Here is a 121,398-nt window from a genome sequence, read left to right as displayed (position 1 = left end):
ATGGATTTGATAAACTAGTGCCTATGATTTACTTAACTTATGTTTGATATAGTAGTAAGGGTTTTATGAATGTGGATTACTTTTTGTGCCAACAGCTCGGAATTGTTGTATGTATGTAGGCAGAAAGACTCATTCTGCTTCCAAAGTTATTTAATTTTTTTTGTTTGAATGTTTTTTGTAAGTGTTAAAGTGTAAAAATATATAAAATATTCTTACCACAAAATACTGCCTTCATCATTCTTATAACAAACTGTTTATGAAGTCTTCGTGTATTTATAGGGCAGTTTTTTAGAGGTTCTTGTTGGATTATTTTTTTTGGGGGGGAAGGGGTAAGGAGAGGGGGGCGTTCCCCTCCGAGAACTGTATTCACTTCTTCAATCCTGAACATCAGCTACTGTCCCTGCAGTTCATGAAGTGAGTACAGTGCTGTTATTTGCCTCTGCGATTTCCTCAGTGAATTGAGGTACTTTTGCTGCGCTCAGAGGCCTCTGCTCTCTAAGGACAGTGTGCAATTCAAGTAACATTCAAGGTTGGAAAAGACCACTGAGATTATCCATCACCCCCTGCCAACTAAGCCATGCAGCACTGGAGGACATCTGCGCGGTTCTCAAAATACCTCCAGGGCTGGGGACTCCACCACCTCCCTGGGCAGCCCGTTCCAATGCCTCACCACTCGTACTGAGAAGAAGTTTTTCCTAATATCCAACCTGAACTTCCCATGCTGCAAACTTAAGGCTATCATTTCTCACCCTATCACTGTTACCTAAGAGGAGAGGCTGATCTACCACCTCACTACAACCTCCTTGTGGGTCATTGTAGAGAACTCAGGTCTCCCCTGAGCTCCTCCAGACTAAAGAGCTGCAGTTCCCTCAGCCACTCCTCGTAAGACTTGTGCCCCAGACCCCTCACAGCTTCCTCACCCTTCTCTGGACACGCTCCAGGGCCTCAATGCCTGCTGAGGGGGCCCAAAACTGAACAGTACTCAAGATGTGGCCTCACCAGTGCTGAGTACAAAGGGTCCATCACCTCCCTGCTCCCACTGCTGCGCTATTTCTGATACAAGCCAGAATGCTGTTGGCCTCCTTGGGCACCTGGGCACACTGCTGGGTCACATTCAGCAGCTGTCAGCTAACACCACCAGATGTTTTTCCTCTGAGCAACTCTTGTTGCTACCTAAGGGTGGGACTCAGCACTCAGCCCTATTGAAGCTCATACAATTGGCCTCAGCCCATCAATCCAGATCCCTCTGTAGGGCCTTCCTACCCTCAGGCAGATCCTCACTTCCTCCCAGCTTGGTGTCGTCTGGGAACTGAGGGTGCACCAGTCTGAGAACTGAGCATGCACTCAATTCCCTCAACCAGATCATCAGTAAAGACATTAATCAAGACTGGCCCTAGTACTGATCCTTGAGGAACATCGCTCATGATGGATTTAATTTATATCATCCTCTGGATCCAGCCATCCAGAGGGTTTTTTACCCAGTAGAGAGTGCACCCATCCAAGGAATGGGCTGCCAGCTTCTCTAGGGGAGTACTCCAGGGACAGAGCCAAAGGCTTTACTAAAGCCTAAACAGATTACATGAAAAGCTGTATTCTGAATTTTCATCCCAGTGATTTATGTAAGTCTCTAAGTGCAGAATCTGCCTTCTATCTTTACAGGATAGAATTCATGCTCACTTCAGCAGAGGAAACAAAAAATTCTCATTACAAAAATTTGGGAATTTATGTAGAAAATTGAACAACCTAAAAAGTGCATCCAGCAAGCCTCAGTTCAGCTGTTAAGTTTTACCTAGTTCAAAAACAAATGCCTTTATGTTACAATTGATAACATGTGGACAAGAAACTGGATATATGCATTAAGAGCAGTACAGGCCAACAATTCTTCAACCCATTGCTTTCTGTTATCTCCTCCCAAGCAATATTGCATGCTTGTACTGTATCTTCTGTTCTTTGTAGCCTGCTTTGGTCCACACAGCAGCAAGAAGTTTGCTTTGAATTTGGTAATGTGCATTTTGCTACAGCATAACACAAGCAATAGCCAGCATGCTCTTCCACACCTTGAATCATTAATACTGCCGTTGTATTAAAGGTGGCTGATTGCTTTTACTGCTGCAGTAGCTGGAAATCATTCAACTTCATAGCTGTGAAATCCATGACCCTTTGAGCAAGATGTCTGCAGTAACCAATGTTCAGGCTCTTCACAGGCCTTTAAAGCATTCTCATGGAGGTGCCACATACAAATCCACAGCAAGAGCACAGCTGTCAGATTCAGTAAGCCTGTTTCCATAACACAAATGCCATCCTTTCATCATGGCAGCATTAGAATAGTTAAGCTGGACTTACTTCTATATGGTAAACAGACCTAGCGTGATTTGTACAATGAAATTCAACCAGTGAGACTCACCATGTATTCCACCATAGTCCCCTGGTTTGTAATGAAACATCCAGATCAGAATGTTTTCCCCGAGGCAGCTTACCTTCTAAAGCAGAGCTGACTTCACTCCTCCTGCCCCTTGAATGCAAGCTGCTCCTTCCCTTTGCCTTTTGGTTCAGCAATCAAACACGGTTTGCTCCATGCTCCTTCGGGAAAACCTAGGGCAGCATCAAAATCATAGGCAATTCGGTTGCCTTTTCCACGTCTCTCCTAGCAGGTTTCTATAATAAACTCTTCTGTATTAAACTTACACTGAGCATCATGATACTGCCAACACTTAGAATAATATAAACACTAAGGTTGGAAAAGACCACCAAGATCATCCAGTCCAAACACCAACCCAATACTCCATGCCCACCAACCTACATCCCTCAGCACCTCATGATTTCAAAGGGAAGAGAGTATTTTTTTTCCCCAGAGTCCTCTCACACTGCAGGAAGGTGTGACCGCTCCCATGTCGGTGCTGCAAAAGCATTGGGGCAGGTTCTACAGGACAGTGCATTACTCACCTTGAGCTGAGCTGGGGAAGTAAATGCGAGTGGGGCTGGCGCTGCTGCTGTCTGTTAGTGACTGCAGAGCACTCCACTGTGATCATCTGAAACTTTTACTACAAATATTTCTGAGAAAGACAAATCGCAGCAAACTTCATTAAATACAACAGCAATGTGTTTTTAGTTCTGCCTCTTGACCTGTAAGAGCAAGAGTTGGTTGGGTTTTTTAAACCTATTAAGTTAAAAAGTGTGAAGTTAGATTGCTGCAAGTGAGAAACAGACAAGACAGAAAAACCCATAGAATTACTCTTGAGCATTGGCCGTCCTCTAGCACAAGGCTGACACCTGCAGGCAGTCTGAGCACAGCTTTGGTCTAGGAAGGTGAGGCTGGGATGTGGGCAGTGCTTCACACAGAACTTCAGCACAGTGAAGAAACCTTTCCCTCCCAAAGCCTTGCGTTAATCCCTGGTTTGCAGTTCAGGAACTGAAAGAAGCCAACCCTCCTTCAGGCTCACATTGTCTAGAACTGCTCACTTTACAACGGAATCCCCAGTCCCAGTGTCTCACTCATTCTGTACATCACTGCCTTCCCATTACACAACAGCTCCGCTGTGACCGCGCTGAGCACTGCAGGAACAGAGCACAGCTGCGGTGGTTACACTTACTTACAGCTCTCCAGCACAATTACAGGCACAGGTAATTGAAGTGATTCCCTACCCGCAAACGGGGTTTTCAGCACCCTCCACTTCTGTTGCAATCAGTTAACTACAAGGTCTCTATGGATTAAAGCTCTGTATCACTCTTCCCCAGTCAGGCTCCCAGGCTAAACTAGGGGCCATAGTAACCCTACACTGAAGGTCAGACAGGACAGGGCTCTGAGCACCCTGACTGAACTGTAGGCATCCCTAATCATTGCAGGGCAGCTAAACTAGAAAGGCTTTAGAAGGCCCCTTCCACCACAAGTGATTCTATGATACTTTCCACAAGGTACATCTCCCAGGTGTTTTACTTCCCTTCAGTTAGTACCACCAGACCAACCCATACACCCAACTACAAAAAATTCATTACCTAACAGAACTTCACTCACCTCTCTCTTTTAACCCTAAGTTAATACAGCTTCTGCTCACAGTGTGCTCTAGTAGCAGCCAGAATGCTGATAGGAGAAAGCAACAGACTAAGCTCTAATTGAGAGCTTCCAGCTCAGAGCTAGATACACCAGTCCACCACACAACCTACTGTGTGAGAAGAGCTCTCTTTATCAGCATGAAGCTGGGCAGAACAGGTGCTGCTCATGACAAATCTTCCTGATGCTCCTCCTTGAGAAATGCAGTTTCACTGAAGCAGGTGCTGCCTTTTAGAGCCTCATGAGGGATAAAGGAGTTGGGGAACACTGGGCAAACCCTCTGCCCCTGCCTTAGCCTCTGAGTTTTCCACAAATCTCTCCCCTACACACTGATGTGGAGCCCAGCACAAGGTTAAGTTGTTCATGTTCATCCACCCCTAGGCTAATACAGACGCAAACCCTGCTAATGCTGCTTTAGCTGACTTGAACACAAAGGAATTAGAAAATCTTTGCCCTGATTCCATTTCAAGCAGTGCCTGGATATCAGTGGCAGCAGTGTTGTGTCACTGCTGTCACCTGGCTTCAGGATCAAAGAATCATTAACAGTCATTACTGGGCTGCAGGCGACCCTCCTCTGGTTCCCTGCTCTGCCACGCGCTGCTGGTGATGTTGATGTATTTTCCTGGGGGCTCAGTCCTTTGTCAGCACCCTGTGGCTGGGAGGGGGGGGTGGGCACTCTGCTATTTAGAGACAAGGGTCAGCTGTGGGCATCCTCTCATCTGTGGCAGTGAGGTGAGCTACAAATGGAAATTTGGTCAACATCTGTTTATAAGACCAAATGTCACAGAGCAGATAATGTCTATTGTAAATGTCAGAGTTGATAGAATTTTTTTTTTTTTTTGTGGGGGTGGATTGGTGAAAATCTTAGCACAGATTTGGTTCCTGTATTTCTGTTGCCATTTACACAGGCCTGGATCAATGTTCAGCATTGCCTAGGCTGCACTCTAGGCACAGGAACACTGCAGGACACCAGAGCCTGTGTTCCACAGCACCCAGGCCTGGCTCAGTCCTCCTGGTCAGGAGCTGGGCTGAATGCCTGCACTGCAGAACTTACAAAAAGCAATGCTCACTGTTGGGCTTAGACCCCCATAGCCTTTGTGGGTGGCACTGCCCACATCTCAGCATACTGCAAGCACTCCCATCCCACATTTTGTGCTGTTCCCCTCCACCAAGCTTTACATTAGCAGAATGTCTTCTTTATCAGTGTGTACCCACTTCCTGCATTTTTCTCGTTATGAAGATAATTAAATAATATTAATTACCAATGTGAATCACTGAAATTGGTCTATCAGTAATCGCGTGATAAAATTAAAACAACAGAGAGATCACATTTACAGACCACTCCACTCTGCCCTCAGCCTTTCCATTGTACTGTCTGGCTCTGATGCCTTTGTCACTCTGACAAGTGCTGCTCAATTTCCTAATTTTGATCTCCTGCTTTCTCTCTGCCCCGCTTCGCATGAGAATCGCCATTCCCATACAGCACTGTGACTCCATTCAAAACAGACAAGGGTCATTGAAGTATCATTCAGGGTCCCTTTCTTGCACTTCACCTTTTATCCTTAATCATTAAGGTTGGAAAAGAAAAAAAATGGACTAAGAACATTTAGTCCAACTGCCAACCCACCACCCCATGCCCACTGACCATGTCCCTCAGTGCCACATCTGCACGTTCTCTAAATATCTCCAGTGATAATGACCCCACCACCTCCCTAGGCAGCCCATTCCACATTTTTGGAGAAGAAATTCTTCTCCCATCTCACTACAACCTTGCTTCAGGTCATTCTAGAGAGCTCAAGTCTCTGAGCCTGCTCCAGACTGAACAATCCCAGTTTCCTCAGCTGCTCCCCATAAGACTTCTGCTCCAGACTCTTCACAGCTTCCTTGTCCTTCCCTGGACACGTTCCATGGCCTCAGTGCCCTTCTTGTGTTGAGGGGCCCAAAACTGTCCTCAAGATGTGGCCTCCCCAGTGCAGAGTACAGAGGGACAATCACCTCCCTGCTCCTGCTGGCTGCGCTGTTCCTGATACAAGCCAGGATGCCACTGGCCTCGTTGGCAACTTGGGCACGCTGCCCACAAGACCTGGCACCTGGTATTGCTAAAGCTTATACAAATGGCTTCAGCCTATCCAAATCCCTCTGTAGGCTTTCCTACTCTCAGGTAGATCCTCACTTCCTCCGAGTTTGGTGTGATCTGCGAACTTACTGAGCATGCACTCAGTTCCCTCACCCAGATCATCTGTGAAGACATTAAACAAGACTGGCCCCAGTACTGACCCCTGAGGAACACCATCACGACCTGTTGCCAGCTGGATTTAACTCCATTCACCAGCACAACTCTCTGGGCCTTACAATTTTGGCTACCCAGATTTTTTTCTGGGCTGTGAACAAAGCACCCCACCTGTCCAGACTGCTGCTGATGGGGGCTGCGTGTCTGTCTGCAGCACCTGCCTGCAGCCAGCAGTGGGGTCAGCAAGCCCAGGGATGGAACACTGCTCCACGCTTCTTATACAATACCTGCCTGGCACTCCAACACAGAAACAAAAGCCTTTGCTGACCCAAATCACCTTCCCAGTGAATCAGCAGGGCCACAACATCCAGAATGCATTTCCCTGACCACAGTGACACAGCAGTCCCACTAAGATCACAGGATCAACATGAAGATTGTTTGGATTATTAAAACAAGCCTCACCTCAGCGAGGTTTTAGAAGAGCACAGGCGCTGTGTGTCAGGGCTCTTTTTCATCAGATCAATGTACAACACTCTCTAGTAGGAGTATTAAGAGCTTCCCATTGTGTGTGAGATTTATTTCTTCCCATTCTCCTGAGATTTCTTTGTAAATCGATGGAGATTTAATTTAGGTAACAGCACACCTGGCTTGCGGTCTGGCCTTGCTTTGTTCATGTGCTGATCAGTGCCACAGATATCCATTTTCATTATTCTGTAAAAATCTGGCAGTGGGACAAGGACCATTTTTATTCCATGTTTATGCAGCTTTGCCGTAAGAGCAGCAATGCCAATGAGAGTGGAGTGTAGAGGGCTGAGGCAGAGCAGTACTGCTGCTGTTGACCTGTCCCATGGGCTTATTTCCAATCTGAAGAAAGCTTCAGCAGCAGAGGGCTGGGATTTGTCTTTAGGATGTCCTTCCTCAATTAAATTAACACTCTATGTAGCAAACAGTGCTGCAGGAGTCTTTAAATTCACTCCTGTATTTTTTTGACATTCAAACTGTTCTGTAGGAAGATGCAGTCTCAGTGTCATTTACTCTGACCTGGCTTTAAAAAAACAAAACCAAACCACAGCCCATATTTTAGAGGCACAAGACGACATTTACGCGCTTCACCTTGTATGATTTATGTCCCTAACTGGGTTAGGTTCCTGCATAGGAAATGAAGTGGGGCTTCAAGCCTCCATGGGAAACAGAAGCTTCTAACCCAGCTGGGTCAGGGCCAGGAACAGCACCTCCCAGCCCACCACCATTTGTCACTTTGCGCACATCCCATCATCAGCACGCTGCAGTCATCTCACTCTGCATGAGCACCTGCAGCACAACGCGTTTGTGTTCCAACCCCCCCAGCCCTGTGCCCAAGGGGGTTCCAACCCTGGGTTGCCAGCAGAGCCTTGCAAACGCAGAGCTCTGCTTGCAGCCTGGTTCTGAGCTCAGGGGTGAGCTTCAGAGGCAGCCCCGCCATCCCCAGCCCTGCCATCCCCAGCTCCGTTGTTCCCTGCCCCTGCCTGGCTGGGCACAAAGCTAATTCCGGCTCCTCTGCACTGAGACATGCATTAGTCATCCGGTCATTTATTTTATTATGCCTTTCATCGTGATGCTGATGGTGCTCCCACGCGAAAAAAAAAAAAGATCTCAGACAGCAACGGAAGGCAGCAGTGCCTGAGGCAGAATGATTTCCTATTTAAACTCAGGTAAAGGTATCTAACATGCAACACATAGTTGCCAACAAAAATATAGTAAGGCAGCCCTCCAAACACACACTATTAATACCTGCTTTACAGCTGCAGGGGTACAACCGCCTCAGCAGATGTCCATCAGCAATCCATTTGCAGGATTAGCCCTTCTCCCACAGGCCAGGAGCCCGCCTGTAATGGGATGGCTGGCAGAGGGATCTGCCTCTCAGTGTTGGAAGGTGGATCACACAGAGTTAGGACGCTCAGTCCTAATGGTGAAATACTGGAACACAGCGACCTGAGTCCTGAAGTACTTCATCTGATGATTAATGGGCTTGAGGTGCTTTAAAAATAACCATGGGGCACACCAAGTACAACAGCGGGGTTTATTTCAACAGTAATTTCTGCCCTGGACTGCTAACACAGAAATGCTCAGCAGGTCTGTGATTCAAAGGGAGGAGCTGCCCGCAGCCACGCAGAGGAAATGCAGCAGGCAACAGGGACACAAAGGAGATCGACAGCACAGCAGTGAGACTCACGCTGCTGCATTCAGGTCATGGCCAGATTCTTCTCTACCACACCACCTCAACTTCATAACAACACTCAGAGGTTACGAATGTCAGAGCACTTCTCAAGGAGGGAATAAATAGAGTGCAGACTGTGGGCAGAATTCAGGCACTGGCACAGCTGCCCAGAGAGCTGTGGGTGCCTCATCCCAGGAGGCACTCAAGGCCGGGTTGGATGAAGCCCTGGGCAGCCTGAGCTGGTTGCATGGGGGTGGAACTGGGTGGGCGTTAGCATCCCTTCCAACCCAAACCATTCCATGGTTCTATGATTTGAAATAAGAGTCTGAGGGAGAAGAGAACAGAACTGTAATGAATGGGGGAGTTCAAACAGAGGAGAAGCGCTTCCATGGGCTCTCATCTGCACAAGGAAGCAGCATGGGTGCTGCACGCAGAAACCCAAGAAACAGGTTGAGAGGCCAGGCAGCTCCATGACACCAGTGCAAGATGAACCAAAAGAAGGGAAGTCCCACAGCAGAAGAGGCTGCAGTGACTGGGACACGTGAGCAAGGACAAATGCTGCTGGCTGCTGCAAATGGCCCCGTGGAGCATGAAGGGATGCTGCCATCATCCTGCCACTATGCCCCTGCAGTGGCTCCCAGAAAGGAGGGCAGGAAGCAAAACATCTGGTTCTCTCAGCTTTTGCCTGAAATATGACTGGTTTGGGGTAGGAGTAATGCCCATCGATCCTGGTCAGCACGTCCTGACCAACGTCCTGGGGGTGCAACCTTCCCTCTTGAAAGAGGCAACAAGAGCCACCCACTCAGAGAAGGCCCAAGAACCAGCCAACATGGCCTTATCAGCACAAAGACAGCCATGAAAGAACCATCAAAATCACCAGCAAATCTGCATATTCGTATTTTGATTCCTAGCTCTCCAAAGCCACAAGAAATAACCACTCTGGATTCATGTTATAAGTAGCAATGAACACCCAGGTCTTGCTGTTCTCAAGGCCCAGAGGTCTCTCCCCAAGGCCTTTCCTCTCCTCTCCACACTCCCATCACTGCTCTGCAGACTGCCCAGCGCTGACAGGTGCAGGCACAGTGCTTCTCCCAGGAGCAGAGCATTTCAACAACCGCTCCATGCACTGTGCTGAGAACTCGCTGGCTGAACAAGCAGTGAGGAGACCTGGGTCATTCCTTACAGTCTGGTCAGCACTGCTCAGAGCATGCAATTCCCCTGCAGAAACCAAGCCCCTTCTGTGAGCAGTGAGAGCTGTAGTGAGACAACACTATTCCCCACGGTTACAAACAGTGCACAAGTGGCTGCTCTCTTTCCCACTCCTTGCTCTCACCACCTGTCTGCTCACCCAATTTTCAGCAGATGGAATAACGAGGAATAATTGAGAATAAAAGACGACGGCTTTTATCTGCCATGTCTTTAACACGCCAGCAGTCGATGCGGCGCTTCCTGTGCTGCGGGCAGGCAGTGTGTGCCCCGCTCACAGCAGCAATCTGCACAGACTGAGGCACACTGCAGTGCCCCGTGCACCGGCCGGGCTGCAGCCTGCACCCTCACGATGACACGCCATGCCAGCCCATGGCCAGCTGCAGAGATGATAACCACCACACTCAGTGCCAAGCGTAACATTTTTGCACTGCTCCTGATGTGACAATACCAAAGTGCTGCCAGGAGGGGGGGAGCCAACAGTTGGGTTATCGTGGCCTCCTCCTGCTGCTGCCTGCAGGATGTGCTATACGTTATGACATAGAATATCTGCCCACCACCGCAGCCAGCCTGGGCAGTGACAGTGGCAGATAGCACCCACACCTGCTGGGTGAGCTGCTGCACTGTGCCTGCATGCCTCCAGCAGCAGCAAACCATGGGGCACCACAGCAGGAGGACAGTTCGATAAGGGAACTGAAGCCAAGCACCGGCAGCATGAGGGAGAGGAGAATATTCAGCAGTGTGATACCTGAAGCACATACAGCGGAAACACTTATAGTTTGGAACGTTCAGCTTAAGAAAGCCAACCTGGCCCTGTGCTCTCCTTGGCCAGCAGCGTGGAGCACAAAATACGAATGAAAGAGTGGCAGAGAGCTGGGTCCCATCGGGCTGTCCAGCGCCGATGACTCATCCAGTGCTCTCCTTCAGTTAACGGCAAGGAAACGAGCACGGACGGAGCAGCACCGAACCCTGGGCGCCTCCTGCCAGTCCCACCCGGACACCCCCAGCACCCAGCAGCGCTCCGAACTCCTACCCCCCTCCTCCCCTCGCACCAGCGGGAGATCTGCGGGGGGTGCCCCCAGCCAGGGCGCCCGTAGCGCGGCGCGGTACCGCCGCTCCCCGAGCAGCTCGGTGCCCCCCCGCAGCCGTTGCGGGCCCTGCCCCCGCGAGAGGAGGGCGGCGGGGCCGGGGGCGGCGCTGGCGGCCGTCGGAGCTGCGGCGAAACACCGCCCCCGAGAGCGGCGGCAGACGGCGCGGAGCTCCGCGCGGGCTGCGGGCGCCCGTCACCCCCGAGGGTCCCGCGGCCCCGCGGTGCGCCCATGGCCGGCTCGGAGCAGCCGCCGGCGGCGGGCGGCGGCCCCGACGGCGGAGCGGCGCCGGGAGCCTCCGAGGCTCTGGGGGAGCGGCCGCTGAGCCAGGGGCTGAGCGTGCTGGTGGGGCTGGCGCTGTGCGTGACCATGCTGGGGCTGGGCTGCGCCGTGGAGCTGGGGCAGCTGGGGAGGCAGCTGCGGCGCCCCGTGGGGGTGCTGCTGGCGCTGCTGGGGCAGTTCGTAGCCATGCCGCTGGTCGCCTTCCTTCTCGCCCTCATCTTCGCGCTGGACGAGGTGGCGGCCGTGGCGGTGCTGCTGTGCGGCTGCTGCCCCGGGGGGAACCTCTCCAATCTCATGTCGGTGCTCGTCGACGGCGACATGACCCTCAGGTAGGCACCGGGTGACGGGACGGGAACAGTGTGCGGCTCGGCCCCGGGACCCCGATCCTACCACGGGCCGGGGAGGACGGGAGAGGGGGGTGTGTTTAGGCAGCTCCTGTCCCGATACGATTCACTGTACCTTTCGCTCCCCCGCAGCATCATCATGACCGCCTCCTCCACGCTGCTGGCTCTGCTCCTGATGCCGCTGTGCCTGTGGCTGTACAGCCGGCCCTGGATCCACACGGCGCTGGTGCGGCTGCTGCCCCTGGGAGCCGTCAGCCTGACGCTGGGCAGCACGCTGCTGCCCATCGGCCTGGGGGTGCTCATCCGCTACCGGCATCCCCGCGCTGCCGACCTCCTGGTCAAGGTAAGGGCACGGCAGCGGGCACCAGAGTGGCCATCGGTGCAGTGCAGAGGTTCTGAATGCACAAAGTGAGAGCAGAGGGGGTTCTCATGCTGTTAAACTCACAGCCTTGTGCTCTTTCTTGCTGTCTGTGGCCAGGTCTCGCTGTGGTCCCTCTTAGTGACCCTGGTGATCCTCTTCATCCTGACTGGCACCATGCTGGGGCCCGACCTGCTGGCGCACATCCCTGCCTCTGTTTATGCCATCGCCGTACTGATGCCGCTGACGGGGTACGCCCTGGGTTATGGTTTGGCCACTCTCTTCAGAATGCCCCCGCACTGCCGAAGAACAGTGTCTCTGGAGACTGGCTGCCAGAACGTTCAGCTCTGCACCGCCATCCTCAAGCTCACCTTCCCCCCGCAGCTGGTTGGCGGCATGTACATGTTCCCCCTGCTCTATGCGCTCTTCCAGGCAGCAGAAGCGGGGCTCTTTGTGCTGGCCTACAAGGTGTACGGCAGAGACGGCCCCAAGCAGGAGATGCTGGGCGAGGAGGAGGACACAGACATCTCCTACAGGAAGCTGAAGGAGGAGGAGGTGCCCGATACCTCCTATGGCACGGTGACCACTGAGGAGCTCGGTGCTGCTCCAACAGAGCCGGCACAGACAGCGCTGTAGGCAGATGCTGGGGTGACAGCCGGGGCCATGTGCTGTTGTTGAGGTGACGGCGTGCTTGTCATGAAGCCATGCTTGAGCTGGGTGCACTCACTCGGACTCTGTTGTTCCAGCTGCTCCCGTCGTACAAAGTGACGTATGTTTATTGCCATCACTGGTGTATTTCCTCAAAAGTATATATAAATAAAAAGAATAATAATAATAAAAGAGGAGAAAGTATCACTGCCGCACAACTCAGTGACGGCTCCTCTCCGTGCAATGAGGCTCCCGTCCGTGGGAGCGTGGAAGAAGGAGCGTATTCCGAGGGGCCGAGGGGCTGTCACCTTGCACGTGTCTCCACGCTCCCGTCGTAAAACACCGTGCTGTCCGCGCTCGCCGCAAATACGCGGCCGAGCCCAAACCAAACCCGCGTTGCGGCCCATTCGTCACGTGGAGGCAGCGCGAGCACCGCTCCCCTCAGCTCACCGAGCCCCGCGGGCGGCCCGAGGCCCCAGGCCGGGCTTCAGGCGGGCGCCGCCGGGGCGTGGGGAGCCGGGCCCCGCCCCGGGGGTATTTAAGGCCTCCCCCGGCGGCCGTCGAGGCGCCATGGCGGAGGACGCGATGGAGAGCTACCTGTACGCCGCCTACCCGCCCTACTCGTACCGCTACCCACCGCCCAAGGGCAAAGGCGGGTCGGGCGGCTGGCGGCCGCGGGGCGGCTACTTGGCGGGCTACGGGGAGGCGGCGGCGGCCGCGGCCGAGTACTTCGACAACTACCAGCGTGCGCAGCTGAAGGCCATCCTGTCGCAGGTGAACCCCAACCTGACCCCGCGGCTCCGCAAGGCCAACACCAAGGAGGTGGGCGTGCAGGTCAACCCGCGGCAGGACGCCTCGGTGCAGTGCTCCCTCGGGCCCCGCACGCTGCTGAGGCGCCGGCCCGGCCTCGCCCCGTCGCGACCCCGCGAGGCGGCCCCGCAGCCGGAGCAGGAGCAGGGCAGCCCGGTCACCACCGGCACTCGAGCCGTGCGCTTCCCGCGCACCGTCGCCGTGTACTCGCCCGTGGCGTCCCGTCGCCTCACCGCCTTCCCCGAGGAGCCCGAGCCGCCACCGCGGGAGCCTGAGGCGTCCCGGGAGCCCGAGGCGCCGCCGGCCCCGGCAGCCGTCGAGGAGGAGCGGCGCGAGGCGGAGGCGGTGCGCGCCAGCTGGGAGAAACCGCCCGAGCGCGAGGCCGCTCCGCTGGAGCAGCGCGGGGCCGCGGCGCCGGACGGGGATCGGGAGGGGGCAGAGCCGCGGGAGGAGCCGCCCGCCGCGCCCCAAAAGCAGGAGGCGGCCCCGGGCAAGGCCCGTCTGCGCTTCCAGGTGAGGAGCGGGGCTTGGGGCGGGGGCCGGGCCGCGCCGCGCGTCGCCCTCGGTAACGGCCGTCTCCGTCAGTTCCTGGAGCAGAAGTACGGCTACTACCACTGCAAGGACTGCAACATCCGCTGGGAGAGCGCCTACGTCTGGTGCGTGCAGGGCACCAACAAGGTACGTCCCGTCCCGCCCGGCCCCTCGCCGCCCCCCCGTCCCGCGCACGCTGACCGCCCCGCGCCCCGCAGGTGTATTTCCGTCAGTTCTGCCGCACCTGCCAGAAGTCCTACAACCCGTACCGCGTGGAGGACATCACCTGCCAGGTAACCTCCGTCCCCCGCACCCCCGGGCCGCTCCCCGCTCCCCCGCTGACGCCGCCTCTCCGCAGAGCTGCAAGCAGACGCGCTGCACCTGCCCCGTGAAGCTGCGCCACGTGGACCCCAAGAGGCCGCACCGCCAGGACCTGTGCGGGAGGTGCAAGGGGAAGCGCCTCTCCTGCGATAGCACCTTCAGCTTCAAATACATTATCTGAGGAGGAGGGGGGTTTTGTTTGTTCAGGGCTCTTCCAGGGGAACTGCAGGCTCGGCAGGTTGTTTTCCGTTGTTGTTGGTTGGGTAGAGGGTGGCTGGGAAAGCTGCGAGTAAAGATTTGGTGAAGCCTCTGCTGGTCAGGTGGGGCTGTGCCCGGTTTGGGGGTGTGCGTTGAGATTTTGGTAATTGTGTAAAGGAAGAGCCCGCAAATACTGGTTTGCGAATTAGTGACAGCCTGGGCTGCAGCCAGCTCAAGGCTGTGTGGAGTCTCAGACAGGAAAGAACGCTGGTTACTCATCCTGCATGGGAAGCTCAACCACTTGTGCATCAGGCTGACATCCACCGTGGGTGGTGGAGCACATCGCAAAGGGGGCCATGGCGGTATTCAGTCACTGTGCACATTAGTGCTGCAGGGCTCCTGCTCTGCTGTTCCTCTCTGGAAGAGGCTGAGAATGACTGTGTAGAAGTCAGGCTGCTGCCCGTATTGCTGCCCAGGCTTGGCTGAGCTGGTGTTATAAGCTGGGAACACATGCTGCTTGGGGTGGTGTTAATTTGTCTTCAGAAGCAGCTATCACTGGCTGATGGCGAGGGAGTTTTTGATGTTATGCATCAGGTGAACAGAAACTTTGGGTTATTGGGAAAAGTGGCACTTGAAAGGCTCTAGGTGACCTGCATCTGCCCAGCTTCCTCTGAACCTTCAGGTGCTGCACAAAGAGCTGCACATGTGGTGGTGTGTGCTTGGGGTCTGCTGCCTCCTGTCAGGGAAGGAGCAGATCACTGCCCATCTGGGATGTGGTTTGCAGCTAGAAGTGATGCACCTGGACTATTTCTGCTGCTAGGGTGAGGTCTCCATGGGGATGAGCATGTTTCAGTGGTGTTATGCACATCAGCACACTACAGCAGTGCCACCTGCACAGACAACTCAGGGAAACCTGTGTCCCACTACATTCTACCTCATAGCTAAGGAGTTGGGTAAACAATGGAGAAATGTACTTTCCTGAGAATGCGAATAAAGCTGTTACCTTTGAAATTAGCACTACACTGGACTGAATCTTGTGGAGAACTCTTCTAAGGTGTCTTTCTCTAGAGAAGAACCGATTTTATTCCATCGGGAGTGGCTGAAGGGGAGCAGTCTGTGTCTGTGCTGCTCTCAGAGAGGCTATGGTATGGTGAGGAGGCAACTGCTGTGCTTGCCAGTAGAGAATGCTTGCTGGGGGGGGGGGGGGGCAGTGTTAATGCTACAGCTCCTCTAGAACAGATGTAATTCATCCTGCTGTCAGTTCCTGCATTAAGTGTGTCCCTTGAACTTACTGCAGTAACTCTTTGTAGTTTTGTAACTTAAATCTTTTGCAGTAAGAGTACAATATATTGCCAGCAATTGATTACTCAGTAACTTCACTTATGCATGCTTCACTAATTACTATATCAGCATGATGTGTTCTAGGAATAGGCAGAGTGCTACTGATTTTTTTATTTTTTTTTTCCCTACAGCAACACAAGTTCTGTGCCATATCAAGGCAGCTGACAGAACTAGCAGTTCAGCTCTTCCTATGTACACAGCTCTCCTCACAAGCATGGCTTTGAGGGCTACTTGCTGTGGAGTTACCAGCAATAGCCAGAGTGGAAATGCAATACAGCTGGGCACTGCTGCCTTGGAAGGCACACAGCTGGTGCTGAGAGCCCAGCTGATCTTCAGGAAAGCTCCTTCAGTGGTGAAAGAGGGACAGGCTGGCCCTACCTGCTGCTGCAAGGTCCTGGGGTGTGGAGGAAGGAGAGTGCAGCAGGCAGTGCTGTTAATGGTGTTAAACAAGCTTTGCTTTGTGCTGTGCTGGCTCCTAGTGCAGCAGTAGCTGTGAGTGTCACTCCTCCAACAAAAATATATTCACTGCTTTTATTGCTTGATGTACAGTTCTGCATTCTTTCCCACTTTACTGCTCTGTCATGTCTTTGACAGCACATGCTGTGTTGTGGGCCCTAGTTCCTCAATTCAGCAGAAAGAAGGGAAGCTGATGGTGACCTGTGTGATTATGCAGAGCAGAAAGGAGCAGACTTGTCAGCTCTTCAGACATATCTGGAGTGTGCGCTGCACAGCTTTTCCATGAAAAGGTGCTTTTTGCAGATGTTAGCTCTGGTAATACTGCACTCAGTGCATCTTAAAGATGTCAGACGTGCCAGGTTTCAGACAGCCTTCAGTACAGCTGTGTTTAGCATGCTGCTGGCACCGGGTGAGAATGAGTCATTTGGGAAGTGGCAATCAGCAAAAAGAGCAGCACTTGGCATGGCCTGATGGCCTCTTGGAGAAGGGGCTGTGAGCAGCCAGAAGTGAAGGATGGGGCTTTGTAAGACAGAACAGGTGGCACAGCGGAGGTCTGGAGGTGGTTCTTAACCCACAGTGAAAGAGGAAGCGTGCACTAAGAAGAAATACCCAGTCATTGAGCTACTATGATTTATGCTCCATAGGGCAGGTATGCAGAAATGTAGTTTTGAGGAGTCTTACAAATTCTGTTCACGTTCTCAGAAGATGCCTGGGAAAATGCATGGACCAGATACGAGGGAAAAAAAAACAGGAATTCCCATTCTTCTGTAGTGAGCATTTACCTTAAGTACTTAAATGCTCCTAAAAATATATGAACTTCTGGCCTGTAAAAGTACACGAGATGACAGATACAATGTCTTTTTATTTTTACAAAAAAAAAAAACTGGTAAAAGATGATGTAAATAAAAGTGTAATGCGCCACTAAATGTAACTACTCATCCCCCTGTAAATACTTATTAAATAATTAAGAACACCAGCTACAGTACCACAAAACCATCAAAATAATTCCATTTTATCAGGGTCAGGAAAAAAAATACAGTGATTATGGATGTGCCTTGACCGGTTACAGAGCTTGTTAGGATAATGTAACTACTGTCAGCAGCCCAACAGTGTGCACAGTGCCTTCAGTTAATGCGCTTCAGTACAATTAATTACATTTCTAGTGGGGTTGAATTCCCCCAGAAAGGCAGAGCTAAGAATTTCAGTTCTACATTCTAAACTCTGGAATTAGAGCCCATTAAAAAAAATCACAGTGGGTAAGAGATGTATATAAAAATACTGGGTGTTCCTTTCAAATCACAGGAATCGTGGGACTACATTCTTTTTTTTTTCTTCTTCTTCTTTTTCATTTTTTTAAATTTTTTTTATTTTTATTTTTTTACAAAACGCTGTTGGTTTCAACAGAATCCAGTTTGTTTTATGCTACAGACTTTGACACTGAACTAGAAGAATATTGCCTGTTTGCGTGGTTTGGGAGGCAATCCTTTTGTCTGTATAGTCCCAATTCCTTAGGCTTAACTTGAGCCATGTATGTGCATTCAGACTTTCTGCTTGAAGCCTGCAGGCTACTCAGACTGCAAGTCATGTACGTGACTACCCATAGTGAGAACTCCCCTCCCCCTCAGCTTTATACACTAATGTCTTAACAGTGCATTGCACAAATTTACAAGAAAAATACTGGTTTTGCACTATACAGTTTCTAGAATATTTACAGAATAAAATAAGTTAACTTCTAATGAGAATTGCTGATGGGCAGCATATATCTTTAATATACATTTTAAAGTCTCTGCAGGCAGCTACTTTTTGGTTAGTTGTTATCAATATTTGTAACATAAGCACTGATCAGAGAACTGAGCAGCATTCCAATAAAGTTAACAGATATATTATTTCTTTTAGAAACACTGGGAAATCCCAGTTTAAAATATTATTAAATGTCCTAACATTTACACGCTATGAGGATTAGATCTAATAAAATAAAATTTCTTCAAAAATAATCTTGCAGCTCTCACAAGCATGCTCTGAGACCTCATTTAACAATCATCCATACCTCCAAAAAACAACTGTCACATAGCCATACATACCAACTCACACACATCGTTTCCTCGTTACGGACAACAAAATTAAACACTGAGAAGTCAATGGTTTTTGCAGTCAGAAGCCCTCCTACTCGTATTCGACCGCACACTCTCCATGATGCTGCAAAGTGTCTCATTAGGTATCAGTTGATGATTATATCTACTGCTGCTGGAAAGCCAGGGAGCATTGCAGGTCTTCAGCCAAAATAAACCAGCCTTGATTTTAGCCTCATCCCACCTGCAGTATTGATTCAACATTTAGAGGCTGTTACTCAAATACCACGTAAGTTCTGTTACAACAGAAAATAATGCATATGTATGCATTACATTTAAGCCCTTTTCCTTTCATGTAGGTTTTATACATACATTTAATTAAAAAAATACTACTGCCACACAGCTACTGTGTAGAAAGAGCAGTTAAGTAAGATGTTAACTTCCATTTTCAGATTCTTTACTTCTGAAGAACTGAGTTCCAGCTGTGATGAAAGTGGGTCATTTGTCAGGATTGCTGCAGTTTCTTTTCTGTGTTTTTTGTTTGTTTTTGTTTTAAATGAAAGGTGCTCAATAATAGTCAGAAGCATCTTCAGTATCAGTTCTCTTCTAAAGGACAGCTGTTCAGAATCCAGTGCTCACAAGACTGACTCCTGGTTTGATTTTCCCTAGAAGGTGATAGGATTGCACCATGCGTAGAGACTCCCGAATTTCTAGATTAAGTTCCATCAGCTTTGAGCTGGCCTCAGACATATCCTGGTTGGAGCCCACTACTGCAAAGCTCCCAGTCTGACCAAGTGTCTGATGACGGAAATATATGTGCAGCAGTGTTTGGATGGGGTCATCTTCTGAACTGCCAAAGATGTCGTGGGGCCAAATGGATCTGTGGACACACAATTTGTATTTAGACGTTAAAAAAAAAAAAGTAATTCAGTATTCTTAAAACGGGGATCTGAACAGAAGATGTGGAGATGCAAGAGGAATGTTTTTTCTGTAGTCCTCGTAGTGAACAGTGTGATTTTTCACAAAGCCAAATTCTGAAGTCATTTCAATTCAAATTCTGAGTATTCCTACAATTGCCTTTTTTAAAATCAAAAAATGCCAATGAACATGCAATAATTAATCACCTGTGCTTGTCTTTTGCAGTGAGAGTATCTAGCAATAGCTGACAAAATTGGAATAGTGCCTATCCCTGTCTTTAAAACAGCCCATTAGCAAATTCTGGCCTGAAAGCATAATCCTTATGCACACACCTGAAAGCCTTGACCTGTGCTACAGCTGACACAAACTCCTTGCTTCTCAGGGCTTCAATGAGGGAGTGAATCGCTGTTTCTGTGCTAGCTTGGGAAGCTTCTGCAATTTCAATTTCTTCGATACCACTGTCAGATGCAGCCTCAGCCTCTTTCAGACAGCTCTCCAAAAGAGCAAGTTCCTCAGACATGTTTATGACCTAAAAGAAATACAAAAGTAAGCTTTTCTAGTTTAAATATATCTTTAGCTAAATTAAGCTTCAGCTGATCAGACACACACATTTTTCCTCCTTGGTACAATCCTAAAGAAGATACAGAAAAAGTAATCCAACTATTTACTTCAGTTCCTTATACTTGGGCCATTAAGCTGGCTGTACGTATATCAGGTGTTTCAGCTTTCCCCGATGAAATTTCCATCTTTGTCAGTTCTTTAAAATTTGTTCCAAAAAGTACATTTTTCTTCTCACATCACTTAAGAACGATTAAGTTGATATGAAGCATTAAACGCTTTGGAAAGTACAACAGGAGTTGTGTTGCTACAATGACAACCTCAACACAAAGAAAAAATCTGTAAGAACTCACAGCCCAGCAGAATAACTAATTCAGATAATGTATATAATACCATCTTTTGCTTTAGCTCCAGCATGTAAGTGAAAGACAAAAGCATGCTCAAAACAGGATTCTGCAACTGACTTCAGAATTCAGGCTGGTGTGACGCTGACCTTCCGTGACGTTCTTCATACAAACAAACTCACTCATTTGCAGCCCCAACAAAAATCTGGGGATCTAAGTAACACGCATCATTTTTTTCCTAAACCAAAGGCTTCCACTCCTCTTCTTTGTTTTCCTCTCCACTACATCAAGCAATACTTTTTTCTTTTAAAATGCTTCCTCTATTGCATTACAGTCCCGTGGGAGAACGTTGAGAAGATTATTAACATTATTAACAGTGTAACTCATTCAGATAAATTCGATTAAGATCCACGTGTGCCACGTGTGCACAGCTGAATGACGCATTTTGCTTCTAAAGTTAGTACACCTCACAATCAGCCACAAGACACCCAGCATGCATTACTAACTACACACAGGTTGGGACTAGGGTTGCAGTGAAACTGAATGGCAGGTGGCATGATGCAGTTCAGTGATTGACTGGTAGTGAGTCACTGTGTTCCTAACAGGAAGCACTGGGGTGATGGAAAGGGGCTTCATCACAGAACTCTGCTGGTTGAATTTGTTGTAGCTTGATTAGCAAACGCCAAGAGTGCTACTGAAATATTTCAAGTCCTCATCGCTGGACTCCCTGCCCTCCTGTGTAAGAGCTTTCAAGTTGTACAAAAATCAACGCTGATTATTGCACATCTCAGAAAATTCCTGCAAGTTCTACTTAGATCTTTCAGTAATTAGCTATAGAGTAGCAGGGTACCCTCCTGCAGTTTTTAAAAAGATGTCCTGCTGAAAAACACGTTACCAAAATGTATTCAAAGTGATTTGGCTTTAAAATGTCAACAGCAAGTAGCTAAATGGCATGATTTTCATTACCTCTGCTTCTTTTTTGATTGTGTTTACTTGGCTGATAAGTTTGCAGTAGGCTTGGAACAGAAGCAACAACTGGAAATGCAATTTGTACAGCCTCCGACATAACTCCAGTTCCTACAAATGTAAACAACGTCATTAGATTCACAAAGTGCTGAACATCTACTATCCAATACAAGAAACATGACAGCTTCAATACAGAATGTGCAAAAAGTAAAAGTAGTTATTTGGTTACTGTTATGAAAATGCCAAAAAGATTTGCAAGCTAGTGCAGCAAGAAGCTAATGAAAAGCAAATGAAAGCTTCATTCAGTTCTATATTTATAGATAGACTCTCTCATACAGGTTAAGAGTTCAAATTTTAATAAGAAGTTACATTTCCAAATGGTAGGAAACAAAGGGATTCAAAATGCATTTTAAAATGTCACATTCCCAGACAGAATATCATAGATTGTTTACTTGATATTAATACTGCTTTGAGTTCAAGAACTAATTAAAAAAAAAAAATACTGTTGTGATTGCTAAGTACACCATCTTTCATAACCACTAATATGAATATGTAAACATAGTATATAACCTGGTCTTTAGCTCATAACTGCCTGAATGAATAAGAGGAAAATAATTCCATTCTTGAATGTAAGAATAATGTTTCCTTTGTGAAAGGTAGCTCTGTTTCCATTTTAGAAAATACCACGTGATATAATCTTAAAGAAATTAAACAGCAGCATTAACTTGTGCACTGTCTTGTTTCAAATATTATGCTTCTGAAACTGTTTGAGGTGCAGACAGTGCTAATACTGCTTTACATAAAGACATAAGAGCTAATTCTAATGGAATAATCTTCTATAAGGTTCTACTTACTACAGGATTCTGTTATCTACAGAGAACCAACAGTTCACTGGGTTAGATGATGCAGAAATGAAGCACACAGCATTTTTGTAATAGTCTATGACAGGACACCACTATGTCACAAATGGATGAGACAAATGGAGACCAGCTCGTTGACTGGCATGGTTAAATATTCGATAAATCAAGAACCATCACTTACTGCTAGAATTTCCATTTGCTAAGCAAGAAGATGAGCAGGTCACAAAAATACAAAGAAAGAAAAAAGATCAAGAATTAGTGCAGGAAATCATTTGAATTAGGGTAAAAGATGTCCTGGGTAAAATGGAGAATGAAACACAAGTAACATGCTCCAAATATACTCTGAATGGAAAAAAAAAAAATTAACAGATTGAAGTTGAATTGCTACGCACTTGCTGTTGTAATTATCAATGTAATCAGTGACTTTATTGGACAAACATGAGTACATGAGTAACATATTTCACCTTACAACCCTGCCTGGTCTTTACATATTGTATGATCTTTAAGGTATGCAAAATTAGAAATTCAAAAGCAGGTCTGAACATCTGTATAACCTGTACAATGCTTCTTACTTTTCTGCTGAAGCACAGGTAATTCTTTTTAAAATTTGAGGTGCATGTGGATTCTGAACTTTTTAAGAATTTGTGTTAGGAAGTTCTTTTTGCTAAACTCAGCCCTCAGGTTCTCAACACCTCACTGTGACAGTTTTGTGATTCAGTTGCTTTTGTTTTTTTTTCCCTCCCAACAATGTTTGAAAGAGAGAAAAAAACCCAACAAATACATTCCTTAGACAAAGTAAGAAACTTCTGTGCTTTGTAAAGCACTGTGCTGATGACAATTAAGCCATGTTCAAAGGACACATGGATGAAGATGGAGCCAGCATCTGATTCTAACAGGCAGGAGCAGTGAAGAGTTACTAAGCACACAGCTAATTACCAGGTGTGTAATAAGTTATGCAAGCACCGCATGGACTGTAAACATCGTGAGGTTTTGTAGTGTACTTGGTGCTGTTATACACATAGCACAATTATATAAGCAAAAGCTTCCAATGCACCGAACATCTTGAACTGCCCACTTTGAGAAGAATTATTCCAATGGAACACAGATTCAGATTTTGAGAAAGGGCAGAGTCAGCTTATTTAAGAATCAGTCATTAAGTCCCTGTGTTCTTGTCTGCTTGGCATGACTATCTTGATTTTCTCACTATTCCATAGCTGTATTGATCACAGTGCTTAAAATTGATAAGAAATGGAAGCAGCCCTGCAGTCTTGTGTCTCTGCACAGGACAGTACTTAGGTCTTTTTAGCATTAACCAGTTGACTGGATAGAGTTAGCAGTTTACACTCCACTCACTTTTAGAAAAATGATCTTCTATATCTCCATTCCATCAAGCCACTATAAGCTTCAGTGAGTAAATATGTAACTTACGTAAACTGTGTATGTTTATGAAGCAAAAAAACAAGATTAATCATCCTCAACGGACACTACACCTTAAAATGATTTTAACTGAGCCTGCAGTGCAAGGATACACATACACACAAAAAGCTTCCAGCCCGCTTTGTAAGCCAGAACTGAAACAACAACCAGAGCAGGTCTCCTCAAACAATCATTAAGAACTGGCTGCATGGCTCCTGTTCTGAGATTGTCTTCAAACACAGCTGAACTGGAAAAGAACAAATAAAACTGCCTTGCTCTGACTGATGCATTCTCTCCATACAAGTTAAATGAAAGTCTGTGTGCTGCTTTCCCAACATTTCTTAGTTTGTCTAGCTGTATAATGGGAATAGTAATATTTACCTTCATGGTAGTGTCCAAACAGTTTCTTAGTGTGCATAAAGCAACATTCCAAAAATGGACTGAAATACACAGACACTGCTTTTTAAATCAATACATTTAGTGTGCTGTAGTACTGTGTTGTTACATAGTGCCAGTCACTACACGAAGATGTGAACCACGTGTGAAATATACCAGATGTTGTGCTTGTAGGCAAAGCAAAAAGCCTCTCAAGTGGTAGCGAGTGTGTGAATAATTATATTTTGCTTTAACCACGTTAAATGTCTTTAAAATACTCAACCTCAGTGTGGTAATACAAACACATTTCTGTACTCTAAAAAATTCATATACATTTTGTGACTGGATTTAAACAAATTTTATATAAAGTATATATGAGACTAAATGTAAACTAAGGAAGAAGCAGTTCACGCACACAGTGGAAATTTCTGTTGCTAAACACCACATTTTCAGCAGCAGAAACATTACCAAGTATATCAGGGAAATAAGATTCCAACTGAACTGCAGTCCTAGTCCACTTTGGAAAAAGCTCTCACTCGCTTTAGCAATTAGTAATATTAAACAAAAACACTATCATGCAAGTACATACAGCATATCAAACTGATCTTAATAGGTTACTTCACCTGTTGTTATTAGATGATAGTTTGACAAAAGAGTTTCATTACATTTTTGCCATTGTATTATATTGTTCCATCCCACCCAAACGGTGGCTCTGAAAAGGTCATACATATTTATATAACATTAATTATATTAAATTCAGTTGAGATTTTTGGCCAGACAGTTTATCTGAGCATACAAGCAGAATGCTGATCTTTCTTCTTCTAGAAAAGAAGAAAGCTTCACAAAAGTGGACTTACTGGTACAAAGATGGTATCTAGTCTGCTTATCTACTCAGTGTTATTAAGCCTAGAACCCAGGACTGGTTGCCAGCTTTTATTAAAAAAAAGCCCATTTTATTAGACCACTGCTTCATAAGAAACTGAGTTTCCAGAAGATTGCATGATAACTGAAATGAAAAGCTTTTCATATGTTTTTAATCTCTCTTGCAAATATTGGAGTTTTTGTCCAACAGATCTGCTTTTAAATCTCATATCCAGAGACTTACAAATGAGATGTACCTACCTGGGCATCTGTGTTAGTGCCATGAATGCCATCATCAGTACCAAATGTTCTTTTGCAGTCAGCTAGCCACTGAAAAATAAATACAAACAAGATTAAACATCATTTGAAGTACAGCAAACTGAAAACTGTAGTAAAACTGCTTAAGACACCTCAGTTCATCTTTTACATTCTTAGACTATGTAAGAAATTGTGATATGAAATCAGTTTTTATCATTGTTGTTTTCACTACTGATTTCTGCCATGAAGTATAGCTTTGCAGTTTTTATTGCATCCTTTTTGTTGCAGATTTAATGTACCTTCATTCTCCTAGATGGAGATAGCACACTTCAGTCCAAATACTAACATGACTGAACTTGGGTATTGCTACAGGGAGACGTAAGGGGAGGGGGAAGAAAAATGACATTCATTAAATGAGTTCATATTTTCTCTTCACTTTCTGCACACCAACATGATTTCTCAGCACTTCAAACCTACCAATCATGCAAATTATAGAAGAAGGGCAAGTCTGTTTTACTTCAGCAACAGCAGTTGCTCCTGTGTAACAAGATGTATGTGCAGATTTACTGGGAGAAACAAAAAAATCCAAAATCTTCAGCAGGAATTCAGTATCACCTCTGGTTCATACAAGCCAGAGAGATGAAGCATGCTCACATTATACCATGCAAACACAGATTCCACCCTCTTCCATAATACAGCACTGTATTTAACTCCAGTTCCTGCAGTGCATAACAAATTTATTATTTTCAGTGGGTAATCTCTTTTTTTAACCCTTAAAAAAGCAAGGAAATTTTAAAGTATTAATATCAAGCATTTGTGGAATCAAATACACTCTTTTTGGATAATGTGACCTGGTGATCTCATCCATGGAATGCTCAGCATATTCCTCGGTACAGTGAAAATAGCAGCAAGCATGAGGTAATTTGGGTATTACTGAAATAGCAACACGTCATGTTGAGATGCAGAGTGCAGATTATCTTCAGAAATGAAGAACAGGTTCTGTACATCCATGGAGGAAAAAATACAGCATACCGACCGCTTTATATCATAAGTCTCACAGGAAGTCTCTGTAACCTTTTTCTAACCTTTGTCTGATGCAAGAAAAAGAAAAATGTGATTTCCCATCTGCCCAATTTAATAAAGGTTACTTAGTGAATTAACCAGGCCTGTGTGCTTATCAAGAGGAGAAATGGAATTCTCTAAACACTGTGGTGTCAGCTTCAATTAGTGACATGGATACCGACATACACAGCAAATCTAATTTTTCTTCTTATCTGACAGCATTCATCGGTAATAATGGAATAGGTTTGCACTGAAATGAACACCAACAAAAACTGGAAGCCAGCAGTTGTTTTCACACGCTTTCCTTTAAGAATTTCTTTAAATCTTAAACCAGTTTGAATAAAGGGCATGCCTAGAATTTTATGGAATACATTTAACATCTTATTTTATATTACATGTGCCTGATTTCAGTATCTCAGTCCCTAATATATAAGGGAAGTCATAAACAGCATCCTTGCAAGAGAACAGAATAGTAACTCCAGAAGATTGACAAACTTAATTAATTACAATTTTTGCAAAGAATATATGTTCAAGTCTGCAGAAAGGCCTAAACTTTCTCTTTGAGAACAGCAACAGGTTCTGTAATAAAATACTAGTATGTTTACCTTACAACAATTTGCTCTTCCCTAGGTATCTCCTACAAAGATGTGGGTGAAAAATGTAAGACAGGGAAGTTTGTGATTGCCCTTGGTCACAGTATAGGTTGGTTTGCCAGATGACCCTAAAACAGACATCCCTCAAAAATCCTACAGTACAGATACCTTTCTTCTATCTTATTTCAGTGCAGAGTTTCATGCAACTGCAACCCTGTTTTGAATTGGATTCACATGAATGGGAATGCTAATGCTGTACATAGCATTGATAGCAACAAACAGCATCTGTTTATTTGGGTAAATTCTAAGTAACAATTTTTCATTGAGGATAACGTACAGATTTTTCCAGTGGTTAATTCTAGAGGATACTAGAAATGAATTGTGTTTATAGAAGTATTCGTTAATTTGTATTTACTTGATTAGACAATATCCTAATTAACTCAGTTTGATCATTTTCTGCACGTTTCTAAGAAAAAAGTGAGAATCTGCAACATGCTCATTATGTATTTTACTTTCAGACTGCAGAGGATACATGTAAGTATTGCTTGCAATAACAGAAAAAAAGATTTGACTTCAAGAAGTTGATTTCTGCCATTCCCTATATTCTGTTCAGTAGCATAGAGGAAACAAATGAAATTTATCCTAAATTAGATTCTTAAGTCTGCTTATAGTGTGCAATACAAAAATGGAGGACTGAGACCAGAAGAAATAAATCCTCCTTGGTACCTCTTAATTCTCTTTATGAATTATTAAAGAAAAATAAAAGCTGTCAAGATGCTCTCAGTTATTTCACAGTTCCATTGATCCAGGGAAACCTTTTTCCTGCTCCAGTCATTCACAAATGCTGTGGCAGAAGACAGGCTGACCACAGAAATGTTACTAGACACCCTTCTGACAGCTTCACTACAGGAAAAAAAACCAACACTCTTTTACTATGATGTAACGAAAAGAGACCACCAAACAAATATCCAAAGTAAAATAATAATGCAAACAAGCTTATAATATCCAGCACGGATTCATACCTGTATCCTTGCCATTTGAAAGGGATACAATTTTATAAACCAAACAACACTGTATCTTACTGCTATGACAAACTAGACTAAATGAGGAGTACGTACAAAGTGAACCCCCTATTTTTGGATGGTTACTACTCAAAGCATATCCACACACCCCAGCACTCTCTCTACTCTGCCTCAATTTCTTGTCTGACCCTGGGGAGAATCACTTATTCTCTCTGTGCCCCAGTTTTGCTCTCTAAAATGAAGAATAAAATACACAGTTTTCTTACAGTACTGATGATAGCATTATGCATTGGAGATTGTCAGACATTAAGTATCATTACCAACAATAAGGTAATGCTGGTCATTAGATGAGTGCTTTGTTTCTGATTAAGACTAAATGACAAGATGTATTTTATTATATTAGACCTCATGAATTAATTTCCCAACAAATTGTTAATAGCTACACAGCAGGACAAAAAATTCAGCATCTCTTCTGCAGAAATACTGGTTTTCATCCTAAAAATAGTTTACCTACAGTGCAGTGTGGTGTGCTTCAGCCTTGATTTTGAGGAAACCTCATTTCCACTAAAAAGTGGATGGCTATTCTAGTAAACAAATCAGCTGTCAGCAAATTGTGCAATGCAGGGGCCATCATTTCTTAATAAACTCAGTGCAACAGAGAAAGAGGAAAACGTCCTCTGCCAAGATACCATAGATTGAATTCTGGCTCTGCTTCACATCGCTCAAATTTGTCTGTGTGGCCACAGCCACTGCCTGACAGGCTGCTAGCATCTGTAATACATTCCTTCAAATGTATGTTTAACTCTCTTAAGGATCATTTCTCTGTACAGAAGAAGCCTCATCTATTTGATTTGACATACAAAACACACTCACCTGTTCTGCAGCCTCTCTTTTGACATTATAAGTATCCAAATGTTCTTGGAGTTCTAAAACACTGAATTTCAATGTTTCCAGCAGGCCACAAGACATTAGCTGAAAGATAAAAAGAGTCAGGTAGTATCCAACCATAATCTACATAGTCTAGTATATCAGTAATTATGTAACATGAAATTTCAAGGCCATATTTGAAAAAACAATCAAATTAAAAACAGCTATGTGCATATGAATCATGACACCTCTGAATTAATAAATTAACACAGAACTGGACCAGCTCAGACAGCATGCTTTTGATTCCAAAATAAGGGCAGTACCTACTCAACAGATGAATGAGAGACTCCAAAGGGACTTCTAGATCTCTCAAAAATAAGAGTAATATTTCATGTACACACAGCTAGTATAAATAAAACACCCTGCAACTGGATAAAAGGTACTTCTGGACTAGGCTTGTAGCAACCTAGGAATGTCCAGTGAGGGTTACTTCCTCTTCTCAATATACAAGCTATACAACCAACAAAGGCTTTGGTCTGGTTCCATCCAGGAATTGTCAAAGCAGGAAGTGTTGGATATTTAAAGAACTTTCTACCATTTTCCCCTTTTCAAAAGGGTTTCAAGATCTTCTTCCATCAGAGGCTGCTACTTCAGCTTTGATCCAGACCATTTTTCCTTGGAGATGTATCTGCACTCAGGTTTTTTTTCCAGATGAAACCTCCTCTTACCAATTTCTGCAATAACCATGCCTCTGACATGATTCTTTGCCCTTCACACCAGCCACCCCCTGCAAACATTAAGAGCGCTGCACTTATCTCTAATCTCTGTTACCTGGCACCTCTTTGTCATCTTGCAAGTGCATGTGCAAAGCTGTGATCTCAAAACTGTGTGGCATAGGGAATGACAGTGACTGAGTATCCCAGTTACTCAGGCACGTGTGGGAATGATTTGAAATCAAATTCAAATCAAATGTTCACCTTGCATGCACGCGTACACACCAGAGAGCCAAAGATTTGTGTGCTAATGTTACTTCAGAGCAGCCATTCTTTCCTAGTGAAAACTAATCTGATTTACAAGTAGGTCCACTTCCATTAAATTATTTGGGATGAGAAGATTTATCTGTACAATAATATTTGCCAGTATATCAACACCGTATGTATACGTGCACGAATACAGATGTACTGATACATTTGCATATACTGCTGTATATGTATCTATTCTTTTACACACGGCATTATATATATAAATGCATAGATATATAAATCTATGTATATTTACACATTCCTGCTGTTCTAACTGGTATAGCTCTTATTGTGGCTTCTTATCCAAAATAAATGTCGTTTTTTGAGTAGTTTATACTGCTTTTCAAGTAACGTAAGTTAAACAAAGACCATTATACATGGTTCCCTTGAAATGCACTGTCCATATCATGCTTTTTTAGTTCCCATATTCCAAAGCAGGAGCAAAAGAGCAGAGATGCCCCTCAGCAACAAGGAAAAAAGCAGGTCAGGAAGAGAGCCTCATACCGGGTCATGCCAAAGTCCAATCCATCTCAGTTTCCCATCTGATATCACTTAAGGAAAGGCAAAACAGGACAAGTACACGGAGATCTATTTGCTTTTTTGCTCCTGAATGCACTCTTACACTGTGTTGCTTCGCATATGAAAAATCTATTCAGGAGTATTTCTTTCATGAACGTTTAGTTGCTTTCCGAAAACATGAACACTGATTGTAATAAGTATGGAGTTTCACAGCTTGATGATATATCATACAAAGGATTACCTCTCTTTGGTCCCGTATATTTTGTAAGTCACTATTAGCTTAATTCAAATCTCTTTAATGCCAAATCAGACAAAAATGCAATAACTCCTCTTTCTTTATCGTGATACTGAAAATTTTTGTACAGCTAGTCGATTATCTCCCAAACATTAGAAAAATCTTAGTTTGCATTCTCATGTCTTATATGAAAGCCATTCCACACATCTCATACTCCCTGTTGCTTCTCTTGGAACTATTTAGAGTTCGATTGTATATACTTTGAGAGCAGTGGACCAGAACTACCCACAAAGTTCACAATGTAGGTCTATTGAGTATATGTACGTTAGCTTAACAATGCATTCAGATTTTGCTCTCTCTTTTCATAATTACTCTAGCAGTTTTGCTTATTTTTTTTTTACTGCCCCTAAGCACTGAGTCAATTTCTCACATCGATATTTATTATAACCTAAAATTTCAACTTGCACAACAACAAACAATTCAAGCCCTTCATTATACATTTCTTGCTTTGGTTTTTTTTTCCATGCATGATAGACTAAATACATAGACAATAAATAATTTCAAAAAGCAAAAATGTAAGCGGCCTTCCTTCAGGTCTTTCTCCAAAGACTACAGAATAAATATGAGGAAATTTTGGAATTGAGGAAGTTACAGGACAGCAAGGGAATCTAAGTGATATCTGTTAAGTTCACTCACTGTTAAAATTGGCTTTTTTTTTTTAAATTTTTTTTGAGAAGATGCATTTCATACTTGTGTTTTCAAAAGTTTATGATTTACAGTGGTCACCTCACATTTTATTTTATATTTTATAATTCCTTTTTAATTTCATTTGTAATAAAGCTTTTTTAAAGCATCTCATAATTACTCAGGTGATATTTCAATTAGTGACACGAGCACAATCTTTGAAAAGGGAAAAATCAACACTTTTTTTTTTGAAACCTTTGAAAGCCTTCCTCAAGCTATTTGCCAACTGTTTAATCATCATTTTGTATCTCACATAAAAATGTGTAAGTAAAGTTCTACTTCAGCATTAAATGTAAAAGATTTTTACCGTTTCTGCATCCACAAAGACTGTTGGGCATTCTGAACATAACATCATCACTTCCAGGGAACTCTTAAATTTCTTTCCAATGCGCTGTAGACTTTCTCCAAGAAAGCTGACTGAGTCATTTGTTATAGCTACAAACTTTCTTTGAATGGTCTAGAAAGTAAATCAGAAAAAAAAAAATGTATTTCAAAATCCCTCCTGGTGTTTTAGTTCAAAAATTTCAGGGCAAATTTCCACTGTGACAGCATAGATTTTTTTATTAAATTAGAAAGTAATACATAATTTGTATGCTTATTTAAAACTATCTCCAAAAAGATAAGAAATAATTAAGTGAAAGAAAACAGCATGCAGCTGTGAAGATGATACTTCCTTTCATATCTGGGCCTTTACCATCAGGATATCCAAATGACTGTGCTATACAGATTCCACTCATCTTCAACTGTTTGTGTTACAGAAAGCTACATACAGAAATTTATGAGTCAAGACAAGCCTGTATAGTATTTCTTGTGTCCAGAATTGCCACCTGCAGGATTTGTCGCCTTCAAAAATCTGTCCTACGTGTATTATTACATAGACTATACCTTAGTGTAATCTGATTCTTTGCCATATACTACTTCATAAATTCTAGACAGTTACATGTACAATGAAACTATATGAAGATGTTTATGGCTGCAAAATGGAACACAGAAGTCACAATGGAAAAGTCCAGACCTCTCCAAGGTCTCATCTAACTATTTTAATTCTTTCCCGGTGTCCAGTAACAACTTGTCAGGAAAACATCTTTACCCAGACTTGAGCCCAGGGCAGCTACTGCCTATTCTTCCAGGGAATTTGCTGTTCCAGCTTACTGAAGGCTACCACTGAAATCTTTTAAGGCTTTCTTTTCCTTCTAGTGAAGGAAATGAAGGGATGAGCATAGGAGAGTATCAATTGCTGTCTGTGTAACACTCCCTTTTAGCCACTTTCAAAAAATGCATGTATTACACAGATAAACTAAAGCTCTGATGTCTTCCAAAGCAAGAGAACAATAATCTAAAGCAAATAACAGCAATTTTTCATAGCAAAATGCATATTTCTACTAAAAAGTAAAGATGGGCATGCATGCACAAACAAGATATTCTGTGAATGAGGTAGGGTATGAATTCTTTACAATTTAATTGCTTCATAGTACTAACCCTAAACCTGCCTGCCTGGGACAAGAGGGTACTATGGTAGCATGATAGAAAAAAAATAAAAATGATCCTTCCACTGAGAAGCTTATTACAGCATACAAAACAGCAGGGAAAATCAGCTTTGGAGAAATAAGAAAGGGTTGGAGTCAGAAGGTCTTGGTTTGTAATACTGTGTCTGCTATTAGCTCACTTGGAACGCTCTATAAATAAAATGGAATAATTATACTCCTTCTATCCCATAAGAAGTTGCCAAGAATAATATATGTCTACATGGTACTGCTTAGAAAACACGAAAAACACATTCCCTAAATACAGGGAAGAAGCAGCTAGAAAAATTAGGCCACAGGCATGTCATGTTGGATGCCACATCTATGAGGTAAATATAACTTCAGAAACATCCAGCTTTAACAGATCTCCCGGTGTTTCAATTAAAAAAACCCCACAATTTCTCACAAGACAGATGAAAGATAATTTCATTAGTGTTTTTCATGCTGCGAACCCATCATAATGAAATCCATAGGAATCCCAGGAGGAAATCATTAATTCTGTAATCAGAACAGAGCTTGGGTGATGTTCAGGAAAAAAAATAAGAAAGAAAGAAACACAACCCGAACTAAAAGCTTACAAGAAATACCGAATAGCTTTCCTCCCCCTTCCCTCCCTTCCACTGAGCAGGATCTCTCTCCCAGAGACAATGGATGCAGATATCCCATGGAAAAGCAGTGAATGAACATACACCATTCTTTCACCAACATAGTTTTGTTTTGTGTTATGGGGTTCTTTTGGTCTGCTTTTGATTTGCTTTCTAAGGCTTTTTGCTACCAGAGCCCTACAGCTACGTAGGGAAAGAATAATTTTAAAAGCAGAAGGAATGGATATCAGACAAACAGCCATGCAGTGGCCATTCACTGACCTGAAACAATCTTGAGAAGACATGAAATGTATACACAGCACATGAACCATCTGTATCAGACAGCATTTGATTGACATGGCAACGCCAGGCTTCCTCCTCATCATCATATGCCACTGGTTGGAAAGCTGCCAATATGGCAGAAAGAAATGGTGAAGGAGGTGGGGAGGTTTGTACTTCCGGGAAGCCATCCTGTTCTTCATCTTGGCTGTGAACAACAGACAAAACAAGTTAACCCCTAGGTAATTTTCAAGGAAAAATCTTTGATTTTGGTAATAAAACAATTAAGGATTGTATTTTAAAAAATTATTTATTAATCAACTAAGCTTACTATGAACAAAAAAATAAAAAACCCTCAAAATTTTTTCTACTACCATATTAAAACTTTGCTCGTAACCTCAAATATCTCCAAAGTTTACTAAGCCATGCTGTTTCTCTGCACATCTACAAACTGTTATCTGTAGGTTATAAATAGTTCTATACAGCACTATAAATAAACACATATCATTCAGAAACTGACTTTTCTTTCATGCCCTCTATAACTGAACTAACATTCAATTCTTCCAATTTTCATTCATCTAAACATACAGCATCTATAACAAATTCTAGCTTTCAATAGAAGAAAGGCTCATCTGGCAGTTTAATAATATCTTAAAACCGTCTTAAGTAGTATCAGTGAGATGGATGGGAAGATGGAGATGGGAACACTTCCATTTTTATGAGCAATCAATTTAATAGGCTTTTGTCTGAAGAGCATTCTGTAGTCATAATTTCCATTAGGCACTAGACTGCCGATAAAAATATCAAACTATCAATTAATCAATGTTACTAATTACAACCATTTAGTTGTGTTTATTACTTGTAATATAGAAAATTTTAACGTTTCTTTTATTCAAGAATTCTTTTCTTGAACAGAACATCTTTTCATGCCTGTTGCTTTCCTGTACCAAAAAATACCTGCTTCTCTCTCAGAGAGAAAAAATTCTCTCATCAGAAGCATCTGAGAAAAGTACTGAGCTTATTTGGTAAATAGGCATAAACCATTATTTCAGATATGAAAACATCATTTTAGATGCCTGTACTGTGGGATTAACAAAAGAAACTATGTCATAAGAAAGACTGCATTGGTTCATGTATTGATGTAATTTCTTTTAGTTATAACCAATATTAATCTGACCTAGACAAACCAGAGAAGTCAGCTTCTTCTTCTTCACATCTCTCATCCAGTTCTTTCAAAGCAAGAGTGACATCCTCTTCACAGATAGATTCACAGTAGCTCTCTGGAGCTGCAGGCTCTGCCAGTTCTGGGGTCTCTTCCAACTCAAGAGGTTCATGACAGACCAGACAGTCTTGTTGTTCTTGCAGTAGATACAACCCAGTGTCTTCACTAGCAGTGCTGACCTGTTCATCCCTTACTGCTGAACTGCCTTCCTGTGAATCAAACATACTTTTATGACCTTTTTTTGTCAAAGCTTAGGCAATCTTATCAGCTTTTTATTACGGTAACGTAACAGCTTGCTTTAAAAAAAAAAAAAAAAAAAGCACTTAACACAGGTTCATTTGTACTTGAAACATTCAGCTCTCTATATTGTTCAGTTTTACTTGAGCAGAGACGGGCAGTCTTTTTAACTCTTAAGGCATGGTTAAGGTGACTTCAAAGGTTTAACTCTGAATCTCTGAATGAAAATTTTTGACCAGTGGCTTGTACAAAGAGCTGATCGTTAATCTCAGGTAGGTATTATTAGACTGACCCTTACTCCCTTCTCTCTTCTTCTATTAGTATCATTATATTCATTAAAATCACTATAATGAATTTAGTTGATTTATGATTAACCCATTTGAAAGCTTTTACTTGATTTTTCTGTGCAATAAAAATAGTATCACCCTGCTACTGCTTTTTCCTAGAGGCAGTAATTATCACACATCATTAATATTTGTGACATTATGTGCTGTTTTATCTCTACTTGGCAGCCCAGAACCAGTCAACAAACTTTTGGGCAGCCTCTAAGCATGCACATCACTTCACAGCTTTCATCATCCTAAACAAATCTTGGACAAATAACTAACTACAGACATACTACAGACAATTCAACTTTAAACAGAGCAACATAATTTTCTTTCATGGTGGTCCTAATGTTATCTCACCTTAACTGTGGTATTTCTACATGTGACACTGCTGCCCTTTGGCACAGCTAGTGACCTCGTTTCTAATGCCTCTTTTTTACACTTTGAATCTTGAGCTTTATGGCACAAAACAGCCATTTTGTCACACCATGCAGCACATGGGAACACCAGGCATTTTTACAACAGCACAGCAAAAACTTGGTGGTCCATTTCTGTTATAGACAATAGCATATTACTGAAGGTCAGCGGGTGATAAAGTTTCTCAACTGCACAGAACCTAAGGAAAATTACTTCATATAAATAATTCCTCTGTAAATCCACATGTAGGTGAATAGAGTATCATTGTACTAAGAAAATTCCACCTACTTCGTCTTGCAAAGCTCATCGTTCAAAATTGAAATGTTCTTGTAAGCTAAACCATAAATTACAAATTGGAACATGAAATGCTTTGTCTTTTTTGCAGATATATTATTACTGGGAATTCATGAAAGACATTTAAACAAATTATTTACTTAACTCTTTGGCATCCCTATGAGAAACAAGGAACTCAGCTGCATCCAATCAGCACAAACACGCTTTCTCACTCTGCTAAAGACATCTCTCTCTTTCAGCCAAATTAGATAGATACCTAATACTTATTGTGAGGTAAATTGGAATGTTTGAACTGCGTCTGATGAAAATGTATACGTTTGACTGAATCCCATATTCTAACAAGCATAAAATAAGCTTGGATTACATCACATTTAGAAATTACATTTATATGCAATTGCAGTCTATATTTTTCCCTTAAGTACAGCACCAGTTTTGCCATCAATCTGTATGTACAGCTGAGCCCCTTCCCAAAAACAGCTTCACACAGAAGCCAACCACTTATTACGGTCTAAACCTCTTCATCAAATACTATCAGCCACATCAGGTCCAAGAACAAACTCAAAATACCACATGAAGTTTTTATTTTCTCTTGGGGAATCTAGCACCTTTAAAATGTGAGACTTCAAATTTTAGAAGACATCTAAAAAAATATAATTATTTTAATTGAAACTTCAAGGAAAGGACTGACTTAGAAAGTTCATTGTGAAGGTCTACAAAGAGTATTGGCAAAAAACCCCTAAATTTATACAATGCCGTACATGAAGCACAATGCTACCACATTCAGTTTTAACAATAATTAATAGAAATAGGGACTGTATTAACTAACTATGCACTCTGATGTAAATGCGTAGTGTTACTTTTACATGGGAAAGTGCAATAAAGTCTTCAGTTACAGACCTACATCTTGGTTGATATATGTACATTTCTGCATCAAGGGCATATATCTCTCTCTGATAATTTATTTATGAAATAAATGAAATAAACCAACTTTTAACTTCACTGGCAGTGCAATCTTTTCATTTACAGATGAAGAAAAATCTCATTCACTTATCAGCTGTTGTTTCTGATAAAGCACTCTTTGCTAGATGGTGGTTAGTCATGAAATTACTTTTTAGCCCAACGTAAATGTACTCATTACTTTGAATTGTTTTCAATATTTTTACTGAAACGTTGCAACTTATTTCCATGATTATTTTCATGTAACTTATAAGAAATGAAGTGATCTCATAAAGGGAGCTGTAAAAGAACAAGTCCAAATACAAAGGCAGTCTTAGAAACAAATAAGAAAATGCAAAAATGAATTACAGCTTAGAATGTACCATGGGCAAACAACAAAGAAAAGTTCTATGGCACTGAATGTGATTCTAAAAAAATCCAGCTTTCATGTCACTTCTCCCTTTCCTAAAGGAATTATTTCAAATCTTAAAGTAACACACATCTGTCCTATACTAGAAAAAAAGATTCATCCAGATTAAGAGTTCTTCATCGCTCAAAACTCCACTGGTAGGTAGATCAGCAGATGAAACAGCATAATAGCCTGACTGGCAATCTGAGCGTAGGCAACCTAAAAATTTGAGACAACTTATCACAATTTATCAACTATAATGTAAGCAAATGCTTTCATAAATAAATAAGTAAATGAAACAAAGAAAAATGCCTTGTTAATCACAGTGGCAAAATATGAAAAAAGTGGGAAAAGGCTGCTTTACAGGAGTCAGTGTTACACATTCAGAAGGTGAGGGTTTTACCACACGACTGCAGTCACTCACACTTCCCCTGTTAAATTCTAAATATGTCTTCTGCTGTTTCAGTTACTTTAATTAAAATAAGTGGTGGTTCACTTTTTAAAAAGAGTATTTTCTAGGTAGCAAATATGTATAGTATACAGCCTTTGTTCAGAAACATAGAAATTGTGTCTAAATCAAGTTAGCTGAAGACTCAGTAAATACCAGCTGTCCACTGGCTATTTAAAGGTATGGAGAATAGCTTAATTTTCTGAAAAACTTGTAGAAGACGTGTTCTCTGTTAAAGTCAATCAAAAATAAGATTGTCGTCTCATTGCTGATTTTAACTGAAGTTACAAAGCCTACCTAAAACAAGCCACTTCAAATTCAAGAAAAAAAAAACCAGAGTTTTCATCTATAACTGCTAAATACTGTAGGAACTGTAACAGAGGAGTTTTATTTTATGAGTTTCGCTATTTTAAATTATTTAAAAGATTTTAAAAACCAAAAAAACTGAAGTACTCACAGATTTGTAGGCAGCCATTAGCTTGAAATCTGTCTCACTCCACAAAGGCCTTTCCAAAAAAGTACACCACTAGCATCTGTGGTCCTTTTTAAAGGATTATTTAATTGAACCAACTGCTAACACAGCTGGCCTGAGGTTTTATTCCCACATAGCACCAATCACATTAACCCAAAGAAAGCAAACAAAGGAAATAAAGTATTTGAAAGAAAATTTTGCTCAAGAAGGATTTCAACCATATCAAGGAAAAGCGTCTTAAATATTAGCCTATTTTCATTCGGCACCATGAAATGTTCATTATCAGCCCTTCCAGAATATTTTTAACCTGTGGTAAGATCCCTGAGTGCATCACATATACTTTTCATTCTGAGGGAACCTTTCATAAAAACATTCCAACAGGTTAGAAATATTGAAAGCAAATCAAACAACCAGTGTAACAGATGAAAAAAGAAAGCAAAAGTTGCTACTGAACACTAGAAGGAGCCCAGATCAGCCATGCACCAGCCCACATTTCTCCCCACCTCAGGCAGCTGGTTGCTAGAGTTATCTAGAGACGCCTCCAAACTTGGGGTCTCAGTTCTGATTTGAAGCACCTCTTCCGTTCCCACACTGCTAGTGGAATCTTGAGACTGAAGTGATAAGCCAGCATGATCTGATATTGTTTCATCTATGGCAGAATCACTGTTTAACTGAAAGAGAAAAGAAAAAAAGTGAAATTCTTCAGTATACCAAACAGGAAAAAACACATTAGTTTTAAAATAATTTGTTTCAGAGTGATTAATTAGCTGTTTCAATTTTTCACAAAATTAACAGCTCTACACAAAAAAAAAATCACACATTTTGGTAACATTTAACTTCAAAGAGAAGTTGGCAGTTATCCTTGGGATCCTGAAAATAATTTCCTTTCTTCCTCTGAAAGGTTTCTGGCAGGGGGAAAAACGATATGCAAAGCACTGACCAGTGGATCTCTTTGTTATGGGAAATGTCAGTATAAACTTTGCCTCGAGTCTGAAAAGGGGAATGCTATCTCTGCTGCTCCCTTTCCCCTGAGATCACTTTTTTCTTAATTAATTAATGCAATGTAGAGAGACTTCTGAATCACCTACAAATGATTTTACACAAGCTTCAAAAGGCACAATCACATTAGTAATTTCAATAGTTAAACACAAGTGAGGCTCCTCTGGGATCACTTACTGCTCTTGTTCTCATTTAATATTTTGAATTTCTTCGCAGCTAGGAATCCACAAACACTTTGCAAGTAATGTATGGGATTTTACACTTACATTTGAACAACAATAGTAAGTATAAATGCATTTAAAACATTAAAGTTGTTCGAGAACAATAAATCTATTTTGTACCACTAGCAAAGTAACTCCCTTCATGAAGTTACTTTGACAAAGTAGCAAAGACAGTTCAGTTTTATTCAAGGCATTTGTTTCTCTGGATGAGAAGCGTGAGCTATACTTAGCAATTAAAAATGCACGTAAAAGCTTAAGTTCTCACAGATACTTTTCACCAAAAAATAACTAACCATCTGTGAGCGAGACAGTATCTGACTTGCAGTCAGTGCTGCTTCTTCTTCTGAAGACTCATCAGTATCTTCCTGGTTGGTCAGGTTCAAGCTGGGTGTGCTACCAGAGTACTGACATTCTTGAAGAGATGGTGTGTCTCCTTTGTCAATACTGTCAAGAGAGCGCCTACGAACACCCCAGTTGAAGTTGTCCATGCTTTCACCCTGTAATAAAAAAAGTTTGCACACGTACACGTATGAATGTTAACATATTAAAACTAACATACAAATGCAACATAGACAACACAAGTATCAAATGCATTATGAACAGAGTTTCAATCAGCCCTTTAATTTTATCGGAAGCTTAAACACCTTGCTAAAAGATGTTTGCAAAGAAATTAAAATAAAGGCACAAGAAGCAGAATTCTTTTGATTATCTTCTTGGGAAGTAGCTCAATCTATAATCTATACTATATCGGTATCCATTTCATGTATCTGACTAGAAAGTACAAACACACCACAGACAACAACAGATGAACAAGCCAGGGCACCAGGCTGCAACTTACCTGCAGCTCCTGGTTAGCAAAAAGGAAAACACATATAATTAGAAAGAACGAGGACGAACACTTAAAGATACTCTAGAACCAGGGAAAAATGTTTTATTACATAAGATTTGCAAACAGTAAAAGACTGATTCAAGCTCTGGAAAAAAACTTAAGTCAAAAAGCTAGCACTTAAAATAATTTATCTTTCTAATGGGAGACTGATTAAAAATAAACTGATGACAAAACACCAAAACCAGCATGCTTATGGTACATTTGCTCTAGCGTAACATGTAAAGCAACAAACATTAGATGAAGTCTTTCCACTAACACACATGAATCTGAAGTGACCACATTCAACTGACAAAGCATCATCGACATTCATTACACCCAAGCTGCAGAAAAATGGATGTCTTCATTAACTATTTCACCAGATACTTTACATCAATTTTATGAAAAGTACCCTAACTATCAACAGCCAGATCCTTCTTGTTTTCATATTTATAAGCTGGGATACACTTAGATTGTAAACGTCCAAACTACTAAATGAAATCCAGATCTTAAACACTGTATTTTTTAAAAACTCAAAAGTACAATAACCATCTTTGATTTTCTCAAGCATTTTGTCAACCTCCAACAAGACAACCAATAATATGGAAAACCTGATCAGTTCACTTTGTCAGCCTACAGTCAGTAAAATACTGTATCCAGCCCCAAGTGCGCAAGTATGGGGTTCCAAAATTGCTCTGAGAGGGCATCTTTTATCATGACAAGAGATCAATATACTATGAGTATCCACAGTAAAGTGAGCGTTTTCTAGCCACTTTCTCTCATCTGTTTTGCTCCACAAAAGATAAAAAAAAATTACATCAAAGCAAAACAATCTCAACAACAATAAAGTACGACTTCTGTGGGAAGAAGCACTTAAATTTCATGAGCAAAGAACATTCTGTTTTTTCCAGTAAAAAACTGGGCACCTCTCGTGTCAAGTGCATAACTTGTGTGCAAGCTTATAAGCTTTTTTTTTTTTTTTTTTTTTTTTTTTTTTTATAAATGTTAGCATTAGATGTTGCTTACAGGCATGTAATCAGAAAGTTAAAGATTGGCATAGTTTGGCAAAGTTTCAATTTCTGTCATCCTACCTGTAAAGCCCCATCTACTACTGAGCGTTAATGATTTTAATCTATTTAACTAGCATTCAATGTATGAAACTGCATCTCTATGGAGTGTGGTCACACATAAGCAATATATCATAATGAGTCTACGTGTCTCCTAGAAGATGCAAATATTGGCTTGAAGTGAAGTAATCAGCAAGTTTAAGAAAGTAAGATAAAACTAAAGTATAAAGGGAAAAAGCCCAAGATCTTTTGAAAGACCTGGATAAAATCAGGAGAAAGAGCAATTTTAGGATTTATACAGACTGATATCTTGGCAGACAGTCTGTTGACTTCTGACCTGCAGGAGTCATTAATAATAATTCACTACTTTGTATAGACAGTAACAAAAGTACTGGAAGAAACTACAAAGCATTCAATTTATTCTCTACTTCTCCCCAGTCCTTTCAGCCATACTTTTAAAATTCATCAAATTCTGGTCTCAGGCCTCTTATACTTATCCCCAAATAAATGACACTTGTTAAAGGAATTGTTACTATTTCCAAAAATTCAATTTTGTTTTTACCTCTCCTCTCTCTTTTTTTTTTTTGACTGGGAGAAATAGAAGAAAGGTAACTGCAATAAATCAGATATAATGTGAAAGTTGTAATGCAAGCAATTATGATGTCTGAAGCAATCATACATAATTAGTATATTGTACAATTTACAACTTTGAAAGTTGTTCTTCATCTTTGCAAAATGCAGAAATGTATCAGGAACAAAGGTTATATTTTCCTAGCATACTGCTTCAGAGGTTTCTATTGCATAGTGCTACTGCTACAGAAGTTTTCTATTGCACTGCAACCAGGTGTTCATCTTGTCACTGGCTTATGCTGCCACATCACCTCTCTCTTTCAGATTGTCACTTCACCTCTCCCTTGACAAAGAGCCCCTTCCCCCACAGTATGCAACAACATAATACTGCAAAGTTTAAGATACAAATTTCTTTATCATGCAAGTTAAATTCAATCACATTATAAACTCTTCCCAATTGAATTAGGTAAAAGAGCTGCCAATTCCTTAGACTTGCACCAACAAAGCTGAATTTTTAGAACATTCTCCAAAGGAAATATACAGAAGAAATCCCAAGGTCTCACCTCTGCATCTTCCAATTCAACATCTAAAAAGTCAAAGTCTTTAAAAACTCCAAACTGTTGTTCACTGGTATTGTCTTCTACAGCCACTTCCTCCTCTTGAATCACTTCCTCTGTTGTTGAAATAAGACTGGTTTGTTGATCTCCAACTTCCAAGTCTTCATTAGAGGAAAACACAACCTGAAGATATAGGTAAGAATAGAAATAAAATCTTTCAACTTCTGTAGCACCAGTAGTTATCCATCCTGCTTCACACAGTTTAGTAGCAATAGCAGTATTAAGAGTGCCAGTGTAATCACTGTATTGTGGGCACGTGCAACATGCAATTTGTTTCAAGACTAGCTGGACTTCCAACTACATCTTTAAAGCAGATATATTATTCTCTCTATTGTGAGAGCTGTGAAAGTCTGGATCTCTTGAAGAGTAACAGAAATTTGTTGTTTATGATTCCATTTCTATTCTCTTTGCTTTTCATATTTTAATCTTCTCTTGGATTTGTGAATTACTGAACTGAAAACCAGTTTCTAAAACCTGTCTTCATACTTTCAGCAGTACCTGAAAACCCAGCAGCAGTCTCATTTATGGAGCTTTAAAAGCAAAATAAAACACCACCACTACTTACTGAAGGATTCTTGGGAAGACCAGATTCTGGACCACACAGAGAAAGCACATTCATGAGCTTCTCCCTGGTTCTTCTCTGAAAAAATATGCCAAATAATAATAATCACATAGCAAGGCATCTACCAGAAGTCCAAGTAAAAAAGTAATGTCTGTATTTTTAACTAGTCATCTCACCTGCTGACATCCTCTAGAAAGAGAAAGAATCTTTTTCTCTTAAATTGTACTGGCTTTCACTCTGTATTAGTTTATTGCTTTGCCAATACATAATGCAATTTCAAACTACATTTGAACAAATATTCTTATTACACGTTCACAAACACTGTCTACACTGCATGCATAACATGCTTGAGACACAACGTACCTGAGATAGCTGTGGTCTCTTCCAGCTGACAGGAACTAATGCATTTGAATTGGAGCCTGATGAAGTTGAAGAAGTGCTCCGGGTGACAGCAATGACTTTTGGCTTCCCATTTCTACCAGCAGCACTGTGTTGATCACCGTATTTATTCCCAATAATTGGTGTCTACCAAAGACAACATGTGCATTCTTAAAATTCAAATCTATGTGGAGACTACACATTTGATTTTAGAAATTAGTCTTACATTACAGAGGGCCTTTCTCTTTGTAGCTGTTTTTATTCTAGAATTCTACGAAGTTTGTGCCTAATCCATTGAGCACCTACACAACAACAGCATACTTGGAAATAAAAAGTTAAATACTTGTACCTTAAGCAGCAGACTGTTGCTCTACTAACTTGTAATTTTTTTGAAAAATGCAAATTCTATGCTGACAGTCCAGTTATAATTTTAAATGCATTTAAAATAACTTGTTAAGTTCTAAGATACCCTCACAGTTATTAACTAATTATTGCCACAGTTCAGCAACTTCTCTAGAACACACACAACTTCTGAAAATCAAAGATTGTATTCAGCCCTTTTAAAAAGAAATGCAGTTCTGATGAATTTTGTGGGAACTACCCGGTGTCTTGGCTTATTTGAATTCACTTGAAGTAATGTTCCTATGCCAGGCACATCTCCAATCGTTATCTAGGAACTGTTTCAACCACAATCCCTTATTTTTGATTCCTTCTAAAGTTCTCTCCAGATTCTGCATCCCTATATAGCGTTCAGTTGGCTATGCTCTTATCTCCAGACATACAAGTCATCTGTACTAATTAATACATCATTTTGAGCTCTAATAAATCTTTTCAGTACGACTTTAGTTACACTTCATGTGTGTATAAAACTTCAACATGCATTCTTAAAAATAATGTTTATTTTTAGACATCATTGCAAACATTGATGCTAACACAAAATAAATCCAAGTTTGGAACAGAAAATCACTGCATTGTAATGTAAACAGAATGATTACCTCTGATATATCAAAATGAAAATCCAAGGTCTTGCCAGGTAGCTCCTTGGAAACATTATTAAAAATTTTTGTGAAGGAGATTTCAGGAGAACCTATGTCACCTCCGTAAGATTTTGGAATATCACTAGGTACAACAAGGCTTGCTGATCTAGACACCACCAGTTTCAAGATATTGAGGGCTTCCTTCCAATATGGACTCTAAAAAAGAAAATAACTCAATCACCAAACAATCACATTGAGTAATACAGCAATTTTTAATGTATAGTAGGTTTTTTCTTTGACTCATTTCAAGGTTCCCAAAGCCAAAATCTCTAATCCACAGGTGAGTGCAAGGCATTAGCACTAGCAGCAGCTTTGGAACTCAAAATGCTGGTAAGGCTGCTGCGAAGCATCAGGTCATCCCACAGCTGTCAGAACAAGCCAGGCAGGCTTACTAGATCCAGATCACAGTGCACACTGGACTGTTTCATGCCCCTTGCTCCCAGTATTTACGCAGTTTGTTTACGTGTTCATCTTTTTTTTTTTCTCTCTTTCTTTTCTATCATTATCTGGAACATCTGTCCTTCATGTCCCAGAAAACAAAACTGAGTAGCATTTAAAAGCAAAATAATTTCTACCTCCTGGCATCTTTAATTATTTCACACTTAGGGGCCGAATAAACTGAATTTAAAACAGACAAACGTATTACATGTTTTGTACTTCCTCAGGCATTAGAAAGATGTTTAAAAAAAAATTACAACATTTTTTATCTTGCATCAAACTGATGGAGCTCTTCAAAAAAAAACAAGGACAAAAGTATGAGAACATAAGAGGCTGAGTCTGAGCTAAGTGCTCTCTCTTCAAGAAGATGATTAATGTGATGTAAATAATTCAGCAATTCCATCTGCAGAGATTGCAGAGTGGATAACAGAAGATGTACACACCACAAGCAGCACTTAAGGGTTAAGATTTATGCTCCTGAAAATGTTAGGACTCTGACTGAAACCTAAATCTTCCAGTTCTTTGGAGTTACTAGTAATTTTTTTTTAGTACCAGTATAAGTTTGTTAAAATACTTTTTATTTACTGCATTAAAACAAATAAGCACCACTTGCAAAGCTCTAACTAGCATGTGCTTCTTTGTAATCAATGATGGCCTTCAACAACCTTGTTATTTCTGTGTATCATAAGCATAAGAAAAAATATCATCTCAACTTGAACCATCCTGTAGTAATTCATATTTATTAAGATGCATTGAGATCACAGGAGACTAAAAAAGCCTGTTTTGTAGCACCACAGTTAAACAAGAAGTCTTATTATATGGCCTCTTATTACCCAATTGTTTAATCCTATCAAAAATGCATATGCTTCTCTGGAATATTCTTTCACTACTACCAGTATTTTGACAGCTAACATCTTCTAATTGTGATTACAGTCCATGGTGGTGTGGTCCTGCATAGAAAGCTCAGATAAAGGTTAGAGGCAAAGCAAGCAGATGCCAGGCTACGAGGACCATTGTTATACCAATCACTGCATTTTGCCTAATGCATTCGGACAGGAACACAATATCTAAAGCACATATCCATCAATAACAAATCATCCAGGGAACACTACCTTTCCTGGTTAATTATGATTAAACCATTTGACTGAGCTACATTTGGCAATAATGGAACTCAAGGAAGAAAAAAAAAAAGGAGAAAAATAATGAGAATGTTGTGCACTGAAATGGCTTTGTGCTCCTGGCATTTTCATAAAAATCCTTCAGCAAGATGTTACATTTTCTTCCACAAAATATTCTGCAGTAAATTGTGTTCCAATCACAAAGAATCAAATTGCCTGGGGCAAAACACTGTTTTGGGGACTTCCTTTAATAAAAAGTGCTCAAATTCCTTAAGGTGAACATTAATGTTCCTCACTTCAACAGACTTATTAGTGCAAGTGATTTAAACATGCACCTAACTGTAAATCTTTCGGAAAAGGAATACATTTAAGTACTGCCCAGAAGTTTTATTTAACAGCAATTCATTTCTTATCTAAAGAGTTATATTTTAATAGTCAAAGGATCATCCGCTATGGCTACATACACAGAACTGTCCACATCTACAAACAGATGCACTCTCATCCACATAATTTGTCCCAAAAGATGTAACTCCAATTGAACAAATATATAAGCCTATAACAAATTAAGTATGTAGAACAAAAAAATAAAATACTATAGAGTTTGACTTTAAGTAACTGGTTTTTTATATTTAAGATATATTAAGTCCAAAAGAAAATCAAGTGTAATTTTCAATTTTGTAACGAGCAGAAAGGCTTCTCAGAGTACATACCTGAACATATTTACCAATAACTTTAATGATTTCCAAATTAAACTGCTTCACTGGTGCTGTGGACAGGTCAATATGACTCAGAAGACTGTAAATGATCTGTAGCAAGGATTGCTGCATACTGGATAACCCTTTCTCCAACAGCTAGGAAAAAGATTTTGAGAATTAATGCCTTTAGTGGTAGCAAGAAATGAAAATGAACATTAAAGTGTAGACAAACATCCATACTTATTTATTTTTCCTTATGATAAATTTTAGTGTGCCACTCCATAATTTTCTAAATCTTATTTTATCATAAAAATGGAGAATAAAATGGAATAAAACAATATTGCCTGTTCTCATTTTCCCCCAGAATTTCACTCATGTCTGTTAGCACAGATCTAAAGTAGCTAATAAAAAATACTTCTTACTAAATAAAAGTGCTCAAATAAAGTAAAAATCTGAAAGCTGCAAGAAAAACAATTACATCAATGCGTGTATACACAGTCTTATGAATAAAGTAAATATATAGGAATTCATTTGTAAGAACATTTAAGTATTTTTTCCTTATCAAGGAAAAATGTTGAAGGAACAATCTTCAAAGACAAGCTCTAAAAGTTTTTCACATCACCAACTTTTTTAAAGGTAACAATAGTTTGTCTGTACAAGTGCTTGGCAGAATCGTACTGATTTCTATCCTTAAATTATTTTTGATGATATACTACATGCTACTTACAAACAAACTTTGAAATTGGTTCCTAAGGACAACTTTAAATGTGTACTTAGTTAAAACATATATTTTAAAATATGCATTACATGTATTTTACTAAAGTGAAGACTGTGCATGTTTTACTCATATAACATAGAGCATAACTGACATTACAAAACAGTACTATTATAAAAAGGGACCTGTGGTTATTATTTCAAGGCACACTCCAGTTGTTGCACTCCTAAGTTGCAGTAGTCATCCCTTTTCCATATCCTAAAACATTTTATTATTATAATAGCCTGACTCTAGCAATGAAGTTGCAATCCAAAATATGGTGGCCATGGTGAAAGATGTTCTTTTCCTCCCAATATTCAGAGTCATATGAACAAGAATAGGTAGAGAGTCAGCATGAAATACACCTTCATTAAAAATTTACCTCTGCAAGATAAGTTACGAGGTTAAAGGTGGCATCTGAAAAGGAGTCATGCAAATATCTACACACAACGTTAATCCAGTTAGAACAGTCCCTGGAATAACTGTGTGTACTGTATAAACTCATCATATGAGCCAGATTGGCAAGAGTTGGTGATTTCTCCTCTGCACAAACCTGAAAAGCCAAAAGTATATACAATTACATTACAGATCACAAAATTTTAACCTGTCAGGGAACAAGACTGTTTATTTACTGAAAATGTAGCTCCACATTCCTGAATGGGTGATGACTACACCCTGATATTCATAGGCCATGATCTGTCTCTTCAGCATTACTGACCATCTTTCTTTTAAATAAATCTTGACCAGCCATTTTCTACTATGGTGGTACTAATCAGAGCTGTGAGGGTTAGTACTTAGGAAGCCAGGAGTATCTGCAATATTTGTACTGCAGTGTCCACAATCCCAGCTTGTTCACTACTCATACTAGTCTTACTTTACCTTTGTGCTGCAGTAGCAGGAAACTTAGATGATCTTCTCAACGAATGCCTGACATCTATAAACTTTGCATATTATAAAGCAACCATAAATGGGTTAAGTCACACTCTCATTTGAGTCAAAGTCAGTAAAAGTTCTGAGGACCAAGACATTCTTAAAAGTAACAGCAATAATATATCAATCTTTTTTTTTTAAAAGATATTTCCTGTTAGTCTCTGTACAAGAAATAGAATCTTTGCTTCCTACTCACAAATATGAAAGATAAGATTCTCTTATCATCAATAAGTTAGGAAGTGTGCATAAGAATTGAGTTAGTTTAAATATTACCAAATTTAATAAATTTAAATGTAATATTATAATATTACAACCAGCAAAATCAAACAAGAAAAAGTATATGCTATCATTGCTAACATGCAATTTCTTTCTTTACCTATAAAGTTTATAGAAAAAGCAAAATGTATATTTTTTTTTTCAGTGACAAAAGAAAACTCAGGGCTTATTCAGACCAACCAGACTGGATCACATTTTTGAAATCAAACATTTCATAGTTAGTTATCTCTTTATAACTCACAGAATCACATTAATGAATTATACGAAGGAGTGAAAAAATACTGAACCAGTGCTGGTAATAAAAGTAAATTCCAGCAAGCATTATTTTACATACCTTTGCTATCCTGTCAGCTGTTTCCTTACAGAACTGAGTTGGATTATCAAAATGTTGGATCAAATGAGGAAGTAGGCACAAGATGTTCAGGGGAAATCCTAAACACATACATAAAAACAGTTATATGAGCCCTAATAATTTTAACATAATTTAATGTGGACTGTGTGTGTATGTATGTGTATCTTTCTGCTATTTAAGCACTCTTAGAGTATGATATACTTACACTCATGTATATATATATATATTATATAAACATCTATTATTATATCCTATACATCATATATGTATAGACATTGTATTCATGCATGATATGTGTGTGTGTCTAAGTAGGTAGACAGATGAAACTAAAATCATCACTGGATCAATTAAGCAAAGCTGTCAAGAAACTCAGCAGCTTAACACAATAAGGAAAATTATTTATATAATGTGCAAATGTTGGATATAGTACTTACAGAGCTTTTAGTACAAGATCACAAAAAGCAATACATAAACTCTTCAGACTTATTTGTCAGCAAGTTTGAAGTGTAATTTATATGTCAATACATAAAGTTTTTGCGCAGTTTTTTTGGCACATAATGACTGTCAGTAATGTATTCCCACTTATTAGCACTGCACTATCAACAGCTACAAAAAACATTTGACTGAAGGGAGTTCCTTTCAAGACAAATGCATTACCTCTAACGATTTTGATTATACTTCACTTGATTAAAAAAAACCATCACATTTTCATTACAAATACATTTACTAATGATACCTGCTAGCTGAGAAGGATCCACCAAAGCATGCCTGGAAATTGTGATGAGTTTACTGAGGAGGTGAACTGTCATTTCTTGTGTGGATGCTGAAGTAAAGCCTTTTAGGAAAAGCTGCTGAAGGCCTGGGAAGTTATTCCATTTGAGTTTATTCTGCACCTTTTCTATCTTTTCCCGACTCTCCGATTTATCCAGAGGCAAGTGAATAAGAAGTTTGTTGAGCAGCTTGAGAGCCAAAAGGTATTCGTACTCATAGTCTGACTCTAGCAATGAAGTTGCAATCCAAAATATGGTGGCCATCAGATTGACAGGATCAGTAGTTGGCTGCACATCATACATCCCTCCCTCCCTCAGGGAGGAAAGGCTTCTAGTCCTGGCCAAACTTCCACCATGATTAATCCTTCCATCCATTATATCCAGTGTGTTGCTCCGTCGACGGTCACCTCTCCTCTCACTGATCAAATTCAGTCTCAAAGAATTACTTCTTGTATTGTTGTAGTATCCCAAACAACTGCCACTGTTAATGGGACTTGTGCTTAGATTTATCTGTCCAGTGCTTTTCCTATTAGCTGCATACTTGTTCCCCATTACAGAATCATGGTATGAGGTTCTAAAATAAAAATCATTATAACATGTTATTCAATGCAAAATGCAGCAATATCCTTTAGAAAAAGGAAAAAAAAAGATCTGACACTAATCACAAAGATAGACAACTCGGTGAGCATTACTACAGTATGTGGAAATACATGGAAAACTATCACAATATATGAAAATACTCTATTGAGAATATTTCTCTATGTATTATAATATCCTTGCAGCATAAGAATAAGACTTTATCACCCCATTATCTTTTTTACAACGTATATTCATTACAATCACCTAATGCCCTAATAGTTACACAGCAACTCAGTAAAAGAAGGAAAAAAGCATGTAAAAGATGATTTGAAGATCTAGCATTCCGACTTATCTTCTTAATAGATGTGATAAAGGTAGAGAAATAAGTGAATTAATAAATATATAGTTTTTGCTTATTATCTTATTTTTCTCTTCTAAAAAAAATCAACTACTTCTAGTTGTCACTCATAAAATACTTAGAAATGAAAGAAATTCTTAGAAATATGAACATTTTCAGGAACCTTTTGTATGCAATCAAACAAAACAAGACGTACGTTCAGCAATTTTCTTCAATTTTGATAAAAGTTATTGAGCTAACCACTCAAACTGGAATGAGACACAGAAAGAAAGGACTCAGACTGTTCAATCAGACTTCTCTCACACATGGACAAAAAATCTAAGGCCTAAGAAAAAACAGCATTTTCTACTGCTGAAGAAATTTCTCCTATAGTAAGATTAGAAAGTGGTTTGAGAGCCCTGAGGAGAAGGATTTGAGTATCAGTTGATGAAAGATTCAACACGAGCCGTTAATGTGCACTTGCAGCCCAGAAGGCCAACCAAATCCTGGGTTGCATCAAGAGAAATGTGACCAGCAGGTGGAAGGAGGTGATTCTGCCCCTCTACTCTGCCCTTGTGAGACCCCACCAGATCCAGTTCTGACATCCCAACACAAGGACATCAAGCTGTTGGAGTGTGTCCAGACGAGGGCCACAAAGATGATCAGAAGGCAGGAGCACCTCCACTATGAAGACAGGCTGAGAGAGTTGGGGCTTTTCAGGCCAGAGAAAAGAGGGCTCTGGGGGGATCTTATAGCAACCTTCCAGTACCTGAAGGGAGTCTACAGGAAAGCTGGGGAGGGACTTTTTATAAGGGCAGGTAACAACAGGATGGGGGAAATGGTTTTAAACTGGAAGAGGATAGATTTAGACTAGATATTAGGAAGACATTCTTTTCTATTAGGGTGGTGAGACACAGGAACAAGTTGCTCAGAGAGGTTGTGAATGCCCCTTCCCTGGAAGCATTCAAGGCCAGACTGGATGAGGCTCTGAGCAACCTGGTCTAGGTCCCCTGCCTATAGCAGAGAGGTTGGAACTAGATGATCTTAGAAGTCCCATCCAACCCAAACCATTCTACGACCCTATGATTGGAATAGAAGTATATATTGCAACAAGATTTTATATCTGTAAACTTTAAATTACTTCTTAAATATTACACAAATGGGGAAAAATAAGATCCCATGAAATTATATTATTTAATCAAGTTCATTACGGCTTGATAAAGTCCTGAATGTACTCACAGTGCCCCTTTTGAGAAATTTCAGAAGAAATGACAGAACAAATTAAATGGAAGTTTTTGAACCAAGAGGCTAATTTGGAATGGTAGCAGATATCTACTTCAGCAAATCTAGGCTCTTATGGGTTTTGCTTGGGGAAGAATGCTGAAAACATCAGAAAAGAAGCAATTTTGCTAGTGAGATATCACTACCCTGCAAAGATGATAACTAATTATTTCATTACATAAGTAGCAGAGATCTTAAATAATTCAAATGTATAAAAACATAGAATATAGCTTGACTAGTGAAAGAACTTACTGAGAAAGAGCAGAAAGCAGATCATAATGCTTCATGGTTTCAGCCAACGTATCAATAGCAGATTCTAAAGTCAGAAGCAGTTCTATGACAAAACCCTGGGGAAAGCCACAGGTCATTATAAATTATGCAGTATGTGAAAGGGAAATCACATCACAACTATTGAGTAGCAATATAAAATCAGCATCAATAACTAGATTATTCTTATGCTTCAGTTAGAAGATGACCTTGAAGAGAAAGGTCAAGCTGGCTACAGTTTTAAGATGGGGAAAAAAGTCAAATGACAAGCCCTTCAATGCATTCCTAAAATTTCAAAAAATTCATTCGGATTTACACTATTCTTAAGTATGGTCTCACCCTTGGTTACTTAGATTCTCATTTTGCAATATTGAAAGCTTAGATTGAATTCTTTAGACATGACACCAAGTTGGTGTTTTTAACACTTTACCTGAGTTCTTAATAAAGAACACAAAATTATTTTTATATGACTGATATCAGGAATCGTTTACTATGAAAGATACTGCATTTTTAAGAAACAGATGCATCAAACTCTTGTAAAGTTCACTTTACATAGCAAATCTCATTTTACTAGGTGAAAATTCAGAAAATGTAATGACTAAAACTGCTTTGATATACAAAGTATCTCCAAAAACAGAAGTAATCAAATTCAAAACTTTTAAATTTGGCCATCATTAAAATAATAGACAAGGATGTCAATTTTCTAATAAAATTAGGGGGTAAAAAAAATAAAATACCTGAGCTTCTTCTCCTGCATCTCCAACAGTTTCTACTAATCTGGAGAGAACATCAGAAAGCGTAGATGCAGTAAGAGGCTGCTTCAGAGCCCTGAAGATCTGAAAGGATCTCCCAGCATAGTGTCGAGAGGAACACGAAAGAGCAGTTTGCAAAGCAACTTCACTTAGACAGTGTTCCAACTGAAATCCTCCTACACAAGAAAATAAATACTTAGATATCACAGTGCTTCATTAAAGAATCCCACAAACATACCTGATTTTAATAAACAGTATAACGGTCGAAGTCATCCTTAACTACAAAATATTCCCATCTCCTACAATTTTTCTCAAGGAATACTCATTTGAAAAATCTTTGCAGGCATATGAACGTGTTTTTCACAATATTTAACACTTGAGAGACTTGCTGATAATAAAACACTTATGATTTGAATGTCACGTCTGCAATAAACTAGTAAGATCTTTATCTCATTCCTAGAATATTATATTCAAATCCAATTCAACAGAAGTATGAACTGAAATGTGTGATGCACAAGAAAAATCAGTATTTTTTAGAAGCAGGAAGCTATCATAAAGTCATTTCATAGAGTATCTGTAAACTTACTGGCACTGAAAAAACATCATGCAGTTTGCAGACTTAAACATGCTATCATATTTTGACTGTTTTCTAGCTTACCTGAGCTAGACTGTTTAAATATAGATACCACATGCTTTAAAAATACAGTTAACTGTTCAGCACTCTTTATATTAGGGTTCTTAGCCGAAACATCTTCATGATTCCAAAGCGGCCCTCTTTTCCTAAAACCATAAAAACAGAGCAAACATGACAGAATGAAAATCACAGCCTTTGTCACTAGTGTTAAATGTTATTTTTGCCTTGCGTAACTGCAAAATAATCTACTGCCTATCACATAAATGAAGCCACTTAGAATTGCAGTCACAAATCAAAGAACTTTGACAACAGCTTAATATTGCTACAATAATACACAGAAAAGTAAGAAACAGGGAAAAGCAGTGTATCAATTCTAAGTAAGCAGTGTAAATCTGCAGAGATGCTCTCCATTAGCTGATATTTAGTGACCTAACAACAAGCTGGTTACAGCTACCACCATAATACTGTTAAAACCACATTCTTTCTTATCTTTTTTTTCTCAGCAATAAACCACACTATTGTGATTTCAGGGCTATGAAAATCTCATAACTTTTGATTAAGTAAATTGAATTTCCAACTTACACAATCTTGAAAGCTTTATGTATACTATTATATAAACTGAAGAAGTGTTGCTTCTTTTTTTTTTGAACAGATGGTCTTTGCCACTAATTCTTCTTCCCTCCCCCCCAATTCCCATCTTTTTTCTGTAAGTCAATCTATAGTCTTTTCCCACAAATCTTGCAGCTTCCTAATCATTTTTTTGTATTTTTTCATCAGGATGGAAGAGACTATGTGGAAAGCAATGATAATGAACCTATGTAGAACATGGTAAAAGACTTACACACTCAGGATGAGGAAATTCTTTCAAATAGTTGGAGATTTAGGGTTGCTTATAAACTGCACCATATAAAAACTCTTCTGGGCTAAACTCAATATTCTTACTGATACAGCATTTTTCTTAGCAAAAATGAAAACTAAAATCTTACCTTGAGGTAATGAATTCTATGAGAGTTTTTACTTTTTCATCCTGCTCTACTGAAATGTCAACCTCATTGAGGATGGTGGTGTGCATATGAGACATGGCAGCACTCGTATTTCCTAAACTGATGCTAGAAGAGGTAGAACTTGAACTAAGCCCTGAGTCAGTCATTGGGGAGGGCTGGTAATCAGGTATAAAATCATGAACACCTGTTGAAATAAAAAGGAGACCATTATGAGCTCAACAGTTCAATACTAAATAAATAAAAAGAAAAATTAGCCCTATAAAAATTAGTAAATTAACAAATATAGTGAGAATAATTTCATGGATGCAATAATTTCAAATGAAATCAAACAAACTTTCAAAGCCTTAGAATGAGTTGACCCTTAATAAGGAACAGTTAGATTCCTCCTTTTGAATCACCGGACGCTGTTTGATTTTTGTATTGGTGATATAGTGAAACAACAGCTCAACAGTCTCTGAAGCATCTCATCATAGAGTAGAGAAAGTTGAGACAAGTGATCCAAACTGCTTAAAAATAACATGCAGATATATATATACTTTTTTTTTTGCTAAAAGTCAGTCCCACTGTAACTGACAGCACTTTAAATCAGCAAACACTAAGTTTTAACTAGTGAATCAATTCTAAGTAGAGCTTTTCTGGCTGCACAGCTTCTGAAGTTAGGTTAACACAGTGGCTGCTCACCATGAAAATAATCATGAGGCCATGAAAGAGAAATGTACATTTTCTTCACATTATGTCTACAATGACAAGCTGCTAGGAGAAAGCAAACAGATAAAAGACTACAGTCATGAATCTCTGGCTGTAACAATTGTACATAAACTTGAAACCCACTGACAAACACCAATAAATAAATAAATAAATAAATAAATAAATAAATAAATCTACTGAGCTACAGGGCTCAGTACTTGTTTCAAAGAAAAGTTCAAATCAACTTGCTTGATCTTGTACTAGGTATACATACATGTAAAGATCTTATTTTAATCCCCAGATGGAAATATTTGATACTGATCATATTGCACTTCCCCTTAGATATTTTTGTTCAGTAGCCATAGCACAGTATTGTGTCACATTTAGAAAGTTCTGCTCAAAACTGCAAAGATTAGGAACAGAATGATTACATGGGTGCATCAGTAAAGTTCTGTGAATAGGTTTACATAAAATAATTCATTGATTACACCCACTTTTTAATTCCTCATAACCATGAATTATCAGATGCAGAAAGCAGATGCATATTTTTGGTCAAAAACGAAACCAATTCTGATTTCAAGATGGAGCTGACAGATTTTATAGCAACGTGCTGCCACCTACTGAATTCCTACGAATTACTCTTCGCTTTTCTTTAGAAAATACCTTAGGCTCACACCTATTACATTCATGGTTACACAAAAAAAAAAAAAAGAATTTATTGCATAATTATGATATTGTGATGTTTAGGCAGACCTCACAAGAATATTCTGCTAGGTTACTAAACAATGACAAAAAAAAACGAAGTCCAAAATTCAAAGTTTTTATGCGCAAGTAAGAGATGCATTTTCCTGTTGTTTTTTTTTATTTTATTTTAGAAGCATCTTAAAAACTGTGCTATTACAGATCCAAAGCATAGAATTTCCTCTGTTTTTTCCATTATTAATTAATTGCTCAACTGAGCTCTCAGCTCTGACAATGGGGCACAAACTGCAAATGTACTTTGTACTTACAGTACTCATTCAGTCTTAAAATATTTTTTAGCCAGCTAGGTAGAGCTGAAATAAAATGTAGTTTACTAGCAAGGGCTCTGAAAAATAGTTAAGTATAAGAGATCTTGATAATGCCTAGAAGTAAACTTCCCATGTCATTTTTACAAGTCTAAAGCATACCTGTAAAAGTATAATCTAAGTGTGTAGTTTGCTTGACAGTGAGCATCCTGGACTCATTGAACTCTCTGTTTCTGAGCAGGACAGAAGCAACAGATTGGACATTACTGCCAGATCCCATCACTATCAGCAGATGCAAAAGCAATCGTTTACAATGCTCATACACTTCAGGGTGGCAGTGGTCAAAACCTATCACAGATTTAAAAAAAAAAAAAAAAAGTTTTATTAAATGCAGAGAGCACATTTAATTCAATTATTATAATAGCAGTTTTTAATTGTTATATCTTATTAGAAAATCACATAATGAAATAAATAACGGCACACATGGTTACTGCTAGATACAAAAGCTATTTCTTCCATCCTTAGATGTTTTTTCAGTGTTAAAATACAAAAGCAAAGCATGTAGTTTAACAAACATAAAGATATCCTCATTTCTTACACAGCAGTCAGAAATTAATATGTTCTCTGTATGAAAATTACAACAAAGACAAACAGAAAGAAAAAATGAGCAGAATTTCACTTTGTCTTCACTTTTGTCACAGAGGGAAAAGAGGTACAACAAATTGCTTTTGAACTCTTGCAATTCCTCTTAATTATATTCATTTTAACCAAGTTGAAAGGTATTCAGGTGAAATATTTTTCAAAAGGAAAAGGAATGCCATTTTTATTTTTGAAAGTAAGTTTTCAAATAGGCCATCACAGGTATATAAATAGTGCAGATTTTTAGCAATACAGCAGTCCCTTCCATGTTTTGTGTTAAAGCTCTGTCTGTAAATATTAATATACTAATGAAATTTAAATACAATGATAAACACTAATTTAAATGGACAAAAGAACATCTATGTACTTAGGAAGTATTTCTAGAAGAATGTTGGTACCTATAAAAATGGCATGAAGCAAAAGATGCAAGTAACCTCCCCATTCCACCTTCACGCTGTGGTCAACTATCAAGTCAGTCAAAAGGATCACTGCTATGTTGCATCTAAAAACAAAAATAAATCTGTTAGCAGAACATAACATGCAACTTTTATGTACAGATGCAAAGAGCTTAAAATGCTTCTGAACAGCATTCTCTCAAGTCTAGTTATAAACACCCACAAACTTGCGTTAAGGGAAATATGTATGCTCACAATGAAGATAAACTCCACTTCCCCAAAATAAAAGGCTTAAGAAGGCTTAAAGATCTCAAACAGATGTGCAAAATCACAGAAAATAATTGTACTATGTTTATCTGTTATCTTTAAATCTATTTAAATTCCTATATTTGTACAACACAAATTGAAAAGTAATGAATTGACACCAGCAAGCATTTACAACTGTCAGAACAATTACCTGTGTAGAGACATGCCCGGAGAAGTTGTTTCAGGCAAATAATCCACTAAGGGTGACCAGCAACCTCCATTGGGTGGAAAAGGGAGAGGCTCTCCTTGATTGTGCTCCATCACCTTCAACCGCCAGTTTGAATACAGAGGCATTGAATCACCTAACAGAATAGATGAAAAAACAAACCATAAAAATAAAAACAAACACCCTCAATATGTGTAATTTTTTATTCTACAAGTCTTCTAAAGATTGTTATACAATATAGAAATTGTCTGTTTCTGTTTTACAGTCTTCTGAACATTTTTAAATTCTTGACAAACTGAGGCCTCTATGCAGCAGTTGAACACAGGCAATAATAATTAAGGTGAGTTTGGTACAAGAGCAGAGACAGTTAATAAGCCCCTGTTAAAGAAATGCCTCCAAAAGTAGATGGGAGTTTTAGAAAAGACCGACTTTTATCCTTGCACCTGCACCTCAGAAAAAAACAGAACACAGATCAGAATAAATCAATTAATTAAAGCAAGCTTGAAAATTAATTAGAATACACTGCAAGATTTTTCTTCCCTGCTATACTTCGCTTTGATAAGCATTCTTGATAAGCATGTTCTTTTTTAAACAAGTACTGCTGCTGTTTAAAAGAATAATCACTTCTAATTTTATGTCTTTGCTTTTTCTTTTTTAACTTATTTTCTATCATCTTTTTCCTCATTCATTTAATTTTCCACCTGCGAATCTCTTTTCTGTTTCTTCAGCCTAACGTTCTACCTTTCGTGCTGATGAGGCAAAGAAATGGAATGAAACTGCTTCACTTGCAATGATGTTTACAACTCATTCTGGGTTACAAGGTAAGGAAAGAAGGCAAGTTAATCTCCCTTATGCATACTGCAATCAAATATGTGCAAGATCTCAACAGCAGAACAAAGACTGAAGAGTGTAAAATAACAATAATAATAATAATTATTATTATTATTTAAAATAAGTTCATGGAAAAACCTCTTTATCACTACCTCCTTATGTTCCAAAATCTTCAGCAAAAGCATTAATTTTTGAAAATTTTACACACAGAAATATTTATAAATTAAAATATTACTTTTTTCCTCTTCATATGATCCTCCAGAGCTGCTGCTGTAGCGAGATTCTAGTCTGTGGTGCTGACGGTTTAAGTTACTGTTCAACCCGCTGTAAATGTCTAGATGTGCATAACTGCAGGAACAAATAAAGAGACATTAGTAATTGACATTCTGTTGTAAAAACCAATTAGGGTCTCTGTTTTTCAATAAAACTGTTATGCAAAAATGTTTCATCTCACAAGGACAATTACAGAATATGATATAAAACATCTCAGCTGTGTAGGACTTCCTGCAGCAATGCTACATAAGAGTATTTGAGGAGGGAATCCAGTACAAATCGATTTGATAAATCATTTCCATTAGCATTAGCAATGTGTTGCCATTAGACATTCTTCTCACTAATGATGAAATGATTCTTTGATCTTCATTAATCTGATAAACTAGAAGGAAGTCAGAGAAACTGAAGTGCTAAATGCATGATTTCCAAGCTCTTTTGACACAGCTTCTATAACTCCTTCCTCCTCCCCAGCCCAAGATATACACACTATATCATATCAAAAAGCATTTACTCTAGAGAGACTTTAGACAACACTATAACATGCCAAAATTTCCACAGACTTTCAAACCTGTCATCGTTACTCTACAAGCTTCTTCAGCTCAATCCTGAAAAGTAGCCAAATACTTATCTGTGCCTGGGTAGGACAAATTCTGAATGACACCTCAGATTTCATAATCTTTAATGATTTGTTTTAATTGAAGTATGAGGCACGTATCTGCCAATATATTTACCAATCTAATTATATTGATATCATCATCCTGGAGAAGAAAATTGTTCAAATGCGAAATTACATTGCTATAATTAGAGAAATACAATTACTATTGTATTTGCTGCAGAAATATTTCTAAGGCTTGGAAACAAGACATTACAAAATAACCTACATTACAGCTACATTACTCTACAGTAATGGCCTGTGCACACATTTTTATGTACACATATTCTCTAATGCTAATCAAGGAATCCTTGCTCCTCTTTCACTGTAAGCTAGCTCACATTTGACACACAATGAAAGCATGCCCACAGCAGCTTTGAGTGAGCATCCCAACTAATTCCACATCAGCTCTTTGCTTTCCACTCCATTCACACCAGTACTGCTATTTGGGAAGTTCCTCCAAAAGATGACTCTAGAGAATCTCAAAAATTAGGGAGGGAGGCATCCTCCTATTGCTACACATAGACATTAACATGTGCATGGGAAAATAAACTGCCAACATTTGGATATCCCTGATTTCTTGTGAGCTAAGGAACCGATATCAGAACTTGTTACATTAATAAACGGGTTGTTTTGCCTTCAACATATTCATACACACATACAGTATAATTTCTCTTAGGTAAGCACATAAGTGATAAATAACTTATTCAGACACTTAGATACAGCAGTGCAAAGCCTGACCATTAATCCCAAATAGTATTCCAGTTTTTTTGCTTAAAATCAAATTGTACTCACTTACTTCAACATGTATTTCCTGCAGCACAGACCTATCAAAGCCATTGAGACACAAGTATTTATAGAAGCTACCAGGAATTCTTCTGTATTTTAATTATTAACGGATCTCTGAGGAGATACTTACTTCTCTTCAATGCTGTCTTTTGTATGTTTACTGTCAGGGTTGCCATCTGTGGGAGCTACCATTGTATTGCTACTAGAGGTGGTACCTGTGAATTAGGGACAAAGACACTGGTAACTGAATAAAAAAGCAAAGCAGACTTAAGCTATATACGAGCCTTATTTACTTGTCCATTCCAAGACTCCTAAACAGGCACGTGCTATAGCAACAGGCACAAATACAAACCAAGCAGAAGTGATTACTTTCTCATAGGAGAAAAAAAAATGTTGTGTAGACTAAAAGATTCTGAACTGCCACAGTAATCTCACTAACTGGAAAAAAAAAACCAAAACAAAAACAAATAATTCCAGGAATCTCTAAGTCTTCAGAGTAAATGAAGTAGAAAGGCTTGTTTTTGAAGCAGGACCTAGATATCTCCTTTCTTTCCTTTATTCTATTCATCTGTAAAATGCAGTTGGATTTTGGTATGCAGTTCATTCAAAACACAAACAGATTAGGGATTAAAACCTAACAGTGTTCAATGAAGCTTATATCAATCTCTTTTTAAGAGAAACTATCAACCATCACACTTACCTGATCATAACTGCGAAAAAATTTTCACCTTCTTCTCCCTACTTTCTTACAATGAACACTTAAGCATAAGTGCTCCATACTACTTTTAATACATTTTAAACACTTTCATGAACAATGCAACCACCTTGTTATCCAGCAATAATAGATTAAGTTCAATAAATTCTCACCTGAAGTGACAGAAGGGATTTTATAGCTGGAAGTAATGCGGTAATATGGTGGATTATCCATATGGGTGACTCCTGAACTGACAGGATCTGTAAGCTGAAGTTCACTCACCAGCTCTTCCAATAGTTGCATTGTTTTGTCTCTACCCAAATAAACAATAACTTTCTTTACCTGCCATCAAATAAAAAAGTACATGTACATAAAATAGTAATACACACAAATACAATTCTTACCACAGTGATTTAGGAAGAAAAAAAAAAAAAGATTTGATCATCTCAACTCATTAGAAACACTATCTACCTACAGTGCCAGTGAGAATACCTGCAACTGATTCTAGTTCTAAAAGCAAATAAAAACACTTTCCACAGACAAAAACACCAGCAAGTATCAGAAACATCACAGAAATTAATCTTAGTTCAATAACCATTGTTTAAGAAACATAATAGCTTTTTCTAACAAAGGTTTTAGCAACATCTAAGATTAAGATTTGGACAGTGGCTCTAAGAAACGGTAAGTAAAATGCTAACTAATTTAGGATGTTTGACTCATGAAATTACTTTGTCTCCTGGTTCAAACTATATTGGAAAGATCTGGGGCTTCACTGCTAGATTTTCTGATTTGCAATGAAAACAAATGCCACCCAATGAACTTAAAATGACCTTTGTAAGAACACAATACTGTAAGTCCTATATATTCTCAGACACACACACATACATACAAGAATACACACTTATCACAGATATCTCTTTCTTTCTTTGTTTACTTCATATCTACTGTTTTGGACGTTAGCAAAACCAATTCCAATTCTCTGATGAAAATAATAGTTATGGAGCCACCTTATTTCTTCCTAGAGAACAGAAACTATCTGTGTCTGTTGATTTGCATATTATGATGGAAAGAAATCGATCAGTGCATATATGGAATGAAATCAATCTAAAACCAGCAATCAATCAAGTTTCTTTTTTTTAATACAAGGGAACAAAAACACAAAAACAGGTGTTCAAGAAATCTTTTCCTTTTTAAAAAATTTACTTACTAAATAATGTCTATGGTCCATCTAGGACACCCTGAATTTTGACAGCTCATAACTGATAGATGGCTTTGTTTCAGACTTATCACCAACTAAATTGCAGTACGTTACTTCTACTTTCATAAACAGAAAACTACCAGCAACAGAGAAATTATTTTCTCAAAATCTTTTGTTTCATATTACGAATACTTGAATCATTCATCTTCAGTGGCATGTTTCTTTAATTTCAAAAGTTCTACAGGCTTTCAGCATACCATATATTTATTACACTGAAAAGCATTCCTTGCCTCTTGTCATTGAAATAGCAAAACATTTCCTTTGCCAGGGACAGCTAGTGTCCATTTAATCCTATAAGCCTATTTCTAGAATTAGTACACTAATCACAGAAAGGTTGAAGTTGGCAAGAGACCTCTGGAGGTCCTGCTGCTCAAGAAGAGTCACCCAGAGCAGGCTGCCCAGGAGCACAGTCCAGATAGCTTACAGGGATCTCCCAGATTCCATCACTTCTGTGGGCAACCTGTGCTAATGCTCAGTCTTTACCTTCAAAGCACTGATGCTGAAAGGGAACCTCCTGTTTTTCAATTTGTGCCCTCACCCTGGCACTGGGCACAACCAAAGAGAGTCTGGCTCTTTGCTTTGTACCTTCCCTTCAGGTTTATATACACTTTGCACTTGATGTATTCACAGTGTACACTGGTCATAAAACATGGAGTGATACTATTACACTGCTAGATATGGGTATAAGAAATATTACCTCATATTTTTTGCTTGGTGATCTTTACTGCTAGCGTTAATTTCTAAAACACCAGTGACAATAAGGAGACTCATACAATGTACTTACGTAAGGCAAAAGGCTGGGCTCACTGTTCACTCCACAGATACTGATCAGGAAGTGCAGAATTATTTTCAGATTCTTTGGCCAGCTGTCTGCCAAAGTAGTCCAGACATTTTCAATCTCAGACCAAGCCACTTCATCACCATACTGGAAAACAAAGTAAACATCTTTCCTGAAAACTCCAGCAGAATTTTTTTTTCAAGACTGCCAAAAAAAAAAATCATCAGTGTCTTCATATATTTACAACTCCATTTTCATTCAAGATAAATAAATTTTTCAGATGGAAGGTATAGAGTTGCAGCCAGAGATTCAACTAGAAAATCTGACTGGGTCTCTTTACCAGACTTTTACAAGACAGAATATCCCTCATGTATATCCCATCAGATGATATCTTACTAGTTTTATGCTTTCACTGCTTTTTTATTTTACTGCTTTAATAAAAATTAAAAAGTAAAATAAGTTTTGTTATTTATATATAGTAACTATATTATTTTACAAGAGCTGCTCCAAAAGTAATGCCTCCTCTTTTATTATGTTGGTCAATGACATTAGGAGTGGGTGTTGATGGAATGGCAGAGGAGGCTGAACTTCCCCACCAATATTCGATTACATTTTGTTGCTGCGTGATGGATGGCAATGGAGGGACAGTCTGACAAAACTGCATCTGACATGGAAGTGCATATGTAGCAAAGGTATGTCACCAAATTTCCCCACGTGGAAAAAAATGGCACACATTGACATTCATCAACACTTGTTGAACATTTATGGAGTGCATGTGAGTATGACGAGGCAGTAAATGGTGCGTTTCAGAAGTGGCAACAGAGGGTCACTTCCACTGGCGCAGGTTTTGACAAGCATGCTATGCAGGCTCTTGTTTATTGCTGGTGAAAATGCATAGCTAATGGTGGCTCCTATATTGAAAAATATTGTTTTGTAGCTAAGAATTTGCTCTATCAAGCAGATTTACTTCCAAAATTCCATTTTGAGATCACACGTACAGAGTGGACTAGGTATTATCTATTAAAACAGACATCTAGAAAAACAGTTATATGTAACTGCTATATGCAATAGCTACTGAACTATTTCTATTACATATTTCTTATAACAACTCAAAACTGTAATTTGTGTATTCACAAGTAAGCAGACTAATATGAGCAGTAACTCTTGGAAGTCTGTAACACAGTATTTCTGAACAGTATTCTCCCTAAACACAACAGTTGGAATACCAATTGGTTTTACCTTTGCAGTCATATACATAAGGTTGTTCAGGACCATGGCTGTAGCCTGCGGTGATCCCCAGCCTTCTCCTCGTAGCCAGCGCCTACTGTTTACCATTATTTCTCTATCCTTCAAAGAATCTTCTTCATCTTCATCTTGCCGCCGAATGGTTGGCAAAGGTTTCAAGTCCACCAACTCAATATTGTTCATCCATGGCAGCAGATAATGCAGCATCACCTGTCTCCCAGCCGGGTGAGCCGTTTGGATTCTCTGACTTACTTCTGTGATTCACAGATTACATACATAGATAAATTGTGGATCATTAATTGGAATTACTTTGCCAATAACAATCACTACTATGAATCCAGTACATCACACTAACATAAAAAAAAAACGATACTGACATAACTTTGTTTAACTGACTAGTGCTACTTCATAACCACCATCTGTTCTTCAGTAGAGCTAGTTGAAGACTCTTCTGACAAACAGCATGGTTGAAGAAGCTGAATTGCTGTATGCATACACACACAGATTTGTATGCACAAACAAGAAAGTGTATACTAGGTTCTGATAGTTTTCTTAATTGCTGAAAGTTCTGAAAAGTAAGCTTAGCATTCTCTTTCTCTACTTTATGCTTGTTTCACTTACCAACTCTTGCAAAATACAAGCTAGTTTTATTCTATTAGTAGCTTTTCATTGAAAATGGTAAACAAAATCCAATCTCTATGCACCAGTTTCATTTCTATGGAAAGGAAAGCACAAGTAATGCTTTCCAGGATAAAACTGAGTCCTGATGAAAAAAGTATGCATTGCACATTACATGGTTAAAAACATGGCAAACCAGACTGAGGAGCAGAGTTTCAGCACTGCTCCTTTCCTATATAAACAGCAAGAACAAACCAATTCAAGTCACCAAGGGGAAAAAATACACTATAACACATATTGTGTTTAGTAAGTTTTAAAAATTATTGCCTAGAAAAAAAAAATTCCTCTAATTGAGGAGATAGCTGAAAACCTAAAGCATGTAAAAATGTGCCAATTTGGCAAAAAAGCACTTTAAAACTTTCCTTACATTTGTATTTGCTCTTTTTTTTTTTAAATTTATACAAGAGGTTATTATACAAGAGGTTATTATTCTGCAGCTATTTAAGATGCTACAGAATATTATTTTTAAGTAATCTACAGTAAACAACAATACTTGAAAGAATAACAGAAGAATAATTTTGAAAGTCATTTGGAAATTATTTTATTAATACATGATTTCTCTTTAGTATATTAGAAAGTCAGCAAAATATCTTTTGATTCATTGTTTCCTCTTCAATATATTACAAATAGAAATGAAAATTGTTACTCAATAAATTCAATTTTCTCCACTTATTATGAAGACAGTCTCTTGTGTTCCTTATTTTAGTGAATTATGAACTATACATTTTCTAAAAGGTTTCAGACCTGATGATCTTTATATTCATTTATTTTAAATCATACCTGAGAAGATGGCAAGTGTTAGCTCAGGATAAGTCCTTGCCAATTCTTCTGATAGTTGATAGTATGACACAGAATACAGATGTGGTAAAGGAGAAGGCTGACCCAAAACTCCATCTGTCCTCTGAACTTCCAGTTTGTGAGCATAACGGAACATCTTTGGTTCCAAGATCTACAACAGCAACATTCATAATTTGAAGCTCTGTACAGTTATACTAGAAGTTTTTATTTAAAAATCACCTTCAAAATTTATGCATCTACTCCCATTTAACGCCTCGTATCAGATAGGTCTCCATACAGCTCCTTCATTCAATTCCACTGAATGGCTAACACTCACTTCATTTGATGCATTCTCAATGAAAAATTCTTGAGGTTTGCTTTCTCAAAATAACTTGTCCAATACATTTTTTTCCGTAACAAATTGAAAAATACCATTGAGTACTTTTATTTCCAAACAATATTATTTCTGCTCGAGACAAGTATAGAAGAAAAGCAACCTTTGATGTGCCAGAGATGCAGAGGGAGGCTAAAGCAGTTCAGCACCTTCAAAATTAATTTTGGCTGATCTTAAGCAGCAGCGTTCGCTTGATAAGAAAGATGGGACTGAAAGGGAGAATGCTGTGAGTGTTGACACATCAGCAACAGTACGAATTCAGAAAGGATTTTACTGTTTAATTTAGCTGACAAGGATCCTGGGAAGAGCCTCTGAGATGATTTTTGGTATGAGCAATGAGCAGTACATCTATATATATTTTTTTTAAATATTAGTGCTGCCTGTATTACCCCTAAATGTCCTTGGAAAGGAATTAACAGAAATAAATGACTAACAACAACTCTGCTAACACCTCCCTGTGTTGATGGATAAGGAAAACATTTGGCACCAATGCAAAAATCAGGAAACTGACAGCTACATTGGTAAAGAGAGCAAAGGAACAGAAGCAACACACCTCTCTGAGAAGCTTTTAGAAAAACTGATCTATACAACACTTCTGTAGTGACAAATCAGAAAAATCTTCATTTAGGTTATGCATCTTAAAAAAGCATATGTTGTGAAAATGTAAGTCTTTGGGGCTTACTTCTTGAAAACACACGTTTTGCTGACATCTTACTTAGGCCACGTAAGGATCTGAGCTAATGATGTATAAAGACAGAGAAAAAAAACATACATCAAATTTTCTTATTGAAAGAACAACTAAATACTACCAAAAAAATCTATGTGATTTTTGTTGCTGTTATTTTCTATGCATGGAGATTGTTCTGATTTTTAAAACAAAACCAATTGAATCAAAATTAGCTTACAAACCTGTAATAGTTGCATAGCTACTTCATAGATAGCCCTAGTGGAATCAGCTGCTTTAAACAGTATCAGATTTAGAAGGATCACTGTATCACACTGGTAATCCCTAGGGAAAAATCACAAGCATGAAATAAATAACATTAATTTATTTTTTTAAATTTGAATTTATTAAGTTAAAGCTAATTCTTAGGGGATATGAAATGGAATAACCTAACACTTCGGAAAGCTTCTCTAGTAACACATACACACAAACAGGAGTTGATCTCCACTCCTTATGGGAGGAAAAAATGTTCTAAATGAAATTATGCTTGGAAAATGAAAGTCTTGAAAAATTCTGTAGTACCTGTTCTGGAACACACTGGCTATGGCTTTAAAGCAGCCAGCTGCTACCCGCTTGGAACCTGTATAGCACCGGTCTACGGCCCAGTACATGAGGTTACTCTGGTCAGGGTTGAGTTCCAAGAGCAGCGTAACTGCCTCGCAGCCCAGCTGGTGAACCTGTATTCAGAAATGAACCAATTAAAAATAAAATAAAATAAAATAAAATAATAAAAAAGGGCCAACTTATAAAAATGGCATAAAAGAGGGAAATAGATATTTAATCCAAAACATCTGTAATACACAAAAATTATTCCAGCTAAAAATAATAAGTCCACAGTTTAAAAATAACAACAGATCCTATCAAACTGTTTAACATCCAACTTGTACACACAGTAAAAGATTACTGAAGTAAATAGATAGCTCTAACATTCCTTTTTCTCAGTTTCAAGCCCTGTATTGTGCTATTTACTCTTTTCTGAACACAGATCTGAAGTCAGATACAGAAAAGCAATTAAATATAGATAGGTATTCCACAGCAGGATACAAGGGACTGATCCATCTGGAGACTTGCATAATCCCTTGAATCTATCCCACTGGAGCAGTAATTCTATGCTATCACAGGATAAGTGCAACGAAGGCCCTATTTTTTAGATGTAAAATTTGCCTTACTAAATAGCTGTAAAGCTTGGTCTTCAGAATTCCATAGGACCCTGTCAATAGACTCCAGTTTCACAGAGTTCAAGTTAAAAATCTTGTCTCCTTTAAGTTTCTGAAGATTGTGCTTATTACTACAACTTTATCTAGCTGATTAGTTTATAAATTATAAGAAGTCTGTTTCAGTCCTTTCCTCTCTAGTTCTGCTTTGTCTGTGCTCAGAATGTGCCTGCTGACTGCCTTCCTCAACTTGGTGACAGCATGTGTCAAGGACCAGGCAAAACCAGACACTCCTAAGAGCTTTAGGCGTAAGCCACTCTAAAGCCCTTGGGTCAATGTGACCACAATAATTCATGAATGCGTTTATGTTGAAAGGAGTGATAGTTGCAAACCAATATTTACACTGCCTGCATTACCTTCTTATCCTGCGAATCCAGAATATTATCCAGCCATTTGTATAAATAGCCATCAGATGAGAGCCCAACATTATCTGCCACAGGGCCACAACACAGTACAGCAGACATAGCCTTTAGAAAGTAAAACACTACATTTCAATAACTCAGATACAGCAGATGTGTTTTTATCAAGCCCATTAAAATCCCAGAAAACAATAGTCTATTTTGACAGATAAGAAAGACTATGGATAACAAAAAGCAAATAACATTTTGTTAAAGAAATACTTCAATCAAATCAGGTTATTCTGAACTCCCAAGTAAAAGGTAAAAGTGAAAAGCTGACTTACGCAAGAATTTATATGACATTTTTATTATTAACGAACATTACATAAAAGCCTTTCTCCTTAGGCAGATGAGAAGTCATGGGAAGTCAACACTTACTAGTGATTTTAAGTAATTCTTATACTAAGTGCAATGGTTTTGCATACTGCAAAAAACAAAATTATCAAAACTGAGCAAGTAGGTAGAACAGAGAAATAATAAAGTCATAAATGACAAGGATATGAAAACTACCTCCAAAAAGCCGAGATGTTAAATACACATTAGCAAAATCAACTTGGGAATTTATTTTCAAAGTTCAGAAAGTATTAAAATACCTTTAATGCACAGTATTGGTGTCTGTTTATTTGCATGTTCCTATCACTGTATCTATCCAGGGGAGTAAACATGATACTAAAAGGACCTGCCCAATGACTGAACAACATAAACAGACTGTGGCGGAGACTTTGCTGTGGAAAGACACTTCTTCTCTGGTGGACTGAAAGAAAAGCAAATAAAGTTATAAACACTTCTAGTATTATTTTTTAAAATAATGTACATAAAAGAGAATCAGGCTATAAAAGGGAAAAAGTAAAGACGCGCTATTTCAAAATCATAATAGCTGGATGTAGTTTTACTGTTATCATGCTTAATGTCACTGAGGTATAAGGATAAGCTATTTATTAATCTAAAAAAATGCAAATGCATTGTCAGCCAAGAAGACTTTTGCTGGATGAGAAAATTACTTGTAGCTTCTAAACAGTATCAGATACCTCTCTTAAAAACCCTCATTTGCTGAAGCTGTGTTCAGAATAGATGGTATATTTTTATTAATGTATTATGCAAATTCAGGTAAGTAGAATTTTTTTGATGCTTTAAAAAAAAAATACAAAACATTCTATCAGAAGTTATCAAGATCTATTTACATACCTGGAACATTTTGAATGATATTTGCCACTAAGGCACTAAAATGGCATCGGATATCTTTCAATGTATCAGAATCCTTTTCATTTTCTGCTTCTAGGAGTTGTCTTGTTAGATCAACATACTCAAGTAAAGTGTTGTTGAGGGAATGTGTTTCATTATCAAGGCCACCACTTGCACTTAAAAATAAAAATATTAAACTGTATGCTAAATATACATCTTTAAAAAAAAAAAACAAAACAACCAAAAAACCCAATCCTTATCTCCTTCTCTTTAATAGACCTCACCATTGCAAACACTGAATTCAAAGTCAGCTTTTCCCTAAGCTTGTTTCCTTGCTATATAAAAAAAAAACAGTGAAAGTAAACAAATAAGCAAGCGTTATTTTTGACAGCTCCCTCATCCTTCTACAGAATGAGATCTTACACTGGGAGTAATTGTTAATGAAAAATTGCAATTTCAGAAACACAACAAATTAATTAATGATACTTCACTGTAGAAATCTATATTACACAGTGATCCTGCTCATCAGTGCAGCCCCCACCTGTGACTAATGACACCAGCATCTGCCAACAGTTCAAATATTCGTACTAGCTGTACACGTAAAATATCTCGACGCCTGCGCCGTTTCATGTTCTGTGCAACAGAGGAAACACAGAATTAGATGAAGTGGGGAAAAAAAACATAAAACTGCATGGCACAAAAAAGTATTATTTTATTTAGACAACAACTTGCATGAATTATCAGAAGTGCAAAACTTCTATGAACGGTTACCAAAACGCCTACTTATCTTAACAGATCAGGCAGTGAAGAAAAGTTATTCCTTTTGTAATTGCAAGATACACCAAGTTTATTATTACACATATTAACGAAATAATACACTTTTTGTCACTCTCCTGTCATGAAATGTGACATGTAAAACAATGAACTGAAGAACAATACCAATCTTTCTGTGCGTGTAAGACTAAGAAAACACACTATGCTCCAGTAACATTCTGAAACAAAAGTCATGTTCCATCTCATCATCTGTATTTAATTATGAATTTATTAGTTCATGAGTTTATTAACATGAATACAACAGTTACCATAAAAAAATTCTGAATAATCATCTGTGTTTGTGTTTACAGAGATTATTATTTCTGTGGATACCCACAGGGGCTTCTAAACCCTACAGTAAAACATCCTCTCCATCAGAAGACTTTTATTCAGTGCAGACAGCCAGGTGAGCTCAGCCATTTCCATTTTAAAGAACTAAACAAAGCCGGATGACAGTAGAAATCAATGCCATCTTAGGAACTACTAATTGCAGGCAGCATTTAACTATGCTAAACCATGCTTAAGAAACATAAATTAAAGAATGTGGAAAAGCTTACAGTAATTTCTACTCATTCAAAACTAAACTCCTTTGATATAAGAATAATACAGAGTTCAAAGCAGAACTCTTATACTGTAAACAGCTCACGCTAATTTGAAAAGGAACGTTTCATTTTGTTACCTGGTGTTTTGACAGCTTTAAGGTGCAGAAGCATAACTAACAGTTATTTACTATCATTTTTGAGAAGATAGCTAAAACTCTGTGCCAAATATAGGAAAAACATCTAATTACCTCTGGCCTTCTTTCAAGTGCTTCCTTAATTATAGGATGTAGCTCTTCTATTAGTTCCCTGAATTAAAATAAAATAATCAAAAGAATATGAACAACCATTAAATTATCATCTTAACTGAAAGATATTTCATAATAAGTGTTAAAATTTCATTTAAAACACCCTTAGGTTTTACTTATAGCTTTCTGACATAAATAAGCATTTACAAGAGATGTTTCTGAGAAGATTTTCCTCATTTAAATACAAAGCACCAAATAGCTTTCTCAGTAACTACACTAAATTTTCATTTAGAGAGTTCTAAGTTATATTTCTATCAGGTATTATTTTCATTCACCTTCACATCCAGGATTTAACAAAGCCTTATGTTGCAAGTAGATACTATCAGATAAAAGCGATGTTGGCAGCTAATCATATCCTCTTCTTGCAACTGTCACTGTGCATTTACTTAATAAACACTCCTTCTCTAAGGCCAATAATGATATGCTGACAGACTAGTCAGTCCAGTCTCTATGAAAACTGAAAAGCAATGATTTGATGCTGTGGTTACATTTCCAATTGGCAGTGAAGCTTCACAGTTTTTTCTCAGTTCCTTCTGCCAAACTCCAATTATCTCATGACTCCATGAAAAGGGGCAAAGGAACATGAAAGAGATCAGCAGTGTAGATCTATGCAGACAGCACACTAAGGTAAAACTTACTAATTCTACTTTTACAATCAATAGTATAGCAATAACCTCCTCTGTTTTAGGTTTGCTGCAGTGTGTCCCTGTGTCCCACATTTTTCTGTGTACTTTTAGTGCTGTTCTAATTTACACATACCAAAAGCATCATCCACTGAAGTTTTCATGTTAAATGACTGATTCCCCTGGTACAGGGGTCCTCCTTCAGGAAATGTGTTAAGGTGTTCAGAAAGTTGCAAAAACTTTCATTAAATTACATGAGACTTAAGCATGGTGATGGATAGTTCCATATTTTTGTTCAGATTAACAACAAAAAAAAAACAAACAGGTGTTTGTTTTTTTTGTGATTATAAGGTTTTTTGGTAAAACACACTCAAAGGTTGGCTTTTGGGAGAGAGTACACAACAAACTAGACACGTGACTAATAATAGAAAATAAAAGAGAAAATGAGTATTCTAGGTTTAAGTGGTGTTATCAATTATGTTTAGTACCTCTACAACCATGACTGTAACTAATATGTAAACGTCAACAGTCCATAGTCTCTTCCTCCATAGGGCAGTCTTTAATACCAATAAAAGGCATAAAAACAATAAAATTAGTTCAGCTTCTAAAAAATCATTGTCACAGAGCTAAGTGCTAGAAAAGAATGATAATCAGTTTTCACAGATTTTCTAATGCTTAAGAAGGCCTTTTTCTGAGTTCTGTTTCCCCAGCTTTGTACTCATCAGCATAAAACCAGATGAAACACAGCAATTACCTAAAAGCTCCTGGGTTGGTCCTGCCAAGTCCCAGCACAAGGGATTCTGTAATTTCCATGCTCTCAGAGCGCATCATTGGAACTATGTGCTTAAACAAGGAAGAAGGGGATGGAATGCCAATGATCTAAGAAGAAAATCAGAATAAACCTGAATGAAGCAGTTATCCAACGTGCAGGTAGTAACATTAAAACATCTGCTACATTACTGGATTCTTAAGTACTGATCTGAACTACTCATGATAAAAACAAGGTTTCTGACCTTTGGCGTGGAAAACAAATTTCAGAAATGGTACAAAATGCACATCCTTTCCCTGTAGTGAACAAACATGGATGAAGATAATTGAGAAAAAAAATCTGCAGTTATCTGCCCTGAACTTTTCTGTTTTGTCACTGAACCTAAAAAGCTTCTGGGAAGACTTCATCCCATCTGTTCGGCAACCTACTGAGGCACTGTGCTGAGCACACAAGAGAGCTGAAATAGATTGTTACCAGGGCCAATGACTCTTCGAAAAGAGTTGAGTATGCATCTATGCAAGACCTTTACAGGCAGCTGAGAGGCAACGGCACTACATACCTTTACATCCTCCATGTGAGAGGCATCTCCAAAAGTTTGAAAATCAAAAATAAACAGTGACTTACAGGTTTGCGTGGCCATCTTTGAATCATATATTTCTGAGGGTCTTCTACACTAATCTTCAAGACATTCTGATTATAGGAATATTTCCATATTTCATTTTCAGAGAAAAACCTTAATGAGAATTTTGTTAGCTCTCCAATTCATACTTGCATATTCAGTTTAGAGGAGAGCTTACAAAATATTCTAAGATCTTCTGTTTCTTTAGGAGGAAAAGTAAGCCTGTTAAAATTTCATTTTGCAGTTTCTCAGATTTAAGGACAGAATCTTGGTAACAACTGGAACAGGCTGCTTCTGCCAAAAATCTGCTGTACAATCTATGAGTTATCTTCACTGCCTTTACTCCATCTTCCAAAGGAAGCCAAAGAGGAGATTAAAGAAAAAAAACAACCACACAAAAGAACACCCAACTATGTCTGCAGATAACATGAAGTAATGCAGACAAAACTGTGGTTAGGAAAAATATAACAAAGTATAGTGCCTGAACAGAACACTACCTCAGCTAGTGGAGAAGTGTGAGGCTATTTGCTCAGAATTACAGAGGTCTTCCGACAGGAAAGAAAAAAAAAAAGTAAAACAAAAAAAGAACGGAAGACAAAATATTTCCTCATTATTACCAGATAAGACTTTGAAACTGGGTTAATGTTTTCATTACATGAGTAGATTTTGTCTGAAAAACCACAGGTAGAAATGCCTTTATCGTATGGTTTGGAAGAAACAAACTGAACCTTATCCAAAACAAATGAAAAAAGGCATTTTAAACATATTTTCAGATAAATTACACAGCCTTCGAAGAATCATGATAGTTGTCATAAGCCTCAAGTGGTTGTATTTCAGTAGTAGCTGCAGTATTTACAGCAATCATTAGAAGAACCTACTCTTGAATCGATGCTGTAGCCACTGTCAGGGGTAGACGCCAGCGTCTCAGGAGGGGAACATCTCACAGAGCCAGTGGAAGTAGAGGAGCTTGAAGAAGACGCTGCACTGCAGCAAAGAATCAGGTAGTTTCTCCAGAGCCCAATGTAGGAGTCACTGCTTGTAGTTGTATTCACTTTCTTTGCATTGATAGGGCTGCTATTTAAAGAAAAAAAAGCCCAATATAGTAAATAATGCCTAGGAGGTTTTGTTTCTCTATTGAATTCATTTTTAAATTGTGTGTCTGTTTCTGTTAACATAGTGTGCTCCCAATAAATTATTCAGATCAGACTTGTACATCAATAATGTATGTTTTTATAGTCAAACTTGTAGAACTACAATATTGCCTAAGGCATGAATCAATCTTTACAGCAGATAATATTTTTTTCCAAATAGAACTGATCTACCTTTTTTTATATGAATGAATGAAATCCATAGAAAATATTAGGAGTGCATGCTGCCTCACCAAAACATAACAGCATTAGAATGATGATGAATCCTGAAAGAATACAAGTAAATTAGACTCTATTCCTTTAGAAATGAGCTTACTTTATATCCACTTGTGGAGACAGCATCTGGAGTCTGGTATAAGCAAACATCCAAGCATAGCTTACAGCTGTTGGGCAGTGTTTTGGAAGATTTTCCTGCTTCATAAAACTTGAAAGGCTTATAATCCACGGATCTTGGCCTTGAGTCACATGTGCAAATATCCATATATGTGATGGACTGACCACATCAAACTGGTGGCTGATTGGAGAGGAACTCCAATCAGCCAAAGTCTGTAAATCCACTGAACTGGGACAGTATAGTAAAGTAGTCTGTACACATTAAAAAAAAAAACAAACAAAAAAACCCAATGAATTTCTATGCATATTAAGTAATACTTTTTCACTTGTAGATTTTCATTCTGAAATGTGAGTGTCAAAACTATATTTAGGTATAGTTAAAACACATTATTTAATTCATGCTATTTTAGAAAAGTTCCTTAATATGAGCAGTGATAGAAACAGGTTGGAAAGGAAATAAATACTAAGTAAACTATTTTTAAAAAATGGCATTTGACTCATGATAACTTATTCTTCTAAAAGATTCCAGACTTTTAAAGTCTTACTACTGAAATACAACTCATTTCCTAAGCCTAAACACAGCAAAGCTTCTCTTCAACCGTTAATAGTTTAAAGATAAATATATAACAAGGGAATTCAGATCAATCAGAAACCGTACAATGTTGTTGTCAGCCTCAAATCATTCCTCAATTTTTGTTCTGAGAAATAGCTTTGGAGGCCCTGGATGTTTTTTTGCTGTTTGTTTTTTTTCTTTTCTTTTTTTTTTTTTTTTAAGCTGATAAACTGTTGATAAAATTAGCTTGAATATAACGACACTGCAATTTAAAAGACATACCAAAATGCTTACAGAAATGCATCATCTTACACTCAAGTTTAAGATAAAATCTCTCCTACCTGATCAGCACCAGTAAGATGTATGAAACTCTCCAGGATAGAAGCACTTTGTCTGTCCATTACATCTATAGCCAATTCATCATCACTCTAAAAAACAACAACAAAATAACCCAAAAAACATAAAAATCACAAAGTCAGGAAAAACAGTATTTTTTCATTAAGCTTTTACATGAATGGATAATCAACTCCTACCTTAGAAATTTCTAGAAGAGTGAACAAGGCCCTTATTTCTCTAAGCACGCTGACTGCTAATCTTCTCGTTGCAGGCCTTGTGCTGCAAAGAATGACCAAAGCAAAGCCTTCCACCACATGAAATACGTTGGAATAAAGGGTCCTCTCCAGAGGAAGGGTATGGGCAGCCCCGCTGGAGACACCACGCTAAGAAATAAGCACAGAAGTTAAACAAATGAAGGAAAAAGTAAACACAATCAAATTATAGTGTCATTATTAGTGATGACAGAGTTAATCATCAGATATTTAGATCTTCTCTACTTGTCGTATTTTAAATTATGAAAATGGCACAGCATCAGCTAGCTTGTATTTTTTTCTCTCTGAATTCAGTCCAAACATCACAAGGAAGTCCTTCTTATTTTACTTCCTCACGTAAGTGATGAAATGAGGGCAAAATTCAACAAGAGTAAATGACTCTCTCTCATAATTAATATTACATAAAATGATTTCTCATAACCCTTGTACCTCTTTTCTATTAGTGGAAAATGGTGCTGTTTTGCTAGCTCTGCTGCTTAAAAGTGCTATTTAATATTTCCAATTCCACATGTTGAATTTGGTGTAAAAAAAAATGTGGCAATTTATCACTGTTTAGAGAGTACTTAATATTAAATTATATTTTGGGAAAAAAAATAAAATAATATGTCTAAATATCTTCAGTATTGTAAGAAAGTAAACAGAATTTTTATTACTTTAATAAAAAAAGCATATTAACAAAACTGCATATAGATTAAATTATGTTTTGATATCAAGGGATTGTATTTAAAATACCTGAGAATCTTGAGCTTTATTATGCATTTGGGCTGCTTGTTTCCACTGATTTATGAGCTGCACTAACATTTTTACTGCATTGTCAAGAAGCGTTGGGTGGATGTCAGTCACTTCACGCACAATAAAATACACAAATCCTGAAAGAACATCTTCTCGCCAATCTGGAAAATCAAGCATTAATGCTTGGAGTGTATTGAAAGCCAAGGCACGGAGTTCTTCATCCATATGAATTGTCAGCCTGTTTAGAAAAAATACCAGTATCATCAACTCTAGAATTGCATATTCTTAACCAGCCTTTATGAATTCAAGTTTGGTGCTGTCTTCTGCCTTTATTGTACAGTGCAGAATACCACAGAGATGCATTCTCTGCACTGAATACATCTGCAACTAGCTAAGACAAGATCCTGCTAGAAATATAGCAAAATAAAGTAAGACTTCAAAAAACTGAGTGCAAGAAAACAGTTTTCATGAGGGATAATCATGTCTTTTGTATATGTGTTTATCTGAGTGAAACTGATCTTAGAGGTCAGCATGGAGGTATCTTGTGATGTGCAGGTTACTGTTTTTCAATGCTTCCTGTCTTCTATGAATAAATAGTGTTACAAAAGCCTTAATTACTCTTGCCCACTTAACTAACATTTACATATTTATAATTCAACACACTCTATGCAAATGAGCTTGTAATTCCAAAACTACAAGCTGAACTGTTCTCCTACACCAAGACTATCTTTATATTAAAAAATGAAATATAACAAATAAATAAACAGAAGAAAAATGTATTGCTCCAGTAATAACTGAAGACTGCCTGCACATACCTCAACTACCTGTTCTCACTGAATGCTCAGACTTCCTACCTGCAGACACAACTGCTGAAGGCAGGCAAGAATAAGAGCGATCGATCTGTACACAGTGGACTTGAACTTCATAGTGAGTTGACTCACATACTCTATATTATATAAGGAGCTTTTAAAAAGGAATATTCACTAAAAGTTATTTTATTTCACTTACCTTGCAAGCAATTCAATGAGGTCAGTCCTGCTCATACCATCTGGAATCAGCCTTGGAATAGCAGCAATACAAGTTCTGAATAAATCTATCTTAGGCTTTCTTTCACCTCTACAAAACCAGTTTGTAAACAACAAAACAACAGAAAATCCACATCAGTATATCACAGAGATTTTCAATCTTAGGTCAAAACTTAAGAAGGTACTAGAAAATTTTTAGCATTAATTAATGAAATCAGAATGAATTTAATATTCAAACAAAAAGCCTAAATTTGTAATGTAGCAATGTGAAACATTACAGCACAAGAATAATACAATATAAGTTTGACAGTGGATTTTACACATACGTAATCATGTCTTCAGGTTCTTTATTGGACATCTGCACGCTAGTCATGCACATGGGCCTTCCAACTTCTTTGTCCAAATGCCTAAGTATGCTGTCCAGAGCTTTTCTGACTTGAGGATAGTATATTGACATTCCTGAAAAGGCACAGAGATCCAACCACCTCTTTCACTATTGCATATTCTCACTCACTTTTCACATTCTTATTAAAATATATACCACGTTCAGCTTAGGACAAATTTCTTATTGTACAAAACCTCTCAAACTAATTTTAAGTGCAAAAAAGAGGCATATCAAGCAAGCAGTAGGAGGTATTGTATGAAAGTAGAAGTTTCCTTCAGGGAAGAACAAAAACAGAGAAGTAATTATTAGTTGCTTTTCTCATTTCTGAGTATTTTAGTTCTAGCTTGAGACTGTCTTTTAGAGACAACTATTTCATCTGCAGATCATGAACCAAACAAAGGGATAAAAAATGTCTCACTCCAACGCAGCTGTATTTTGGAACACTGTAGAGTGGATCAAAGGAACAAAAATTTCCATGCTAATTACCAAACTCAGTAATTTTGTGTGCTAATCCAGCAGTTTTTAAAAAAGCCACAGATCCAGTCTTGGACACCAGAAGTTCAATATCGTCTAGAGCTTCTCTCTAAAGAATCATGTTAAAACATGCTATAACTAAATTCTCCATAAAAATTAAAATAAATATAGAAATAAAGATACACAAACGTATTATTTGAGAATAACTGAGAACATCTACGTACGTACTGGAATGTAAAATTCCAAAAGACCAGTACATACCTATAACTTTTGCTTCCTCATCTGTCAGTGTTTTATTAAGAAAAATTTTCTTCACACGCAGAGTATTTCCTGAGGGAAGAACAACTCCTGTTGTTGGCATTGGTGGTTCACCATCTTTCTGCTGCAAACTATCTGCTATGACAAGGAAGACTCTGAGGCCTATATTCATCCTCTTCAAAAGCAACAAAGGGAAGAAAAAAGAAGTAGAATACAAAAGGAATTATAACATTAAAGTAACACAAAACACAAACTGCGTTTTCCCTCTGTAAGCAGACAGCATTAGTAGGACAGGCATGATTTAAATATTACCCATTAGAGTAATGAAAGTATGAACAAAATTTTAGTGTTGAATGCCTTCTCACATCTCTGATTCCAGTCAACAAAACTGGCATGGACAAATCGACTTAATGTTTCGGAGTAAATAGGATTAAATGAGTTAATATGAATGATAAGAATGATATACACAAGAAACACATTTTTACATCTCATCTATTACACTGGCTTTGTAAGAGCTGGGTATGAAGTCCCTGAAGAAAAGGCTTTATGGTTATACACAAAAGCACACATACTGGGTTTACAGTTGTAATGAGCTGAAACTGCAGTAGTGTTGCTGGCTTACTCACCAGACATGGGACAGCAATTGTACACAACTATTTATTTCTTTAGCTAGTAACAACTAGTTATTTCTTTAGCTTTATCAGAACATCTTTTTTGATATTCATTAATCTGCTTTCATGACAGCTCAAAAATAGTTAACTACAGTTCCAAAAACTTCACCCAAACATCCTGTTCTCACTGCATGCAAGTAGTAAGTTTGTTTTACCTCTGGATTAATTGTGAAGGTTTTGGGTGATTTTCCAACACTAAGAAGATCAAATATTATTTCTTTCATTGCAAAATCCAAGCGTTCCTATAAAGGAAAAAAGGTTTATACATAAATTCTTGTTTATCTTTCTATGCATAGCTTAATTTCTTCCTTATAGGCAGTAGGTATCATGCCTTAGAAGTTCAAAAATATAAAAATGATATTTTAAAAGTTTTAAAATATTTATTTTTCTTACATACCCTTATGAATTAATAACACTCCTAAAAAAGTAATACAGTTCAACACTCCTAACGCAATGTATTAAAAATGTCAAAATACACTACATTGGCATTAATATACTGGTGAAGTCCATGTGAGTTAGAAAATTAATCAATTAAGGTTGCATTTGCAATCTCAAATTACAATTCAGGTTCTCTTTGAATGGTCATATACTATTGGACTTCAGTTTCAATCGGTGCAAGAGATGCCAAATAAAAAAAAAATATCAAATTGGCATGGCAGATGCATTTTTCTGTTTTCTTTTTTTTTAACGAATACAGCTCAGTTCTTGAACAAGTTCAGAAATGTAATATACATGCTAGAAAGAAAAATGGAACAAATGAGTCTGATACATGAGTCAATTGAACAGTCCTTCAAAAAGCATATTTTATTCCTGCTTCAGTTAGGCAGCTCTTATTATTGATGACAGTTGAGTTAGTTAAATAAAGCCTTCACAGTAGGTTACTAATTACATCTACTTCATTCTGAGAATGCCTGATTTCAGACCCTGGGATCTCATTAGTAGAAGTGTCAAATGGAAAATTCTGCTTGTACCTACTTTGGTGAAAATCTATACCAAAGAATAGAAACTTCAGCATTTACTCTCTGCTAAACTTCAGTTCTCCATCTGTTCAACACAGTATAAAAAAAAAATACACTGAACTCTTAAAAAGCATTCTGAAACTAGGGTGAGGGGGCAATAGAAGAGTTCACCATGAAACTGTATTCAGATACAAAGGCAAAAGAATAAAGTAAATAAAGCACAGGCTTTTACAGTTAGGCTGCTTTACTTTGCAGGTTAAAATACTTGATAATTAAAAATAATTTAAACTTAGTGTTAAAATGAAGAACCCTAGAAATAAAATTGAGAGCATAAAGGATTTTGCATCCTGTTTTTATCTCTGTACAAACAGAAGTAGGTCATTTTGGAAACTGAAGCACAGACAAGCTATCTGTAAGATGGAAAAAGAAGTCTAATTTATAAGGTTAAAGATGAATGAGTATTGTATCCTGTGGGATCACCCCCTGCATTTTGATATTAAGATAACAGAAGCATCTAAAACAATACAAATTGTAATGCAGTAGGAACTACACACTAACATACACGTTGCAATTTTTTTTTTCCAGTCTACTGAGGTTAGACTCCCTGCTAAATACAAATGGACTTTAATGTTCAGATACGCTGTCCCTGATGAATATATTATAACGGAATACTGTAAGTATATCACTGTACTTCATTTATCTTCATACGTATACAGACACATCCGTTACAGAACAATACAAATGTAAATACTAACCATCATAACACCTACAAATCATAGTTACTGAACTTCAAAGAAAAATAATTTTGCCACTTGAAGAAACGAACCAGTCATTCTATTATTATTTGGGGAAATTTTATTCAATACAATTAAACTCTACAAGTATTTAAAAAAACAGCCCATAATTTATATTTCTTACAAATAATGCTCATAATATTGTATCTCTACCTAGATATATTCTTACCTGAGCAATGAACTGAATAATCTTCACAAATATATTCAGAGGTGTGTCTCGTGGGACCACGCTACGTGATCCTTTTGGAAAAAGTGCTGATACAATGCTCATGAGACGACTACAAGAATTGAGAAACAAATGTAAGAAGTCAAAAAATTGTTCTAAGAATAATTTTTTGCAATTGCCTATTTGTTGAGATTCAAATCAGAAGGATGTAGGATTGACTACTGCATACCACAGAAGGCAGTACCTTCCATTTCAACTCTGTTGTTGAGGGGATTATAACGAGTTAGTTTATATGCAGACCAAAATCCTGCTTTTGAGCTACTCAGTCAGGAGGAGGAGCAAATGCTGAATGACTACTCCAAATTCTCACTGTGCTAATTTGCAAAAACACGTCTTTTCATTCTTTTCATTTCCAGCCTATACTTAGTGATGGGCACTTCAGATCCCATTTGTTATGGTATCAGTAGAGCCTGCCAACTAAATTTCCTGTTTTTTATCTCTCTATCCACTTATGTCATCACACACATATAAAAAGGATTCATTCTCCTCTTCAAACTAACCAAGTTCCTCTGGTTTTCTCTATTAAGATGAAGTTTCTGTTTCTCTACTTATCCAACAAGCCCATCCCCTAGGTGACTTTGGAATGTTTTTTAACATCACAAAGGAAAAAAAAGAAACTTAGAATCCCTTGTGCAAAGAACTTACCTTTGAGTTACAGTGTTGCTTTCACATTTTATTCTAATAACATAAACCCACAACAACCTATACAAAGATTCCAGTGCAACTCGGGACATTTTAGGATCTTTATTCTGTAAAATAGAAGAGAAATACAGTTACCGTTGCCTGCAAGACATTCAGGAAATCATACTATTACTCTTCTGACTTTTGAGAATATTTTCAACTATTTTTAAGAAAGAAAGCTGACATGTTTAATACTGACTATAAGTTTTACTGTGTATATTTAAAACCAAGCATGCATTGCACATTTCCAATACTATTTAAATACTTAACAAGTAATTTCAGAGTGCTTTATATGCCTTTCACTCTGAAAGCAGAACATTAACTAACAGCCCTCAGGATGAACACCAAGAGCATATTGCCTCAAAGAACTTTTCTTAGAAAGTAACTGATATCCACTTTATAGCAAACTAACTTGTAATTTTATCTAAAACATGGGAGTAGCTGCTTAGGATCAGGCACAAAGTCCATCTAAGCGCAGTATTCAGCTTATGAGAGCAGACAGTAGCAGGTGCAGAAGAAAAAGATTGCAGGGCAAGCATTAATAAATTATGCATGGTATGAAATTCACTTTCATCCTAAAGCTTCTTCAAGGAGCTTAACTTTGCTCCTTCTAGCTCTTTCACTGTTCAGAACACTGAGTGACAATAACGTTTGTCACATCAACTCCAGTAACCTCTTTTTTTAGCTAAGGATGCTCGCTGTATTTATAATCTTGAAGCATTCAGTGGGACTCTTGGAATTCACCATTAGTATTACAAACTGGAAATAAATGACTCCCAGGTGGAACTTTTTAGGCACTGTCTCAGTTTAAAAATATATATATATTCTTTCCCATCTCGTGGTGTTGTCTTGTTTCAAGACACAATGTTTCTGCCTGATGGCTTGAACACAATAAATTTCACTTTTTGTGGCCTCAATCACAAACCAATGGTCCAGTGTAGCACTTCCAGGACAAGTGGAGTGTAAATTCAGACTGTGATAGCTTTGATTTCAACCAACTTAAACTGTGCCCCTTCTCCCTCCCACCAAAAAAAATAACAATTACATAATTATTTATCATAGCTTATCTACAGGCCAACATTTCTTTATGTTCCAAGTAAGATTATGAATTAATCTGTCCATGCTTTAACAAATACTACCCATAATGCAGCATTTAGAACTTTTCTTAGTAGTAGTAACCCACTTGAGTAATGCTCTGGTTTCCTTATATCTGATAAAGGGGAAAATAATTTACAGTTCAGAAGAAAACCAAAATTAAAAAAAAAAAAAAAAAAAAAGAACAAGTTTAGGTAGCAGACATTTACGTAATTTGGTTTACAACACTCCATAGCTGAGAAGGTTTATCATTCTGACTGGTTATGATGAAGCTTGCAACTTTGTCAGAAAAGCAAAATGTGTGAATAGGCATTCACTTTTTTAAAAGTGTAAAAACATTAAAAATGCAGCAGTACTTCTGGACTTAAGCACTGAAAAGCTTCATTACCTCTTACTACAACTAGAAAAAAAACAAATATTTTACAAGAAAATGGCTTTTCTTTTTTCTTTTTTTTTGGTCTAATTATGGCACGGTTGTATATCTGCTGTTAGTACGCCAGTATTTCCTTTCCTCTATGAGATTTCTGCATCTAGAATGCAGTAAACAAGTCTATGCAGCCCCACAACCTGACTACATTTCAGCATTTTTAGCTGATGTCTGACAGATTTTAAAGCATTCTCTTTTGTGGGTTGTTTGTTTTTTCCCAAGCACAGCTCTGTTTCAAATCCTAGAATTATTTGCACAGATAAATGATATCAGAAAACTATGGAATAAACTTTAAAGAACTGTATCTCAGTTATAAAACAAAAAAATAAGAGCAAATCTACAATGGTCTAACATGACACATTAAGACAAGTCAATGAAACATATCTCAATGAAGGCAAGAAACAAAACAGCATTTTTTCCATGTTAGTCAAATGTAGTCACTTACTGAAGAAAGTACTTTTTAATACTGATGTTAAACTTTTCTTCTGTTCTGAACTAAAACATTTCCTACTTTTTAAAACCTGCAAAACCAACAGTGTAAAAGTCTTTCAAGTTAGTGCACTGCAAGTTGTTACAGTAAATCAGTTTCACATTTTTTACTGTGAAAATGCTTTCAAGTTTGCTCACATGCAAGACATTTTTTGGAACAAATTAACAGAAAAAAAACCCATACATCTGAATATGTAGTTTAATTCCAGTGGAAACATGCACTGTTGTTCAGGGAAACCAGCTGTGATATTGATATGCAACCTCTCACATTCTCACCCCCTAGGACAAACTGATATCAGTTTTCTGTCTTTCTCCTTTGCTCCCTATCATGAGAAAAAGACCTTTAAAACATTCCGTGTCCTGTGGCTTCTTAACAATGCCAAGAGCATTTTTTACACAGAAAGGAAAGTACAAAATACAATGATTAACATAAAAAAGTACAAAATACATTATTTACACGAGACAAAGCAACATTTCACTGAGTTATAACAACATATTAACTCACCTGCAGGGTTTCTATTTGTTTTCTGATACTGTTGTTAGATGGCATCTAAATAAAGCAATGTGAGACAGCAAAACATAACAAACATGAGAATGGGAGGCACATGCATGTTAGATGAAAAAAAGCACAAAAACAACAGATAGCTGTACACCAAGGACTCTATTCAGTAGAAATAGTTTTTTCTATAGTGGCAAAAAAATGCTCCTGTACATTCCTTCCTCTCCCTGTAAGATGTAGAATCAATTTTCTGACAAACCTGCTAAAATTATTTTGTCTAAATACTAGTCAGAAAAGCAGGCAAAACGATTTTGCAATACTGACTGATGATACTGACTGGTGAAATTCAACACATTTAGCTCTCCTGAGCTCAAAGCTGCAATGGCAACCCAGCTAACATGTGGATTAAGGTGAGAGCAGTATATGTCAAGGCACTCTATTTGGTAGCCTCTAGGTCTGAACCAATCCCTTCCTACTCACTTATCTGCTATTTGCATTGGTCCAGACCCAGAGCTATTTAAGCCTTCCTCATAGCAGTAAGCAACTTAGCAGTAGGAAAGAAAAGAACTAACGCCTTAGGCTGCCTAAGTTGGGATGTTTTCTCCTCAGGCTAAGGCCACTCTAAGGATAACTAACAAGGCATGTACTGAAACCAAGTGCAAACAGTTTACAAAGACAATAAATCTTGCTAGATCAGGATTCAGAGCACCTTCAGGGATGTTATCAAGGACAGTGTAGCTGCCAAATAAAGTAACTGCACTGAAATACCACAGGGTATGAACACAGTGCACCAGTTACTACAGAGAGACTGTCAAGGTGTGAGATTTCACCCCACCAAAACAGGAGATGGCTTAATTTTCCGCCAGTGAAGTGTGGCCACAGGACATTCCTTGCCAGGCAAAAGAATGTACTTGGCAGTCATCATGGAATGAACTGAGCACCATGAGTTCACAGCCTGTGTCACCTCTTCAGTCTATGCTCATCGTATAGCATTCCTGTGACAAGGCCTTGGTGTTATGACTGCTGCAATTCTTAACTTCTCCATGTGACAGGGCTAAGATTGAACTTCTTAGCACTCCAAACTATTTCCCAATAACTGTCAGCATTACTTCGTTAAATAACATCAAAGATGCTAGACATGATGGGTTTAGAATCCTGATTGCATTTTACATACTTAACTGCAAATAAATAACTTTGGTGACTAGGAAATGAGGAAATAAAATGGGGAAAGGGAAATCTAAAAGACTAAGCTGCTGTGAAAATCAGATTTGTAAATTAATGAGATTACTTATGATAGATTGCATGCATTTAATTAGCTTCAGAAACAAAGGAACACATTCATTCACGAGACATAGGAGGACAGTAAGGGTGTAATTTTTAGGATTAACCTCAGAAAAGTTTCTGCATAAGGTTTCTAGGCACCTCCTCCACCCCTGGCCCCACAAAAAAAAACCTTGTAGTATTTGATAGGCCAAATTTAAGCAACCCCAAAAGCATCCTAAATAACTCACTGATGGCAAAGCATCAGGACACTGCCAATTCTGAGTTGCAGAAATTCATACATATAATTTCTGCTGAATAGAGCCTTACAATAAACGTGTTAAGCTGTTAGTAGTTAACAAAACTAAAAAAATATATAAAATGCATGCTACCAGTTGAATTCACTGGCTTTTATAGTTTTAATACATCCATTATCAGCAATGGACATTATGCCAGAAAAGTGCAATTCCTAGATTGTAAGAATTTTTTAAAAAGCTTTAAAACAAAACCAAAAGAAGCCTCTGTAAGCAAAATAAACAACATAAAAAATCTAGGCAAATATTGCAAGAGAATGTTAGGTGAAAAATATACAAAAACCCAACAAGCAACAGAAAAGTGTGGAAGATGTCATGAAAACAAAATGATCCTTAACAATCCAAGCAGCTAACCCTGTTTCCATTACACTTCATGCTGGTTTATGTATTTTAGCTTTGGAATCACCACTCATACCTAACCAGAATGAATATCGTAAAGGTCAATCAAAGAATTTATTAAAATTATCAAAATCAATGCTTAGGCAAAATCGTGAACTATGTTAATCAAAATTATGGAAAGAATATGTACAACAATTAATATTGTAAGTAACTCATGAAAAGAAATCCCTACTTTTTAAGCATCAAAATCTCCACATTTTGTCAATCAACTTTTGTTTACAATGCTAAGAACTGAAGCCACAAGGTTAAAAGGACACTGTAATTTTGATATGGAAAATACATATCACAAGCTGTACACATTATTTATTTTCAGGACTAGAGATTCATTTTCTGTCCCTTCAGTAAATGAACATAAATTATTTTCTCAAATGTAATCTTCAAATTACACTTTGTACTTTCTCTAGTAGACGACAGCATTTATTAGCAGAAACTTCTGTAGATTTTGCTCAACAAAACTGAAGGCCCCCATAAGGGAGATATCCATTTCCAGAATTAAATAACATCATAAAAGGTTTAGTATTAATGAAGACTAAAGACTTTTTTTTTTCTTTTTTAAATGACAGTGTCCTTTTAAATAGCTAAGTACTTGTTTTATTTGGCAGTCGGTGTCTGAGAACATACTGGAACAAATGCTACTGATTTGCAACAGTTTCTGAATTGAAAAGGACTCTTACCTTTAGATGTGACAAACAGTTCTGCAGGAAAACGTGCCAGTTATTTAAAAAAAACTGTTTCTGACTGACACACAACAGGCAGGTGATCAATGGATACAAAGCCTATGAGCAGGGGGGAAAAAGAATCGATCAAATTGCTCTTAGCAGACCTCCCAAGTCTTGTACATCGAGAATGAGATAGAGCTGGTTCCTGCCTCAGGCTCTCACAGCAGCTAGGACTAGTCACCAGGTTAGCGTTCTGCTGTAGCCTTTGCCCTGTATTAGGACATGTCTGCTAGCCAGGAGCGTGTTGTAAGCTGTGAGCTGCAGAGCTCACAGTATAGCGCCAGGGGACCACAGTGGAGCTCATCTACTAAGGCCTGATCTCAAGCAAAGGCTGCTGGCAGATCTCGCCCTTCTTACAATATTCGCTTTCCCTGCAATCTTATGAGTCATTTCACAGGGTCTTCTGTGGTGGGAGAGGGAGCTGCCTTTGAAGAAAAAAACAAAACCTATCAGCTCAGAAAAAACTGAGGCAGACTCGAGGTTGTCAGAGATTTTACTGCTCCTCAAGCTGTACTTTGATTAATCAAGAAAAACTGGCTTGATAATGGCTGTGAATATGCAAACTAGGATGACCTAGCTTTGCTTTTTTAACATAAAGATTTGCTTAAAATGTAGTCATGGGGAAAGAAATCTGTAGAGATTTCTATCAGAAAGAGGTAATAAGATACTTTGGAAAAAGAAGAATAGATTACATGTGGAGGGGAAAAAAACAAGCAGAACAAGACTACTTAATAGGCTGTTATTTTGCTGGTAAGTCTTGCCTGCCACTTCCATGTTTTTATTAGACATGATAGACCTTGTATGTAAGTTCTTATCAGAAGAGTTATCGGGTTAAATAACACTGTCCTAAAATGAACTAAACCAAGAGCAAGTATCAATTTAAAAACAATCTCACAAATGAGATAACAGCACCACAGCTTGCACAAAGAAACAGATAAATATCAAAGCAAATGCAATATATGTAGCATTAATTGGATTGTACTTGAACTGAAGAGTTGAGATTGAAATTAATACAGCTTTTAACATAAGATAATGTATTAGCTTAAAGGCCTACGATGAACAAAATGCAGAAGTTGAAATATTTCTTTAAAATACCAGCGAATGCTTCTTTCTTGAACTCAAGTCAAAGGTAGTCTGATAAAGCATCTCCACAAAATTTTTCAAACATGGCACATTCACTTCATTTTTAACAGCCTATTAAAAAAAATACACACATAAATTGATTTAAAATTTTATAAAGAAGGTATTTAAAACATGCATTAGAATGTTCATGGAATTTAAGAACATTCAAAAGTTAAATCTCATATTGGCTAAGCATTTGATAACAGTCTGAAATATAAACAGAAGCATAATGAACCATCACCATAGCTACATAAGTTACAAAACAACCAATTGCAAAACATTATTTTAAAAACACGGTTTGTTTTCCATACTTAAAGAAAAGAATGCAAAATAGTTAGCCACCATATAATAAATAAAACTACACTGAAACCTTTTAAAAGTACGATTTAATGTATTTCAAAAATAACAACCATTACTTTTTCATTGCTCCCCTTTTTCAGTGCTCCCCTTTCCTTTTATATCCCCTAATTATGAAAAACTGGAAACTTGAAAGAAATGACACACAGATTACTAGGCAATCAACAACACAAGTGGTCTTTGTACAGTTTGCACAACTAATGAAAGAGATGAACACACCTCTACACTTTTATTACACAATCCATTCTTGCATTCAAAACAGCCTTTTCCCCACTCCCCTCATCTCTTATATTTCTCTCCGGATGCCTCTTATAATCAATTTAAGTGTAATTTTGATGTACTACTCTATTCTTTGGATTTGGGGTTTTTTTTTCATATTTATTGAATTCTGGCCTGCTTTGTGGCTTTTTTGTTTGATTTTTTTTTTTTAGTTTGTTTCTTGTATGTTTTGTTTTGTTTTGTTTTGCTTTTCTGGAAGAAATTATCTATAAAAGTAAGTTTGGTAATTGCATGTTCTTTACAACACTGCAGAAGCAAACATATTTATTTTCATTTTGTAGTTTTTGACAGAGAACCAGAAAGGTGAAAGTGATTTCGCCATTTCTCCAGTTTTCCCAATATAAGCTTTTTTATATATACCCACAAATTTTTATTTAGTTAGTTAGTTAGTTTAGTTTTTTATTACAGAAATAAGAGTCATTAAAAGATATATCATGTCCAAATTGCTAAGAACAATCTCAATACATTCATGGTGCAGAGACATAAAAAAACCAAAATACTGTATACTGCAAGGTGTAAAAAAGAAATTTTTACATTTTAAATGACTTTTGTCATACGTCCAAAGTATTTCTCTTTTGCTATTCTTAAGATCTAAGTTGTTCGGTATTTCCCCTACTGACACTTCATAAATTGGAGCCAGTTGTTGCCAACACCTCACTGCTGCTTTCAGATATAACCTTGAGCTGATCAACTTTAACTTCCCCTGTGCCAAATATTCACCCATCCATTATACCTGGAGGGTCCACATCCAGTTGTATTTTTTAAAAATGCCTAAATGACTCATCAGGAGAACAACACTAACGAAGTCATAATGCTGAAATCCAACAGCTTACTCACTAGTGATTTTCTGTACCCAAGATAACAGCAAATCCAGATTCAGTTCTTCCCCCTACTTGATAAGATCCGAATTTGCATCTCACGTAGAGAATGACTAACCCTCTCAACTCTATTTCCACCTGGAATGGGGTTCTCAGCTTCTGTTTAAGAAGCGCCATTTATACGAAAAGTGAGTCAGAAAGAAAGAAAGATCAAGACAGCCTCACCAACTGCTGAAAGCACTGACTCAGCCACTATTTGTAGGAAGAGATCCACAGCTCATCACAGACACACACACCGCACAGCTGATGTGCTTGCCTCTGTGACTACCACAGACTAGTTCCAATTCTAATGCTGCCTTTGTCCGATCAATAAACGTGGGGTTTTTACTATTTAAATTACAATTTTGTAAACTAAAAGTCATATTTACCTAAATGCTAAGTACTTTCTTTATTCACTACTCACTTCACCTGTCACGCAACTACGCAATTCAAAATGCATCTACCTCTCATCAAGTTAGGTCATTCTTCTCTACAAAAGAGAAGAAATACGCCCAGGTAAGACTAAAACTTTAGTCAATTAACAGTTGCTATCAACACCACATCTCTGTGGTCATGCCTTAAAATGAAATATCACCTCCATTTTAATATATATTTTTTTAAAGTTCCAAAGTTAAGAAATCTAGAGAAGATGAACATATCCTTGCAGGTCAAGACAAGACAGATACACTTGAAAGAGAAAGTAGAGGTCAAAGATATTCTTCAATGCTAGATTTTTTCTTCTTCCATAGGAGTTCACACTCTCCCTACCTGACTGTAAAAATGTTATATATATCAGTTTATTCTAGAAAGCACTTAGAGATTTCAGCTAATAAAGAAATTCAGTGAGATCTCCAAATAAACAGAACATTAAATACATGAAATTTCCGTCTTTTAGAACAAGTATAACATCACAGTGTTGTGATATAAGAGTCAAGAAAATAAGAGTGTTAAAAAGTCCTGAAAACATATGGGAAAACCATCTAATCTGCAAACTGTACCAACAAACTTCCCTTCAAAAGTTTACACAGGTGCTCATTAGTAACTTTTTAAAGTAACATTTTTAAATATCTAAAAATGCAATATAATGAAGGTTATTGGAAGCAAATGTAAAAAAGGAGAATGGCGGGAGGAAAAAAATAATACTTACAGCAGCCACAGGGATAAGAATTTCCACAAACAAGCCAGCAAGTGCATGTTTTATGTCTTTATCTTTTACTTCCAGGAAGTACTGGGCACATTCCTTTGTGATGAAGAATTAAAAAAAGGTTTTGAAAAAAGAAGAAAGACTTAGAAATATCGTACCATAAATATTACTCACAGTAACACACCAATTACAAATTTTGAAAACAGTTGGTGTTGCTTTCTGTAACAATAACAACTTTACAAAAGATTGGAAACTTTAAATGCCTTTTGGCCAGGAACTAGTGAAAACTTGAAAGTTTTTTTTTCTTTGTTTTTTTCTTCTATTCAGAGTAAAAAAGGATGCACATTTTTCTTCTACTTGCCAAAAATAAATGCTTACCTTACACTGAAATCACTACAAACTAACATTTTACATTTTTATATACTCGTTTGAATTTCCAAGGTGACTTTGACACAAGGATGCAAAAACAATTTTACAGAGGAATAAATATCCATACATCTGTATGCATGCTTCACTGTACAAAACTTGAAAGAAACTGAACTATCCAGTCAGTTGTAGATTTCTCAGGACTGATGTCAAGGTCAATGGCTGTTAAACAGCTAAACAATTGTTCGATCCACAGTCAATAGAAGCAAACAAAGATTCAAATTCTCTCTGAGAATGAAGTGTTTTTCAAACAGAAGTGCTTCTTGGTATCTCAGCCATTTAAAAAAAGATATCTCAAGAAACTTCTTTTTCAAACTACTTTCATAAAGAAATAAAAATAGTAGATTGCTACCTATCTCTATTTAGTCTCAAACAATTTCATGTATTACAGGTTAGCCACATTACTGTGACAACTCAGAATGGGTTCTCATTATGGTAGATAATCATAAACCATAGAGAAACAAATGATTCATGCATCTGAGAACTCTGAAACTAACAGAAAAGGACGAAGGATGACACAACTGAGGTAACTGATTGCAGTAAGTACTGTTGCACTTTCATGATCTAAACAATCAAAATAATGCTTAAATCAGTTTGCTGTGATGTTCGATTACCTGCATGAACTGAAATGATGCTTCAAAATCCTCCACAGGATACATCTTTACTCTAAAAAACTTCATTCCCATAATCAAACTGATGATGCTTTGCACTACATGAGGACTCTGTTCTTTCTGCCGCAGTTCTTTTAATTCAGTGACAAACTTCTTCCTAACAGCTTGAAACCTGAACAAGGGATATAAATTGCATTTATTTGCTTTTTCTTTTACATGGAGTCCTTAACTCAGAACTGATGTCTTTATTCTGTAACTGATATCAGCATCTACAGTAAATTAAAGACAAACAAGATGAACCCTGATACTTAAAAGCTAGGCATTTCAAGAGTGATTACCACATTGGAATACACTTGTTAACAGAACAAGTACTGCCAGCCTCTTTTCTCTGCATCTTCAAGTTGATTCATTGTTGTACTAAAGTAAAGATTATGCCTTGATTTGTCCAATCTATTGTGCTGGAACATGAGGAACACACATCAGCCTAAATTATTTGTAATCGAGGCCACTAACAAATGCTGCTATATTAAATACTTTTCAACTCTACTATCGTTTTCCCCAAGAAGAGTCAGAGATTGAACTTACTTTGATTGAGCAAGAACCCCTGTCACTTCTGCATATAAGTCTGCAATAATATGCACATTCCCAGTGTTGGTTCCTGAATACCTAAAAGAAAGAAAGAAAGAAAAAGATGGCATTCCATATTCTGTAACATAACAATAAAACAATGAAATTCATAAATAAAAAGCATAGGTGACATTTGGGCACAGATTGGACAAGTTTCATCTGAACATGAGAAAGAACTTCTCTACATTGAAAGTGACAGCACTGGAACAGTCTGCACAGAGAAGTTGTGGAGTCTCTTTCTCTGGAGATATTTAAAACCTACACAGACACTACCCTGTGCAACCTGCTATAAGGAATCTGCTTTAGCAGCAGGTTGGAGTAGATGACATTCATAGGTCTCTTCCAAACCCTATGATTCTTTGACTCTGTGTAAAATAGTGTTGTTTCATTGATCAGATGCACTTTATACAGGAAGTTAGTAGATGCTATTGTTATCTAACCTCGATCCTCTTTTCTGGCTCTTGTTGGCTATGTAAATCATTCTGTGCAAAATTAACTCTATTATTATTACATCTAACAAAGCTGTGCTCTTTCAAGATACATGTTCAGTTTTAAATTATCAATCATTGCTTGTTTACAATAATATCATCAATGTGTTACATGTGAAGCAATCAAATCAGAACAACTACCACAGTGAAGCACAGGCTGAATATATATACAAAATGTTTATGCAGATGAATGCAAACGAAACTCACCCTTCCTTATGTTTAAAGTGCTTAAAAGCCAAGTTTAGAACTTCATGTACTAAGGGATCTGGCACTGGATGAACAGGTATCTGAAACAAAAGTGTTATGTATAGGTAAGTAACTGTGCACGTATGTGTATGATGTATGAAGTGCATAAATAGGACTGTGAGGTGCCCTGCAGAAATATTTCCTACTCTCATCAGAGCACAAATCCTCTGCTGGCATATGAGGCCAACCTCATGCCACAAGATATGAACATTTACACAACCTAAGATCTTAAAATTAAAGCAATATTGGTGGCCACATAAGACTTGGTGCAAATGCAAATAGACAAAACAATAAATCTTCCTAACATTAAGTAACAATTAGGTGACAAAATCATGCATTGTTTAAAAGGTCCTTCTTAAAAACAAAACAAAACAAAAAATCAGTGGTTCTCTAACACCACTACCTTCCTCAGTTTCAAAAGGAAACAGCTGACTGAAAAACACAAGTGTATTTTTAAAATACAGAAAAGATTACTCTCTTGGCTACAAAAAATGAAGCATTTATTGTTTGAGAATTTCATACTCTTCTGTGTAAATAAAGCTATTTATTCAAGAATTTGTGGTTACTGGAACAGGCTGTTTACATGGATATACAATACAATGAGTAATACGCAGTCATTTAAGTAAGATTTTTGCTCCTACACAGGTCGTGCCCTAACCCTCTCTCCAGCTGCTCTGCACTTATTACAGAAGAGGCTGGATTATAACCCTTGCATACTATATATCCAGTTTCCAAGAATTGAACAATGACAAGGCTTCCAGGAAGACAGGCAGGATTAAATGTGAATGTAAATATGTTTATTGATAGCTATCCTTTCGACACTTTGACTGCCTAAATACAAAATACATTACAGGCTGAACATACTTCCTTCAGATAACCCGCAAGACTACAGTAAATGAAGGATTCTCTGTGAAATAGCTTGGTTCAGTGGCCCACTGAAGTACTTTCCCAGAGAAAAATATCCTTACCAGGGCTCTTAAGAAAGAAAATTTGGGCATGGTGGGTGGAAAGCAGGCAGTACCTCTAACTGAGACTTGTGAATGCATTTTAATGCAGAGAGAATCCTGACTCTTAGCTTGCAGAGGTGATTTGGGATGAGAACTTCTACAGAATTTAAAGATCAAACAAAATAATACAAAATACAAAATAAGGAGCATCTAGACCACTAGACACACAGATGGCTGTTTCCTGGGTTTCTACAGATGACTAGGGAAGGGCTTTAGACAAATAATTTCTCTAACAGAAGAAATACAGCCAAAACACTGAGATAATTCCACATTGAGAAGTTCAAGATATAGAGAATTCCCACTAAAACGAAAGTAATCATCAAAACTACATCAGAATTTCTGTTCAGAACTTTCTTTCCTGCTTCAAAAGACTGAAGAATACGCACTGAATTAATTGACTCCAGAAAAAACACTTATCTGGATTACATGTGTAAAAGGTGCACCAAGAACAACAAGAGTCACTGTGAAAGATGTAGCTCAGGCTCTTTTCAGACCAAAAATGTGGCACCTCTCCTGAAATCTGGACCCATTAGCAACACACATACTACTCTACAGAAAAAGTGAAACTAGTTCAGAATGCAACAAATGCTCACACAATCTATTCCATTTCCCTTTTATTTCCAGCACTGATAGAAAAACTGAAGCAGATAGGGAACATGAACAATTTATTTATATACTTTCTGTAAAACACTAACACATAATGGTTCAGTCATTTTAATACTGTTGTTTAACTGTGTTGCTGTGTTTGCAGCATAGGAATTTCCCTTTAGGTGACTGGTTGGTTTCTCAGCAAAGGATTGACAGCTCTGAATTGTGTTTCACTATTCCCATTTTTCTCTGTACCACAAACATGCCATACACAACCACATAAGCACAATTTTCCTACAAATTATCTGCAAACTAAGCCATATCCTTTCTTTTACTTAATACAGAAAGCCAATTAATTTTCACATACCTACACACAAAAGACACAAAATATATGAGCAAACTTCCTGCTTCAACTACTTTCAAATATTTTTTTTCTCTCAAATATGTAAGAGAAAAGGCTGTTACTTGAAGCCAAACTCTGCGATCTTATGCATATACCAATGCTAATTTTATATTAACAAAACTTGTGCATGTGCTACATCAGCAAAAGGCAAAATAAAGTTACTTATCCTTTCCAATTTAAAAAAATGTGACATTTTAATCTTACTATTCAACTTCACACTGTATTTCAGAAGTGTCTAAGCACACAAAAGGTGCTGAATGTGAATAAAATGTTATTTTTACAACTTTACTTTTTATACTGCATTAGCAGTTTTGGTTTAGCGGATCCAAGAAATCAACTGAGATAAGGCAGGGCATAATTACAACCTTACATCTGCTGATCATACATATGCTCCAGTTTTCTACATAAAATTTTAGAGGAGGTGACTAAAACTGAAATGAAAAAAAAAATAAAAGAAATACGTCAAAAAGCTTACCTGTTTTAGAACCTCTATTAAAACTAAACAAAAAATGAAATCTACAGCTAAGTCCCTCCTTTCAAGTAGATAGTCTCTTTCACGTTGTTGGTCATCCCTAAAATAAAATTAAATAAATAAAATTAAATAAATAAAATCAAGAACATACATATCATACACAACTAATCACAAATATCACAGAGGAGTGCACATATCTTCCGTGCAATTACAGTGCCACACAAGTATAAGTGCTTAGAAATACTTCATAGTTTGATGCAGCACTAAGATCTCGAGCCCTCTTGAAAGGACCTGCCAACAACCGAAAAAAAACAAACCCAAAGGGAACAAACTAGCTTGAAGTAATCAGGGTCCAAACTTCTTCTTTCTATCACCCACAAAATTATTAAGTCATTTTATGGATATCAATCACACAGTTAAATGCAACAACTCAAAACATCTTCCTCCTCTGCAGATTTAGTCAGTGATAGATCAAAATACAAAATGTTTGTCAAAAAATAAACAGACAAACAAAAAAACACCAAACACAAAGCACAGTTACATTTTCTTATAAGACCCACAAAAATTAAGCAGACTTTTGCAAGGAAAACTCTTACCCCTTTGATTTTGTGCTAGATCGAGGTCTGTATTCATAGGATTCATCTTCTGTTCCATTTTGACGCCTGTACCAGTCAAACAAGGTGCGTAACAAGGAGGGGAGACAGTGCTCTGCTACTGAGCTCATAGAGCTTATCAACTGAAAAAAATAAGAAAAACTTTACCACAACAAAGCACTCAGACTTCAGTATATACCTCTTCTATTTAAATAGATCTGTAATCATTTTTTCAGACATGTGTTTAACATTGTTTTATAAAGGGTGTAAGGATATACAAGGATATAGTAAAATTTCACAAAGCAGCAACATCACATATAATTTCATCTTGGAGAATAAATAGTAAATATGACACAAAGTTAAGTAACATGGCAAATATAAGTAGGCAAATTACTCTGAAGCTCATGGGGATCACAAAACTCCAAATTTATACAGAATGCCCAGGTGAAAGCACTGAGAAAACAACGGATATTTTCAGAAGTCCCTGAATCCTACCATATGCATTTCTGAAGAATCATGGAACCATAGAATGGCCTGGGTTGAAAAGGACCCCAAAAGATCATCTACTGGGTTGAAAAGGACCTCAAAGAGCATCTACTACAGCAGCGTTGCCAACCACTAAGCCAGGCTGTCCAGAGCCACATCCAGCCTTGTCTTGCTTACCTTTAAATTATGACAGATAAAAGATAACCTTTCTAAAATGAACAAGTATGTAATCACGAAAAACACGCTTTTGGTTTGTTATAATGGAAACAAGAATAATAAAAATGAACTTAATTTTAATATTCTAACTCTGTGTTTAATACACTTGTCTGCCTACATCTCAAGCTATATTTATTTTCAGCCTAACTCCCCTTTCAGGAAAGCAAACATAATGAAACAGTGTCAGTAAAAGGCATTACAGAAGGAAGACCTTAAAATGATATGAAATTTGAATTATCTGCACTTCCTTTAACTTAAACTAACCGAACTTTTCTGTGCCCAAGCGTGGAGGGGAGAAGAATGACTGCAGAACTGACAGGCGAGCCAGTCAGTTGCTAGAACTGGGCTGGGAAAGAAAAGTTAACACATTGTTCCCAAATGCCACACACTGATTACTTCTTGCAACTTCCAAATGAGAGATTTTGATAGAAGCCATCCTCTTACTACAACTTACGGATTTCTCACTATTCAATACTCCAGAAACCTAAGATAATGTCAGTATCAGTTTCTTTGCCCTCATTTAAGGCACCCCGCTTTTTCAGTTTTGGGAAAGGGATGGGGAGAACTTAACCACAGGGAAACCTCACATCAAGCTTTCAACTATCAGAAAACCTTACTCTACTAGTTATCCATGTCACAGGAATTAAGCAGAATTCCTGACTCTCTGAAAAAAAAAATTATCACAGAGAACAGAAAATTTTTGTCAGAAAAATAACAACAGTGTTCTATTGACAACAAACATAATGAAAGAACAAAAAAGAATTCACACATATATATGAAACCAAAATTTGCTATTATTAGTACTACATTTTTAGAAAGATTATTTCTATATCACATAATTTCAGAAGCTGTATGCCATATTTTTTCTAGTTTTCTGCACTCAGCTTAAAATCTATGTGTAGCTTAATATGCAAATACTAGCAATTAATAGAAATATCCCGAGAAAAACTTCTAGAGGGAAAATTATAAAAAATAAATAAATAATTCTGCTGATTTATAGATTTCCACAGCTGATCCCAAATAAATAATTCAAATAATTTTGCTCTTGGTTAGTTTTAAAATAAAAATACTGTAGCTATCAAAAAACTTAAGCTACATCCTCCCTAAACCATTTTCCTTGCTTGTGAGTAAACCTTCACTTTGAAGATAAAAGCCTCAGAACATGTAAGATTAGAATTTATTAGAAGCCTACATAAGATTTAATGGGGAAGGGATCTTGGAAAAAAAACTTATACATCAAATGTCATTTGCCAGTATCTGTTTTTCTTTTGGAGGGAAGGAAAAGAAAGAGGTGCATAGATGGCTCTTAACCAGCAGTTAAATCCACAGACTTAGGTGCAACACCTATATCGAAGGAATAATGGAAGCTTAAAAAATTGCAGTAACAGAAGAAACAAACAGAATATTGCAATTCATACAGTAAGAGGCTACTAAAAAACAGTTAAGAAAAGCAACATGTAATTAATGGGGCACTATCTATGGAGCTGCTCGTCCATAGCAAGGAAGAGGTTACAATACAAAAACATGCCTGAATTATGAAAGAAGCACAGACAATAAACACAAATAAATTCAGCAGTTATTCCAGGTGCAGATCAGTTAACCAAGTGAAACATAATAGCTTTACAGTGAGATAATACACTCAGGAAAGAATGAAGTTACGCCCTGTATCTACCTTCCACTATAGAATCAGAAAGCATCAAGTAACTGAAATCAGCATTATTTGCTTGTAAAAGCCAAACCCCCAAACACTGAAGCACAAAGCAATTTAGGCATATGCTACACAAAGCTAGGAATACACAGTCTTTTTGTCCAAACATGTTCAACATGTTACCTTCAGTAGTTTTCACTGTCATTTTCAGACAACTAACCTTCCAGTTCCTTATCATCATGGAAAATAAACTCTTAGATTTTTTTTTAATTTTTTTTTTTTTTAATTTTTTGAATTTTTTATTTTTTTTGCTTCTCCTCTGTGCTTGTTTCTAACAACTCTGGTCCAGTAACTAACCTTGAGGGGTCTAAGTCATCAAAGCCAACTCAGGCACTCCAATAGAGATGCTCTAACCCACCTCAACACTGTGTAGCAGAAACACAGGCCACCTTAATCCTACATGAACCTCCTTCCATGGCATGCCTCCTACCTGATCAAACTGAAGATCTTCACCTCTTTGAAGAGATCTGGACAAGAGCTTTTCCTGGAAGAAAAGTAAAAAGAAATATAAACCTCATAATGCAATTCACCAAAGATAAGATTCTTTCTTTTTCAGTTATATTACAGAACAAAGAAATAACATCTAATGTGAATACTTGCATTATTTTTCAGCTAAAGCTATTTCTGAAGACATGAAGTGTGCTCACAAGAAACTGAACAGAGATCCAAAATTAATTCAGCAGCACAGTAGTAATAATACTAATCGTTAATAATACTGACAAACAGAAAACCTCAAACACCTCTCGCCAGCAGCAGACCTCACAGAAATGTGCTCTATGGAGGCAGTTGGCAAGGTGGGCTGGGCTGGGCTGCCATTCACCTCTGAGCTCACAGTCTTGCTAAAGTGATCAATTGCTCAGTCCACTGCTAGTCTGCTCTTTCCCTGAACAGCAAATGGAAAGAGCTAGAAACCAAGCCCAGGCAAAGGAGTATGGCAATAATAATTCCCTTCATAAGGTACAGAAAATGCAATATTAATGGGATTTAATTACAATATTTCATTGCTACCAGAACCATAAAACATACCGCTCTGTTAAAAGCAAAATTCAATTATATTCGTGACAAAATAATTCAATGTGAATTAAAGCATTGTGGGAAATGATACAAAACACTCATGAACTATAATAGGTACAGCTACAAGAAATACAATTTTTGCAAGTCTCTTGCTAGAATACCTGAAAAGTTGTTTGTTTGTTTGTTTGTTTGGTTTTTTTTCTTTTAAACAAAAGACCAAGTCCCTGTGATGTTCAGATTGGCTTGCTAAACCATAAACCCAGGTGCTAGAATAAAGCCTTAAGTGTACCACTAAAAAGCCAGTAAGCCAAAAGCAGTAAGGACACAGTGAGCATTCTCAGCTAATTACACACTTTCACTTTATTGTATACAAACCAGAAACCCCTCTGTCTTAGACAAGGAGAGCAGAAGTACTGGATGTAAGAAGCTAGAGGAGCCTGTCGCCAGGTGGGACGGCACAGCAGTGTGCAGCTCCCAGCGCCTCGCCAGAGCTCAGCAGCACTGCACCACTCACGAACAGCAACTGCTCAGCAGCTTGGCATGGGGCAACACCCTTCTGCCAGGCTGCTGACGGAAATTTACACAGCCAGCACCGCTTGGCCTTTAACTCCTGCAAGACCACAGCAGACAGACAACATGGGAAACGGATCTGGACTGGGGTTGGATGTACCAAGCTCAGCATTCAAGCCAGCTGTTTATTTTACCTCATCTTAATTGTGATCTTGAAAATTAGAGACAGTTTCTGTCATTTTCTGCTCCAACTGCAGCTGTATCTTTTTCAACTACAAATAGTGTATCTTGCCACTGTTACAGCTCTCTAAAAACTTGAATTCAGCATTACCTGGGCAAAAGGCATTCACCCATTCTGAAAGCATAACATGAAACAGAACACTGAGAACACCTACTGAGAATTCAGACCAATTTCACTTTCTCTGATTCAGAAAACCCCTGTTTATACAGACTACTTGATTGCTTAATTGAACACTGTCTTTAATGTACATCTCAAGTACATTTTAAATAAAACATTTTTAAAAGGCGGTTTCAGGAAAATGCATTCAATGCTCTACAGTAGTAGAGAACTCTATTTGTTCATCAACTGATGTTGAAGCAGGAAGGAACAGGTTTCAGAAACAACAAAAAACACTTTTTTGAATGTTACAATTATTTATAATTCGATGTGTTATGCCTGTTCAAACTACCGTTATGAGAGCTTACATTTTGCAGCAGGTACTAAAAGTTTCAAGGAGTAATCAGTACGTCAGAATCTCCTTTTAATTACAATCCACCTCCCTCTCCGTTCTGTTTTGTTTTGTTTCTTGATGCAAGGAAATTTTCTGCTGTAGTGATAAATTCACGTACCCATATTGTGCTTTCAGATAAACTGCACAAATAATTGTAATCACATTGATTGCAAGAGAAGTGTTCCACCCAATATAAACACTGTATACTGCTGAATGAACTGAAGGAAAACTAACTGGAAAACTATTTCCTAAGAAAAAGTGGACTTTCCTATCAAGTGGAGAGGTGACCTTCCTATAAAACAACTCGTAGAGATGAGGCTCCTTCAGCCTGCCTGTGACACAACACCTGGTGTGCCATGGTTTCACCACAGTACTGCAAGACTATTAAAAAGGTGAACAAACACTGAGGTTATTATATCCGTTGCATACGCCTAAAACCAGAAATAGCTAAGCAAAAGAACACGCACACACAAAAGTGAAATCATCCAGAAATCTTGAGACAAAAAAGGCCATGTCAACAGATAGCACACTATTTCAAGGTACTTCGACAAATTTAGCTCTTTTTTTATTTTTTTATTCCCTTCCATCACCATAGTTGCATATCAAACAAACATGACATGGCCAAATAGTACTCTCTAACCCAGTCACGGGTTTATCAAGGCCTTTGATTTATTTGGACAGCTTTAAAGTTTATTTTCTTTCATAGAGTTTTTCTGACGCTGCTTTGTCATTGACCCTGCTGTCTCACGTGAAATACAAAAATCTGCCCAACAGCATGAAGAAAAGGTCTGGGAACTTTAACTGAATTCATAATTTAAGATTCATCTTTCAAGCGTTCCGAAGTTCAGGAAGAGATGGAAGCAATAGGTCTGCATTTATCTTTCAAAAGAGAAATGAAAAAACCACTATTGAATTATCCAAAGAGCAGTTTGCATCTGCTGCAAGCAGAAATGTCAACATACGGCAGGCAGCAATGACTAGGATGTAGACGTGTGTGTGCTGTGCAAACAGTCGTGCTGGTAGAAACAAGTTCCACCCACTGGTCTCATTCCCACAGCTCCCCAGTGCCAACCCCAGAAGCCTGCACACGCTGGCATGGCAGTGGAGCTGCTCAGGTACAACTGTTAGTTTCCACACTTGCTTTTGTCATCCTTCCCTCGCAAGTACCTCATGCCTCTCAGTTCTCTCAGTTATCTTTTCTCAGCCGCAGAACAACCAGAACTAACAAAGCACAAATCTTGTTTGAGTCCTTTCTCTTTTAAAATGAAATACTGACAAAAAAGACATAAAACAATGAAAAGCAACATCACACAGATCCTAACAAAATTCACAACGAGAGAAACCATTGGATTGCTTTTGGGAATCAGCTCCTGAATGAGCAGCATAACGCCTTCCCTGCCCCAGCTGTCCCACAGTGACTGTTTTCCATTCACTTCTGCTTCTCTGCTGGCATGGGCAACTTCAAGTTTTAAGTGCCTAGTAAAGTTTCTAACTTCACTGGCTCCAAATATTATCCAACAGCCTGTCTCCATCTAACACATTAAGGATTTATGTAACAAATATGTATGTTCTCCACAGCCACGTCATCTGACAAAACCAAAACAAACTCAAATAGCAAGGGGCTTTCTTCTCTTCCTACAAAATCTTTTCTCCAATTCAGCCAACAATTTTCTATTGCCCCTTCAGACTTTCATCATCTTTCCTAAATGTCAAAAACTAGAAGAGAACAGCCAGTATTTATCTCAAATGTTACACACAAAAATAAGATCACTTTAGTACTTCCTTTCATTTAGCATTCCCTTCAATCCCTGTATGGGCTCAGGTTGTTTTACTTTTCCACAGCTTCTAGTAGCTCCTTTAAATTGCTGTCTGCCTGTATAGTTTTCCCTTCTTGTCAAAATAAAACCAGGAATGCTGTCTATGTACCAAAATTTAAACCTAACCACGTTACATTTTGTTCAAGTAAATTTTAAAATGTAGCAAATGAGCCAGACAGAACTGTTAAAAACTTTCACAAACCAGTGTTCTACCAATAATTCTCATTTCATATCTTCTCCTAAGGAATTTTGAATGCACTGAATGCACTCAAAATATCAGTATTACAATCTTATTAACAGAACTTGATTAATTCTTGCAATTACCTTCAGTTCATTTGAATTACAGATGCAAGAGTTCTGGCCAAATGCTACATTCAACAAGCAAGTTGTCGAAAGATACTCAGACGGCTTTCACTGGTTACCTTCCTGTTTGCTGCCAGCATCACCAGTCCACACCTCTCCTCTCTGTGCCTTCTGAAATCATTCTTGAGTATTTTTATGTGTGTTTTTCTGCAAATACTGCTGTAATTTCTTACCAAACCCTCCTGAACTCTTAAATCATTGTAATGTTGATAAGGAAACAGTAAAGTTATGTTTAAATTGTACACTTGTCTGGTACACACACAACTATACTTACGCACAATGTATACTTAAATAGGTGTGTGTAACGAAATGTTTTCTTTTCCTTGGCCTTTCATCTGATTTCACCTGAAGATAACTCAGTCAGAGGTACCACAAAATATGTTTAGTTCCTTTTTTCCTACCTTTTTTTTCCTGCCTCTTATAACATTTTTCATAGTTTCAAAACTGGGGTCCAAGCACTCACACATGCCTTCTACTTTAATAGGACTACTCATTATAATGAAAAATGCTTCTGCAAGCAATTGTTGCACACAGAGGCCTTTCAATTTAGTTGATTTTCTGATTAACATTTCAAAATATTTTTTATCTTTAGCTTTTGACTAAAGGGACTTCAGATTTCAACACCCAAATTCATTGTGTGCCCAAACTACTGTGTTCCCTTGTCCTGTTTTGCCCAATAAATACTAGTACAGAGACTGTAGCTCACTGCATATATGCAGGAAAGAGGGCAGGGGAGCATGGGATGGATACTCTTAATATTATAACTATTCAAAGCTATTTGTAGGAAATGGACATCTAGAACAAAGGTTTATTTGTCAGTGTGCCCACAATACAGCATGATCTTGATCCCATGCCTTTGGCACAGCATGGTCACAATCACTGGTGTGTTGTGAGAGAAGACAGCCTATAACAGCAGTTAATGAAAACATTCAGGACATGGTCATGCTGTGGAAATATGTTACATATTTGCAAGCATGCAAAGTTATAAGGCTAGAAACATTTTAAATTTTTACAACTGCATCCAGCAAATTAGTGATCTTGCAATTTATTTCTTTATTTAACTTTAAAAGTAAGTACAAGCATGGACAAGAATACTGAGGAACTGAGCAATGTCAAGAATGATACGTGCTGCATTATGCCACAGAAGACATAATCTGTATATTAACTTTCATTTCTAAAAATAATATAATTTTAGAAAAAGTTCTGAAAGTTGCAATGCATTGTGTGTGATTTGGAGACTAATAAGTGTCTTAGATTTCCCACTTAATTCTAGGATTGTAAGTCGCTTCTGAATATTAAAAAAAAAGGAAAAACAAAAAGAAAAAAAAAACATCTTGAAGGAATACTGATACTGAGTCAGAGTTCATGCAAAGTAAAGATCACAATTGAGCACAGTTTCCAATTAAAAAAGTATATATCCATTTAATTTCAAGAGCATGCCATCTATATCAGTTCAGGTGAACACAAAGCTGGACATGAGACAGCAGTGCGTGCTTGCTTGCAGCCCACAAAGCCAATTGTATTCTGGATTGCAGCAAAAGAGGAGTGGCAGCAGGGAGAGCGTGGTGTTCTGCTCTTGTGAGGCTCCACCTTAAGTACTGCATCCAGGTCTGGGACTCCCAACACAACAAAGACATGCTATTGGAAGTGGTCCAGAAGAGACCATGAAGATGACCAGAGGTCTGAAGCACCCCTCCTGCAGAGACTGGACCCGGGCTTCTTCAGCTTGGAGAAGAGATGGCTGCAGGGAGACTTCACTGAGGCCTTCTAGTAGCTGAAGGGCGCTTATCAGCAGGAGAAGAAGTGACTTCTTATGTGAAATAATAATAATAGGACAATGGGAATGGCTTTAAACTAAAAGGAGTGAGACTTAGATTACATACTGGAGAAAACCCTTTACTCAGAAGGTGGTGAGGTGTTGGCACAGCTGCCAAGAGAGCCCCAACCCTAGAGGTGCTCAAGGCAAGGTTGGATGGGGCCCTAGGCAGCCTGAGCTGGTGTGGGGCAGCCCCGCCCACAGCATGGGGCTGGAACTGGATGGGCTTTAAGATCCCTCCAATCCATTCTATGATTCTGTGGTTACAAACAGAATTTTGCATTTTACCTAATCTGCAATATATACTGGATACTGTGTTCCTCACATGTTAGTGTCAGTGCTAACTTACTTGGCAAACACACCAAATGCATCTTTCTTTGAAATTCTATTTTCAAAAAAATATTATTTCAAAGGAACATCAACAGGAAACATGCTTTTGTAGCAGTAATGTAGGAACATTTTTTGTAGTCACTATTTCCTTTTGTAATTTTTCAGAACTTACAAATACTAAGAGGCTTTACTTCCAGTAACCACTTAGAACAGTTTTGAAGGAAGTCAATAAAATATTATCTAGGTAGTAATCCTGTTTGTAAAGGCCTGTTTATTATTGAAGTAATCCCCTGCAAAAACTGAACAGTATCTGTGGATGTTTTTTTTCAGTTACCACAGATATGATATATCACCTTGTTTTAGAGAAAAAAAAAAAAAAAAAAAAAAACCAGAATCATTTCAAGGGATATTACCCAAAAATAAATAAATAAATAGTAAAAAGGACTCACCAAAGGTTCAGCCATTACAACTTCAATTTTCTTTTCAGCCTGAACAGCAAATTCAGCGAAGAGGCTTTTGATGACATACTCGCCAGGTTTTACATCTGGATCAATAGTAATGTTAGACATGATGATGCCTCTCTTTTCCCAAGTGGAAGCAACACTTGGAGAAACTCTGCGTTTATTTACTCTGCTGGGTGGCGTGGAGGCTATTAAAAAAAGAAAAAAAAAAGTGAGCTATAAAGCAGAACTTCTAAATAATGACACTTTTCGATACTTTCTCATCCACCACATAAATGTATCCACACAGTACATTCTGTATCCCAGAAGGAAACATCCAGAAGTCTTTTTCAACTGTTATTTTGCATTTGACAGGAAATTCCAATCTAAGGTTAGATAATGGAGTACAGCATAAACTCTTATTACTGATAAAATGCAAAATTACCTCAAGGTGTGTGAACAGCCTCATTCTGAACATAACTGGTTGATGACCATGATAAAATACACAGACTTTAATACACAACGTCTTCAGTTCAAGTATGGCTAAAAATCAAAAGTTCAATTTTTAGGACCACCTCCCTGCATTGTGAGATGCATCTTCTAGAGGTGATGTTTATGAACCATCCAAGTTCAAGGTTCTACTTGGTCTACAAGAAATGCCTCTCTGCAACTTCTGTCTGCAACTTGATTTTTCCAAAAAGAATGCAAGTTCCTTCCAGAGATGCCACACTCACTATTTTTCTCCACTCTTGTTGTGGTTTAACCCAGCCAGTGGCTAAACACCACAGAGTAGTTGCTCACACCCACCCCCACCAAAATGGCACAGCAGAGAGAAATGGAAAAAAGGTAAAACTTATGGATTGGGATCAAGACAGGAAAGGAATGGAAGCTGTAATAATAATAATAATATCAACAGCAATAATAGACATACAGAACAAACGACGCACAATGCAATTGCTCACCAGCTCCCTGCTGTCCGATGCTCAGCCAGGCACTGAGCAGCAGCAGCTTCCTCCCCCCAGCCAGTTTTTTCTCAGCATGACGCCAGTTGGTACAGGACATGCCTTTGGCCAGTCTGGGTCAGCTGTCCCACTGCTGTCCCCTCCCAGCCCTTTGTGCCCCCCCCAGCTCCTTGCTGGCAGAGCAGCGCAAGAAGCAGAAATAACCTTAGCTCTGTGTAAGCACTGCTCAGCAACAACTAAAACATCGGTGTGCTATCAACATTATTCTCATCCTAAATCCTAAACAGAGCGTTGTATTAGGAAAATAATTAACTCTATTTCAGCTGAAACCAGGTCATCCCTCTAACAAAAAATCTTGAAGATTTGCCCCCTGCCAGCCACATTAAATAACTGATCAATATATTATTCTCTCTCTCTCTAACAGAGCTTTCACTCATCTACTGAAATTGTCCTAGGCTAAAATTGCATAATATTTATCCACTTTAAATTTCACTTTTCCCCTCTAAGCACTTGAAAGCATTTCTTTGCTATTACTCCAGCTACTGTCTGACATGACTTGCAGTATCAAAAATCAGGTATTACAACTCACTGTTCAAAGCGCTTAATACAGCCACAACAATTAGGGGAACCAATAACAATTCTCATATTGCACACACAAAATCAAAATACTTATTGGCTATTAAGTTTTTTTAAATAATAGAAATAGATACTAAGACTTCTTATGATACTGAGAATTTCCAGTGTGACCTACTGAAGGGAAGGAACCTGCTTTAGCAAAGGGGCTGGACAAGATGAGTTCCAGAGGTCCCTTTCAACACCTATGGTTCTGTGTTTCCTATTCATACTAGGATTTTCTTTTCCTATGATAGCTGTACAGGGAGTCTAGTATCAGTCTGTTTTACTTTGTTACTTATTGTGATTTGCCCAGGTAAAGCTCTGTAGGCTTTCTGTGATTAAAAAGGTGTTGAGATGCACTTTACTAATTCTTCTTAATTTTTAAAATTTTCATTTGTTTTTAATTTGTGCAAATGCAATTCCTATGTGCTAAATGTTATCCACAACTTTCACTCAACATTTCTTCATCTCATCTGTGAAAATACTGGTTATCATGGAAACCAAGTCTTAAGAGTCCTTCGCTTACAACCTTCCCAAGTTTGCCTCTAAGCCGCTCAGAATTTCTTCTGTAACTTCAGAAAATTACGTTTGACAAAATGCAGATTTCCTCAACTTCCACAGAAAGTATCCACGTATCAAATGCATTACTAAAGCTGACAACTCAGCACAAAGGGAAATGCACAAATGGTCCCAATTACCTCAATCTCTCATGAAAAAGGAAAGTTCCTCTGCTTAAGCTTGCTAGTATGTATGATCTCTGTTTTTCCTCCAAGTATTTCTAGCACAGATTTGCTGCTCAAACCATTTTTAAGAAAAGATAAGCCGTGCAGTTTGAGCAATACGTAAATTTTGCCATCTATAAACTGCCATATGTCCTCTTACAGACAGGAAGGAAATGCCAAAATCACACAGCCTTGTTGCCAGTAATCAGGGGGCACAGGGCACAGCAGGTGATGTGCCAGAACACCCAGCACACAAGCACACCTGCCACATGTCATAATGTGCTTCAGAACATCCTGTGAGACTTCAATCTAACTTTTTGGACTTGCTGACTAAAGGTACTGAAATGTATGTGCCACACAGTGCAGACAACAAGAGCGAGGAAGTGCCGCCAGGCTCCAGATCCGCAGGGTAGGAAGTCACTACAACAAAGTACACCAAGGTTTTTGGGAAGAGACCAGACACCAAAGTGCCTGCAACAAAGAAAGACAACAATCCAAAACACCTAACTTGAAAGGAAAACTCTTTTCTTATCCCACTTACCCATTAGCACAGGATTTTAAACCCTCTCAACAAAAAAGCCCATTTTGTTTCCCTACAAGCACTCTGTGCTTCCTCCAACATGCATGTTCCTGCTTTTCTTAGACCCCAATGCTACCAAAGGCAGCAAAGGAAATGAAGCAGATATGTTATGGGTCAAGAGTAAAAGTGCAAAGATGTGAGAACAGAAAAGGAGAAAAGAAGGAACGTATCCTTCCTAGCTTCAGCAGGTAACAAGCAGAAACACCAAGCTTCTGAGCTTTACAAAACAGAAAAACATTGCAATACACAGAGATTTGGAACAACTCTCATTTTAATCAAACATAAACAACAAAATTTCTTTTAAAAAGCACCTAAATTGGAAAGAGTTGCAGATTTGTAAAGACAAGTAAACCAAAAGTTTCAGGTACTAAGGTGCCTAAAAGCTAAAGCATCCAACAGATATTACATATTTCTAGGTAAGCAATTCTTTCTATCCTAAATATGAGTGTTTATAGAAAGCTAAGGCTTTGTTCTACTCAACAGTAACTTAATTGACTTCATTGTTTTAAATCACATATGGAAGCTAAAAGAAATGGGAGAACTGAATACCATCCCTTGAGCATTGCTAGCTGCATCAGCTCAGAAAGAAGTTACTGAAGCATTTGCTTTGGCTCCTTCCAGCCTTGCGTACTGGAGCATGCCACGATGCCCAAACAACCGGGCAGAGCTTGGCAGCAATCACCATCACTGCTGTCCAGCCCACGTTCCTCAACAAGAGCTGGAACTTTGTGCCTCTGCATGGAAACTGAGCGAGAGTAACATACTTCTTAACCCATAACATTCTTTGTTTTGTGTAGGCAAGTCTTAAAAGTGTATTTACAAAATACACTTCTGTATCCAGCTTTTAAAAGATGACCCTAAAAAGCCCTGCCACTAAAGAATCTGGAAAAGGCTGAGATCTGATCATCCTCACAGTACTTACTCTGAACCAAACAAAAGTCGACTAATTTTCAATAAGAGGCCACAGAAATCTCCTCCAGGTCCATCTGGCTCAAACCATGTTCAAGCAGGGACACCCAGAGCAGATGCCCAGACCCATGCACATGGGGCATTTGGAGATCTCCAAGGAGAAGACCACTCAGCTTTTGGGCAGTTTGTGCTCATTGCCTCTTGTTCTGGCACTAAGTACCACTATAAAGAGCCTGGCTCTACCCCTCTTTGTACTCTCCCTTTAGGTATCTATGGACATCAATGAGATTCCCCTGAACTCCTCTTCCCCATGCTGAGCAGGCCCAGCTTTCAGCCTCTCCCCATAGGAGCAGCTGCTGCAAGCCCTGCATCATCTTGATAGCCCTCCACTGAACTCTTCCCAGTATGTCCCAGTCTCTAAGGTCTTATCTCACTGATCTTAACACACATTAATTTTCAAAGATACAAACCATCTCACACTCAGGATGAGGTCCCAAGACTATTTACGGTTGATCTAAAACCAGATGTCAGACGAGCAAAGCCACAAATACCTGGAGTATTGCTAACATGCACAAAGCTTTCAGTTGGTAATGAATCCCCACTCCCCACCAAAAAGTCAAAAATGCAATTACAAACAGTGTCATGAGAAAGCTAGAAATACAGTAGATTCCTTGAGGGGCCAGCATACTCAAATAGCTGGATAAAAGACTAGGATTTCCTTTAATCTGTGAACTTGCTGAAGACTCTTAATAACTCTTGCTCTGTATTTGACAATGGTTGTGGTTTCAACTGCTATGTAAAACTAGTAAGTAAGCTGAACATAAACAGGAAAAAAAAATACAAAGGAGGGAAAACAGGGAGGGGGTTGATCTCTGTTTAATAAAAGGTTATATATATACAGTAGTTCTGTAAAGGAAAGCCAAAATCTATTAACAGATTTCTTAACTACACAATTATCTGGTATAATTATGTTCAGTGGGATTCATGAGCTCGCAATTGATAACATTCTAAAAAGGATTTGTGTGGATTTTAAACAGCATATTTAATGGAGAAATCTCATTACAGGGTAGGATTAAATATTTTCTTTCTCCTCCTCCCTGCCACCAAAGCATTCTCTGCTGCCTGACAAAATGTAAGTTTTGAACATTGTTTTGAAGCTTAAAATTAAGGAACAGTCTGCAGCACTTCAGACAAAATCTGGAACCAAAAACCATACCATACCACTAGCAACAGTCTGATAACAAAAAACCACTTTCATAAACTGCTTGAAACACTGGGTGCTATTCACTTGAAACAATATCCTGATTGTTTGTTCCAATGTGAGCTAGTGCTACGTGGGAAATTTGGAAGCAAGTGCCCCTGAAGAGCTGTAGGAAATATCTGTTAAACAGTATTGTTTGGTTGCTAGGGACACGCCAAATTGTTTGGATAGTTTCAAGGAACACTGAAACAATACAAAGGATAATTAGACAGACAACGCACTCCTAGGTCAAAAGGCAATGCACACTGATGGGTGTTAAATTAGTAACAAAATTTCTTCATGGTAAACACAAGCATCCAGACCTATGAAAGTTTACTTAATACTGAAGTTGATATTAAAGCATGGTATTTTTATCATCCTGCTTCTCTTTGTATAGTCCAAACACATCAAGTGGCTGAAGATATAAATGGGGTCCCTTATACACCAATGAGGTTATTCTCATACTCGCACATACCAAGCAGGTACCCAAGGTAACTGATGCACACCAACCTGTGGCAGTGTGGGAGCACAACTGATTTCACAGCTAATATACAACAGTTTTTAGGCTTTATATACTTTTTTGGTACCGCTTTCCACTTAAGTTAAGTGATGATCCTTCTTATTTGCTTCAAATAGTACCAGGAGACTCACATCATCTACCTGAAATTTGCTCTTCTTGAGTTATTATTGCTGCTGAGAAAGCTGGAATGTTGGGATGGACTGAAGCAGAACTTCTACCAAGCTGTCCTCTTTTACGATGGCTGCAAGTATGTATAAAGTTATTTTTATTTATTTTAAATACAGTATGCAATTATAAAATAAGAATACTCAACACACTTTTGAGAAGGCCTCCATCATTCTCATCGAGCGGATTACAAACTTAGTTGCTACATTTAGCTCATTGCTAAGTAAACCATATACATATACAATAGTAAACCATTTTATACAGCTTACATTTCATGATTCATCATTTTATTATTATTTTCACAGCACAGACAGTATCACACCTACTTTAGGCTTCCTGTGATACTTGAACTCTTTGTCTCCTGCTCTGATAAACATGTAGACTATCTCACTCTACCTCACAGAAGTGAAATTAATATACATGGAAAAATATCTGTAACAAATATTAAGAGTGCTTCATAGCAACAACTCTTTATTCACTTAACCAGAGAAATTACTTATTTTCTAATAAGGACACTGATGCTCAATAGAGACAATCCAATCTGCCCAATAGTCACCCCAACACTTCGTGAGCAGAGTCAAAAAATTAAGTCTCCCATGTCAAAACAGCAGTCTGCTCTCTACAGCAAAGTATTAAAAAACCTTCTCTTTTTTTTTTCAATTCTCCAATTCTTTTATACCATCAAGTTTCCATTTCCTAAGTGTCCTTACTCACAGCAGCAAAAAAAATAAAAAAATCTTCCATGAACATGCTTCATTATTTCAATAAAACAAATGGCCAAACATTTTTCTGAAGACAACTAAGTTTAGCACACAGTTCTCTAATAAAAAGATGCACTTTCCAAACTTCAGCCTCTGGTCTGCAGATCAAGTATAAAGAGCCATTCTAAAACCAATCAAAACTTGCTGACAAAAGAAATACAGTACACCCTCAAAGGAGGTGCTTTTTCAGAACTCAGTAAATAAAAGGCAAAAAAAAACTGAGTTACGAGGGGACACAAAAATGAATTAGAAAGTCTGGAGTATACATTAAGTGATCTCTGTCTGTCAGCGATATATTCACTTCGGTCACGTAGATTTGCTTTCAGAGCAGCGAGGGGAGCACACAGCGGGTACCCAGCTGGTTTACCTGGGTTACACAGCGTGCGACGCTGCAGAAACAGCCACAGGTACTTCTTTGGTTTTGCCCAAACATGCGCCACTACTGCTACTGCATGGAGCCTGTTCCTAAGCTGGATATCTTGGCCCATTAGCTCCAGCTGCACTGAGCCCCGGCTGACCTCATGCACAGCCAGCACATCTGCACACGCGGTGCTGGGCGGCTCCTCGGTTCAGCAGCACCACACAGCCCAGAGCTGGCTCCAGTCGGGCACTGCAGCAGAAAGCCTCTGCATCTGTCAAGGATGAGAAATACTGTGCAGCGCAGTGTAGCGGCATCGGCTGCATTCCAGGCAGAGGGAAAGTGGCACTGAGATACCTATAGTGACCCACCGGGCATCATGCTGCATTTATCCAGTTGGCTCCATTTATTTCATCAACACTCATTTACCTGCAAAACGTTACTTGTGATAACAGATTACAGCAAAAGGAAAGAGAAGAAATTCCAGACTTGTAAAATATACATGCATACTAATTTTAATCACTTCCAGTTCTCAAGGGAACTTGGTTAGTTGAGCCATACAGCCAGTGTAATGCCTGTAAAGCCAAGCCAAATCTTTCAGCGACAGGAAGTTATACATATATTGATAACTTCCCCTCCACTTCCAAATCAGGACTTGCACTTTTACCTCTGCAGTAAAAAATATTTCCCTACTGACAATTTATCTTAGGAGCTTCAGATATCCCAGCTATCAGCTACCAGATATCAGGAAAAAAGAAACATACATCTATTTTACATCAATCAGTGGAAGATGCATTTATTTCTAGCAGTTGCTAACTAAGCATGTGACAAAAAAAAAAAAAAAGGATGTCCTGAGAAGGAATATATAGGGAAAGCTCTTTGAGTGTATTGTGGAAACTGGTACTATGACAGCTGAGTTTTCAAGTGGACTCAAAGAACACAAAATAAAAACCTCACAGCAATCTTCTCAAGTTTCACCACGTAAGCCATTTTTCTACAGAAATTTGACTCAGCTGAAAGAATAGCTGCCAATGTTGTAGCTACAGGTACTCACACAAACCTTGCTTTCTGCCTGCAGCCTCTGAAAACACCTGCAAGAAATTTTATCTTAACTTTCCCCAAAAACAAGACTCTGCTAGTAAACTGAACCAGAAATATTACTACAAGCCAACATAAGACACAGCAGAAATTCTAAGGCATAAAGTCTTTGTAAGGCAATATTTGACTTTCTGCTATCTGTGACAGATTGCAACCCCTTAGCACGTGCAAGTTGCTACTGATGATCCTCATGTTTGAAGTTCTTCACAATTAGGCAGCTTTGCTGTTCCAAAGTAGTATTTTTCTCCACTACTGTTAAGACTTGACAATTTAATTTAGAAACTGTAATTTTTAGATTTTCACTTGGCATAATGTTGTCTAGAAACCTAATGAAACAGTCTCCAAAAAGGGAGAGAGGAGAACAGAAATCAAAATATTACTTCAAATTCCAAGGTGCTGCTTTTCTTTATAAAAATAAGTTTAAATTAAGAAAAATTCTCCTACCCTTCCCACATCTGTGACCATGGTCTGAGAAGCATAAGGTCAGCCTCCTGTGGGTCAAACACACACAGATCACAGAAGCTCTCTCTCCCTTCTAAACTCATTCTCACCAACATCTTCTGGAGAGCTGTTGCTATATTCTCTGCCCCATAGCAGCTTTCTGCCCTTTCTGTACTGATTTATAGACTGCCTTTGGGGCAGCATGATGAGGAAAACAAGAAATTCTTCTTGCCTACTTTCTTTAAAGGTTGAGCAAATTCTAACCAGCAAATATTCTGTTTCCTGTACTGGACTTCATCTCTTGCAGTCTCTTACCCAACTTATTTTGAGAAGTCTCAAAGCAGAATGGTTATTTCTTTTCCAAAACTCCAGAGGATGGGAAGACAAAATAAATCACGAAGATCAAATTGGAAAAATTATTTTTAAGTACTTCTTTTCCTTAAATTTAGATACATGAGAAGAGAGAAACTGGATTACTATCTTCCCCAAGTAAATGCTGCTGATTTTGCCACCTCTTTACAAGCACTGTGCTAGTTGTTCCCCTTACCATTGCACAGAGATGAGAAGCAGCAACCCGGCTTAACCTTCTTTCTAAACCTCTCTCATTTGTGGAACGCAGCACAATTGCAAAAGACAAATTTGAGTGTTTAGCCCCAAGGAAAGCTTTCCCTCAGGTAAAAAAAACAGCACCACAATTCTTTAAATTTAGTAGCAAAGTAGCACGTTATCCTCATACAGTAAATATAGGATTGTGATTCAACAGAAAGAAGGCTCACGTGTATTGCTTACAAGCACCCAGAATCAGATGTGCAGGTATTTTCTACCTATGGAAGGTAGAAAACAAATAATTTTCTTAAGAAATATCCTGGCTGAAAAAAGAGGTCAGCTCTGCCATGAGGACGGTTCCTGGACCTCTAGGGCAGCCAGTAAGGAGTGGAGCAACAGCTGTTGCCAGGCTTTCGAAGTCCACCCACCCAGAACATCAGACTGCTGCAAAGGCTGCTACAAGTTGCGGTCTCAAAGACCCCCGCTGCAACTCAGCTGACCTCCCACACTACACAGTTCTAATCAGCAGGAGATGGCACGGGAGAATGTGAGGCCTATGATACCAGTAGCTATCTCTGGAAGGAAGAAACTGAAAATCTAACAAACCCAGAAAAATATCACTAGAATGTCCATCAAACCAATTTTACCATATTTACACTTTTTAAAATCACAAGAGCTAGAGCCTAGACAGGAAATACTTGGGGAGATTGCTACAAGCACACGCACAAAGAATTACAAGTCACTATGCCAATCATTTTACAGAGCCTTCTATGGCAGGCCATGTATGCAAGCCAGTTTGGACAGGAAAAAAAAAGAAGATATTTGTGGGTAAGTTGGATAGCATAGGGTGCCAAAAGACCAAACCATACACACACAGTTTGAAAACAACATGACAAAGCACAAAGATTTGTCCAGAGGAAAAGGAAATTGATTTAAACTAAGTTGTCTCAAGTCTTGCCCAGTCATTCTTGATTACAGCATGACATCAGGAAATTCTGACCATTAAAGTGTCAGAGAACTAAAATTGCAGTTTATATAATCTCTTTTCTAGAAGAAAAGAAACCTGTTCTGTTCTGCCAGAACAGAAGCCCTCTTCAGATAAACCACTTCCATTAAAGAAAAAGCATTTCGAATTTCACAGAAACCTTCACATCAAGGCATCAAAATTATTTCATCTTATACTTCAAAACCGCCAATATATTTAACAAGCTTTGTTAAGAAAGTTGTTTTCATGTAAGATCAGCTTAAAAAATATATAAAGCATAGGATAGTTTGTCTTTTCTCTTTCATCTGCCCCTCGTCTAGAACAAGACCATCACCTATGGAGGTAGCACAGTGGCAGCAATGCAAGTTGCACTGGCAATGCACTCGCTCTGTGTCAAGAACATATCCTAATATCTCAGTTTCCTTCAAAATATTAAACTGTAAGAACTGGGCACGTATAACTGACCAAGTTCTACTTAGTTACAAATTTTGTATTCTCTCGAAACAGTAACAAAGTAAGAATTAAAAAAAAAAAAAAAAAAAAAAGAACTTTTTTTATATACTTGTTCCTATATCTGAATACTGGGCTGCTACAGTGTAAGTCACTTCCAGTAACAATGCAAAGCAGTGATTCTATTCCCACGTGATTAAACTGCAGAATTGCTTAAGGCATTTAAAAGAGCTGTATCTCATGTTTATGTCTTTTTAAAAATCATTACTGCAACAGCAGTAATGATTACAATTTTCCTTTAAATAAGGAAAGCAGGGACAGAATGGCGTAACTTTGGCTTGTTACCTTGGTTCTTCTAATCCTCCTGCCCTCAGGAAAACGTAAACTGAGCTCCCAAGAGCTCTGAGCTAGCAGTACTCCCTAACTTTCAAAGGGAACTATTAGCACAGGTTCATTGCTATACCAGTTGCGGTTTTAGGGCTTTTAGACAGCACTACGAATACACTTAACAGCAGAGGCCATAGCCTGTGAAAGCCCTGCAGACATGTCCTTATTCCCTTCGTTCTAACTCTTGGAGTCAAGAACACAATTAAGAAGGAGGTCAGCTCAGGTAGCAAGCTATCTGGCATTGATTCCAACTATTCACACCATCAAATTCTTCTCTACAAACACAAGCTAAAAGAACTTTCTCAATGATGTAAAAGCTGAATATTTTGATATTATCCCATAGTTCATTGTTATGGTTGCAGCATTTAACCAAACCACCAATAAGAATCCAAAAATTAAATACCCACTTGAACCTAACATGCATGCATAATCCTACAGCTTCTATCAGTGCTCTCTTCTATCAGTGCATTTTGCCACTTGCAGACTCTTTCCTCTTTCAAATAAAGTTTCCAGAAGCAGATTCCTACAGAGTAAATGTAAGCTTCTCAGTGTTGGTTTGGTTTCTTCTAGTTCTGTTTGAGCGTCACAGAAGGAGGGTCAGCTTCTAACATCTCAAGAGAGAGGGAAGTTTGCAAGTGAACTTACACACACTGCCTTTCTCACCCACACCTTTTCCACTCACTACAGTAAGTACGTTCAGCCTGTAGGGGTGCACAGAATGAAACACTTGCTGCTAACAGAGAAATCTGGTTCTTCCTTTGCAGGTTTTCACACTGAAGGCTGTATCAGGCTGGAAACATATTGATGCTGTGATCACTGGAGAAGCTCCCTCTAAATTCTGAGCTAAGTCAGATCTGACATTGGCCAAATAAAACCCAAAAATATGCCATCAGTGCTTGGATAAATGATGTTAAATTAAAAAGCATACAAGAGGCGAAGGCAGCAGTGGGAAGATAAACTAGTCAGGACAGAAAAGGAAAAAGAGAAGGAAAGAGAATTCCAGATTTCCATATACATTTTCCATATGTTCTATAAGTTAAGAAAACACACATTTCCATAGCAATGACAAGATTGAATTTATTCTAAATATCTACTTTATGTTTATTGTATGCTCACTACATGAGAAGGAGGGAAAGTACAAACTAAACTCTACATGTAAAGCTTTAAGTAGTAGTACCTAAAAAAGGAAGTGGTGGACAAGCACTGATGGAATACAAACACACTGATATATATGGCTGCACAGACAGCTTATTTCTAACAATCATCCCCACACACATATCCTTGATGAAGTTTTGTTTCCTTTTGACATACAAATACATATACTACAAAGAAAAAAAAATTAAAGAAAAGCCACAAGCAACAAAGTCAATGTTACCATAAGCTTGCCTGCACTAAAAGGTGAAGAGAAAAAATATGCCCTTTTTCAGTTTTTGTAATTCTTTCACTTCTCTCAGGAAAACCAGAATTCCCCATCCTCCTTCTGCAGGATTAAAGATATTAAATAAACAAACAAACAAACCACACTCTATGAACCCAATCTACAAGCGGATACTAAAAAAATCCTATTGATCCATTGCACTGAGACAAAACAGTGACAAAATGCTTGACAAATTGTGTTTGGTCTGATTTCAGGGCAGCAGCAGAAGCCAGCAGCTCTTGCAAGGATTTTCCTGGCCAAGGTAATTGGTTTTATATTCCTCTTCCTCCTCCTCCTCGTTCCCTGCTTGTGAGAAAAGAGCAACTGCAGCCTCTTGTAGAAAAAGACTTTTCCTCATTATCCTCAATTAATCTCATTAATGTCAACCTGATACCTTTCCTGAGTTAATGCTACAAGTAATTAATATTAGCAGCTTTGTTGTAAAAAGTGATTTGGGAAAAAGACTCTGGAGCATCAGTTGTAAAGTAGCCAATAACTTCATATCAGGTATTATACAATTTCTTTTTAATCTATAAAGAAACTAAATGATCTTCTTTTCAATGCTCCATGTAAGTATGTTATATATAAGATGAAAACTATTTCTACAAAGCTTGAAGACACATTACGTTGGCCTTGTTCATTTAAAGAACATTTTCCCATTTTTTATAGTAACTGCCTAGTGAAGCAACCAGAAACATTGTAACAGCATTTCTGATATTGTGATATAATTTGAAAATTGAAGTGCAAGGCACACACTCCAGGCTTAAAAAAACGAAAACACAAGTCAACATTTGAGCAGTAGAACATGCTCCAGCATACACAAATCAGGGTTAGGGCAAAACTCATACATCAAGTATCAGTTTTGGGAAAGAACAATTCATCTCCATTTTGCTTCTGTCAGTTTTGCCTTGCAATCCTCCAGGTGAGCTCACAAGCTGGAAAGAGAAGTAAGCCACTGAAGACTAACTCAACCTGCTAAGTTTAAGGAGAAAAAAACCAACACAACAGCATATTCTTCTAAGTTCACTGAGAAGGAAAAAACAAAAAAATACAACATTTTGTGCAGCTAGGTAACCAGCTAAAACTAACTATCTAACTAACTATCCAAAGAGAAAAAAAAAGGGGGGGGGGGGGGGGGGGGGGAAGAAGAGAAGGAAAAACAACATAACACCCTAAATAAAGTTCAGCAGGGCAGAAAACTTCAGCTTTTCTGAAAATTGCACACTTGCTGAGTTTTGGTTTCTGACACAAGCAGGGTTAGCACATCCGTAAGGCAGCTCTTTTTAAACTACAGCTTACACTTCCTTGCAATGATGTGTGCAGATCTCACACGATTTTTGTAAAGTCAATGTTTCCAAATTAGCTCTAGTATTTGTGTTTCTGTTTCTCAAATGTACTCCCTTTCATTCACTGAACTCCACAGGACAACAGCAAAGTCAACTTCAGAGCTGGTGAGGCTCCAGAATGTTTTTTAGGTTTGGTTTTGTGGGAAAAAAATTTGTTGAATGTGAAAATTAGGAAATATCTAGATGACTGAGCACTGCACTCTGGGATGCTAATACAAACTTATTTTGTTTCTACGATTAGCAACTGTGTTTTGACATTCTCTGCACTTCTGAAGTCTTGGTGTAAGAGCATGGTGCAGCACTGAGTTCCAACAAAGCCCTACTTAAAGATCTTCTTACATCAGTAAGCATGAGACACTTCTTCCTGGATCTTCTGAAGAAATTTCTCTACACTTATTACAAATAAAAGTAAACGGAGCCAGTAAGAATCTGCAGTTTTGCAACTTCTTAGAAAACAGACAACCAGCTTCAGGGCTTTGAGTCTTTAGAGAAAGTAACAATGCAAGGGCACAGCACAAGACAAGCTGTAAATTCTCACATGGCATGCAAACCGCACCCAGTGCTAGAACTGGACCTCTGTAAGAAGACAATACCAAGTGTGGTACAGAGTTATTCTTAGCCACTGTAAACACACCAAGCTTTCAGAGTTAACAGCCTCTTTGTCAGATCCTGGGGAGAAGGCTAGTGACATCTGAAACAAAAATAGGCTATCATATGCTTATCCACAGAACTTCAAAATGCATGGTTAAACTGGTTGTTTAAAAGATTTTAGCTGTACTGTACTGAAAGTAAAAGGCAAAAGAAAAAGCTTTTTTCTCCTAGCTTTCTCAGTCTCCACTTAAAACTTCCTACCCATTTCTAGCTGATTTCAGAAAGTACTTTGCCTTCTCAAAAATAAGAGCTTTCATCTGGTTTCAATACATTCTTAAGAATTCTAAAAAGCATCTAAGTGCATGGTCACAGAACTGCAACTGAGAGGCTCAGGTTAGTATGAACTGAGGGTGTGGAAGTACCAGAGGAGCTCAGAGCAAGGGGAAAAGGGGCTCTCAGAGTGGCTGGTGCTACTGGCACCCATGTGAGCAGGTCATGAAGACGCCAGCACATCTACCTGCAATTTCACTATCCACCCTGATCTGGCCACAGAGAACCATGATGATTGGTAATGACTTACAGGGGTGGAACAGGATGGTCACAGTGATCACTGTCAGCTTTGAAAACATATCCAAAATTTGTAGTTTACAACCTGAGAATCATCCAGGAGACATGAAGTCAGTGACATGGTGTCCAGTGACATAGGACACCCTTACCTACCCTGTCACAGTAATGGATCCTGAAGCTAACACAGCTGGACAGGAGCATCATGGTGCCTTACTGCTGGCCAAGTGCAATGAACACTCCTGTCCTGTACACACTTCCTGGAGCTTGTGAGACAGAGCGAGTGAGTGAAAACTCAGTTTTTATTTTAAACATCACCTTCCCCTCTTACAAGTTCCCATACTTACATTTGTGACATGGTTTATACAATGTTGTGATGCTATTTCCTACATTGCTTTCTGACAGAAATTAATAGCATTATTCCCATTTTTGTAGAAAGACTCAGGGGAAAAAACAACAATAACAACAACAAAGCAGAAAATATCCACTCTATCAGAAAAAATAATAAGAGATAGGTAACATCTATTCTGTAGTCATTCATATGATTGACAGGAATAAACGTGTGTTGATATCTAAATCCAAATCTCAACAAAAGCACCCTGTAAAGAGGCAGGACAAGTGAAGCCCAGCTACATTCAGAACTGCAATCATTTGCATACTATGAGGTTTTGAGGCTTGAAAAGTTACTCAGCATTCAGCCATACGAGCCATATCCACTGATACCAATGGCCATTAATGGCAGCAACAATATTTGAGTGATATTTTAGAAGACTACAATTTTCTACCAATATAAAAAGAAGAAATCCTCTCTAAAAAAATCACGTAAGATTCTGCTTTACAAATTCTCCAACATGCTGTCCTCTTTAGAAACAGAGTGGAATTCCTT

General features: G+C 38.2%; 3 protein-coding genes across 3 annotated transcripts; 2 read left to right on the top strand and 1 right to left on the bottom strand.

The window, feature by feature from the left end:
* Positions 1-11,000: 11,000 nt before the first annotated feature.
* SLC10A4 (solute carrier family 10 member 4) lies at positions 11,001-12,389 on the top strand (the record flags this gene model as incomplete). The annotated part of the gene is made up of 3 exons (XM_079534840.1): positions 11,001-11,380; positions 11,528-11,738; positions 11,874-12,389. The coding sequence occupies 3 exons, from the start codon at positions 11,001-11,003 to the stop codon at positions 12,387-12,389; spliced, it is 1,107 nt and encodes a 368-aa protein (XP_079390966.1).
* Positions 12,390-12,909: 520 nt separating this feature from the next.
* On the top strand, positions 12,910-14,244 carry ZAR1 (zygote arrest 1; the record flags this gene model as incomplete). Its single annotated transcript, XM_079534305.1, has 4 exons — positions 12,910-13,724; positions 13,797-13,889; positions 13,961-14,035; positions 14,101-14,244. The coding sequence occupies exons 1-4, from the start codon at positions 12,972-12,974 to the stop codon at positions 14,242-14,244; spliced, it is 1,065 nt and encodes a 354-aa protein (XP_079390431.1). The 5' UTR covers positions 12,910-12,971.
* Positions 14,245-18,748: 4,504 nt separating this feature from the next.
* Positions 18,749-105,984, bottom strand: FRYL (FRY like transcription coactivator; the record flags this gene model as incomplete). Its single annotated transcript, XM_079534389.1, has 61 exons — positions 18,749-19,007; positions 19,378-19,574; positions 20,914-21,024; positions 21,955-21,972; positions 24,687-24,755; positions 28,234-28,332; positions 31,055-31,204; positions 33,137-33,341; positions 34,311-34,564; positions 38,398-38,565; positions 39,408-39,611; positions 42,180-42,356; positions 42,799-42,873; positions 43,159-43,320; positions 44,169-44,366; positions 46,477-46,617; positions 47,598-47,768; positions 48,756-48,853; positions 49,510-50,117; positions 51,993-52,087; positions 52,745-52,935; positions 53,418-53,539; positions 54,380-54,581; positions 56,254-56,439; positions 57,129-57,232; positions 57,583-57,733; positions 58,664-58,776; positions 60,273-60,357; positions 61,010-61,178; positions 62,879-63,019; positions 64,112-64,371; positions 65,576-65,744; positions 66,876-66,975; positions 67,213-67,367; positions 68,261-68,371; positions 68,896-69,056; positions 69,488-69,660; positions 70,026-70,117; positions 71,088-71,145; positions 72,522-72,646; positions 74,034-74,229; positions 74,620-74,888; positions 75,531-75,617; positions 75,723-75,908; positions 76,530-76,767; positions 77,538-77,645; positions 77,881-78,013; positions 78,675-78,846; positions 79,498-79,584; positions 81,265-81,373; positions 81,967-82,070; positions 87,160-87,261; positions 88,300-88,398; positions 90,967-91,059; positions 92,004-92,172; positions 92,586-92,666; positions 93,323-93,402; positions 95,835-95,931; positions 96,428-96,567; positions 99,265-99,318; positions 105,865-105,984. 61 exons carry the CDS (start codon positions 105,982-105,984, stop codon positions 18,749-18,751), a joined length of 9,051 nt encoding a protein of 3,016 aa, XP_079390515.1.
* Between the last annotated feature and the right edge of the window lie 15,414 nt (positions 105,985-121,398).

Source organism: Tetrao urogallus (assembly GCF_951394365.1).
Source record: "Tetrao urogallus genome assembly, chromosome: 4".
Classification (NCBI taxonomy): Eukaryota; Metazoa; Chordata; class Aves; order Galliformes; family Phasianidae; genus Tetrao; species Tetrao urogallus.
This window is presented reverse-complemented; position numbering and strand designations above follow the sequence as displayed.